Below are 144,179 nucleotides of genomic sequence, written 5' to 3' on the forward strand. Positions count from 1 at the left end.
TGTCTTCATCAGTAGGTACATTCCCAACTTTTCACGTTCTTTGCAAAGCCATTGATTAAGTATTAAGGATACATTAGCAGATTGATTGAGTATTAATGATATTGAGAGAGATGCCAATGATAATAATAGGCAGCATACAAATTGCAAGAGAACAACAACATTCTTTTTTATAGTTGCAAGTATGTAGATGGCACAAATAAAACTCATATATGCGTCCCACAAAGGCATCACTAACGTAGCTAAGAGGACATCATATTAATCATTTGCTTGAAGAAGATAATCAGGATTAGAATCACAACGTCATGATAAGGATACCACAGTGCTTTGCTCTGATCAGACGAGGAGATTAGAGGAGCACAGTGCTATACTCTGATAAGACGACGACATCAGAGGGCACCCAAGCTCGAATTAGTGACGGGCCTGTTCATGACAGCAAACCATTAGAGAGGATCGACTTGTGCGGTGATTTAGGCAAGAAATCAGGAATAGGAAAAGGCGCTGGAGAGGAGGAGAATTGTAGCAACAGCATTCATGATGGGCCTGCATGAACTACTACATTCACGATGGGTCTTCATGAATTGGCACAGGGAAATGGTGGGAGCCTGCACATGCCACCAATCTACGAAATTGAGAGGAATTGTAGAGAGAGAGAGAGAGAGAGAGAGAGAGAGAGAGAGAGAGAGAGGAAACCTCCCAAGAGAGAAGTGGGGGGAGAGAGAGAGAGAGACACACACACACACACACACAAGTACATGGTTCCCACTTTGAGGTGAGAGTTTGTGAACAATAACTCTCACCCCAAATGAGAGCCATGTGTCATTCTATGTAATTCTTTTAAATTGTTGTATATAAATTATTAAAATATTTCTTTAAATTTTTAAATGGTGTGATACCCATAAGGGTTTTAGATGGAATCCTTTAAAAGCAAAAATTCATTGCTCATTTTAAATTTCATGTGAGCGTTGAGCATGCTAGTATGCATAATCATCTTCCTTTGGTTCACGTGTGTGAAAGAGAAGAAGGCTTCTTTGAAATAAGATGCCCAAGGTCGAGGCAACAATGCCTTTTACTCACAAAGGTGCATAAAGCACCGCTATATAAGCTTATCAATTTCATATTGAGAGAGAGAGAGAGAGAGAGAGAGATTGTTTAACATCCTAGATACCCCAAGACACCTCATGTATTTGAAGGAGAGAATCGTTTTCTCTTTTGTATGTATGGCATATGTCAAAGTGAGGGACATAAACATGAATTAGAGACATGCACACCACTTACATACATAGAGCCCATTATGCTCCCAATGCTTTAGTTGAGATGTTTCATCTCATCTTTTAGCCTTTAGTCATGGCATGTGAAATAACATTTGTCATGGCTATGGAACATCTTTTAGCCTTTGCTCATGGCATGTGGAATAACATCTTTTAGCCCTTGGTCATGGCATGTGGAATAACATCTATCATGATTATGGAACATGCATTGGATGCCATTCAAAATTTGATATACCATGGTGATGTCTTGAGAGAGATGGATTTTGGAATGTTGTGGACAGTATTATCCATATGTAGCTCATGGAGGCTTGTAAAAAATTGCCACGAGATAGTTGTTATCTTTAGCACAGAAGTTCTTTTTCACTTTCTTTTCTCACTAATTGTCGTGTGTATTGTGTGTGTGTGTGTTGGGGGAGAGAGAGAGAGAGAGAGAGAGAGAGAGAGAGAGAGAGAGAGAGAGACCGACCTCACTCTGGCTCCCTTTCCCAAATTGTGTTCACATGTGTATTACATCAAGAGCCACTTGCAACAACAACAAGGAAAACTTTCATGCTTGACGATGGAGGAGAGAGATATGGAAAGAACAAGAGAGGGAGGAAGGGAGTGAGAAAACACATGAAGCTATTCATAGTTGGCTTTGCAATGATGCATTTCCACTCAAAGCTTAATAGACAATGAGGTGCTATGAAATCCTTTATTACTTTCTTGCATGATTCAATTAGATCAAAGGGAAGTGTACTTTAATATCAAGTACACTTCTTAGTAGAAAATCTCCATCAATAACTTGTTCTACATGTCTTTGCATATTGTATTATTAAGTAGTAATTTTTTGGAGTTGCATTTGAAAGTCTATTTTGAAAAAGAGCTCTCTCTCTCTCTCTCTCGCATAGGAGTGTGTGTGTGTGTGTGTGCATATATTTTTCTCTTTCTCATTTCAACTTTGCATATCTTTTGTTCTTAGCACTCGGTAATATCATTCACAGAGGACGGCACCAGCTTCATATCCTTTGTTAAGGGAACAAATTCTATAGTTGCATAGACTATGATTAAAATCGACAAGAGTTAGTCAAAGACACAATGTTGGGTTTCATACTTAGCCATGAACCTTCCATTTAGAACTTTCTTATTTTTATTTAATAAAATCTATATTTTTAGTATATGATTTCTTGAAAGAATCCAAATCACACAAGTAGTGATTGGTAAAGTAAGCTTGGAGTAGTTAAGACAAGGGGCACTATAATCCAAGTGCTTTGGTGTAGCTATCTTCTACAATGTATGTATGAGACAGCTCCTTGCATGCTTGATGAACACCCATATTCTTTCAATATTGGTGATTTTATTACAACTCCTTTCAAATACATGATTTGTATTCAAATATTCAAATCCTTTTATGTATTGCAAAACCCACTTAGAGGTTCTTTTAAGAAATCCAATTATTTGCCTTTTTAAGAGATGCGAAGATTCAAAACCCTAATGCTACAATAGAGATATCTAGTAGTGATGCTCTAGAGGTTGTGATGTCCACTCCACAAAGACATATCAATGTCAAGTGAGCCAAGAAAATTGCCAAGGGTAGAGCCATTAAGAGAGCAGCAACAAGTTCTGGGCTAGAGCAATCTTGCAACATATCTCTAATGTGTGGCACGACAAAACAACTCTTGGAGATCTAGGGTCGATGCTGGACTTCAAGGCTTCTATGGGACATCACTTCGAACATACAAAAAAGCCACCAATGAGATGTATGGTGAGATGTGGGGTATGATATGGGGTGGACTTGAAGCACTGGTGGTGTGCCCCTCAAGTTGTAGGTTGCTACTCCAATCTTGGAAGCTTACACTTGATAAGTTTGTGACTAAGGTTACCAACCTTAAGTCTTATCTTGGGTGTTTGAACGTGGTCATAATAAGAATTGAGAATGACATGGCGGCTAGGGTGGCCGCAAATGCCCATCATGTTATTGGTAGTAACATGGTTTGTTATAGGCCATTTAGATTTTAGCATGAGGTTTCTATTTGCAAGGATTACTTCAAGCATGATGTTGTTCGTGGGAACAACTTTATTATTTTTGTAATTAGGTCTTTCAAATATCATTTTTCGCCTTTGTTGAAGTATTAACTCTCTTTCTCTCTCTCATATGTTTATAATGTTCATTGAAGTGTTTAAGACCTCTCTCTCTCTCTCTCTCTCTCTCTCTCTCTCTCTCTCTCTCTCTCTCTCTCTCTCTCTCTCTCTCTCTCATCTTTTTCTCTTTCTCATTTCAGCTATGCATATATTTGGCTCACAATCCTCAACAATATTGTTCTTGGAGGATAGCACCAACTTTACATCCATTGTGAAGGGAGCCAATTCTACAATTGTCTAGATTATGGTTGAACTCAACAAGAGTTAGTTGAAGACACAATGCTAGGCTTTGTACTCAATTGCAAAGCTTCCAACTAGATCTTTCTTCTTTGTGGGAGACAAATCAAAATGCTAAACTTGATGGTTTTAATGCTACACATATTTCGTTGTGTAGCATGAATCAAGTTTCTTTAGCACCTTCCATTCCTTGAAATGTAAATCCTCATGAAGCCCATAATCTTTTGTCATTCATTGCACCTATGCATGCAAGTCTAATGGGGGAAGTGCAATATATTGGCTTCTACATTTCCCAAATATTAGCTGATACACAACATATGGCAAAAACAATTTTCGATCCTAATATTGAAGGAGCTTTTTTCCTTCTACATAAGATATCTCAGATGGTAGTGCATCATGCAATGCATGTGCTATGTTATCATGACCCTAGATTGCACAATCACAATCTTGTAGAAATGAACAAGATATGTTCTCAATGTCATTCAAAGATTTGGACATCTGAAATTAGAGTTGTTGGTGGTTTGACTGTGGGGAAGCACTATTGCAAGAATGGGAAGGTTTCATTGCCGCCCCTTTGAGAACCACCTAAGCCCTTGCATAAATTGTTGGTTGGAAATAACCATGAGAGTATAGAGTTTAAGAAATAGATATGTGCCTACAATGCTGCCCTTGCATTTGTATCATTGAGTGTTGAGATAGATGAGTCATTGCTTAGTGGTGGGAATGGATACGCCTTTCAACTTCCTGGCTCTATATATCACCGTATTGGTTTAATGGTATCTGATGTTCCTAATCATGCAAGACCAAGATTTGCACAATTATATTTTAGGATATTGACCATGAGCTTCAAAATAGGATGTCCATATTGCCTAGCCTTGATTTGGGCATAGTACTATGCATATCGTCTCTTCAGGTTCAAGATGACACCATTGCATGCATGTAAGATGTGGATGACTATTGTAGTAGTTTATGGTAGATGCATATTGCACCATTGAAGAGTGCATATTAACATGATGTCATCTTAATCAATCTACTTTGGGTGTTGAGGTATATTCAAGCATCATTGATATGATTGTTGCTATTGATGGACAAGATATTGTTCTAGGGAGATTTGTTGGTAAGTGCATTGTTATTCCAGTGTCCTTTATAGGAGCACCTCGGCACATACACCAACTACATCAAGATGCCATAACCATAGTTCATAGTAGAGGTAAAGTTGATCTCTTTATTAGCTTTACATGTAATCTGAGGTGGGTGGAGATTAGGGATGCTTTGTTGCCTAGACATATAGTGCACAATAGGCCAGACTTGACCACTAGGGACTTCTATAAAAAACATAAGGACATGATGAAAATTCTTGTGAAAAAAGTTTGTTTGGCAAAGTTGCAGCCTATGTGAGTGTAATGGAGTTCTAGAAGCGAGGCTTGCCACACTTGCATACACTTCTGATATTGCATGATGCTTTCAAGATGAAGGATATTTATCACTATGATAGGATGGTTTATGCAAAGTTTCTAGACCAAGAGAAATTTCCTAAGCTATTTGAAACCATTGTTGCTTGCAATATGCATGGCCCATGTGGCCATCTAGGTCCCAAAATTCTATGCACGGTGAATGACAAATGTTCAAGGCATCACCTACACACATACACAAATTCCACAGTAGAAGGTAATCATGGTTACTTGAGTTATATGAGAAGAAATGATGGGAGACATGTTGAGTGCACATTCATGTGGAGGTGTGTTCTACCATTTCCATTGTAAAATAAATCAGGAAAACACCTAGAAAAGCCATGACCGTGGAACTATAAGGTTGTGATGTATAGGGAGAAACCCATCAAATGGAGCAAATGGTTTTGTAGTAGTTGAAATTGCTGATGAAATACAAATGTACCTTGATGCTCTATATGTTTTTGCATTTGAGTCATGTTGGAGGATTTCTGAATATCAGTTGCATAGTGAGAAGCTAGATGTCATACATTTGCATGTGCACTTGCCAAGGGAAAATGTTGTCACCTTCCATGATAATGATGATATAATACAAGTTGTTTCTAATATAAGCAGGTAGTGGGCAACTTTGAGTGAGTGGTTTATTTGTAACCAAAATTATCTAGAGGCAAATGTGTTGTTGTACCAAGAGCTTCCCCAACGCTGGGTTTAAAATGGAATGATAAAAATTTGGGCAAAATGAAAAAAGGGGGATGTTTATGGTCACATCTACTTTGTTTCTCCTTATATGGGAAATCTCTATTATTTAAAAATGCTTCTCACTGAGTGTAGGGATTATAAGTCATTTAAGAACATGTGCATAGTTGATGCAATTCTATATTTGACTTTCAAAGTTGCTTGCATAGATAAGGGATTGCCAAAAAATGACCAGGAACGGTACATTTGCATAGAGGAGGCTATGATGGTTCAAATAGGCAGACAATGGCGCACATTATTTGCAGTATTGTTGGTTTTTTGTGGTCCTATGTATCTAGGCTAGTTGTGGGAACGACTTCAAGTTGACATGACATATGTATAGTACATGGCTTGATTTCTTCTCATGGATATCAACAAATGGCTTAGGACTTGGCTTTCAAATTTGATTTGTTGCATTTGGAAGATATCTTGCAGCAACATGGACAAAGTTTGGCCCAATCCAATGGCATGCCTAAATTTGATAGATCTTTGGTGTTAGATTCAGGTAATCCCACGAGGAGCTAGATATTGACATTTGAGTTAGCAAAATGCAACATGTTCAATGGAATCTAGTTTGAACAAATGCCCAAGAAGGGCATACTTGGTTATACTTAATGTTGTCACCTCATCATGTAATTTTATTTATTTATTGGATGGGCTCAATGATTGAGAAAAATATATTTGTACAATTGCCTGCTCGTGAAATTGAGAGGTGAGGAAAAGGTCATGCTAGCAACAACATTGTTTGGGATTGTTGCATTGTTGTTGCCAAAGGGACGTACTACACACTCAAGGTTTAAGATTCCCCTTGAGCTCAAGAGTACTTCATTGTGCAACATGCATGTGCAATGCTAGCTTGCGGAATTGTTGAGGGTGGCATGTCTTATTATTTGGGATGAGGCACCAATTATGCATCAACATGCTTTTGAGGCATTGGATAGAACATTGAGGGATATAATGGAATGTGATATGACTTTTGGAGGCAAAGTCATTCTCTTTGGTGCAGATTTTTGTTCGTTTGTGCATGTGGTGCCAAAGGGCAGTCATGATGAGACGGTTGATGCAACCCTTTGTCTTTCTCCTCTATAGAATCATATACATGTTTTAAATCTATCTCAAAATGTGAGAGTGTCTATGCAAGACGAGAATCATGATTTTGTCAAATGGATTCTCTATCTTGGTGATTGTCGCAATTATTTGGATGGTGGTAACCATGCTGTTATTCAAGCACATATGGTTTTGCAAGATGTGACCATGGATGGTCTCATCTCACATGTTCACATGGATTTCCATTGTAAGTAAGACTATGCATCTTTTTTCAAAGGATGTGCTATTCTAGCATCTAAAAACAAAGCTATTAATGCATTGAACATTGCTATCTTGCCTAAAATGCCAAAGGATTCTCATATGTATTATAGCATTGATTCTATAGTTGAGACCGATGCAAATTCATTCCTTTACTCAAGCAAGTATCTAAACTCCATTGATCTAGGGCATGGTTTGCCTCCACATTGTTTGGTGTTAAAATACAAAATGTCGCTAATGTTATTGAGAAACTTGAATCTTGTTATGGGCTTTTGCAATGGTACAATATTGATATGCAAAAAGGTTCATAAAAAAGTACTAGATGCCAAAATTATCACTAGAACTAATATTGGTGTTACTATCTTCATACTTAGGATTATCTTTATCCCGATGTTTGTAGGGTTGCCCTTCATCATGCATAGAAGACAATTTCCTGTTAGGCTAGCTTTGCTATGACTATTAAAAGTCTTAGGGACAAACATTGACCTTCTTATGTTTGTATCTCAAGACACTAGTCTTTTCTCATGGCTAGCTCTATGTTGCTTTTAGCCAAGTGAGTTTTACTAGTTCCATAAAGGTTTAGTTAGAAGACAGAAGTGCAAACTCTCATACCATTGTAACCATTGTGTATCTTTCATATAGGTATTGTAGAAAGCTACATGATTTTGTGTTTTGCCTTTGTGTTTTGATTCAAACAAATTTCATTTTGCATCGTGTGAAAAGGCTTATTACTATGAAAGTGTATTAAGAGATGTTTTAGAGGGTATCTTAAAATTATTAGTGTTTTTGTTTGCATGCCCATCTTATGTACTGTGAACTTGCATGTCTTATGTCAACTTCATCCCCTTTTTCTTAATTTGATATATATAATGGTTGAGTTTTGTTGTGTTGATTAGCCTTTTGCATGGCGATAGAGCATGGGCAATTCTCAATCCCTGTTATGCATGTTGCAATTTCTAAGCCAAAGTTGCAACATCTCCTGATTCAATGAATGTGTGTAATGTGAAAGATGTTGGGAAAACCATGTTTTGATGATGCTTACCTTCTTGGTGTCGTTCAATAGGGTATGTACTACTTCCATCTTTGCTTGCATTTCTTGAATGTTTTTGGCGTTCAAAGCTATGCTTGACTTCTTTATAAGGCTATGGTGTGTTGTTTTGAGATGTGTTTGAAAATGTTGCATCTACCTGTTTCTTAGGTTCTTTGTGCTAGTGGAAGAGGGGTCGATGCACCCATGACCAATAAATGAGGTAGGGCGAGATGCATGTCCTTGCATCCCCAAGCGTCAAAGGACTATGGAGATGATGAGTAATTCTTTTTCCTTTTGAAGTTTTTGAAAAAATGATACTAAAGTTGAGAAATTGACATGTTATTTTGGCCAACTCATGCAATCTTTTTCAAAGGAAATACAAGTGCAGTTTACATGCCTACATAATGTTTTGTAGGAGTTGTGGAGTGCACATCTTCACCTCTATAACATTGTTGGAGAGTTGTGTTGTGAGTTGAAAGGTGTAGTAGGGGGTGTATGAAATAAGGCTATTGGTGGATAGCATGCTAAAGAGAAAGAGGCATGCTTCAAGGGGATGAAAGAGTGAGAAACACATCGGCCAATAAGGAGAATGTTGAGCAAGTTATGATATTGAAAAAGGAAGTTGCATCTTAAAAATTGCCTATTGTTGGGTTTAATGGGCTTCTAACAATAAAGAGTTGCCATCTCCAATCGATTTGAGCCATGATATTGACTCCTCATAAATAGTTGTGATTGTTGCAATCATCACATTGTTATTGCAAATTTGGATTGGAGATCAATTACATATGCTTCTTAAGATATACCTTTGTAATCTTTTAAATATTATACTAATCACATCATCAAAACAATATTTTCACTCCAATCGACACTATTGAGTTGGCATCTCCAATTGAAATCAGCCATGAAATTGGCTTCTCATAAATAGTTACGTCTGTTACAATCATTGCATTGCTATTGCAAATGTGGATTGTCATTCGATTACATATGCTTCTTATGATATCATTTGTAATCTTTTAGTTATTCTACAAATCACATAATCAAAACAATATTTTCACTCTAGCAAAATAGTGGCATCTTTAAAAATTGATAAGTAAGATTATATCTATACATATGTTTTGTTATTCATTTCACCAAATAGAGTTATTATTTAATGTTAAATTGGATCGTGTGTTCTCCTAATTTTTTTTTTTTGCATTGCTGCATTGTGTATGGAAATTTTCATCTAGCTTTTCTTGCAACGAGTTCAATGTTTTCATATGTATTTGTACATACAGTCTGCTTTCTAAAATTTGACCTCTCTTGCTTATTTTTGCACTCCTTACTATGCTTCAGATCTCACATTTTTTCACTGGCTTCTTAATATGTCTATCCATGTCTACACATATTACCTTGTTTAAAAAACTCAACTACATCTCCAAGAATAATACACATTTGTGTTCTTAGATCCCATAGTTGGATTCTTCTAATCGAGCATTTGTAGAGATTCAATATGGGACTTATGTCTAGCATTTTTATGTTTTCACCCCATTGGAAGCATTCTTGATTCGAGAAAGATATTATCTGTGGATCCCTTGGTGTTGGGAGCATCATAAGCTCATGGATCTTTCATGCCTAGCTAGGTCACATCAATTGCACCTTGACGTTATTGTGTCTAATGAAGTTCATGAGATTCATGCACCTTCTTTTGATTTAGGTAATTGGAAGTACATTTTCTAGTTCATTTCAATTTTTATTTGATACAAGTCTGCAATGATAAGTGATTCATATTTCATTTCAAGTAAAAGGAAGTTTAGAGAGTGTGATTCGCGTAGGAAAAACATGGGAGTATCATCACTACACAATATCACAGATGCTTAAATGGTCACTGATAATGTCCCTGTGTGGAAAGGAAAACTTTTTTGAATGGTTTAATAATTCTTTGTGTACTTTTGCTTTCCTTCATAAACTATGCTATAGCTAACTATAGGCTACAAGGGCCAAATGCGCTTTCACTGTTGAATTATTCTATCCATCTATGACATTGGTCTGTAATGTGTTTTTGAGAGAACGTCTATAGTGTATTGAGCATGCAAAGTACTAATTGAAAGAAACCTTAGAGTTGAGTTGTGTGAAGGGTGCATGGCCTTACTTTTCTTTGGAAATATTGAAGCTTGAAAGCCACATCTTTATATGTGCAATGCATCTTGAAAACATAATTATGTCAGTAGTAGGCCTGGCCATGTGAGAGAGAGAGAGAGAGAGAGGAGCCCATATATGTTGGCATACCAAAGGAGAGAGATTGTCTAATGCTTATATTGAGAGAGAGAGAGAGAGAGAGAGAGAGAGAGAGAGAGAGAGAGAGAGAGAGAGAGAGAGAGAGAGAGAGAGAGAGAGAGAAGCCCATACATGTTGGCATACTAAAGGAGAGAGATTGTCTAATGCTTATATTGAGAGTGGGAGAAGGGAAGCAATTACTCATCCTAAAGATGTATGAGAGAGAGAGAGAGAGAGAGAGAGAGAGAGAGAGAGAGAGAGAGAGAGAGAGAGAGAGAGAGAGAGAGAGAAGCCCATACATGTTGGCATACTAAAGGAGAGAGATTGTCTAATGCTTATATTGAGAGTGGGAGAAGGGAAGCAATTACTCATCCTAAAGATGTATGAGAGAGAGAGAGAGAGAGAGAGAGAGAGAGAGAGAGAGAGAACTTGTATATGGAGGTATGGTTGAGGAGAGAGATTCTCCATGTCTTAGGGAGTGCAACTATTCTATCCTAAAGATAGACTACATACAAGTTGGCAAGGTATTAGAAGATCATGTGTAGATTTGTGAGAAAAACATTGAAATGTAGGATTGATTGGCATATCCTTTCTTTGGACTAGGGAGATTAGCTTTAGTTCCTTCATTTTTCAATATATACATAAGATAAAAGATGATAAAATACCACGTTCCCTGTAAAATATAACATAGAATATAGGAAATTTAGCCCGACTGAATGTGCTGGTAGTCTTGCTATATACGTAAATTCATAACCGCGGCGTCGAGTTTGGCACTTAAGTGCGACTGGCTTGTTGGCATGCGACAATCAAACGCAGAGCAAATGATGTGAAGCCTGCCGTTCCACCAAAAAAAGAAAAGAAAGAGAAGCGTAGCCAGTCTGCGCTGATGATCAGATCAGATTCAAGTGCGGAAGTCTGTTAAAAGGACAGAATCGCTGTCTTGCCGCACTGATCTGGCAGCCATTGCCCGAGCACTCGAAGCTCGTCAACATTCCTGCATCGATCCGCAGGCACAACAATCCATTTCTTGAACGCACTGCCAGCCGCCGTGAGGTCATTTTGATGACCGTGACCGTGCTTCGTCTCAGATCTTCCATTCAAGTTGCAGGAATCCATCGGATGATCTTCTTCTGAGCTCCAAGTCTCTCCTTTCCGTCCGTCGCTATGTCCATCAACATGAAAAGCCTCACTCAGGCCTTGGCGAAGACTGCTGCCGTGATCGAGCAGACTGTCCACAGCACCGTGCATGAGGTCACGGGGCCGAAGGCGCTCCAGGACTATGAGCTGCAGGAGCAGGTCGGATCAGGCGGACCTGGCTTGGCATGGAAGCTCTACGCTGGGAAGCACAGGAATAAATCCGTCGTACATAATCAAGATGTCTGCATTTGGATTTTGGATAAGAAATCTCTGGGTGAAGCGAGGCAGCGGATAGGGCTTTCCAAGGCAGCTGAGGATGCATTCTTGGATCTTATAAGAGCAGATGCAGCACAGCTAGTGAGATTGCGACACCCTGGCGTCATACATGTGTTACATGGGCTGGAGGAGAACAAAGGAGTGATGACTATGGTCACAGAGCCCCTGTTCGCATCCATAGCTAATGTGCTTGGACAGCTGGATAACATTTCTAGCATGCCAAAGGGACTTAAAGGCTTGGTATGCATTCAAATTCTGCTTAACATGCCTGCTTTCCTTCAGCAGTTGTCTTGTTTTACTTTTTGGTTAGAACATACTTGCCAATTCCATAAGATTACAACTGCACACTATCTTAGCAGTGTCAAAGGCTGCATTCATAGTGAGAGCCAACTGCTTTTTCAAGTGAGCAAGCAAACAGGGTACAAGGACTGATTGTTTGAATGACAGTAAAGTTACAAACCTTTGGTTGGGGGTAGTAGTGTAACAAGTAAGGAACATTGACAAACTCAGCCAGAAGTGAATGGCTAGCATGACATGATGCCACTGTTCCTCTTTTCATGGGATACTAGTTTGATCCATTCAACAACCACTAAAATTTTCCTGGCACTGTCCCATTTATTTATCTAATTTTTCATATAGAAGTTCTACAAATCTGTGTTAGAAATCTTTAAGAAGACGTGTTCACCCAATCTTCTTTATTTTTTGGCAAGAGGCATCCGTCCAAAAAGGCCTATTTAGATTTTCCTCTGAATTCAGCTTATGACTGGGAGCAAGTTCTAACCTGCCACTTTTCCTGGGTTTGGATCTTTACCTTCGCAGTGCCGTGCGAGAAGTACGTGGATTAAGGAGAAACAATTTGACAAACTTTAAAAGTGGTATTTCTGGTCCTGGATTATTTAATCCAATATCGTCAATCATTATAGTTGCAGACTGTTTCACTGTCTTGGTTGCATGCTTGGGGCAAGTGGACTTTCCTATCCAATACTATGGCAATAGTAGCATCTATTGCCTTTTTAAACTTTACTTCCTTTTAAAATGTCCCCTAGTTTACCTCCTTTAGCTTTCGGTCTGAGGTGGATTTAGACTGATTGGTGAGAGGATTGGGATTTAGAGCATTGGGGACTGGAGCCCTTTGTTTTGGAATTGGGTCACCTCCCATGGATGGTAGGGTCTGATTACACATTATTTGATGTGGCTTTGATACTTTCACTATGGACTTGGACCCTCGCTTCACATCCCAAAGTTCTAAGCAACTTACTAAGCTCTTTGATACATCTTGGGTTTGAGATGTTGCACATTCCATTGGATTTGGTAGGACCACCTACAGGAACTAATAAGGCTGCATTAGTAGACTTGCCCAACTAAATGGCAGCTATGAAGACCTCGAATTAAACGGATGGCTGGATGTGAATTTGCTTGTAAAGGTATGAACTCACCTTCTAGCTGAGCTAGCTATTGTGGACGCATTGTCTTAAATCTAAGATATCCATAAAATGAATGGTTCATAAGTGACTAAACTTGTAATGACATCTTTGATGCTAGTTGTGCTTGTATAAGTGATGGGAGTGAATCTCTAGACATGGCAAGAAGGCAATGAGCTTGCAATGATTGTCCGCATAGCTAAAGGACAGCCCCTGAGCTTTGTGCATGGACATGCTGATAATGTGGCTGTAGATGAGCAATGTGCTCTTGTAGGACAAGGGCAAAAAAAAAAGAACAAGGTGGCTAGGGCTGCTTATATATAGGCAATACATGTGAAGGACATGATCAAATAGGCTATATGAATTCTATAGCATAAGCATTCCTTCTATTTGGAACGTTTCAAGGCCTGGGGTAAATGTCTTCTCTTCTAAGAAAATACGGATTGCTAGCATCTTGGACTACTACGTTTTTGATGTTGGATAGATAGTGGTGGAACTGGCCTTTGGAAGTAATCTAAAGGGCAATAAACATAAACTAACTTCCACACATGAAATAAATATCTAGATAAACAAATGACTCATTGAATAAGAGAGCTACAATATTCTTACTTGGTATACGACACATGATAAGCCCCAAAGGTTGGTGCCCCTTACAATATTTCATTTCATTATTCAAAGCTTAACACTAATCGCTAGTGACTTGATGCTGCAGACCGACACTCTCAATGCTAGTGATTCCCATGTGCCTTGCTTTGAGTTGGCCTAGACTTGTCTCCAACACGGTGTTCTTAATTGCTCTTACCAATCATGACAAATGCGCTATACAAATTTGTCCATTCACTCTCCAACAATATAATACATGTGATATTCTTAGTCCAATTGACTTGCAAAGTGATATTGAAGGTGTAAATCTTGTTCCCCATTGTTGAAAATTGTAAAGTATATGAAATACATGCAAGTCTCAAATCCAAAACAATCATAACTATTGTGTAAGTCCTCAACACTGTTCATGCATCAATTTTAGTGCTTTACCCTAACCTTGCACACCCAATTCACTTCCAAACCAAGAAAATTCAAATCCGCATTGTTGCCATAGCAAAGCACTTTCAATTTATGTGTGAAACCATATGGCAATTGCTTTGATCTCTACTGTATGTATCTCATTAGATCTTACCTTGCATTTTCCTAAATTTTCTATGCATTTCTCGTAATAGAAGAGTTGCAATCTCATTTTTGTCTGCTCGAAATTAGTTGCAAATGGCTTTGTTTTCAGCAATTTTATATGAAATCGATCTTTCTCCTTGGACAAGTGGTAATAACTTGATTTAACAATAATTGCAGCAAGTAATTAATTCACATAAATTGAAAATGTAAACTTCACCACTTTAATCTTGGACAATGGATAGACTATTGGCTCCAAAATTGGTGCCCCTTGTGGTATTTCTTTAGCTTTTTATCTCAAATGGATGGAGTATAACTTAGATTCTCCAATCTCCTCTGCTAATCCAAGTGCCTCTTGCTATCAAAATTGACCAACAAGCCTTGAAACCAATTTGCCCCTTTGTTTGCTTGGGGATCGACTTTCACCTTGCTCCTTCAAAGACCAATTAAGTCCCAAATCTGATATGGACTGGCTTGTCTCTTGAATTCTCCTTGAAATTTTTTAATTTTAGCTACTGGAATTCAAGTCCTAGGCCCTTAATTTTGAGCACGCATCTTGAGGTGGTTGTCAAACCCTAATCTCTATTGTAAATTAGGGTTTACAACAGAGATTTTCCAATATCTCCACCTCTGATAACTCAAATGGCCGGATTTTGCTGAGATAACTTAAGAGATGGTTGTAGAATGAGAGAGAATGCTGTAGAGAGAGAAAGATTAGGGTTTTATTTCAAGAAAGATTGAAAAACTGTTGTTGCCCTGCTTAAATAGCCATGAAACCTGTCGCCTCTACAGATTAGGACCATTTGAAAGGCTGTTGCCTTCTCTTATATGCTGTCACCTACACCAAAAGGACATTGGGCTGTTGTCACTTGCACTTGGAGGGCTCCAAATTGCTGTCACTTTTTGTAGGATTGGTCTCTGGTGGTTGGAAATCACATTAGTAATATCTCCTTGCTCTTTAGCAGTCTTCTTCTCTCCCATAGTGGATGGAATAAACTTCTACTAGCCCTCAAAAACGTTTTTTTCACTTGCAGAGGCAAGTTTTGCCAAGTGACAACGTTTAAATTAATTTTAAAAATTAATTAAATAATTATTCTAGTGCTTAAAAAATTATTTTTCCCAGCCAATAATTAAATTGGCTAGGCTGATTTGTCTTCCAAGTATCCTTGAGTAGTTATTGATCCTTAGGTGGACATTAATTAATTAATTAATTAGAACCTAGTCTCTAATATCAATACCAATATTAGTCGCCATTAAATTGGTTTAGGTCAAAATGTGATATCGAGTACCACCTAGTACTTGTCAAACATAACTTATTACAACTTTTGTCTTTGGCATCAATTAATGTTTTGGGGTCGTGGGTCTCACATTGTGAAATAATTGACTTGCATCTCACATGTGCAAGTCACATTTGCACATTTGATTAACTTTTAATCAAATGCTAAGCAAAGCAATAAAAATATCATGTCCTTGTGACATCATGCAACACAATTGATTCCCAGTTACTCAATGATCCTTCTCACCTTTGGCATTGGTGTTCAACCTACTTTAAAGTGTTTAAAGATGCACATGAACACTTTAACTTGCCAATCCATAAAAATGATAGTCAACATTTTGAGCTCAATCTTAGGGACCGTTTTCTTGTATAATTGTCTTGTATAGTGCCCATATAATCTCACACTCTTACTCTCATAAAGAGAGGACTTCTCGCGATGAAATTGTGAGAAAGTCACCTTCTTTATGACCAAGTTGTCTAAAAGTGCACAAGGCTCAAGATTTTAGAGGATAAGAGATAATCTCAGCCCCTTGTGCTATGATAACTTGTCTTATGATATTTAGATAAAAAAATAGTAGCAATACTTGCCGATGATGGACTCATGGAGCTGTCTAAATGTTTCTTCAAGCAACGAGAAGAATAAAGGTTATTACTCCAACCTTCACACATGTTGTATGTGTACTCTCTTAGTAGTCATGATTATCATGCTTTGTCATCTCCTGCGTGCGTGTAACCAAATTTTTGTATATTAATTGCTATCAAGACATATTGGCTCGATGGTTTAAATTAATTTGATGCCAGTGTACTTTGAAAGGTGATTTGTATTATTTGAGTGTTTCAAAATATGATTAAATGTTCATCTTTTTATTTAAGGGTGGCCAATGGTCAGAACACCCTCTAATTATACTTGGGTCATCATTGATGAGATGCCCAAGAGAAATTAAAGGTTTAGTTAGGCCGTCAAATTGACTAGGAAGCCCAGATGACTAAGACATTTACATTCAGATAGTCACATTGACTAAAGGTCCATATAATGAGTGGTTTTAGAAAGTAAAACCATATGCTCATGATCAAAGAAATAAACCATGAACTGGTGAACTTATATAATGAAGCTCTCTAGAATCTAAATTTAGCGACTGCAAAAAATTAGGAGATTACTATTCTTGAAAGTTGCTCAAATGGAAATTCTGTTTGTGTCAAAGGCTTCGGAATTTGGCAAGGAACAATTTTGTCTTCTATAGCTATCTTCAATTCTTAACCATTTGAGATATTTTTAGAATAGAAGATTTAGAAGCTTCTTCCTTTAGAAAAATGACATGTAGCATCTAGAATAGGACATGTGTCATTTTGAAGAGATAAGTATTCCTACACTTGTCATTTTCAGTAAATACTTGTCATTTGTAGCCTCTACTTTCCACTTTTGATTACTCAAACCCCACATCTATATATTGGAGGTCTCTCTTTTCATTTGGTACAAACTCTCAGCAAGGAACAATTTTGTCTGTAGCAGCTATATTAAAATCTTATCTCTTTGCATAAATATTCTAATAGTAATTAGGCTGGATGTTCGGATTCTTTTATCTCTCATAGCGGCAACTACTTCTTCTCGGGTACTTCTCTTGTTTCTTGGTTTAGCAAGAAACAAACTACAGCCGCTACTTCTAGTTGTAAAGCTGAGAATAGAGTAGCGTTCACAGCCACAGTGGAGTGTGTTTGGCTCCGCAAGTTACTTGCAGATCTTCATGTGCACCAAACGGCTCCAACACTTATCTACGCTGACAGTCAGAGTGCTTTGGCCATTGCACGGAACCTAGTGTTCCACACCCGCACAAAGCACGTAGAACCTAGTGTTTGTGAGCGGATGTTAGGTGGAGAAATAGAGTTGTCTTATATATCCACTGAAGACAACTTGGCAGATCTTTTCATGAAGGCTCTTCCTCAACTAAAGTTCCAGGCTTTTTGGCAAGCCTTAAACTTGATTCCATTTGTTCCATGATTTGTCATACGCTATATTGTCATAGGTTGTTGTATTCACTTGGATGAACTTGTGTAACCATGCCCTTATATTTTCCTTTATTTTTTAGGATTTTGCTATTTTTTCATAGATCAGTCAGCCCATTTCATGGAGGGTGGTTTGTAGGTCATCTCGTGGGTTGTGTTGATGCCCTTTGATCCATGATCCAGGCTCCCTAGGCATTTAAACTGTCATTAAATGCAATTGCTGCCCCTAATGTCCAAGCACTAAGTGACACTAGGGTTAGGGTTTATTTTAGGGTTTCCTATGACAGTCAAGTTGTTAGGGTTTCATATTTTATTATTTAAAGACACATCGTGCCTCATTTTGCATGTGTGGCATTATTTAGTGTGATCGCCTAGAGCATTGTATTCTCTCTCTCTCTCTCTCTCATATTAATTCACGATTGAGTATTGTTGTGTATCGATTAATTTTTTCATGCTCATTCATTTTCCATTAAATTAAACAATCACTCCATGCCTAGGCCAACACTTCGCCTTGGGACAGGGTGTTGCATTCACAGGTTTCGCTTGTGTGTTAGCCTGGGCCTTCATCTTCTTTCTCTTTCTGGAGTTCACTTTGGTTTCTTTTTTCTTTTCTGCTACATTGGTTGTTCCTTTATTTTCCTAGCACAAGGAGATTGCTGGACATCCATCATTTGGATGGGGGTTGGCTGTTTCTTTATACTAGTGGCTTTGCGAGTTTTCTATTGTGCAACTTTGATTTGGTTTAGCACGGCAGGTGGCTGTTTCTTTATCCTCTTGGCTCAGGGAGTTCTTCATCCCTGCAATGTGCATAGTGATCTCATGAAAGATGGCCGTTTGTTTATCCTCTTGGCTCAAGGAGCTTGCTAGGTATCCATCATTGGTTGCTCGTTTCGTTATCCTCTTGGTGCAAGGTGTCTTCACAAGGGATATCCATGTCATAGGGTGGGACTACTTCTTTATACTCTCGGCACAAGGAGTTTGCATGGGTATCCACATCATGATAGATGGCCGTTTCTTTATTCTCCTAGCTTAAGGAGTTCGGTGGTGATTGTGTCGGGGTAGGCTGTTTCTTTATCCTCTTGGCTCAAGGAGTCTTGTTCCCCCTCCGCATCAAGAGTAAGAGTTGTAACATGGACCTCATAACCACGTGCCTGGCCTCCGCTTGAAGGTTGGGGCGAACTGGCAGTGTCATTAGAGAAGTGGCCACGAGAGTTCGAACCCGACTCCATGCCATAGGGGAGTCACCTCCATGCAAGCTCGAACTTGGCTCTGTGTGCAGCATATCGGCTTTAGCTTGGGCCTCAACCCAATGTTTCATCACCATGGCCCTTTGGCCTCAATAGAAATGGTAGGGGCACTAGGTCCGTCTTCATCATCACTTGACACCATAGAGTCGTCTTTAGAGTAGTTGGAGTAGCTAGAGTAGCCGTCACTAGAGCTCCAACTTGGCTTAGTGTGGTAGGGGGTAGCACGCCTTGTTAGTTCCATGGGGGAAGTCCGGTTCGACATGGTAACTTGCTCTTGAGTTGGACGAGGCTGATATGCCTTCTGAGTCTCGCGGCTCGGCATGGCACCGGCCACAATCTCCACACCATTGTCCTTGGCAAGTCCTCTCGTGAGGGTGCTTTCATGTTCCAGGGTGTCCCAGTCGCCCACTTCAATGAGTTGGTCACACCATTTCTCAATTTGAGCATTCATAGTTTTCAGGTCAGCCTAAGTTCACTTTGGACCCATTCCATGCTCTGGTCTAGTTTCGACATCACCATGACAAGGGGCTTTTCATTGCCTTTGATCAGATCCACCTTGTTTTGCCAATAGCCTCTTAGATGCATCTCCATGCACATGTGATCTACGAGGAGCTACCTTTTTTCAGCATATATCCCCTTGATCTCGGCTTTCAGCTTTGCAGCATGTGACTTTCTCACAGGGGCCGTTTTCTTAAGTCCAGGCTTGGTCTCCTGGGGGCTCACGCACACCCGGCGAGGAGTTTGCTCTAATACCAAGTGCGATGAACCCGCCATGGGTCTGTCTTTGGGCAGGGGTGACCTGCCTCGTGGAACATGCCTCATGAGGTGTCACCCAACACTCGGCAGTCCCAACGACATACGAAAGCATATCACGACATGGTAGAGAGCACAACAAGTGATTCAGGGCTAAAAAACAAGGGCCCTTCTTGGGGGCTGAATACTGTATTGAAAGAGAGAGTACAAAGCAGCCTCATGAGGTATCACCCAACACTCTGCAGTCCCAATGACATACGAAAGCATATTATGACACGGTAGAGAGCACAACAAGTGATTAAGGGCTAAAAAACAAGGGCCCTTCTTAGTGGCTGAATACTATATTGCAAGAGAGTGTATAAAGTAGACGGGGCGCAAGAGGGACTTGGTTGTGGGTGAGGGAGGAGGTATCAACACCCTTTTTTCATGACTCAACACCATGGGTGAGGGACTTGCTCATAGAGAGGCTCATATCCCTCATATTGGGTCACTACCACGTTGCAAGAGCTTGCCTCTTATACTACCAACCCATATTGTCCTAGTGTGCAGATGTGTCAGCCTACGGGCCAAGAGTCCAAGAGCGGTGATCACACAATGATATGCACAATAGCGCCTCCAGTGCTATAAATAGGACTCAACTACCCTAACCCCAAAGTGCCCCTCGCACTATGTCACTTTATGACCATTGTGACCAATGCTACTATTGTTCATCTGAATGTCCAATGATGTAACACAATGCTCCCCTAGCACTATGTCACTTTATGAACATTGTGACCAATGCTACTACCGCTCATCCGAATGTCCACAAGGATGTAACACAATGCTCCAGCAGATGTCCCAATCACCCACAATGGCTGCTTTACAAGACTTATATCCATAACACTAACTGCTTCAGAAGACTTATGCCCATAGCCATCCCAAGAGATCCACATTAGTGATGCATCTCAAGCATGGGAAAGGGTTCAAAGTAAGCAAAATGTGCCTCGTACTTTGCATACCAAACAAAATACAGTGACATGTTATAGATGACCTAAAGCAACATGTGATTGCTGCTGCCATAACCGAGTTCTTTTTTGTGTACCCGTAGTTGTGCAAAAAGTAGGATACTCAATGCTGGAGTTGGCATTTATACCCAACTGTACAAATACGCAGTGATAAATATATTTATCATAGTAGGTCATGGAGCGACCACTAGTTATTGGAGCAGATTTTTAAGGAGCAGGAGCACTAATCCCCTCTTTAGCAACAAGCAATGCTCTACTAAACTTGGTTGAGCCACAACTAAGGTTAGCTCTGATTGAAGAGCCTCAAGGTAAAGCTGCAACAAGCTTTTGGCAACATATGCTTATTGGTGTGCTGCTGTCCATTTTTTATAGACTTTGCACTATGTAATGTGTGCTTTTTACTCAGTGTGAAGCGATACTAGGGTGCTTGCACTAAGAAAACACATAATGTGTGAACATGACTAAAACATAAGAACTCAGACAAGAACACAAAAAATGCTAAACACAAGTAGAGAAGAAAGGGAACTCTGAAGTGAATGAATCAATTCTGTAAATGAAGGAGAGAATGTACAAGATGCTTAGAGGCAGAGCAATGGGAGTATTCGGAGAGTGATATTCCTTGGAGATGGATCTTGAGGTCTGTAACCACCAGTCAGAGCTGAATGTGGAAGGGCAGCCGGCTGGAAACCAAAATGCAGCAGTGTGGAAGCTGAATCTGGTAAATACAGCATTGTAACCACTTGAAGATGGAGGTAGCTGATCACCGGCAGTAGTTGGAGGCTGGGTGACAGCTGAGGAGGTGTGTGCTGATGCAGGCAGCCTTTTTTTCTTTTTTCGTGTAAAATGTGGCTGATTATATTACTCAAAAAAACCCTATTACAACGGAGTACTCATGCTCAACAGACCAAGCTGGAGCTGATGAAAGTCACAGATACATCATATATACAAGCTTCTCAAGCCGGTCTCGGGGGGATGGGGGACAAGAAGCCATGGAGGGGGGGTGTATCGCCATCTAGGGCTGCCTGCCTGCATCACGAAGAACAGGTCCTCGCCGCCCCAAGTGCGCATGAAATGACATCGGAGCTCTTGACGAGCCTTGGACTCGCCCTGCACCTGATCCCATCGGCCTCGAAGGGAGTGGATGATGGAGGTCCAGAGCTCTGCTAAGGTCGCTTGTACTGAAAGTCTCTCTCTGGCGAAAGCCACCTGACACTGCGCCTTCCAGATATGCCAACTAGTAAGACTCCCTATGATTTCCCATACCTCAGAGTGGTCTGTTGTGGGCTCCAGTATCTGGCAGATGGGTAGAGCATCTAAACCCACCATTGCGCATGACTTTGCCTCGATAATGAATATCGTATCCTGCATCCCGGCCTCATACAGAAGGTGACGGCCCTGGCTGACCGCCTGCCAAGAGAAAGCTCCCCAAGAGATACATCCAAGGCTGGGTGCTATGCGGCGAAGGATACGGCATACTCCTCTCCACACGAGCTGTGCCGCCTCACACAACCAAAGGCTGTGCTTTGGGGTTTCCATAGATTGTTGTGTGCAGCACTTACAAACTCCCTCCTTCTGCATCTGGGCAAGCGAGCTTCCCACCGCCAAGCCTCCATGTGCCACCAGTCATAAAAAATACGATACCCTCCTTGGCCTCCAGCTATCCCATAGGCAGCGCCGGAAGGTCTGTCGGAACGGCTCTGTGATGCTGTGCTCCGCCCAATGCCTGCTACGTGACGACGCCCAATCCATATCCTCCTGCATCAGTACGTGTTTGCCAATCCTGGCGTTGTACTCCAGGAGCCTTGGTGGCTTCTTAGCGACCACAGTGGATGGCCAAAGCCACTCTCCGGGATCCCACTCCAGCTCATCAAGTCGCCTTCTTTCCTAGATCCAGAGGCGCCACTCCCTGAGCTGCTGCCAAAAGACCAAAGGGTCCAGCCGCTATGTCTTCCCCTGAAGGCCAACCACCCAGATTCTCTTCCATGAAAGGACAGCTATTCCCTCGTCCTGTTACCCTATGTCAAGAGCCAGACGCCCCCCCTCCTGCACTGTGAAAAAGGTCCCAGGTGGAGCGCCACCCACTCTTCTTGCCACCTGTAGGGGGATGCCTACTGGTGAAAACCTAGCGGCCCATACCTCCCCGTGCTCTATCGGCTTTCATATTGGGGGAGCAAGCCACTCCTAAGATATTGTTGCGTCTATCTCCCTTCTCCTCAGCTCCACTCCTCGCTGGCAACCTGATACTTGCTTTAGCACCTCCTCATTCGCCATCCTGTACACCTCCCGCCATGTCCTGATGGTACGAGCCGGTCCAGCCTCCCAACTAGCCCAGTGGATGTGGGGGCACTCGCCAATTTGTGCCCTTCTCGGTCCCTGACCTTGGGGTTCCAAATCACCGGCTGACGGTCTATCTCCTCCTGGCAGCCTGGGGGGCTCTGGATTAGGGCCTTACAGAGGCCTTGTCACATGCGGAGCAAGCTGCGTAGGAAGGGTGATCTAGGGGGGTGATCTGGGCTGACGTGAAGATCCATCTCAAGGACGGCCTCCACTCACCACCAAGCCTCGGTCTACAGTCCTGAAGACCCTCCTACAATAGGACCTTCCAGGTCTGCCCTCCCGGTGTGAGGCCGCGGACAACTAGCGTGCCCTGGAGGGCCATACTTTGATACTCTGGGTCTATGATCCCAAGCCCTCCCTCTGACCGATGTCATATGATGGTCGCCCAGGCCACCTTGGCCTTGGAATCCTTGGAGCCGTCTGACTCGGACCAAAGGAAATTCCGCACTAGGCAGTGAAGCTACATTACGCAGGAGGAGGAGAAGTACCAACACGAGGCGATGTACCAGGCCGTCGCTAGGAGGACCTGGTTAACCACCAAGGCTCGGCCGGCTAGTGAGAGGCGAGCCGTGCTCTAGTAGATCAGCTTCCTTCGAATAGAATTGAGGATTGGAAGGAACTGTTGGGCGGGAGTGATGTCGAGTTCCACCTGGAACCCTAGGTACCGGACAGTCTGTCCTTTGCTCACCCATCTAAATCCCAGGTGGATGCCCCACTCCATACTAGAGTCCGAGTCTATGAGGAAACCAACCGACTTTCGCCAGTTGATTTTTGCTCCCGCTGCAGAACAGAACACCTCAAGAGCCAACCTCACTCTCCCCAGCATCAACTCGTCGTCCTCTATGTAGAGTGTTGTATCATCTGCATACTCTGAGTCTAACAACTTGGTCTCCTCTCTTACTGGAAGTCGGAGGCCACGTAATCCGCTCACACGTGACCTGAGGAAGTGAGACATCGCCTTTGCAAAGAGAAGGAATAAGTATGGGGCCAGGGGGCAGCCCTGTCGGATGGATCTCTCCAACTGAAACTCCTCCCCTCATCTCCCTCCTATGAGAACCCTGCTGGTGGCAGATTTGTAAAGTGCGGAGACCCCGGAAATCCAAGCGTGGGGGAAGTCCAACCTCACCATGATGCCCTCTAGGAAATCCCAGGCCACCCTGTTATAGGCTTTCTCAAAATCTAAGGGTAGTATGGCCAATCTCTGCCCACTGTGCTAGGCCCACTTTGTTGCCTCAAAGAAGGTAAATACATTGTCCAGGATGCTCCTATCCTGGACAAAGCCTGTCTGTGTGTCATGGATGATGTCTAGAAGCAAGGGGCGTAGTCGCCTACCAATCATCTTTGCCAATGCCTTATAGGCCACTGACAATAAGGTGATCGGTCTCCATTGGGAAAGCTCCAACCGGTCTCCCCCTTTGGGAGAAGACTGATAAGGCCTGCCGAAAGACTCCTTGGCATCTCTCCTGAAGTAAAAATCTCCTAAAAGGCCATCAGTAGGGGGTCCTTTACTACTTCCCAAAAGGTAGTGAAGAAAGCCTTAGAAAGGCCATCCTCTCCCGTGCATTTCTGCCCGTCGTGTGTATGGAAAGCCTCCTCTAGCTCCTTCTTTGTGAAGGGGGACTAGGAGGGAGTGTCCCATCTTCTTTGTGACGAGGGACGTAATGTTATCCTAGACCTGCTGTCTACATCGTTGTCCTCTAGCTGAGGCTGTCTCCTGCTGGAAGAGGCGACTGTAGTAGTCGGTGGCAATCTCCATCACCTCGTCTGGGCTAGAACGGGTCCTCCCATACTGATCTCGGAGGCTGCGTATCTGCTCTCCTGAGGTGCGAGGCTGGTGCACCTGGAAAAACTCCCTGCACATTGTGTCCCCCTTCCGCGCCCAGAAAGCTGTTGAGGTGTGGAAAGAGAACTCTGAGCACCTGTCCTCTAGGCCAGCAATGGTTGCTCGCGCACGCACCTCCTGTGCGTGGAGAGTGGGATCCCTTGGTGCCTCCTGTAATAATCTCTGCGTGGCTGCAAGGTCCCGCCGGAGTGCTCTCTCCTCCTCCCAGCTCTTCTGCCTGGCCTGTATGGCTGCCTCTTGGTAGATTCTGCTCGACTCAGCTAGGACCTCTGCAACCTTCTTTGCGATATGGTCCCTCCTGCCCCACTCTCTGGTTCAAATCTGCCTATCTATCTCATCACCTCCTCCCTCCTATAGATCGAGTCAGGGATCCGATAAGATCGTGTATCTAGGGCAGATGTTGGGGGATCAAGTGTTAGGAGAATCGGGCAATGATTGGACAACGTGGTGCTCGCCAACTGCCCAATCTGGCCTCCCCGAGAGCCTTTCCACTCTCCCACATAAAACTTGTCCAACCGCTCCAGCAGGACTCCACCTAGCCGGCTGTATCCCCAAGAGAAGTCCAGCGACCTCTCCTTCCTGTGGAAGGCAGGGTCTCTCCAAGCATCGCGTGCTCCTACTGCCAGTAGAAAGACCTTCCATGCCTCCTGCTCCTCCCCGGCCATGCCCTGGTCATTTCTCCCTCTGCCCTGATGGTCCTCCAAAGCCTCCAGGTTGTTGAAATCTCCTCCAACAATCCAGGAGTCCACCTCTGGGAGTCCTTCCGCGATCTCCACCCAAAACTTGTTGCGTGCCCTAACCTCCCTAGGGGCATAGATATTAAGGACTCCAAGGCACGAGTACCCAATATCCAATCTGATCCATAGCATCCTCCCTCCCACTATCGTCCCGTGGTCTCGTACACAAGCGGTAAGACTCAGACCAATAGAGGTGCATACGCCTCCACTCGTGCCGTGGGCACCTATGGCGTGCTCCCGATAAGTGTGCGAGCTGCCTGGGAGTACCTTCCCTACCCGCTGGGCCTGGGTGGGGGTGAGCTTGTGCTCCTGTAGAAGTAAGATGTCGATTCGTTCGGCAAGGGCAGGCTGTAACTCCTGCCGAACAATCAATTTCCTAGAACCACGTGCCCCACTATAGTGGAGACTATTCACATTCCAAGATGCAAGGTGTAAGCTCATGGGGAAACCTGTGACTGACCGAACAGGCATCTGTTCGGTGTGGAGGTTGTTGATAAAGATGAGGAGTTATGAGGCATGCAGGTACACTTTGCCGAGGTATGGACGGCGAACTTCAATCCCCTATGGTGGCCCTCGGTCGGACCATAGGGGTGATAGAAGTTCCAAGTGGTACTATCAATGCATCTATCAGCCATGCTGAGAGTCCAGACTTTGTGCATTGGTAGAAACAGGCCGCTTGTGCCAGGGGACACTCAATCACATCCCTCGGAGCTCTCCACTGTGGAGGGGCTCAAAAGATAATGCTCAGGTGAGGGACCTTGGCACCAGCCCACGAGTTAATATCCATCATGCAACCAGGCCACTACTATGTAAACAATGCTAGTCCTTCTCCCATCCACTGGGAGGTGTGGTCCGCCACCTGACTCTTCAACTCTTCCTCTATCTGTGTCGTCGTCCACTCCCCTGAGTGAGAGGATTGAAGAGAAAAGGCGTAGTTTGGTCCATTCGGTGGTGCTAGTAGATGGACCTTGCCTCTCCTTGACTTATGAACCACAAAGATCCCCACCTCTAGAGGTAGTGGGAACTCTCCGCGCTCCGCAACTCTCAAGTAGGACCATGGGCCACTGCGGAAGAACTCCTGTGGCCGCATGTGTGCTTGTCTCGGGAAAGTGTGACAGGCGGCAAGGGTGGATGAGCTGGTGACTGTATGGGAGGGGGAGGACTGTTGGTGCGAAGAGGATGTAGGTGTGTGTGGCTCATCACCTCCTGTGGGAGGAGGGGGGTGGGTTTGGGGGGGGGGTTGCTTGAACCAGGTGCGGATCAGGGGGGGTGCTCGGTACGGGGGGTGGTGGGGGGGAGGATGATCGAGGGATGGTGGGATGGATAGAGGTACATGGCGGGTGTGGGGGGAGGTTGGTGGCCCTGGAAATGGGGGGCTCTGGGCCAGGGTTAGTGGGGGAGGGGCATGGGATGTGGAGGGAGGTGGGTGTGGGGGCTGTGGGGACTCAGGAGAGGTAGTCTGTGGCGCGGGTGGTGGATGTGGGGGGGTTGTGGTCTTGCCGGGTGGGGCGGGCAGGGGAGGCTGTGGAGTGCTCTACCGAGGGGGCGTCGCACGCCCACCTGCTCCCTGCTGCCGAGGCTGGGTCTGAGACGCTGGCTGCGTCCCCCTGCTGTCTCCCTCTCTGTCGTCTCTGGACCCGTGTGAAGCCATCAGTGTCCACCTGCGGGCTTGTCAGCGGAGTCACCTTGGCTCCGAAACGCGTGCAACCTGTTACTTGATGCCCAAAGTCGTGGCAGCGTAGGCACTGCCCTGGCTGCCCCGTCACAATGACCTGCTGCCTAAAGGAGTGCTCGCCCGCCTCAATCTCTAGGAACTGTGGGATATTCTTGTGGGACTCTTGTAGTTGTCACTGCATCTGCGAAGGACGCGGGAAGGATAGTGCCGAAGAGCCGTCCAAAGTCTTCCACTAACTGGTGATACTCTATCGCCAGGCCGGGGAAAAGAAGGGTGACGGGGCGCCGAAGAAACCTGTTGTGGAGTGTAAATGCCTCCACAGTAAAGCCACTGTACCAAGGGACCATGTATATGACCCCCTTCGTGGACGCATATGGTGAACTGGCAAGCAACTCGCGAGCTGCGTTTGCCGAGCTGAGCCTGACCATGAAAATCCCTTGGCCCATTAGGACCGCCTCCACGATCTGTGTTGTGCCGATGCACAGCGTGGAGTGAAGCCAGTCCCGAAGCTGGGGTCTGGCTGGGGATTATCCTACTACCTGCCATAAATCGCTGTTTCCTTTAGCTCCAGCTCCTTAGCTCGGACGGCTAAGAGCTGCTCCTCAGAGAGGACAACACGCAAGGTGTTTGACTGGGGGGCACTTGTTGAGTGCGTTGGCGTCTGACCAGAGGTTTCCATTGCACGACCCTTCTGAGGAAACTACCAATCACGTCGCGATGCTACTTGAGGGGGAAAGTTGCTGCAGGGGAGGGAGCAACTTGGAGGGTGGAAGGAACAATGGTGAGGGGGGGAGGGCTGCTGTTTTTGGCAGTTTGTGGGGGGGGGGGTTTTGTTGGATACCGCGGATGGGATGGAGATCCCGGACCAAGGCAGGGTGCCGGGGGAGGGGGGGACTAGCAGGGCGGGTGAGGGGATAGCAGGGCGTGGGTGAGGGGCAGGTAAGGCGGGGGCAGCATGACGGGCGGGTGTATGGTAGGGGCAGCAGGACGGGTGGGGGGTAGGTATGGCGGGGGCAGCAGGGCGGGAGGGGGTCGGGCTAGCAAGGGGGGGGGGGGGGACGGAATGGCGGGGAGGGTGGAGTAGGCGAAGACGGCGGCTGAAGCCATTGGTTGGGGGGGGGGGGGGCGGGCGGCGGGGCGCAGGCTATCGTGAGCCGTCGAGACGGGGGGGCAGCTACGTTAGCGCGAAGAAACTTGCGGGCGCGATCAGACGTGGCAGGGGGGAGGGCGCTTGTGACGTGACGGGCGTGAGTAGCTTCAAATCTTTCTTAAACTAATGCAGTGACAGATAAGACACTTTGCATAGAAGGGATTGATGCAGGCAGCCTACAGTTGAAGATGCAGGCAATAGGAGAGAGAAAATGACTCAAGCTTATTACTGGGTATAAGCATCAGTTCGAGGCTGGGTGACAGTTGAGGAGGTGTGTGCTGATGCAGGGTGGCTTGGAGTTGCTGAAAACACAGGCAGTAGGAGAGAGAAAATGACATCAACAGCTGGCGATGGTAGCCAGGCTGCAAACACAAATGTCTGAGGACTCCAGCCAGCAGGGCATTAGCTAGGAATAGAGCGGCTATTGAGAAACGCTTCATCCGCAATTTGTGTTTTTTGCGTTTTTGCGTTTTGTGTTCAGGGTTTGCGTTTAGGGTTTGCAGCCCCAAAAAGGGGCGCCATCCTAGACTGACTGTGCCTATTTATAGGCCACTCTCTCATTCATTCCTCGCGGCTGATTCATTCAGTCCATCACGTCTTCTCTCTAGCCTCTCCACCACCCTCACACCCCTTCAAGAGGACATTGTGGTTCGTGGTTTGTGGCTGTCTTCATCTTCCTTGTGCTACATCACCCTTGTTCCCTTGTATCACATTCACTCCATGATTCAGAACTTCATCATTCCATTCATCAGAGTTTCTTCTCTCTTCTCTTCTCTTCTCCATGTTTGTCGAGTTCACTCTGTGTTCCTCCCTTCAAACCCTACTGTCTCGCTGGTATGTCATCTTTTGACATGGCATCAGAGTTGGATATGCTCAAACAGCAGCAAAGATCCTCCACTCCAGTGAAGGCAAAGACCGATGGCGGGCTCGGCATCCACTTCTCTTCTTCTTCTGCTGCATCAAAATCTCGTTTTTGCAGATTCCAGGTGTTTTCAGCTTGCTGCCCACACCCCTTTCGCGGAGGACATTGCAGTCTTAGCTGTCCCTTGCTGTCACCTACAGTCTAGCACCTGTTTCTAGCCTTACACTCGCAGTTTGCAGCTGTGTCAGCAAAGTGACTGTTGTTGATCACTCTCGAATTCAGAAAACAATCTCGTTTTTGCATATTTCAGGTATTTCAGCTTGCTGCCCACACCCCGGATGCAGAGGACATCACAGTCCAAGCTGGCCACTGCTGTCTACAACAGTCTGGCGCCTATTTCCAGCCTACCACACACTGTTCGGAGCTGTTTTCAGCATACTGATTGTTACTACTGTTTTTTTTTGCGTTTTTAGTCTTTCTCTCTCCTGCAGGTTGTCCTGCTTGCGTTTTTAGTCTTTCTCTTCCTACTGCCTACGTTTTTAGTCTTTCTCTATGTTGTAGACTGTTTTTCCTGCGTTTTTAGTCTTTCTCTCTCCTGCAAGCTGTCTTGCCTTCGTTTTTAGTATTTCTCTCTCCTCACCTGCGTTTTTCTACTGGTTGCAACCTGTTACTGCTGGTCGCATCCTCCTCCCATTGGCAACTCACTTCCAGCCCTTCCACTACCCTCCCACCCCTTGAGGTGGACATTGCGGTTCGTGCTTCACACTACCCTCACACCCCTTGAGGTAGACATTGTGGTTCGTGGTTCATGGTGGCTGACCTCTTCCTTCTTCAGCAAGGCACACTTGTATCCATGGCTTCTTTATCAACAGATGTCCAAACTATTGGGTGCTCCTATTGTGGCATCATCAGACACACCACCGATGCTTGCCGACTTCGACCTTTGCTCCCTACTCCCCGGAGTATATGTGTCTTTCACCAGGCACTCCTTGTGCCACCTCTCCTTTCTGGGCCATAGAGATCGTTCTACATCAGCTATTAGAGTACTATGCTCAAGGCAATAAGACGCATCCAATGCGCACTAAGTCCTTTTGAGCACATGGAGGATCGATTGGCTCTACGATCTCCTGGATGTTGAGATGATAAGCTCAACACGTGCAGACATTAATGACGGACCGCCTGGTTAGATGGGTCCACACGTCTACACTTAGCACGTCGGTGGTCATTATGACTCTCACATGGCCACTGACTCATTACTTATTATATTCAGGTTGTTACACCTATTTAGCTGGCATAGTTATAGCGCCAGTCGACTAGCGTAGTCGGTTATGCATTGTTTGACTTCGTAGGCCACTTTCTCAGCAAGAAAACGTTTTGGCCTCCATCTCTTTTCTTGCCTCTTGAGTGAGCTTCTCCTTGTGCATTCTGTGTGTGTTTGGCGCAGTATCTTGAGCAAGTCCCCCCATCACACGATTCTTGACATGGTATCAGAGCTGCGCCACTGAGAGAGGCTGATTTCGAAGGCTGAAGTGAAGGAGAAGAAGCAAGGTTCGAGTAAGCAAGCCACGTGTAAGAAGCTCTCCCATCCTTTCACTCTCTCTCTTGGATAGTGTCTATGGAGGCGCGCAAAGAGCGCTGTGTATTCTGCAGATGAACCCTTTAGGGCTTTCCCGTACTTATTTTGGGCATCTGAGGCCGTTTCAGGTCCCGTTTTAGAGCCGTAAGGTTGCGGACAGCAGTTCGAGATACCCTGCAATTTTAGTTGTGTCTGCTGTATACACGTGCATAGGTTACAAATTTCAGATCTGTATGTTCAAAGGTGTTTATCAGCGAATAAACACAAGGTTTATCTGCAAACTGGTTGCAGATTGCATGTATTGTTGAGCAGACAGTGTAAAAGGCTGTCTGGTGTATTGCTATGCACTACAGGTCGAGGGTTGCAGAAGATTTGCTTGCTGTTTGGTATTAGTTTTGTGATAATGGCAGAGAACAGTGGAAACCCCATCATTGAGAAGCTCGACAAGAATAACTACCCTTCATGGAAGTTCTGTGTTACGAACTTCCTTATTGGAAAAGGCCTCTACGAGTTTGTTTCAGGTGAAGAAAAGGAGTCGGAGGTGAGTGATTCTCCAACTGCAGAAGAGACAAAGGCACAAAAGGAATGAAATGCAAAAGACAAAAAGGTCATGCATTGGCTGTCTGCAGTAATTGACAATAATATGCTGGGACATATTAAAAATGTAGAGAATTCATATGCAGCTTGGATCATACTTAAAAGTATGTTTTCCGTAAATACAAAGGCACGAAAGATTCAACTCAAGCAAGGTTATGCAGCTCACCATTATGCTTATATGGTAAAACTAGTTGAGGATGTTGAGCCCACTTGTTTTGAGGATGCTGTTGGTCATACTCATTGGGATGCAGCAATGGATGAGGAGATGGTTGCATTAGAGGCCAATAAGACTTGGGATCTAGTATCATTGCCGAAGGGCAAGAAAGCTATTGGATGTAAGTGGGTTTATAAGATTAAGCACAATGCAGATGGTTCTATTAGTAGGTACAAAGCTAGGCTGGTTGCAAAAGGCTATGCCCAGACATATGACATAGATTATGAAGAAACCTTCAGTCCAGTTGCTAGGATGGCAACTGTCAGATGTGTGATTGCTTTGGCAGCAGCCAAAGGTTGGAGGTTGCAGCAAATGGATGTGAAGAATGCCTTCTTGCATGGTGATTTACAGGAAGAAGTGTATATGGATCAGTCAGCAGGTTATGAAGATTTAGAGCATCCCACGTATGTGTGCAAATTGAAGAAGGCGCTCTATGGACTCAAGCAAGCACCTAGAGTATGGTCTGACAAGATCAGAGAGTATCTTGTCAATATTGGCTTTTATGTTTCTGATGTTAATCACTCACTTTATGTGAGAAAGGGAGATGCAGGTTTGGTCATCATAGTCATCTATGTGGATGACTTGATTATTACAGGTGATAGTGATAGTGGGATTGTTGAAGTCAAGGACTTTTTGAAAAAGAAGTTTGAGATGAAGGATTTAGGTGAGCTAAGGTACTTCCTTGGCATTGAGGTGATCAGATGTGATGATGGTATATGGCTATTTCAAAGACAGTATGGCTTGGATATGTTGTCCAAGTATGGTATGACAGCATGCAAACCACTTTCAGTCCCGTTGGAGCAGAATGTAAAGTTGAGTGCTGATGTTGGGGATGAGATAGAAGACCCTACTATGTTTAGGAGGATAGTGGGGAGTTTGATCTACATGACCGTTACAAGGCCAGACTTGAGCTACGTTGTTGGTCTTGTGAGTCAGTTTATGCAAGTACCTAGAAAGCCACATTTGGATGCAGTCAGACGCATATTGAGATATGTGAAGTCCACATTACATAATGGAATTTTCTATGAAGCAGGTACAGATGTACAAGTGTTTGGATACACAGATGCAAATTGGGCTGGTAGTATGTCTGATAGAAGATCCACCAGCGGATATATGTTTTCTCTTGGTAGTGTAGCAGTTACTTGGAGCAGCAAAAAGCAATCTACAGTTGCTTTGTCGAGTACAGAGGAGGCTGAGTATAGAGGTGCTGCTGTTGCAGCATGTGAGATAGTATGGCTGCAAAAGTTATTGGCTGATTTAGATGTGCAGGTGGAAGGTCCAGTTGTTATTTATTGTGACAACATGAGCAGTATACAGTTGGCTAGGAACCCTGTGTTCCATGCCAGGACAAAACATATTGAGGTATACTATCACTTTGTGAGAGAGAAGGTATTAGCAGGTGAGATTGACTTGGTGTATGTCAGCACACAGGATCGGATAGCTAACATCTTCTCGAAGGCATTGGGTACAGAGAAGCTTCAAAAGTTTCGAAGCTTACTTGGAGTTACATAGATACAGTTGAGCTTGAGGGGGAGTGTTGAGATGACAAGCTCAACACGTGCGGACATTAATGATGGACCGCCTGGTTAGATGGGTCCATACGTCTACACTTAGCACGTCGGTGGTCATTATGACTCTCACATGGCCACTGACTCATTACTTATTATATTCAGGTTGTTACACCTATATAACTGGCATAGTTATAGCGCTAATCGACTAGTGTAGTCGGTTATGCATTCTTTGACTTAGTAGGCCACTTTCCTTTATGTTGCATCTTATCTATACTTTGTGTACATTGTAAAGGGTGTGGAAAAAGAAGAAGAAACCAGCAAGAAAACGTTTTGGCCTCCATCTCTCTTCTTGTCTCTTGAGTGAGCTTCTCCTTGTGCATTCTATGTGTGTTCGGCGCAGCATTTTGAGCAAGTCCCTCCACCACGCGATTCTTGACACTGGAGATCGTCACAACGCCAACGACAGTCTTCTCCCACTTATTTTCACGTACAGTGGCTTCCACGACCTACGGATTTGCAGTTCGCTCTATCGAGAGACAGTGATTGTTTGATACCATTTTCTCGTCAGTCTGCTCCTTCGAGAGACAGTGGTTGCTCGACTCCTTCTTCGGCTACCCAGTCTGCTTCATTGAGAGACAGCGACTATTGCCCACCTCTTACTCATTCTGAGCCCCACCCTTCCCCACCCTCGACTACTCAGGTTCGAGAGGCTACCTCTAGGAGCTCTTCGGCACCCCAGATACCTTCTTCGGCACGACTGGCGGCACTTCCTTCGTCATCAGACATTTCAAAGTCCGTGATTCATGAGTTTTTTGATTTCCCATCTTCTTCAGAGGGAGATTCAGAGGGGGATGTTATTTCTTTGCCCTCAGAGGGGGCATCTACTTCTTCTTCGACTTCAGCGAGGGCCCCTCCACCTCCCACCTCAGAGGGGGAATCTACTTCACATGAAGTTCTTCCACCATCCTCTACTTTCTTGGGGTGGCTGTCTTCAACCAGTCATCTCTTCTATTGATACCCAGGATCTTCAAGTACCACCTAGATCGGGACCTCAGAGGTTTAGCCACGACTTGGTGATGAGACCTTCGTATTTCTTCAAGCATGGATGCACGAAGCTAGTGGCTTCTCTCCCGAGGTTGTGTTTCGGGTTCTCTAGTTCACTTTGTCTACTGGTCTTTACTGCAGGTTCCCTTTCCAGTGGAAATCTTGGATCTTAGGGATCCTCTACATCTTCTTCCTCCTCTTCTCTTCTTGCCTTGGTCACTTGGTTAGCATGGAGCCACCTCCCGAGATCGAGTACGAGCATATCCTTATGGTTCTCGGCACCACACAAAGTCCGACATTCCTCCTATGCATTGCATGTTTTCATCATCTTTGTACTAGGGCACTTGGGCAAGTGAACAATTTTCCCACGACGGACCCTGTTCAAGTGGCACCTGTTGCATGCGCATTCTTTAGCATGTAGCATTGCATCTCCACCTCACTCTTCTCTTGTTCCCTTTTGGGTGTTGAGAAAACCTTCACCCACAGTTTGCATTTTTTGCGTTTCTGCGTTTTGCATTTAGGGTTTACGTTTAGGGTTTGCAGCCCCAAAAAGGGGCACCATCCTAGACTGACTGTGCCTATTTATAGGCCACTCTCTCATTCATTCCTCACGGCTGATTCATTCAGTCCGTCACCTCTTCTCTCTAGCCTCTCCACTACCCTCACACCCCTTCAGGAGGACATTGTGGTTCGTGGTTCGTGACTGTCTTCATCATTTTCCTTGTGCTACAACACCCTTGTTCCCTTGTATCACATTCACTCCATGATTCAGAACTTCATCATTCCATTCATTAGAGTTTCTTCTCTCTTCTCTTCTCTTCTCCATGTTTGCCGAGTTCACTCCGTGTTCCTCCTTGCAAACCCTACTGTCTCGCTGGTACGTCATCTTTTGACAGCGGCAATTGTTGAAAATGTAGGCAATAGGAGAGAGAAAATGACTCAAGCTTATTATCAGCTACTGGCATCAGTTGGAGGCTGGGCGACAGTTGAGGAGGTGTGTGCTGATGCAGGGTGGCTTGGAGTTGCTGAAAATGTGGGCAGTAGGAGAGAGAAAATGACATCAACAGCTGGCAATGGCAGCCAGGCTGCAAATGCAAATGTCTGAGGGCTCCGGGCAGCAGGGCGTTAGCTGGGAATAGAGTGCCAAGTGCTGAAGAGAGTGTTTTGTAGTCGGCAAGAGCTGTATAGCTGATGGAAGAGGGCTGAAGGCTGAAAATAGGGTTCCAACAGTTGGAGAGGGCATAGAAGATTTATGCAACTCGCAGTAAAGGGATGAATTGAGTGGCTAGGTAGCCTCCTATTTATAGATGTGGATCCTTCCAAAAATGGGGTTTTGTTTTTATAGTTAAGCAAATGCAGGTTCACCATCTTTACAATAAGTTTGGGACTGATGATATTCTCATTCTATTTAATATGTGTCTTCATGTTTTTGGGATTTGGTCTACATAAAATTTTTGCTGCAGTTTATATGGTTCAAATCAAGAACTGTGTATTGAAATTTATGCTATGTTTGTACAGGAGATGGGGCAATTGGAGATTAAGCATGGACTGTTGCAACTTGCAGAGTCTTTGAGTTTTTTGCACAATAATGCACGGCTTATTCATCGTGCTATAAGTCCCGAGGTAAATCTATCTAGACTTAGATGCTGTCTTGGCTGTCAAATATATAAAGTCTCCAATGTGTCACCTTGGTTGCTAAGTTGATGGAGTTGTTTTGATAAAATAAGGGTAGGCTAATTAGATGAGTTTGTATGCCTCTGTAGTTCTCCAATTGGGAAGATGGGTTCTTTGACCCTTCATGAATGTACCCTATTTCTGATCTGTGGGCTTTAGGCTGGCTATTAGTTGTGAAATTGAAGATGCATGTGTGAAGACTTGAGTCCATATATAGAGAATGCATAATATAGCATCGAAATGGTTGGGAAATCAATTGTTGAATAAGTTTAAAATGCCACTTTTTTTTTTGTCCTAGCATGAAACATTGGGTTCCCTGTTAACTTCATGCTGCTCCACCGCAAAATATGACAATTGATCCACCCATCTGCTCACCCAAATTACTCAACAGATTTTACAACCAAGCCACCTCACATGTGGCCATGGTGGCAACTTTGTACTTAATAAACTGATTGTGGTTTGAAATCATGTTGATGATTAGATTTACATCATATTGTAGTTGCGGGGATTCAGATTGTGCTTGATTGTCATGGTTGAGATCTCTTGTATGATCAATTTAGAGCTCAATTAAATACTGGATATCAAACTAACCTTTTGATTCCAACACAGATTGTAAGTGATTGTTCATATTGTGGATAATGTTGGAGTTGAAGGGGATAAGTAGGCACCTCAAAATCTAGACCTCTGCTCATTGTCTTATTTTTTATGTTCATTGTCTTAGTTTTGACAAAAGAGTCTTACTTAAATCTTATCTGGTTTTTACAGTGGTCCTCTGTTCATTATCTTATTTTTGACAAAAGAGTCTTTTGTTCATTGTCTTATGTTTGACGAAAGATTTTTACGTTCATTGTCATCATACTCGTTAAATTGTTTCATTTGAATTGTAATAACTAAAGTTTGCAAAATTGTATGCTTTTGTTTTCAGACGATTTTTATAACCTTGTCTGGTGCCTGGAAACTTGCTGGATTCAGTTTCTCTGCAAGTTTGGATCAAACTGCTACCGATGTGCCTGGTGGACCAGCATTTCATTATCCAGTAAGAGCTGCTGCTCTTTGCACCTGCTAAAAGCTTTATTTTTGCTTTTGATTAGCAACTTAGTATCAAGTTTTTCTTGCCGGGTATAATGTTGGTGATACTTTTTGTTTCATAAATTATGGGTCTCATGGTCTTTTTAATTATTACTGAATGGGTTATAATTTGTCAGGAATACGACACAGATGACGTACTTCTGCCACTGCAACCCCCTCTGAATTATACAGCTCCTGAGTTGACTAGGAGCGGAACATCTTTTGCTCAGACTTCCTCAGATATATACAGCCTTGGATGTGTTGCATATCATTTGCTTTCTGGCCATCCTATCATTGACGCTAAAAATAACTTGAGAACTGTAAGTGATGGGTGTGTGCAGTGTTGGGTTTTGTTTTTTGGCCGGGGGGGGGGGGGGGGTAAGGTTCTTGGGGGTGGAGGGGAGGATGCTTTGCTTTTGCACATGTACCTGTATAGTTACTGTAAGCTACTTTATTGGCATTTGTGGTTTTGCTGTGAATTATGGTAAAAGGAATTTGAGGCTTGGGTTTCGGTGATCTGTCATAAATATTGATAAACAGTTATGGAGTAATACTGGTGGATGGGATATCTACTGAGGCCAAGTAGGCTCGTTGAGACCAAATGAAGTGATTATCGTAAAGAAAGAAACAATAGTGAGAGTCTACAAGGCTATTTTCTAGTACCAAGTTTTCCACGTCGGCTGAGAGGTTGGTATGAAGGTCCTCTTATTGAACACATGTTGGGGTGGAGATTGAGATCGAAATGCAATCTTTCTTGGATCTGGGTATGGCGTGCCCAACCTTTGGATGCTGATGTTGTGACTCCACAGGAGTGCATGAGTGCATGAGTGCAGTCAAGAGTTACTTCTTGTGTTTCCAATGGTAACTTGATGAGGTTGTCTGCAATATCATGCCTTTGTGTGGGAGAACTTGATGATCATCCTTTGGTCCCATGCAAGCTGGCATGGGTGATTTGTGTTTGTAAAATGTCAGAAGATCTATGAGACCAAAAAATTAGCTATATCGATACAATATTTTACATATGGTGTTGAGAGAGAGAGAGAGAGAGAGAGAGAGAGCCCTCCCAGTCCTCGTTGACTGGGGCAGACAGTCTGCAGCAGGCAGGTGGTGCCACTCAGGCAGACCTTGTGCAGCCCTGGAGCGCTCAGGTGAATCAGGAGAGCAGACCTGTGCTATGCAGGCAGGGCTGCGGTCTATGCAGTGCTCTGCAGCAGGGTAGAGTCCTTGTGTGTGCATAGAAACAGGCTTGCACGCAGAGGTCTGAATCAGGGCAGCAACTCTGTGCAGACAGAGATCTGCAGGACACAGAGAGAGAGAGAGAGATGAAATGATATACTAACATCTGTGAAAAGGCCAAACTGACCTATGAAACCATGAGTTACAATCATCTGTATGATGATGGTACAACTGTCTGAAAAGAATAGTAAATGAAAATGTAATAAATACAAGAAGACTAAGAGTTATAAGTAAGGAGAAATCTAGCTGACAAATAAAGAGCTCTAGCTGTACTATCTCATGGTGATGTAGAGGGCTTGGCTCTAGCCCGGGCAATAATCTCCCATATTTGCCTATGGAAGTGTTGTCGATGCTCGTGTTGAGGTCCGGGACGTCTAGATTGGCTAAGCCAGATGGCTCGATTAATTCAATACCCCCTGTGTATGTTTAGATGATTGAGGTTGTGGTTGTGGTTGTGCCCTCTTATGAAGAAATTTGTAAGCTGTCTCTAAGTGGGGCCTTGATGTCCTAGTGCTGCTGTACTCCTGAGACGCGAGTCTTGAAGCCATTGTATCTTTAGGAGGAAGAGTCCAAGCCATCGCTGGTTAGCCAAATCCATGACTCTAGATAGTGGTCCAAACCTATCTCTGAATAAATAGTGGAAACAACCTCGGATCTCTTAGTATGGTAGTTATCGGAAGATATAGTGCTCCTTTGTCTCCGGCCCTAGGTGACATATTTGGCATATGTGCTCTTTTGGTGGTATGAATTTGTATCTGCTAGTCTCAGTCTCTAACTATTGTGAAGAGGTACGCAACTGACCAATAGCACATCTAATCCTATACGAGAGGTGGGTGTCCATGTATCTTGGGCAGACAATAAATCCATCATTTGTAGTATGGAGAAGATGCTCTCTGTAGAAAGCCATCTTTGTCCCCAACTCTCGCACTAGTGCCAGCCATGTTCTCTTGACGTATAGCTGGGTGAGATCCATCTTGATAATCGTGCCAATCTTTGAGTGGCTCAAGGTAAGTGATGGTGTATCAAGGGAGTATTGGAAGGGGGGGTAGCTTGTTCATGCTAAAGCGCTGACATTTTTGCATACCAACACGAACTGTCATTCTTCCTCGCAAGTTCTCAAGTGGCCTTAAGTGTGAGCCGTACATATTTATGTTTGGGTAGATCCCATAGACTATGTACATACGTGATTGAGTAGATAAGGGCCTTTAAGCTTTGATAATTTGATGTGGTATTGAGGTCTTACATTTGATCATCCTAGAAATCATGGATACAAGTGGCCTCTCTATTGACCTCCATCCATCATACGTGCAATCGGATTGGCTGTGGTGATCAAGACTGGGGCCCCATACCTGTACTCCATAAAGCAATATGAACGTGACTAGTGTATCAAAGAGCCATATCTTGGTGAAGGTTCCTTGAAACTGCACTTGCGAACACATTCTCTCCAAGCCACCTAGTGTTGCATATCCTCGGGTCATCTAGTATTTGTTGCATTCCTCACAAAGAAAGTGGGACTTGTAACACCCCCAAATATGTATATGAATCCACATGCTCCAACTTGTGTCCATATGTGAGTTGAGGTGCTGATATCTTGATCCACTATGGTGTAGTGTTAAAAAACCATCACCTTGGTTTTACCAAGGTTCACTAAGAGTCCACTATTCAATGCATAAGAGTGTAGTGCATCCAAATGTCTCTGGAGTTCGTGTGAGGAATCATCTATCAATACAATATCATTTGCATATAAGAGGAGAGGTATCCAAGTGGCAGCTAGTGGAGTTCCTCTAGGATATGTAGTTAGCAATCCCATCGATGTATAGGTTAAATAGTGTTGGAGAGAGGGGGCATCCTTACTTCACCCCAATGGTGGAGTGAATAGGAATTGAAAGTCCCTTCAGTGTTTGTACTCTGCCAACGACCCTCTTATATATTGCCAGAATTCCCCAAGTGAGCTCCTTAGGCACTCCCATAGCATATAGTATGTGTGTCAATTTGTCTCTCAACATTGTGTCGAAGGCTTTGCGGAGATCCATAAAGCAGCAAAAGATCTATTGGCCATGTGCCTTGCCCTCCTCAATAATCACTTTGAGCATGAGGATGTGATCAAATGTATAGAATCCTTTCCTAAAGCCAGCCTGTTCTTATGCTTTGAGCCCCCACCTCTCCATGCATCTACTCAAATCTGGCTCAAGAATGGAGGCATATAGCTTAGCCAATGTGTGTCCAACTGTAATAGTTCAATAGTTACTGGGTAGAGTGGGATCTTGAATTGAGGATAAGTACAATGGTATTTGTGTTCCAACTCTTTGGGAGGCCTTCACATATGGCTCTGTAAAACATGTAAGCTAGGAACTTTGCCACCAAATCTCTAGCATGAATCAAATGCTCGGCTACTAATCCATCATGATCCTGTGCCTTACCTTTGTTGAGTCAGTCAATAGCCCCATGGACCCTGCCCTCTGTAAAGAAGGTGGTGGCCACTGGGCAAGGCTCTGGTGGATGGAGAGAGGAGGCTGACCTACTACTATATAGAGATTAGTTGCATATTTTTCCCATGTACTGGGGGATGTGATGGGTGTGGTTGAACAATGCTCTCTAAAATGCCACTAGGTCTCTCTAGAATCCTAACTCAAGAATAGCTGGTGTAAGTCTCTCTCCGAATGGGCTAGGAATACTCTCTTCTTCTGTCATATGAGGTGCTTGATGGCTATTGTGCTCGCCTCTCTCTATAGGCGAGCTTTGCTCTCGGCGCCACTCATCATCATATCAGCTATTTCAAGGTAGTGGGTCCCAATGCTACCTCTAGGTAGTGGATCCCAATGCTACCTCTCTTTGTAGGTGAGCTCAGGTCTCGCGGCACTCATCATCATACTAGCTATGTCGAGGTATCACCTCGGAGGAGGTTCTTTGTGTAGGCTTGGAGTGTGGAAAGGCTGCCCCTCTACTAGGTGTAGAGCCTCACTAAACTGCTGGGTGAGCTCTCGTAGTGGAATGTCGGCATTTGCATCCTCTAATTGTTTGATAAGGTCCGCCTCATAGATATCCTCTCTCTCTCTCTAGAGAAGTATCCCGGGTGTTGGTGGGTAGTATGTTGGGTTGCACATTAGTAAGCAGGAGATCCACAGTGAAAGATAAGTATGATCTATTGCTACTCCAAGGAGACGTGGTGAGACTGAGAGATCCTGAATATAGGGTATAAGCGTTGGCGGAGCAAATACATAATCTACGGCACTAGTGCCATGCCGATCCGCATAACATGCGAAGGAGCCTAATAAGGGATAAAGTGAGAAATTATGCTCTCCAAAAGACTTGCTGTCTAGTGTATGCAATTATTGGCATGTAATCACATGGTACACAGCTTTGCAGTCCAGTGAGAGACCATCTGAGGTTGGCCTAGCCAAGGTTGTTGAATGTAGACGAGGAGCTGATTACTATGTAAGAGTTGAGTATGCCTTCATTGATTAGGTAGTGGAGGTGTTGGACATGGCTCTGAGGCTAACGAGGGAGATGAAATAGTCCCTGGTACTGAGAGGATGGCTCTGGGTCCTAAGGTTTAGCCACTAGTTAAACACAATGAACACCCTTTTGATGGATTTTGGACCTTGGCAGTTTGAGCATCAGGTGCGATCTTATGGGCATGTTACTTCTACTCCTGATGAATCTTAGGATCTAGATTGGTAGCACTTGTTGGAGTTCACCAACACATTATTGAGTGAGTATGTTCAATATAATAAAGAAACATTTTCTGATTAGGATAAAGATGATGTCTTGGATGCTACTATGGATACAAAGGCTATCTTGCATTCTTTTTCATTGTTCCATGAAAGAGGAGTTATCCTTCTTCATTACATTCCTTGTTGCAAGGGGATTATGTGGATGGAATTTTTGTGGGACCAATGGGTCTTTATGAGTTGCTGCTAAAATCATCAAGGCCTTGTAATGATCTCTTGGCACGGTTGCCATTGTTTTCTTGATCGTTGTTTGGTTATGTTGTGCTATGGAGACTTATAGCAAACTTCCAACATTTGCTTTAGCAGGAATGCCCAGTATGGGTGGAAGTGGATGGCTGTCCCGCTGTGTATTGGCCTTTGTTGAAAGATGGTATGGCGGTTATTGGCACTATCTTGGTTGCCCCCAGTTTGAGGGCCACAAATTGCAATCATGTATGCATGTTGTGGGATACTTCTCGTAAAAGGCCTAATTGGTTGCATTTGAATCATTTTGGAATGTATCCTTTGTATTTTTACTTGGAATGGGGCCATTACTTCTCATGGCGCTGATGTTTGTTCTAAAAGGGGAAAAAAGACGGAAGTTGACATGGCAACTACTACACCTACCACTTCGCAGGATCCTTACACACCTTTATATGGTGGAAGGAAAGGTTGTCTTCTACATGTGTTGCTAACGAAATGGTTTCTTTTGCTCCTTAGGGGCTACACTAGGAAGGTATCGGCTGATCACTCAAGGGATTTACCTGCTAGACTTGCTTTCGATACAAGAGGCAAGGTAATTATCCCTTGGGATCATCGTTATCCACGATCTGCCCCAAAGATGGGGTATACTTTCTCCACCTCTAAATCTAACTGCTAGGGTTTGAATTCATTTGCAATGTTGGCTGATATTCTTGATGAGGAAGTCCTTGACATTTTAGTAGAAAAAGTAAAATCAAGGAAAAATCAGTCTCAAATCTCATTTTCTCTCTCGGTGCATATGAAGATTGTGTTAAGCTAAAAATGCATTAGCCTGACTTAAACAGCCCCAAAACATGCTTAATTAATGAAGAAAACCTTTTATAAAAAAATGCAATCCTAGAGAGTTATTACCTTTGCTGCGATTTGGGATCCGTTCAGAGTACGACACACTCTACAGCTCATAACCTCTGCCTTGTTCTTAGAGATATAAGAGTTTGAGGTTCAGTATTCACTGCATAGTGTGTTTGCTGCATGAGCATTGCATATTCATTATTCATTCACTTTATTGTTCATGGTGTTCACTGTCTCTGAGTTACCCTAACCCTAATCCTAATTGATTTGAGTTTATCAGTCTGTGCTTTGTGGTATGATTGGTTTCATGCTTTTCGCGTTTAGAGTATTTTTTCACAAATTGCCACTTGGAATGTGCGTGGAATTTGCACTCGTAGCAAACAACATGAGATGTGGTGTATTTTGGATGAGAATCGATGGGATGTACCATGTGCTCTTGAGCATAAGAGTCATGGTGACACAGTAAAAATTGTGGATTGTAGTAGGTTTTACTTGTTTTATACTTGGGGTTCTGCAATGCTTGGGGGGTTCATGAGAAATTCTAGCCAATGCGCGTTAAGAATGACGTGCATGGTCGCTTTTTGATGATTGAAATTTTATTTGAAGGGGAGGTTTTATGGCCGATTGGGCTCGATGCACCATATGATGCTTTGTCTTGATGGGTTTGTGGGATAGACTAAAAGCATGCTTGTTGCTTGGTAGACCAGACTTGTTGATGGGGGATTTCAATATGTGTGTTGGTCCCTTGCAGTCTACTTTTGAGCACTCAGTGATGGATACACCTAAGAGTTGTGTATGGAATGACTTTGCTTTGGCAGTTCTTAAGCAAGATCTTGGCCTTGGCTTTGTCCATTAGCCTTAGGGCTTACTTTTCATTCGGCATAGCATACGAATGATCTCAATTGAATCGTATATATGTCATGCAGGATGATGATTTCTTGCCAAAAATCCTAGAGATAAGAGCGTTGCAATAATATGCCTTGTTAGATCACTTTCCCATGCAGTTTGAGATACTTATACAACCCATTGCTCCTTTTGCTCATATTCTAGGTAGTTAGGCTTCAATTTAACCTACTTGAAACATAAGGTTTTTGATGGTTATATGGAACAATTGCTTTATAGATTCTTGCTTGACTTTGTGTCTAAGGGTAGTCAATCTTTTGAGTAATGAATTTGTAATGTGCAGAGGATTATCGATAGTAGGGTATTCATTGTGCTTCTCTTTGGAGGTAGTGTCGGCAAGTTGTAGAGGAATTACTAGCTTGGGTTTATTCCTTGTTGCTTGATTCTCTAGGCGATACTTTTTTGCTTTCATTGGTAGTGAGGTTGCTTGATCTTATTAATCGATTTCAGCTGAAATCTTATTGCAAACCTTGACTGAGAATTTGCAAGATAATTCTTGTCAGCCTCATAAATTCTTTAGAAGCCTAATGCATCTCTTGCCCGAGAAAACATGGTGAGACTTCAACAAGCAAAGGTCAAATGGTTACAAATTCACATACCATTGTGTATATGTGAAAAAGCTATTTTTTGGAACTTCTTGGTTTTAGATATACACCTTTTGAGAAAATTTTCCATGCTTGTTTGATTCTTTATGTCTTGGTTAGGGATCGAATTTTGCTAGACATTTTAGGCTGCCTTGGATGTTGTTATCCACGAGACGGAGGTCAGGGATGTCTTGTTTGGTCATACCTTGGGGTATAAATCTTTCTTAAGGTTTAGTGTAACAAATCTTTTATATATCAATTGTTACTAGGACATATTGGCTCAATGATTCCAAATTAATTTGATGCTTATGTACTTTGAAAGGTAATTTATATTATTTAGGTGTTTCAAAATATGACTAAATGTTCATATTTCTATGTAAGAGTGGCAAGTGGCTAGAACGCCCTATAATTATACTTGGATCATCATTGACAAGATACTCAAGAGAAATTAAGAGTTTAGTCGGGTTGTGAGATTGACTAGAAAGTTCAAATGACTAGGACTTTTATACTCAAATAGTCACATTGACTAGAAGCCCATATAATGAGTGACTTTAAAAAGTGAAACAAGATGGTCATGATCAAATAAACAAACCATGAATTGATGAACCTATATAATGAAGCTCTTTAAAAGCTAAATTAAGCGACTTCTAAAATTTAGAAGATTACTATTTTTGGTAGTTGCTCAAATGAAAATTCTATTCATGCCAAAGGCTCCGAAATTTCACAAGGAAGAATTTTGTCTTCAACAGCTATCTCAAATTCTTAACCATTCGAGAGATTTTTAGAATAGAAGTTTTGGAAGCTTCTTTCTGTAGAGAAGTAACATGTGGCATCTGAAAGATGACATGTCATTTTGAAGAGTCAAGTATATGGTTATTATTTTCAGCAAATGTTTGTCATTTGTAGCCTCTACTTTTCACTTTTGAGTACCCAAGCCCACACCTATATATTGGAGATCTCTCTCTCCATTTGGAATAAGCTCTCATACTAAAATTTCAGCAACGTGCTTTGTATTCTCCTATCTATCTCTCATCCAAGAAGCATTTTCTACTTAGTTTGATCTAACCAAGCACCAAAGAAGAAAATCACTTGTTGCCCGAGTTTGTAGAAATTAGGGTTTCAAAATCCTAATTTTCAGAATTGTAGTAAATCAGTCTTTTGTATATGGTTCAGGCAGTTGGTGCCTTTGGTTTTGTTTCTTGGTTTTTGTTTCAATAAATTCTTGTAAAGGGGGAGGGGTTGGTTTCTCTCTCAACGTGGTGTCGACTCCCCTCTCTCTCTCTCTATATATATATATATATGTATATCTTCTAATTTTCCTGGTGATAATTGATGGAGTTGGTTAAGTATAAAGTATTGTCATTCTCGTGTTCTTCCCCTGCGCTTACATTGGTATCATAGCCATAACTTCTTCTTTGCAAGAACTTTTTTAGGTGATAAGATCTTTGGGTTCAACTTTTTCACCATGTCAAGAGGCGAAGAGAAGAATTTTGATGAACAATCAGAAGGCTCCTGACACTCTGTATCTGTGTGCTTCTCTGATTATGAGAAGATACAAAGATACAAGGAGTTGGGAGCCGATCCAAAAATTCAAGCTTTGATGGAGAGAAGAGCTAAAGCATGGGCTGAAGCGAAGATCTTCGAAGATTTTCTTACCGAGAAGGCTCTCAAGATAGATTGTATTATAGCTCTGAGCCTACCTCAGCATGAAAGGTATCAATGCTATTGATGCAACTAAGTCTATGAAAGGTAACATATCATCTATGATTCGAGGATCCACCCAAGTAGTAACTTCAAAGTCTCATAATACATAAGCTACCTCCTTGTCTCAAGAATCTCTTCATGGAGAAGGGTAAGGAGAAAGTCAAAGAACCGGTTATTTCTGGTAGCTGAATCTCCAAAGATGCTTTTAGCAAAGGAAAACAATGCTAAAAGAGATTTCAAGTATGGAGAGAAGAGCGTCAAGTTTGGTAAGAGAGATTCTCAGAAAGTTGTCTTTTACTAGACAATTTGATATTGCTTTACATTAGTGGCTCAAAGTTGTTTTAGAGGGAAAGAAACCCAAGTCTTGGAAAGAGTTTAAGGAGATGTTCAACAATAAGTTTTTGCTTTCATCCTTTAAAGCGGATGTGCAACAAGAATGGATGAGCTAAAGGAAAGCCATGGAGACAATATTGAAATATATATCAACAGGTTTGTAGCTGTTTCTCTTAAATTTACATCTCTTAATGAAGTTCCTTCCAATATGGAAATGAGAAACTTTATCCATGGATTACATCTGATGGTATGTCGAGCTATTAAGATGACAAAGCCTGATACTTTGGAAGTAGCCGAAGATGTGGCCTTAGAAGTTAAAGGATTGTATATGCCATGCATGCTTCGTAAAGCCTTAAAAAAAGAACCACAAAGGAAGAAGACCAAGACGTTTGACCAAAAGAAGTCAGATAATGAAAAACCAAAGCATAAGGATGGAGGTACACCACCCTTGCCATCCAAAAAGAAGCTAATATATTAGTAATTAGCGGAATGTACAAGAGAAGGACGATGCTTCTCTTGTGGAGAAAAAAGACACATGGTTGATGAATGTCCTAATAAGGCAAAGAAGGAAAACCAGTCTCAAAAGACATCTTAAGCAAATGTTGCACTAAGGAATCCTTGCAACGGGATAAAACTCCGTCAGAGAAAATGAAGCTTTTTATGGCTTGGATTAAGATTGCTAATGAACTTATTCTTTTTCATTTTGATACAGGGACTACATATCATTATATCCATCCTCAGATTGTTGAAGCTCTATATCTACTAAAGGAGAGGTTTGGAACACTAGAAATGTCAGGTGTTACTTTTCAAGGAATAGAGTTTGAAGTTACTCCCATTCCTGGGAATCACGAATCGAGATAGGAGATAATATAGATCATGAGAGTTTTGTCATAGGATAGATCTTGATCATTGTGATGCTATATTAGGAATATCTTAGCATAGAAAAATAGATTCAACCATTGATTGAAATCAAAATAAGTTTAGGTTCCCTTTTAAGGGTAAAAATGTATCTTTTGATATGGGAGTGGAAGGAACTCTATTCTTATCTTATTCCATGTACAAATTTGTAAAGCAATGAAAAAGGCTATTTTCTCGTATTTGATTTTTGCCAAAGATTCTAAGAAAGAGTCTAGTTAAAGAGTCCATCTCAAATATGAATGAGGATTGAATGAGTTTCTTAAAGGAGTATGAAGATTGTTTTGCATACACTTTACTTGACGAGTTACCACTAGAGAGGCTAAAAGATCATCAGATTGATCTCATTCCTAGAAGCTTACTTTCAAATAGACCACCCTATCATGTGAGTCCAACACAATAAGAGGAGATTATGAAGTAAGTGAATGAGCTCTTGGAGAAGGGTCTAATAAGACTCAATTCCTCACCTTTTTGCTCTCCAGCACTCTCTTAGTGCAAAAGAAAGATGAATCTTGGCGCATGTGTGTGGATTATAGGGTCCTCAACAAAATTACAATTCGGAATAGGTTTCCCATTCCAAGAATTGATGATATCTTGGATAGATTGGATGGATCCAAAGTATTTAGCCGGATTGACTTGAAGAGTGGCTATCATCAAATAAGGATTGCTTCTCAAGAAATTCATAAAACAACATTTATGTCAACTTTTGGTTTGTATGAGTTTCTTGTGTTACCATTTGGTTTCACTAATGCTCTTGTAACCTTTAATAGAATAATAGAAAGAATCTTTAGAGCACATCAGAAGTTTACATCTACTTTCTTTGATGATATTTTGGTTCATTCAAAAGATGAAGAAGAGCATAAGCAGCACTTGAAAATAGTGTTTCAAGAATTCCGCAAACACAAAGTTTATGTAAATGGCAAAAAGAGTGAATTTTTCCTAGAAGAGGTTCACTACTTGGGTCATATTGTATTCAAAGATGGGATTCGGATGGATTCAAGAAAAGTCAAGGCTATTGTAGAATGACCAGAATTGACTAGTGTTTATGAAGTTTGAAGTTTCTTAAGATTATGCTCTTATCACAAGAGATTCATTAAATGGTTTGTAGTGGTTGCTGGACCATTGCATGATTTAACCAAGAAAGTAGTGGCATTGCGATGGACCAAACTAGAGAAGGAAGCTTTTGAGGATCTAACTCTAAAGTTTTATATGAACAAAGGACGTGTTTTAATTATACCTAATTTGTTAAAACCTTTCTTTGTGGAATGTGATGCTTCAAGCGACTGCATTGATGCAATCTTAAATCAAGAAGGGTATGCAATTTCTTATGCAAGCAGAATCTTGCAAAATGCAGAAAAAAATACTACTACCTATGAAAAGGAGTTGATGGCCATGATTCAAGCTTTGAAAGATTGGAGATACTATCTTTTAGGTGGAGAATTTCTCATCAATATGAACCATGAGTGTTTGCGACATTTTCTCAATCAACCAAAGATTTCTAAAAAGCATATTCGATGGGTCAATTATTTAGCTCAATTTAACTTTCAAATATTATATACTCCTGTGAAGCAAAATAAGGTAGCTGATGCCAAGAAGACCTCATATTTATACAGTGTCCATGATTCATCATACAAATTTCACTAGTATGAGGGACATGCATACTTGTGATGATAATTTTAAAATCATCTACGAGAGTTTAGAACTTGGTAAAATGGTGAACTCTCATGTTATCAAAGATGGATTTCTTTTGATAGTGAGTAAGTTATGTGTTACTAAAGATTTAAGGCCTAAAGTAATGGATGAATGTCATATGGCTCTTTATATAGCTCATCGTGGTATTTTGACTATAACTAAGGTACTTGAAATGTATTTCTTTTGGCCAAGTCTTTGACGAGATATTGAATAATTTATCAAAGAATGACAATCGCCAAAAGCCTGCAGAGCTTTTGCAACCATCACCAATTCTGAGCCAACCTTGGCAAAGCATTGTGATGGATTTTATTTTTAGCTTGCCAAAATCAATAAATGGCAATAATGACATATTGACTATTATTGACATGTTTAGCAAACAGGCTCATTTCATTCCAGTCAAGAAGACTATCAATTCCCAACATATGGATAGAGAATTTATTCACTAAGTTTTGAAGTATCATGGGTTACCACAATCCATCGTGGGTGATAGAGATCCACGAACCACTAGTCTCTTTTGGTGAGCTCTTTTCGAAATTTGGATACAAAACTTATCTTCTCTTCTTATTATCATCCTCAACCAGATGGTCAAAGTGAGATAGCCAATCTCATAATATTGGATATGCTGAAGTGCTATTACTATGAAGCCAGCCAACAATGAGAAAAGTATTTGCCTTTGGTAAAATATACCTATTACAATACAGTTCATACTTCTACAGGTAAAGCACCATTTGAGATCATATATGAAAAACCACTATTATTACCTATTTTCAAAACCAAGGAGGAGATATTTCATGCCAATGAGTTCGTACATGATATAGATATAACTTTCGGCCAAGTTAGATGAGCTATCCAAAGATCTCAAGAAAAACAAAAGAAAGCAGTAGGTTACAAGTTTCAAAGTATTGGAGAATTTACAATGCTTTTCATATCCATCTTTTGAAGCCTTGTGAAGGATCTTCACCATTGGATTGTGTAATAGAGGTTCCACTTGAAGTAGGTGAATAAGAGGAGATTCTTCAACTAGAGGAAATAGTCTTTTATATGATTAGGAAATGAGAAAGGAACATTTTTAGAAAATTTATTTTGAAATTTAAAAAGTACTTTTATTTAGATTCTAAATGAATATCAAAAGAGTATTTTAAAGACTATCCGGAAATACTTGCAGCTTAAACTGTAGGATTGGATATACTTCAAGCAATGTTTTGAGGACATAATAGGTTTCAAGAGAAAGGGATGTAACAAGCCTTTTGTATATCAATTATTACCAAGATATATTAGCTTAATGATTTCAAATTAATTTAATGCTCATATACTTTGAAAAGTGATTTGTATTATTTAAGTGTTTTAAAGTATGATTAAATGTTCATATTTCTATTTAGGGTTGGCCAATGTCTAGAACGCCCTACAAATTTACTTGAGTCGTCATTGACGAGATGCCAAAGAGAAGTTAAGATTTTAGTCGGGCGGTCAGATTGACCAGAAAGCTTAGACGACTAAGACTTCTACACTTAGATAGTCACATTGACTAAGCCTATATAATGAGTGGTTTTAAAAAGTGAAACGAGATGCTCATGATTGAAGAAACAAACCATGAAGCGGTGAATCTATATAATGAAGCTCTTTAGAAGCTAAATTAGACAACACCTAAAATTTAGGAGATTACTATTTTTGAAACTTGCTCAAATGAAAATTGTGTTTATATCAAAGGCTTTAGAATTTTGCAAAGAACAAATTTGTCTTCAATAGCTATCTCAAATTCTTAACCATTTGAGAGACTTTTAGAGTAGAAGTTTTGAAAGCTTCTTTCAGTAGAGAAGTGACATGTGGTATCTAAAAGAGGACATGTGTCATTTCGAAGAGACGAGTGTCCAAGTGCCCCTACACTTGTCATTCTCAACAAACACTCGTCATTTGTAGCCTCTACTTTCCACTTTTGAGCACCCAAATCCCACATCTATATATTGGAGGTCTCTCTCTTTATTTGGTATAAACTCTCATGCTGAAACTTCAGCCACATGCTTTGTATTCTCCTATCTATCTCTTGTCCAAGAATCATTTTCTACTTAGTTTGATCTAACCAAGCGTTAACGAAGAAAATCAGCTTGCTGTCTGAGTTTGTAAAAGTTAGGGTTTCAAAACCCTAATTTTCATAATTGCAACAAATCAGCCTTTTGTATATGGTTCAGGATTTTGGTGCCCGTGGTTGTGTTTCGATAAATTCCTGTACAGGGGGAGGGGCGTGTTCCCCTCTCAACGTGGTGTCGACTCCTGTCTCTCTCTCTCTCTCTCTCTCAATTTTCATGGCGATAATTAATTGAGTTGGTTCGTTAAAAAAAATGTGGGGTTGGGTTTAACAGATGACATTTAGAGGTAGGGATTCTAGGGCCTTGGAGGGTCTAGATCCTAGGACTTAAATGGAGACAATTGTGGAGGGAATGCCTTATGAGTGGAGGGTAGATACAGACTTTGATCGGTCTCTTCTCTAGAGGAGACATCTAGCTTCCCAAGGTGGAAAGGACTTCATGAAATTTTTTGGCTCCATAGTCTATTATTTGTGGCTCTCCATGTCATAGCAGCAAAGAAATACATTTCTTTGGGTTCGAATATTCTGAAATGTTTCTAAAGGTAAGAAACGTTTCTATGAGTTAAAAACATAAGGTTTCTATGATAAATAGACAGTGAAATCTGAATTTAGTAGAATGTTGTGCATTGCTATGGGACCTTAATTGGGGTCTTTTTGGCCCCCCCTTCTTCCATTCTCCTCCTATGATTCTTGTTTCTTTGTCATGTGTGGACAACAACTATTGCCTGATTGTGGCATTCAAGGAGCTGTGCTACGAACAACATTGAGTGTGCCATGGTCATTACAGTTGGGTTCCTATGCTCCACAACTCCATTCTGAGTGGGGGAGTTGAGCTGCCACACTATGCCATGTTGTTGTAATAACTCGATAAGCTCGTAGGAGATGAACTCGCTACCATTATCATAGCAGTAAATAAAGGCATTTCTTTGGGTTTGAATATTCTGAAATGTTTCTAAAAGTAAGAAACATTTCTGTGAGTAAAAAATGTGAGGTTTCTATGACAAACAAATAGTGAAGCCCGACTTTAGTAAATAGGGCGTGTTGATATGGGACCTTAATCAGGGTCCTTTTTTTTCCCCCTTCTTCCATGCTCCTCCCATTACTCTTGTTTCTTTGTCATGCATGGGCAGCAGCAGCTTCTCAGTCCATCAAAGTTGATTTTGGATGATAGGCTTACTTCGGCTTCTCAGCCCTGCCAAAGCCAATTTTGGATGAGAGACTTACTTTTTGGGAAATTTGTTTAGTTATTGGACTCTATCAGTGTAGTATCAATTCATATCTCAATAGTTGATTATTGGATTCTACTCTCATTTATGAGTTATATATGATCTATCATGATTCAATTTGAAATTTGACATTTTGTAATTTTGTTTTGGAACGAGAATCATGACATTGTAGCTTGACTTATTCCACATTGCACATGGACTATATAGCATGTTTTATCCAATTTTCTATGTGTGATATGCATGAATCATGATGTTTAAGGTTTGAATGATGATATAGCTTGTCTAAAGACTAAACTTTGGCATAAGTCAATAATGGACAGGTAACATATTATTCTCAATTGACTCTAATGTACAATCATTTATGCTCAATTGGCCCTTCTTTGTTTAAGAGAGAGTTCTAGGGAGTTTTAAAACCTCTTCTCTATGGTCATAGCTTGTTGAATATAAAGAAGATTAAGCTGTTTCAAGGGTGCTAAGAGTTTATAATTATTAATAATATTATTACAGACATTTTGTTAATGTATGATTGCAAGAGGTCTCCTTTGCTTTTTGCATTTTATTGTTGTGTTATTGATTCCGACAAAACACAAGTAGGTTATAAGGTTGCTAAGAGTTCGTAATATTATAGACATTTTGTTAAAGTATGATTGCAAGAGGTCTCCTTTGCTTTTGTGTTTTTTTTTCGATGTGTTATTGATTCTGACATATCTCACACAAGTAGGTTACCTGGTAAACTCTTTAGGTTTATGAACTAATATACTTGCGCGTCATGTTAGGATCAATACTTCTAATGTTGCTTTTATCTTGTTTTGGTGGCAGTATACCAGTAAGGTTGTATATTTAAGGAGTGAAGATTTTTCTGGTGTTCCACCAGAGTTGATAAATGATTTGCAACGTATGTTGAGCTCGGATGAATTGGCTCGCCCAAGTGCACTTGATTTTACAGGTAAATACCACTTTCGATATTTCTATGAGTACTGTTGATGACTTGTTGTTCTAGCGTACTATTTACATGCCAGGCAGGACATCTACTTCATGTGTTGTGTGCAGTGAGTTGGAGTGCCATTTGGGTGATGGACTTGTGACTAGCCCATTTGTAATTGCCTGCTTGTAATGAGCGTGCAAAAGCCATAGTTATGTACAAAATTGAAGCAGACATGTATACAAGCTCTGAAACTTGTAATGTCGAACACTCTCTTAAGAACATTTCAGTAAATAACCTTCCATGGGTGTAATTGCCAAGTGTGAGCTTTTTGCTAGGTGTCACATTAGGAAATCTTGTCACTATGCTATTATACCGATTCTATAGCGAGTAGGTGTCACACTAGGAATTCTGTCCACTATGCTATTTTCTTGGGCTCCCAGTCTATTTGTTGCCCCACATTCTGTTTAAGATCTATTCCATAGTTCTTGGGCTACATTAAGCACCTGTTTTTGAGGTGCCACACTTTCCTCAACGTTCAAAAATTCCTTTGATAGTATCACTTTAGCTTTATCACAACTTTTTTTGGCAAAAAATAGTCACTAAAATTGGAAGGACAAATGAAACTGTTTGCAATGAAATGAGAGTAGAGAGTAGGAGAATCTAGTAGCCTATGTGTTGATATCATATAGCAAATTGATAGGGCTACTATAGTTGAATATCATAGACTGTGAAATTGTCCTTTAGGTACTTCAAGAGCATTAGAATGTTAAAGAGAGAGGAGTGTGGCGAATATCATAGACTGTGAACTCAGCCTTTAGGTACTTGAGGAGTATTAGAATGTTGAACTATGGCCAAATGGAAAACTTTTAATGAAACAATGAACACAAGATAAATGGAGATAGAGTGCTCCTCCATAATTGCACAATTTTCAACCTAGACACCAAGATAGATTGGCCCAAAAACCTTAATGCCACTCAGGGTTGCATTTCGTGCGTGTATGGTATGTTTTGTGGATACCGTACCGTATGTTTGTTTCGTACGGTACCATGCGGTTCGTGTGCGTTCGAACTGTACCAAAAAAATTGACTATTTAAAATGTCCATTGGTGCATTGTTTTTTGAAAATTTGCCCCTTTTTTTGGCTTGTTACACATTCAAACTTCTCTTTTTTCACACTCCTTTCTCTTTCATACTCCTTCCTCTTCTCTTCTCCCTCACCTTAGCCCTTCACCCCATCTCACCACACAAATCAGCCTCCATCTTCATCAATCTCCCTCTATTGAGCTCAACTTTCAAGCCACTGTCCTCTTCAATCGCCCTACTCTCCCTCTCCCTCTCCCTTACCCTCACCTTGTCTTCCTCCTATCCCTGTCCCTCTCCCTCTCCCTCTCCCTCTCCCTCTCCCTCTCCCTCTCCCTATCCCTTTCTCACTTTCGCTTCCTCTCCTCTCCCTTTCTCACTTTCAAGTTTCTTTCATACATATTACACCCTCTCCTTTTCCCAAATCCCTCTTTCTCTCTCTCTCCTCCTTTCTCCTCATTCTTCTCCACAATGCCTAGGCCCCTTTATGATCTATCTTTAAGTTGCACATTTTATATGTGTAGGCTGATTTTATATTCTCCACAATGCCTAAGCCCCTTTATGATCTATCTTTAAGTTGCACATTTTATATGTGTAGGGTGATTTTAAGCTGCACATTTTATATGTGTAGACTGATTTTATATGAAGTTCTATATGTAGTTTTTAAATGAACGTACAAAACAATGTATTTTATTCTTAAAATTTTTGTGTACATTCCATACCGTACATATTGCCGTACTGAGCGTATTGTACTAAACATAAGAAACCACCTTGATACCACTTGTGATATTTCTTTAACTGCAGCTTTAGATATGTAATACAAAAAATGGTGTTGAGCAAAAAAGGCATTACAAACTAAGTAGCTAACTGCAGCTTTGGATATGTAATACAAAAAATGATGTTGAGCAAAAAAGGCATTACAAACTAAGTAGCTTTTTAAAACAGCCCCAAAACATGTAAATTATTAGAAGCTTTATTAAACAGTGTGCAAATTTAGAGAGTTTTTGTGTCCTATAAGCAAAACCCTAATTTGGAAAGATCTATTTACATCTATAAACAGGCAGGCAGCCCACCATTCGATCTATCCTTGTCTTGCAGGTTTCGGCCATTAGCTCTCTTCCACTAGCTATCCAGCCCCCAACGACTATTGCTATGTGGTCTATAGCTGTCACCTAGCCTCCCACTACTGTTGGTGATCAACTGTCATCATCTTTAGGCAGTTATGTGGTTGTGCCTACTGGCTTTAGCCCTAGAGATTGTTGTGTTTTGTTTTTCAGCCTACTGCCTGTTACATTAATAAATGTAACTTATGCGAGACAAGCACGAGGGATGACCGTCCGGGGGCCTTGGGCACCCGAACGGGGTCAAGGGGAGCCTAGAGAGTAAGTGAGTCTAAGAATAGTATGACTCACCTGAAGCTGACGGTTGGCAGTCGGATTAGGTTGAGAAGGCTAGCAACCTTCTAGGCGAGGCTAGGTGGTGAATCAAAGGATCTCTCTCGTGCTGTTCGAAATGAAAAACTGAGAGGGGGCACCTAATTGTATCGGAGACATTATGACAGGCGATCAACACAGGCATGATCTTACACTAGTATAGAAAGAATATTAAATGTTCGTAACATATGAGCAAGGAATACTATTTATCAAGAATATCTGGTCAAATGGAAAGATTGTTCAGAAGAAAGCTTAACATGGGAGCGAGTAAGTACTTTAAGGAAAAGGTTTCCCAATTAGGACGAAACCGATTCTTAAGGGGAAGGAAATGTTACATTAATAAATGTAATTTATGGGAGACAAGCGCGAGGGATGACCGTCTGGGGGCCTTGGGCACCCGAACGGGGTCAAGGGGAGGCTAGAGAGTAAGTGAGTCCAAGAATAGTATGACTCACCTGAAGCTGACGGCTGGCAGTCAGATCAGGTTGAGGAGGCCAACAACCTTCTAGGCGAGGTTGGGTGGTGAATCAAAGGATCTCTCTCGTGCTGTTCGAATTGAAAAACTGAGAGGGGACACCTAATTGAATCGGAGATATTATGGCAGGCAATCAACAGAGGCATGATCTTACATTGCCCTTTTATTTCTAGCATTGGCTTGATTTGCATTTGCATCTACAGCAGGTCATTGTGGTGTTTTAAGCACTTTACTTCATCAGTCTCTGCTCAAGCTTGTGGTTACTACACTCGAGATGTGTCTTCGGTGGATGATACACATTGACCCCTCTCTGAGCCCACTCCCATGAGAGCCACAGACTGTTGGATAGCTCTGCCCTTGAGCATTCTATATATTCTCTCATTCATTTACAGGATTGACTCAGTCACTTTAGAGTTCTCTTTCTTCTATGTTTGTATTTGTGTTTTTTCGTTTTGTGTCTTGCATTTTACGTTTGCGTTTATTGTGTTACTGTTTGAGTTATTGTGTTTCAGCCATGTACATCCGGTGTTTTCTTTGCGAAAACCCTAGCATATCTTCACATTGTATTAGAGCCAGTGCCCTTCTAAAGAGTGTCTTGTGGCTATCATGGAGAACTTGGTTTTGTGTGAGATACACAAACGACATGCAACTAGTTCAGGATGGCTCAAACAACTCCATCTTCAAATCCTCCGATGTTTTCTCAAGATACTTTTTCAATGGAGGCCTTAAGTAGGCATTATGTTCTTGATTTGGAGAACGACACTCCCACTAACCTTTCTTGTAGGGATCACTCACTGACGCCCAACTGTTCTTCATCTTATACTCCTTCACAAGGTGGATCTTAGTTGGAGCACTCTACTAGTGAGACTGATCACCTCTCAGTTGAGGAAATACAATCCACTCGGTTTGAATTCAGAAGTTCAAACTCTTCACAATTAAGCCAAGTGGTAGGTTCGTGTAATCCATTTTTGTTCAAGTCTAATTTTGTCTATACTACTCCTATTATGTAGGAACCAACTACAAGTCACCATGGAGACCAAGATTGGTATTGGTATGGTTTTGAAGAAAACTCATGTTCAGAGATGTTCCATAAGGCAATCCTTCATTGTTTGTTTCACTTGAGTATGAGTTTTGGTGCTTCCTCTTCACATTTCCGCCCTTCCCTACCACATTCACTTCACATTTAGATTCCTCTTTTTTTAATCTAGATCCTCACTTTAGACCTACAATCAATTATCTAGTCTTAGTGCACATTGTCTTTGATGCAATCAAGGTTCTAGGCCATCACTAGACACTCAGAGGTATACCGCTCTACACCTTGATACATCATTATTGGGAGTACCACCCTTTAACACTGTGCCTTACATACACCTGCAAGTGCGTTACTTTGTTCTCTAGTCTTGTTATGTGGGGAGTCCCAGTCCCCCTTCTGCACATTGTATTGCCCTCCTCGGTTGCTCAAATGCATGAATACCCATCTTGTGCTGATGAGTCATCTCCTTCTTTGAAGGAAATAAGGAGTGGAAAGGAATCACCTCCATATTTAGACCTAGTTCCACCTTCCTCGATTGACCCTAAAGATGGACAATGTTTCGATACTGATGGTTAGTCTCCTTCTTTGAAGGACAAAGGGAGAGGTACACTCACATACTCAGAAAGATTTTCTTGGTACTTGTTAGATATTATTCATCCCTTGCACTAGCATTTCTCATGTTTCCATTGGTGCGGTTAGTTCTCTTGGAGGTACTCTCGATGGGCATTATTCATTATTCTTGTCAGTCAGTGGGCATTTTCAGCAGCCATAGTGTGCGGGGAGTTTGTCAAGCAGGTGATGGTGCCACGTGGCAGTAGGACTGATTGCTGATTATTTTATTCATTTATGTTGTAGTTGGCAATTTTCTGATCAAGTCGGCTAGTTTGGCCGATTGCATTATTTTATTGCTTTCCTTTCTCTTATTTAGCCTACTTGGCAGCTTGCCACACACTTGGTTTTTTAGGTGCTGGTGGGAGAGATTTGGCTCGAGGAAATACGTCTACAGCCCTTGTATATCTGCCCTTTGCATTTCAGCATTCATTGACTGCAGATTTCTGCGTTTTTCTGTCTATTTCTCTCTCCCTTTCTCTTGTATTCATTTTCCTTCAGTCTTGTCCATACGCTTCCTCATTCGCTGCACTCTGATATGGTATTAGAGCAAGGTAGGAGGGCTGATTGATCGTGGGCAGACTTGATCGGGAGAATTATTCGTGACAAAAGTTTGAGTTTTCAGCCTTTGGAGGCTATGGTGAACATGTTGTGTGTGGAGAAGGGGCGAAGTTGCTGTTTATTGCAGGCCTTTGCTATTCGTGAAGGAGGAAAGGCTGCATTTTCAGCCAGATTTTGAGTTTTCATTGCCTCCGACAGGTGAAACTCTTTGAGGATGAGCGGAGGATGCCCTAGCGAGCACTGGCACTCTGCGTGGAGTCAGAGGGGGCAACCCTTGTTTTTGTACAAGTCATTCTATTTACAATGTCGACTGAAATTGACGTGAAGTTTCAGGCTATTATGGACCGTAAGGTCCCCATGTTGCTGGCTCTTCCTACAGATTAAAAGGTTGATGGAGAGTATTACCGCATTTGGCGTGTAATGATGCTTGCCATCTTGGAGTCTTACGATTTGGCGAAGCTTGTGACTGAGACTATAGACCGTCCTATAGCTCGTGATTCCTCCAAGCTTTCTCTCGATGAGAAAGCTGAGTTGATGAATGTACAAGTGCATTGGGAGAAATTGAATTCTTGCATCCATTCTTTCCTCTTTCTCTCTTGCTCTCTAGCCATCATTGCTCACATCGAGCACTTGACTGTGGCTCAGGATATATGATTGGAACTTGATCGGATGACCATAATGAAGCGGGTATCCTTGGATGTTTAGATGAGGACTTTAAGTCCTAACAAGTCCTTTTTTTATGTGTGAGCATGTTAATAATCTTCGGCAATTGCAGATATAGGTATGAAATGCGGGGAAGGTGATTACCTCGGAGGACATGGCGATAACTCTTCTTTCTCAGTTACCGCTCCGATTCAGTGCATTTTACTCTACCTTGATTGCTTCAGGGCAGACACAGACTCTTCGTTGGGAAGAGTCGGTTGTTTCAGACTAGGAGGAGCAATTGAAAGGACAGAATGCTTTCAAATCAAAGGCATTGGTAGGGAGTCCTCTCAGAAGAAGGGGAATGACCAAAAGGAGGAGGAGGAAGACAAATAGAAGAAGGACAAAGAGAAGGATTCCACTCGGTCACATTTGTGGCAAGACTGGTCATTGGAAGAAGAATTGCCTCGACAAGGAGAAGAAGGACAAGGAAAAGAAGGAGAAGTTTTCAAAGGATTCAGGAGCGGTGGTTGCTCCCTCATGAGTTGCCTTCCTCCACCTGGAGGTGATTGAGGCATCAATCCCTAGGGCTTTTGATGTTGTGTTGACAGCCCTACATTCTCATGGGTGTAAAGAAAATACCCTAACATGGAAGCATAAACAGAAACCGTACGACAAAGCACAGATTGATAAAAGAACACAGTTAGGGTTAGGGTTAGGGTAACTCAGAGACAATGAACACAGTTAATAAATGAAATGAATGAATATTGAATCTCGAACTCCTGTATCTCAAGGATCAGGGCAGGGGTAATGAGCAGGAGAGTGTTTTGTACTCCGAACGGATCCCGAATCACAGCAAGTGAGAGAAAGACTAAAAACGCAGGCAGGATAGCCTGCAGGAGAGAGAAAGACTAAAAACGCAGGTAGCAGATAAGAGAAAGACTAAAAACGTAGGCAAGACAGCCTGCAGGAGAGAGAAAGACTAAAAACGCAAGCAGGACAGCCTGCAAGAGAGAAAAATTGCAGAGACTGCAGCATGAGCGAGAAAACTGTTAGGGCGGCAGTTGGGGCCTGCAAACACAACAATTTGCTGACGTGGTAGGCTATACGACAACAGTGCAGATGATCAACAGTTAGTCGCTAGGCAGAAACAACAATAATTAGCATGTGGAGGGCTGGAAACAAGCGTTAGACTGTAGGGAACAGTGATGGATAGCAAGGGCTGAGATGTCCTTTGCGGACGGGGTGTGGGCAGCAATCTAATAACACCTGAAACCTGCAAAAACGAGATTGGGGGAAGAGTGGAGGGCTGGCTGCCAATTTATAGAAAATTAGGGTTTTACATCCTCTCCCACTTAACTCTCTCGATCCGCTCCCCATTTTAGGGTTTTGGCTAAAATAAGCCTAAAATAAGCATGTTTTGGGGCTGTTTAAGTGGCTAAGAGCAATTCTTAGTACAACACCCTCTCTCAGGCCCAAAATAGGGCGAGAAAAGAAGGTCGGCCTAAATTTTGATTTATCCCAAGGCGTCCCACTCCAAAGTAGCCAGGGCATCGGACAAAGGGTGCACGACGGCTGCCCAGTGGCCTACCAAGACTACAGAGGTGATGGTTATCTTACGAAGGGAGCCTAAGTGATCACCCAGAGAGGCCAGGGCATCAGACCAAGGGTGCTCGGCGGCTGCCCAAGGGCCTACCAAGTCCTACAAAGGCGGATGGAACCAATGGAAAAATTTTTTTTTTTGGTGAAATTTTTTGAAAATACTTAAGTAATATAGGGACAACGGTCGATTAAGTGACAAATAGGAAAAGATAAAGAGAGTTTTAAATCCAAGTCAAGTACAAAACTAGCAGACCAATCCCTCACACTGACTAGGATAAGCGCCTAAGGATGAGAAGAAGTGTGTATGTGCCAATCATGCGGTGAATATGTGGAAAGGCAAAAAAGAGGATGGTGGGCTTAGCAAGACAAGCAAAACAAGCAAGCAAGGAAGGGTAGGGAAATTGCCGTTAGGAGAACTGCCATGTGCTATGCTACGAATATGATGGATCCTAGAGTCGACCACTCCAAAAGACCGAAAAGGGATAAATGCGCATAGATGTATGTTTACATGAACAGAATGCCAATGCATGGGGTAATGCAAAGGGAGATGTAAGATGTTATGCTCATGCAATATGCTATGCAACGGTGCCACTGGGACAGTGCCATCGTAGGGAAATTGTTCACTTGTCCAAGTGCCCTTTTACAATCAGGTCATCCTGACGGTGCGGATGAAGTTACAAATGCCCATAATACAATATAAAAGAATAAGTGAATGTAATGTCTAAAAACTATAAGCATCATCACTGTCACGATCAAGAGTAGAAACCGCTCCCTCTCAAACTGGAAGGGAAAGCAAGAGGGAATCACCCTCTCCTCGTCAAGCTGAAGAAGTAGGGGAGGGTGTACCCAAGCCGATCCTGGGTAGCAGGTACTGAAGAACCGGCCGGTTGACCTCTTTGGTCAAGATATCTGCTGCAAAATTATCTGATGAAGGTACAAACTCTAGGCGCATAGTGCGTAGCTCAACGTGCTCTCTAGAAAAGTGGAACTGGACTTCCACATGCCGTGTCCGTGGTGTGATGATCGGATTGTCCGCAAGGGCAATGGCACTCTGGTTGTCGTAGTAGACAACTGTGGGAGTCACATGGAAAATGAAGCGCCGCCAGTAAACTTCTTAGATAGATGGCCTCGGTGGTGCCATCGAAGAGAGCCCGGTACTCAGCCTCAGCCGTGGAAGCCGCCACCGTCTCTTGCTTACGGCTGGACCAAGAAATGGGAGCCGTGCCCAAGGTAAAAAGGTAGCCACCATGGGAACGCCGGGTGTCAGGATCTCCTACCCAATCAGAATCAGTGTACCTTTGCAAACATAAACCAGAACCATATGTCAAGCCATAAGAAAAAGTACTACGCAAATAACGCAACACATGAAGACATGCAATCCAATGTGACATTCTAGGTGCTGTGAAATACTGACTGAGTATGCTAACTGAGTAAGCTAAATTTGGTCTAGTGTGAATTAACCAAAGAAGTTTTCCTACAACAGAACGATAGGTGTGTGCATCGAAGGGCTGTCCTAGGGTATCCTTTGACAAGTGGACAGTAGGATCAAGAGGTGCGACCACTAGCTATGTCTGACCCGAAGTGGTAAGCTTACCTATCTTGTCATCAGGCGTGTGTGTGTACGCACGACACCCGAAGACCTTTGAAATGGAAAATAACAGGCCGAGAGCCAAAAAATGCCTCATACGGGGTCTTCTGAGAAAGAGTCGCAGTCAGGTACCGGTTGAGGATGTACATCGAAGTGTTAAGAGCCTCGATCCAAAGGCGCTCAGGAAGCTCTGCTGCGAACAACATAGAGCGTGCCATTTCCATGACTATGCGGTTACTACGCTCTACGACTCCATTCTGAGAGGGGGAGTTGGTAGAGGTGAGTTGGCGAGAAATGCCATGCTTTTGTAGAAACTCGGAAAACTCGTGAGAGATAAACTCACCACCGCTATCACTCCTCATGCACCCGACACGACGACCAATCTGGTTATGAGCCAGCAGCACCCAAGCAGAAAAATATGTGAAAGCATCTAACTTACGCTTGAGGAAGTATATCCACATGTATCGAGAATGATCGCCGACTATCAAAAAGAAGTACAGCGTGCCGTTCAAAGCGGCAGTGGATGTCGGCCCGCAAAGATCAATGTGAATCAATCTAAGAGGCTCCTCAACTCTATGTGTAGATTGCTGAGGAAATGCGATACAATGCTGCTTCCCGGGCTGACAGACTTTACAGACATCTCGAGCTTACTTCAGGCGTGGAAGGCCCTCAACCAGCTCATGGCGTGACAACTCATAAGGTGAGTCATAACCAAGATGCCCTAAGCGAAAATGCCAAAGACGCTCATTGTGCGTAGACTCTCGAGATGTGGCGAAGGCGTGGAATCTATGGAACACGGAGCTTTCTGCACTCGGCTCGGTGAGAAATGAGTCATGTGGTATAGGCCATTAGGCTGTGCCTCACCACGAGCAATCACTAAACCAGTCTGAGTCAAGGACCTCGATTGTGGTCGCTGTAAAGAAAACTGCTCGCCTCCACCAGCAAAGTTGTTGAATAGATAACAAGTTCACCCCAAGCTGAGGGACACGATATACATTGTCCAGCTATAGTTGTCAGGTACGAAAAGTACGGTATGGTAGGGTACGATAAAATACGATACTAAATGGTACCTTAAGATTTTATAAGGTACGGTACGATATTAGTACGAAAAAAAAAATTAACTTCATTATTTTGAACTATAGATGATAGAACAGATGTTTAAAGTCTAAATAACAATGCTATTGGAGTATATAAGATGAATACTTGAGGGTAACACGCCAAAACCTATATGGCATATGCCGCATGCGCAACATGCGCTACAACTTAAGAGTACATACATAGGATTGGATACATCATACATGAATGATCATACAAATAAGAGGTATGCATGCTTGAGAGAGAGAAGGTTGAGAGAGAGAGAGAGAGAGAGAGAGAGAGAGAGAGAGAGAGGGAGAGATGAAATGACATGAGATGCTTTATTAACGTCTATAAGAGGCCAAAATGACCTGTGAGAAGAGGCCAAAATGACCTGTGAGACCAACAGTTACCAAACAAACCACCAAAGGTTTTGGTAAAAGATTTATGAATTTTGTTATGGTTTTGTTTGGCATTGCTAAGGCTAAAGTAGCTACCGATGGTACATTCACTAATTTGTGTACTCTCAGAAGGTACATTAGGCCAAGCTATCCTCTGGCCTAGTTTTATTAGCAATGTGTACTAATGCTTTGGGTTGGGTGATGCAAAATGAGCTGTGAACAAAGGTAAAATCAATAGGATTAAGCTACTTGATGATTCTCAAATGGTGCTGAATTTATTTATTGATGACACTAACATATTGTGAAAAATGATGGGACATCAATTAGAAACGTATGGAACCGCTTGAATACCTTATGTATGGCCTTTGGCTCTAGGATAAATCATAACAAAACATGTATGAAGAGTCTAATCAAGCTTCCACCCCCTTTGTTGGTTGATCGATCAAGGCTACAAAATCACGACCACCACCACAACAACAACAACAAGAACAACAGTCAACAACCCAAACCACCACCAACAACAACAACCATGCAAAAAAGGAAAAAAAAGTGCTTGTTTTTTGGTACGAATTCGTACGTATGGTACGGTACGAACCGTATAGTACGAACCAGTTCGTACTACGTATGAGGGCAACTATGTGTCTAGCGAAGGCAGATTCGGGCCCTTGTCAATGGCAAAAGTGACGCAACCTTGAGCATGAATCTTGACCGAGGAGTTGTTTCCTACACGGACCCGCTCGGCTGCAGGGGCTCGGGTACGGAAAATGTCCTCTATAGGAGTCATGTGATGTGTAGCTTCACTGTACACAATCCAAATTGGAGCTGAGGTTCTTGGCTGTGATGAGTGGGCCTTTGCAGTAACCTCGTTGGGAGGTAACTCACAGATGTGGATGAGACTCCCATTGGATGTCTCTACGGAGACGATGTGGGTCTCTACAGACCAGTCAGACAAGCCCTCTGGAGTTGAGAACGTTGTCAACTGAGATGGCTGTGCGGTGGCAGTGTGAGTTTGACCTTTAAACTGCCCCTTGCCATCACCCTGCCTCCCTTATTGGGGGTTGCCTGACTGTGGGGCAGGGGTCTGGGACTTAGGTTTTGGTGCTGTGCCTCGTGCCTTTGATCAACACTCGTCGTCAAAATGGCCAGCCTTTTGACAATGTTGACAATACCTATTCTTTTTAGGTACATTCTGCCACCCTGATTTAAGTTGTGACTGGGAGTTTCCTTGAGAATCCCCAGAATGATTTAGCTTTTGAGTTTGATTTTGATTTTGAGTGGAGGTTTGGTTTGGTTTGCCCGTCCCTTGTTGCCCTTTCTGAGAATGAGCAAGAAGAGCACCCTCTGAAGAGAAATTCATATGAAACTAATCGAACAACCGTGCGTAATGCAACAACTGACACTCAAATTCATAGAATGTAGGCATGGTAGGCTTTGAAACTATTCCTTCCACAAAATTGAAGTATTTCTTGGGGAGTTTATTTAGGAACAATGTGACCTGATAGTAAGAGGACTTGGGAGTCACCATAGTGGAGAATTCAGCAAGGAGATACCGATACTTAGCCAACTTGACTTTCAAGTCATCCCACTTAGTGATTTTGAAAAGTTGAAGCTCTTGGTCAAGATTAATACGATAGGTCCTATCCCGAGCTGCATAGCGGTCAGTCAAGTGTGCCCATCGTTCTGATGCTAAGTCAAAATGCTGAAGCTGAGAATGAAACTCAGGCAATAAGCCATGCATCAGCTCGACAACAACGGAGGCATTCCTAGCCTTCCATGAGCGGACGACCTCTATGGAACAAAAGCGGGATCGGGTTGGGGTTCCGACCCCCTGCACAAGATCCCATAGGTTCTGTGAGTCAAGGACATGTCTCATCAAATTCGACCAAGTAGTAAAGTTTGACCCATTAAAACGAGTCTTGTCATTAAATGTATTCTTGGCAGAAGATGAGCTAGAACCATAAGATGTCGGGTAGGTGGTATAAGATGATGGCGGGAAAGATGATGGAGGTGGGTATGTTTGATAAGAGAAAGAGGGAGGGGGAAGAGGTAGGTAGACAGGAGACTGTGAGTGTCCAATGAATGCCAATTGATACAGAGGCACTGGAACATGAATGTTTCCATAAGGTGCTGGTGTAGGTGGAGACACTGGGACATGGCAGCCTTGTTCAAAGTGAGGCTGGGACACAACAGGATGACGAGAAGATCCACTAGGCAATGCCATGGAGGCAAACTATGGAGGCAACTGATCCACACTCAGGGGAGATTGAGTGGGATACCCAGGCTGCAATGATCCTGAAAGTGTGTATGAGGTAGGTGGAATACCACCCGGCTGAGGGAAGGATGAGGTTCTAAAGGATGTGCCTGTGTTTCCATAATCCCCCGGTGGTGCGACATGAGGTGTCTGAAATGGAAATGTAAATGGTGTAAATGGAAGCGGTGAAGCAGCGGAAGAATGTGGTGGGATGGGTGGGTTTTGAAAGTGAGGTGTATGAGGTGCAGATTCTTTTTTGTTCATTTTTATCATTTAAAGACTGAAAATGAAACTGTGAAGATGATGATGCACCATGTAATGAAGTGAAAGGAACACCAAATTCATTCTGATTATGTGAAGTAGACGGAAAAGAAGGAAGGGCAGAAGAAGATGTACCTGAATTTTTCTTATAATCCCTGCGACGTGTATTAACATATAAGAATTGGTCCTCAAGAAGACCTTTTCCGTAGTCAACAGACTAGACTCTTTCTTCCACATGATCTCTACCAATATATTGCAAAACAGAAGAGGTAAAAGAAGAAGGCACAAGAGACGAATCCAAAGTACCTTGCACCGGAGAGGACGGAAGAGTTTGAAAAAATGGAAAATACTCCGGATCTTGCTCTCCAAGAGGGGGCCCCATCCCTCATGGAGGTCTCGACAGCCTTGCAACATCATCAGACTTACGTGCAACATCTGAAGAGTGAAAATCATGCATACCTTCATTCAGAAGAGTGAAAATCATGGAGATCTCGACGGCTTTACAACATCATTAGACTTACGTGCAACATCTGAAGAGTGAAAATCATGCATACCTTCGTTCAAAAGCTTTTCTTGAAGGGCAATCCTTCGGTCAAGCTCCTCAATCTTCTTTCGTCTATAGGCTATGATCAATATATATTCTTCAGAGGCTAGCTTGCCTATCTTTTCTTCCATGTACTTAGATGTGTCTTCCACCATGTCAGAACTTTGTGGAGAAAGCTGATCGGCTCACTCTCGCTCGGTTCTCGGCATAGGATGTTATGGAGACAGAATCGGTGTTGATGTGTTCGAAGTCATTTGAACCTACTGTTGTTTTTGCTTCTTGCGAAGAGCTCTCAAATCAAAGTCCTAGGTTTCTCAGAGAGTACCAGGCTTTGATACCATGTAAAGAAAATACCCTAATACAGAAGTATAAACAGAAACCGTACGACAAAGCATAGACTGATAAAAGAACACAGTTAGGGGTAGGGGTAGGGTAACTTAGAGACAGTGAACATAGTTAATAAATGAAATGATATGACTACTAATAATACGATGCTCATGCAGCAAACACACTATGCAGTGAATGAATACTGAGCCTCGAACTCCTGTATCTCAAGGATTAGGGCAGGGGTAATGAGCAGGAGAGTGTGTCGTACTCTAAACGGATCCCGAATCGCAGCAAGTGAGACTAAAAACGCAGGCAGGACAGCCTGCAAGAGAGAGAAAGACTAAAAACGCAGGCAGTAGGTGAGAGAAAGACTAAAAACGCAGGGAGGACAGCCTGCAGGAGAGAAAAACTGCAGCAATTGCAACAAGAGAGAAAACTGTTAGGGCGGCAGCTGGGGCCTGCAAACACAGCAGTTTGCTGATGTGGCAGACTGTACGACAGCAGTGCAGATGATCAGCAGTTAGTTGCCAGGCAGAAACAATAGCAATCAACGTGTGGAGGGCTGGAAACAGGTGCCAGACTATAGGGAACGGTGATGGACAGCAAGGGCTGAGATGTCCTCCGCGAACGGTGTGTGGGCTGTTTCTTAGGATTTATAGGAGAGAAATTTGCAATTTCTTAGCCTCCAAGGGTCCAAATACTGAGATCTTTGGAGCAAGGCTGTGAAATGGCTGGGAGATGAGAGAGGAAGCTGTAAAGAGAGAAAATTCAGAGTTTTGTCGCGAAGAATGACTAAAAATCAATCAAATGCAGCAGCTGCCATGCCACAAGAGCATAAATGCTGTCACCTACAGTTGAGATATCCAAATGAGCTGTCATCTTGTACCTGGATGCAATCACTCAGCTGTGGATGGTCCGAAGCTGCAATCGCCTCCTCAAAACTCACTTGTGGTTGGCTGCAATGATTGAAAATAGATTGGCCATGGCTGCTCACAGCTCTCCTACCTTTGCTACAGCAAGAATGATCTCGTTTTTCCTCTTCTTCACCCTTTTACCAGCATGTATGGGCAAGATTGCCAAGTAGCAGTCTTTCCAAATGGTTTTTCCAACATTATTCATAATTAAATATTAATTTTCAGCCTTTAATTACTGAAAATTAGTCTAATAATTATTTTGGTGTCTAGAAAAATAATATGGCTGGCCAATAATTAAATTGACTAGGCATCTTCGACTCTTGAGTCTCTCTGTGCCATCTTTGACCATTAGATCGGCATTAGGTACCATTAAACACTACATCTCTAGTGCCACCAACTAACACTTATGGCGAAATGAATGACTTAGGCCAACAATTGACACCAGATACCACCAAGTATATGTGCAACATAACTTATAGCAACTTTTATCTTTAATATCCTATGATTTTCTCCGGCCTCAGGCTCGTAAATTTATTCTAACCCTAGTTGCATCTCAGATGTGCAACATTTACTTAATCATGTGATTAAAAATTAATCCACATGTTAAGTGAGGTTTCAAAAATACATGTCCACATGACATGTACCTTGGGCCTCTTGGTTGAGTTTGACGAGGATTTCTTTTGCATTCTTGATTGTGGATTGAGGCAGGTGCTTATTTCCAGTTATGAGGAGTACGGAGTCTATAAGTTAAGGTCTCCTTTTGCCCTGATCTCTCTTCATACATGTCAGACACAATTCGAGATTTGGCATGCTTGGTTTGGTCACCTAAATTATGATTACCTTTGGAAGGCTTCTAGGGGACAGCTCGTTCGAGGTGTGCCAAACATTATGGTGAGCTAGCCACTGTGTGTATCTTACATTGGTGGGAAACAACATCCTGATGCCATTTCCAGCAAGGCTTTGAGGTGGTCTTTAGCATCCTTGGAGCTTGTATCTACAAATTTGTGTGGACCTATAAGGACGGAGTCCCTTAAGGAAAGCTTATATTTCATGCTGATTGTGGACGATTTTAGTACGATAACATGGGTTTATTTTTTGCAGTTAAAGTCAGAGGCATTCTTCCACTTCAAGGATTGGTTGCTTTTTGAGGAGAGCTGATCAAGCTGGAAATCGAAGACATTATGATTAGATAAGGGTGGTGAATTTGTTTGTCATGAGCTTGCTAGGTTTTGTGCAAATCGTGGTATCCACTAGGAGTTTGCAAACACAAGCACATCTCAAGAGAATTGCATATTAGAGGGAAAGAACCGAAGTGTGATTGAGATAGCTCGCAATGATGGAGCATCGATAGACACCTCAGTGTCTTTGGACCGAGGTTGTGGCTACTGCAACCCATATTCTAAATCAATCCCCCATTGCGGCCGTTATTTGTATGACACCCTCTAAGGTATATTTTGGGTCAGCCTATGTTTCTTATTTTAGGGTTTTTGGGTGTGATGCTTATGTCCACATTCTGAAGACACAACATGATAAATTTGAAGCAGCTTCTCGAAGATAGGTTTTTGTGGGCTATAGCTCGTAGTCCTAGGATTACCATTTGTATGATCCCATTAAGCAGGATGTCTATATGAGTCAAGATGTTTGGTTCGTGGAAGTTTCGGCCTTAGAGGGGGGTGAGGAGCACCTCGTGCTTGGAGATTGAGGAGATAGTTGGGCGCTTGCGATAGTACCTTTGGAGCCCCCGCCTTGTGGAGATGCTTCATCTTTGGATAAGGACACTACTTTCCCATTGGCTTCCTCGCCTGTCCCACCTCTAGTGGCTTCTTACCTAATATGAATAGATTTTATACATTTTGCTAGAACCTGGTCCATGTAGATAACAATTGTCACTCAAAGGCCAATAGTCTTAGACTCATACCCAAGATCACCTCATCCTTAGGTAAGGGTCTTCTACTTATATTGAATCTAATCCCCATCTCTCAACCAACCTTAGTTGCCTCCGACAGTGGTAGTGCCACTCCAAGGAGGTTGAAAGGGGGTCTTTTTGAGAGAAATAGCGTAGTTTCTCCATCCCCTAGTATTCGTAGTTATTAGTGGTTGGCCATTGGTGTAGTGGATCCTGGATCTCCTTAATTAGTGCCTTGTAGTATCTTTGACTAGTTTGGTCATTACCTTCCCCTAGGCTAGTCTTTTAGGAGTGCTAGATCGTTCTTAGGAACCTTAGACTAGTTTTCTTTAGGCTTAGCCGTACTTTTTCAAGTCTTTTGTTTCACTCTCTCTTCTTTTATTCACTTATGTTGCATCTCACTCTTACAATATTTAATGCATCTCAATATGAAACATTTGGTATATATGTTTTTAAATTGATTCTTTCAGGTTGGGTTTTGCATTTCCGTTTATAACTAGCATTGTAGGTTCTATATGGGGTGAAGGTGGTCTTGGGTATCCTTCTTCTCTTGGTATCCATTTTTCTTTTCTTTCAATTGAGTTGTTTTCATAATTCAACCATCATTATCTACGCTTTTAGTTTACTTTTTCATGATGGGTGGACTACTACCTTGGTGGTTGTGCCTTTGTATTCTTGACCAGCGTAGGAGCCACTTGTCGAGGTTGAGTTTCAACATGCCTACAACACTTGGTCAGCATTGGAGCCATCTCTCACTTTTCTTTCAATTGAGTTGTTTTCATAATTCAACCATCATTATCTACACTTTTAGTTTACTTTTTCATGATGGGTGGACAATTACCTTGGTGGTTGTGCCTTTGTATTCTTGACCAGCATAGGAGCCACTTGTCGAGGTTGAGTTTCAACATGCCTACAACACTTGGTCAGCATTGGAGCCATCTCTCGCGATCCTGTATGGGCACATCCCAACTGCTTGTGTTGGAAATGTAATCCACACTTGCAAGAGGAAACTAGCTTACTATTGGTATAGTGATGATATGTTGAGACTAGGTTTGAATCCTAGGCCAAATGGAGGAAGATTTCCATGATTGGATAGACTAGAGGTTATTCGTCACCTTAAGGTTTTGGAGGCTAGATGGGTAGTTTAATTATGGGAATATTCTAGTTAAGCACGTATTGGCATGAATAATAGTGGGATGGGTGACCTCTCAGGAAGGGGAGGTACAAGGGCCCCCACCCAGTTTCTAACTTGGTATTAGAGCTTAGATTGCTGAGCTTGCGTGGCAATAGGACCTCAACCAAGGTGTGGCTTGAGGGGGGGTGGTGGAAATGCAATTCATACTTGTAACTTATTAGAGAAAGCTAGCATCACTATTGATGCAACAACGACGTATTCAGACTGGGTTTGAATCCTAGGCCAAATGAAGGAAGATTTCCATAATTGGATAGATTGGAGATCATCCATCACTTTAAGGTTTTGGAGGCTAGATGGCTAGTAGAATTACGGGAATATTTTAGTTAAGCGTGCATTGTTGTGAACAATACTAGGATGGGTGACCTCTTGGTAAGGGGAGGTACAAGGGGCCTACCCAATTTCTAACTCTTTGGTGATGGATCTTCCTTCGCTCTTCAAACTGGGGACTGTTAGGTCTTCCTTCTTTAGCTATTAGTTCCATTTGCATTGTAGATTGCTATCTTGGTGCTTCTTGACTAGCATGGAGACCTTTTGTAAGGTTGAGATTCAGGCTTGTCTATGCCACTTTGGTCTCATAGCAGCCCTCTCTTGGTGTTTGTGTATACAACAGGTCGTTTTTGTGTTTTAGCACTTTTCTTCATTAGCCTTTGCTCTGATTGGTGGTTATTGCACTCGGGATTTGTCTTTGGTGGATGATACACATTGATACCTCCCTCAGCCCCCGCTCCCAAGAGAGCCATTGGCTATTGGAGTGCTCTGCCTTTATTTGTGTTTTTGCATTTAGGTCTTGTATTTTGTATTTAACATTTGCATTGATTGTATTACTACCTGAGTTATTGCGTTTTAGCCACGTTTGTACATTCTAGGTTTTCTTGGTGCAAATCCTAGCATATCTTCATAAATAGAACTTGAAAGTCTTCAGATCAACAAATCTAATGTCACTTGTAGTATCATTGTAACTTTATTTCTTGAATATGGATATAAAAGATAGAACCTGGAATCCTTCAAGTTGTTCGGTTCAGCAGCAGCAAGAGGTGAGAGAGAGAGGGCTAAGGAGGATGTAGCTCCATGAGAGAGAGAGAGAGAGAGAGAGAGAGAGAGAGAGAGAGGACTCTAGCAAGCAGACAACAAGCTGAATAGATTGATGTAATAGTTATTGATGAAAGTACAAGTGATAGGGCTGGAATATATAGGCTAAGTATGTAGCCAACTCTTTGACTCTTATTAAATGCTAAGTGGTGTAAAAGGTGTTTACACCTAGACATGCACTTTTACACATAGTAATCTGAATTATAACAATATCCCCTTCGGGCCATGGATGATTAAACCTGTGATACGAAACATATGAAAAAATGTCAAAAAGGAAAGATCTTAGAGATAGTGTCTAATCCAGTACAATGATCCCAAAAAAGGAGATACATAAATGAGAGAGGTGCAGTAGTCAGGATGACATGGTCTAGCGAGGCTCAAGGATCCGAACTAAGACATGGTTTAGAGATGCATGTAACAAACCTTCTATATATCAATTGTTACCAATACATTTTGGCTCAATGATTCCAAATTAATTTGATGCTCATGTACTTTGAAAGGTGATTTGTATTATTTAAGTGTTTTAAAATATGGTTAAATGTTCATATTTCAATTGAAGGGTGGCCAATGGCCAGAACGCCCTATAATTATACTTAGGTCGTCATTGACGAGATGCTTGAGAAATTCATAGCAGCTAGAAATGTCAGAAACATTTCGAAACGAAACGTCAGAAACGTGTTTCATAAGTCTCTTTCAAGAGGGGGTAAAATAAGAAAAGCGGGTTTTTTTGTATAGTTTTTTTTAATAGTTTTGACTAGCGAAAGAAGTTCTAAATCTCTATGGAACTCTTTCTTAAACAAAGAATGGCTAATTGAGCTTAAGTGCTAATAGAGTCAATTGAGAATAATACATTATACGTTATATATCCATGATCCATTATTGACTTGTCACTTATGTCAAAGTTAGTAGTCTTTGGACAAGCTATACTATGGTTTAGAACTCAAACATTATGATTTATACATATCATACAAAGAAAATTGAAATTAACATGTAAATAGTCTATCTATAATATGGATTAAGTCAAGTTGCAACATCATAGTTCTCATTTCAAAACAAACTGATAAAATGCCAAAATCGAGAATGAATCATAATATATCATAAATAACTCATAAATAAGACTAAAGTCGTATAATATTTAAATCTCAAGACAAAAATAGATACTAGATTGAAAAAGTCCAATAACTAAACAAAATCACAAAAAAATTAGTCTCTTGTCCAAAATCTTGAGCCCTCACGAGTCATTACACATCATCATCATCATGTTTAACATTGCCCAATAGTTTTTGTTAAAAAAACCATGTTTTGGGTTCCAACTTTCCAAAAATATATTTAAAAAAAAATGCCTACGTTTTTTACTTTTATAAATGTTTCATAAGTTTCAAATTCAAAGAAACGCGTTTCTTAGCTGCTATGGAGAAATTAAAAGTTTAATCGGGCGGTTAGATTGACTGGAAAGCTCAAATGACTAAGACTTTTACACTCAGATAGTCACATTGACTAGAAGCTTATATAATGAGTGGTTTTAGAAAGTGAAACCAGATGCTCATGATCAAAGAAATAAACCATGAACTGGTGAACCTATATAATAAAGCTCTCCATAAGCTAAATTTGAGAAGTTTTAAAATTTAGGAGGTTACCATTTTTGAAAGTTGCTTAAATGAAAATTTTGTTCGTGTCAAAGGCTCTAGAATTTCGCAAGGAACACTTTTGTCAATCAACAATTATTTCAAATTCTTAATCATTTGAGAGATTTTTAGAGTAGAAGGTTTGGAAGCTTCTTTTTGTAGAAAAGTGACATGTGGCATCTAGAAGAGGACATGTGTCATTTTGAAGAGAGAAGTGTTTCTACACTTATTATTTTCAACAAACATTTGTCATTTTGTAGCCTCTACTTTCCACTTTTGAGTACCCAAGCCCCATATCTATTTATTGGAGATCTCTCTCTTCATTTGAAACAAGCTCTCGTGTTGAAATTTTAGCCGCATGCTTTGTACTCTTGTATCTATTTCTCATCCAAGAAACACTTTTTACTTAGATTGATCTAATCGAAGCACTAAAGAAGAAAATCAACTTGTTGCCCAATGTTTGCAGTAATTAGGGTTTCAAAACTCTAATTTTCAGAATTGCAGTAAATCGTTCCTTTTGTATATGGTTTAGGCACTTCGTGTTTGTCCTAAAAAGGGGGAGGGGCGGTATTGACTCTTTTTTCCTCCCCTCTCTTTTTTTCTTCTAATTTTCATGGTGATAATTGATAAAGTTGATTAAGTTCAAAGTATTGTCATTCTCACGTTATTCCTCGCACTTACAATGCGTGTGCACGGCTTAGAGATTGATCAAAAGGCAGTGTGGCTGAGAGGCATTGGAGACATGACTAAAGGTTAAATACATGGGTATAGCTTTTGGGATAAACTCATAGGTCACATGGGTAGTGGCTACAATCACCCTTGAAATGTAGGTCCTAACAAAATCATAAAAAGAAAGTAGAAGTCTTTTTCGGATAAAACTTTGAGCAAAGTATCCCACATAGTAAATGGATGTGTTTGGAAAGACTTTAACACATGCATTGTCATGGTCAGTGTCTAATTGCAAAACACATTATTTATTTATTTTTTTAATGGTCTTACTCAAAACTCGTACTAATAGGGTTCATCATTGCCAAGGGACAATGATTGAGTAAATACATTAAGGGCCTTATCTGAAGTAGCAGGTGGCTCATTAGGGTCACTATCTGATAAGGTATTAGTAGCAACATATTGGGTGTATTACTTGTCTTGTTGCTTGTCTTTCTTCTTGTAGCATTGGTCAATCGTTTGGCCAATATGCTTGCAACATCGACACTTGGGTGGTTGTTTCTGGGTGTAGGAGGTTGTTGGTGCTATGCCAGTATTTGTACTGTGCCTTTCATCATCCAAAAGGATGGTGATTATCTCCTTGTATTTCATTTCACGAGCCACCTTAAGAGAAATCACGGTTTCATTGAATTGTGCTTCTTTCATCAAGCTATTGAGAAGTACAACCTTTTTATCGTTGTTATTCAAACGACTATTGAGAGTGGTCAATTGTTAGTAGAGGAGACTTAAATAAGTGAGGTGCTGCTTAAAAGTCTCCGAAGGATTGTAGGAGATACTAAACAATTGCATCTTCAAAAATAATTTCGAATTATTAACATCTTTCCTAAATGTGACTTGAAGGCCATCCCATGCACCTCTTTTGCCGTTTGCGTGAGATCTAGGTGATGAAGAAGGTTGTCAAAAAGGTCAGCAATGATGGCGAGCGCACTCTCATTCTTCTCAAGCTATTCTTGATGAAGTTTTGGGTTGTCCCGAATGTGCTCCGGCTCATTGGTGGATACGACCCTCCAAGCGCCTTCTTGCATAAAGATGAGTTGATTCTTTGTCTTTTAGATGGAGAACATGAGGCCTGGTAATTTTTCAGTTGTGATGCGATATCTTGACATCTTGATGGTAGATGCCATAGAGAGAGCTCAAATTGAAAAAGGACCAAATTTTAATGAAGAAATTTGAAAAAAGCAGTCTCAGATTTGCAAAACGCCAAAATTTATCAAGAAAATTTTAAGAATTTTGGATCATAGTTGAGAACCCCCAAATTTTTGGTTAAGAAATTTGAGAAATTTCAATAGATACCAAAATGCCCTAATCTGTGTATGAATTTTTCCCTTTAAGAAAGAACTAAACCTTTATGAGTAAATGTTTAGGAGAAAGGAAAAATTTTTAATGTAGCTTGTCGTAGGACCTGTATGGTTGTTGATTAGATGGGTTGGAGTGTGATGCGACAATTGGTGCAAGTTGATGTTGACGTGGTGTCAAGGTGGAGTCAGGCGATACAAGTCGATGTTGACAAGGCAGTCCAGGTGTCACAGCAGTTTAGAGAGGCGACATAGGCATTAAACAGTTGACACAACGCAGGTCACGTGGCAATGGGTGTGACTATTGCAAGATGCCTTTCTGCTGTCGTGGCTAGAGCAGGTGATTGACAGAAGCTGCTTGTTTTTGTCTTCTTCTTTTTCTTCTTCTTCAGGGAGAGATGACACCACCACAGTGAAGACTGTAGATGGGAGTCAGGAAGGAGGTGCTTGTAGCAGTTCGCATCGCTGGACAGGGAGGTTAGGAAAGTGAGCAATTAGACAGGATATTGACGGGGCTGCTGGTGCATACATGGCTATGTGCATAGTGATGCTTAGCTAGTGGAATTTCTGCTCTGATACCACTGTTGGGTTCAACAACATGAGGTGAGAGAGAGAGGGCTAAGGTGGATGCAGCTCCATGAGAGAGAGAGAGAGAGAGAGAGAGAGAGAGAGAGAGAGAGAGAGAGAGAGAGAGAGAACTCTTGCAAGCACATAACAAGATGAATAAATTGATGTGATAGTTGTTGATGAAAGTACAAGTTATAGGGCTTGAATATATAGGCTAAACTATGTAGCTTATCCTTTGACCCTTATTTTATGCTAAGTGGTGTAAAAGGTGTTTACAACTAAACACACTTTTACACACAATAATGTGTGTTCTAACACAAGTCTAGTAGCATATGGTTACCACCTGCATGGGGAAACCTTGATCTTTGCACCACTATCCTAGAACATGATCACATAAGTGCTGATCAACACTTTGTATTGGTGTAGCTAGTAGTGTATAGCCTAGATTTGATGGTCACATGACTTATAACACCTCACATGTAGTCGATTTGCTCTCAAAATGCAAAATACAGCCTTCACCTTGGCCAATGTAGTGTTGTGTCAGAGTGCAATGAAGTGCGAGATAGGAATGAGCAGGAACATAACTGAGAGTGAGAGTGAGGGAATCGAAGATGAGTGTACAAGTGTGTAATGGTACATAAAGAATAAAAATGTATTTATATGTTAGGGTACAAATAAGGGTGTGTTCACACCTGTAAGTTTATACACATGGGGATTAATTGGAGTTTACACCTGAAGGGACTTAACACCCAACAACCTCCCACTTAAAGGCCTAGAGTGGTACCTTTAAGCTAGCCAACTCCCACTAATCGAATGCAATGCTCATGCTGAGCCCTTGCAAGACTTTTGGTGAGAATATGCAGGGTTATCTTGGGTTTTGACCTTATTTAGTGTGACAAGACCATCATCCAAGACCTGTTGAATCAAGTGATACCGAACATCTATGTGTTTGGTATGTGCATGGAACGTGGCATTCTTAGCCAGGCATACTGCACTTTGGCTATTACAACCAAGCATTGGAGTATGCGAAGAAAGGCCAAAATCCTTCACCAAATGGCTAAGCCAAATAGCTTCCTTAGAAGGTTCTATGGCCGAAATATATTCAGCCCCTGTAGTACTTAGTGCTACAATTTTCTGCAACCTTGAACACCAAGAAATAGCCGCACTAGCCAAAGTAAAGACATATCCACTGGTAGATTTTCGAGTGTCAAGATCTCTTGCCATGTTCAAATCTCAGAATCCTTGCGCAACTCCAGTGTACCCTTTCCATAGCACATACACTTGTCTTGTGTACCTTTTAAGTATCTAAAGATACATTTCACTTCTTTCCAATGTGGTTTGCTAGGGTTAGACATGAATCCACTAACAACTCCCACTGCATGAGCAATGTCTAAACGAGTTGCAACCATGGTGTACATCAAAGAACCACAAGCTGATGCATAAGGTATGCTCTTCATAGCAGTAGCAGTTGCATCATCTTTTGGGCAATCTGCTTTGCTAAGCTTTGTATATGGTGGTAAAGGCACACCAAGAGGCTTAGTATCAGCCATATTAAATCTGTCAAGTACTTTGTTGATGTACTTGTCTTGGGAGAGAAACAACAAGCGCTGCCCTCTATCTCTTTTAATGGGCATACCCAAAATGTGTTTAGTTGCTTCCAAATCTTTCATTGAGAAGTTGAAATCAGTTGCCTTTAAGAGTATGTAGAGTAGTCTTATGCTTTCCTGCAATCAGCATGTTATCCACATATAAGGTTAGCACAATAAGGCTTCCATCATCAGCCTTTTTAGTGTATATGCAGTGATTTGCATGACTGCGTTTGAATCTATGGCTAAACATAAAAGTATCAAACTTTTTATACCATTGTCTAGGGGCTTGTTTGGCATTTCAACTTACAAACTAAATGTTCTTTCCCTGGAATAGCAAAACCTTCGGATTGTTTCATGTACAGCTCTTCATCCAAGTCACCATGAAGAAACGCAGTCTTCACATCCATATGATTCAACTCCAAATCCAAGGATGCAGTGAGAGCAAACAAAACATGGAGCGTAGTCATCTTCACCACGGGTTAGAAAACCTCCTGGAAGTCTATGCCTTTCTTGTGTGCATAGCCCTTAGCAATCAAACATGCCTTGTATTTGGGCTTCCTATCAATACATTTCAGCTTATAAACCCCTTTATTAGGAATAGCTTTCCTATCCTTGGGCAAAGGTACAAGCTCCCCTGTGTTATTCACATACAGAAACTTCATCTCTAGCAAGCTCGCACTTTCTTTTGTTTTCACATGACTGTGCCTCTCTAAATGTCAAAGGATTACCTTCATCAGTCAATAAAATGCAATCCAAAGATGGCTGAAATCTTTGTGGCTGCCTTTTTTGACACATATAGACCTTCTTACTCAATGATTTGTATTGATAGGCAATGGGCCTACATCCTCAAGTATGTGCACACCATCACCTACTGGCTGATTTTCAGCATTGTCTTGTTGCTGTAACCTGTTTTCAGCATGTTCTTCTTGCTGTCCTATTCCATCATGTGCATCTATTTGCTGTCCATTATCTTTGGCTGTAGCACAGTAGGTTGCTGCTCATTTTGAGCATCAAAAGGGACAATTTTCAGCTAATGGTTGTTGAATGGTTGGCTGTTCATGCTGAGATTTGACCTTCTTTTTATTAAGGTTACCATGTATAGCATTTTTCAGTAACTTTGCCTCATTAAATACTACATCTCAACTGTGTACTATCTTCCTATCCTGAGGAAGTCAAACTCTATATCCCATCTCTTCCTCATGTCCATATCCTATGAAGTTGTCCTTGATGGATTTCATGTCCAGTTTAGTCCTCTAATTTATAGGAATATGCACAAAGGCATCACAACCAAAGACACGCAAATGGTCATATGAAGCAGGTTTGCCATGTCATTTTCCAATGTAGATTGGGAGAGTGATTGCACACATGAACTGTAGTTTTAAGAGCCTCTCCCTAGAACTGCTACGGGAGATTAGATGTGGAAGACATGCATCTCACTCTCTCACTAAGTGTGCGATTATATCTTTGAGCCACGCCATTTGATGCATGATTGTAAGGGGTTGTCAACTCCCTCTTAATGCCATGCATCTCACAAAAATTTTTGAATTCATTTGAAACAAACTCGCCCCCATTATCCGTTCTTATAGCTTTTAACCTAAACCCTTTTTGTGTGGTAACAAAAGTATGAAACCTTTTAAAAGCATTTAAGACTTTCTTTTTGCTCTTTGATACATACACCCATTACTTTCTATTGAAATCATCAATAAAAGTGACAAAGTACCGTGCACCCCCATGTGAATTAATAGGCATAGTGCACACATCAGAGTGTACTAAGTCAAGAGCATTGGACTTCTTAGCGACACCAGAGTAGTAAGGAGACTTCTCATGTTTTCCATATATGCAATTTTTACAAAAGTTGAGACCAGAGCCTTTTACATCAAATCTCCCTAAAGAAGAGAGAACTTGAAGGTCTTTTTGGCTCATATGGCCAAGTCTTTTGTGACAAAGTTTCATTTGTGAATGAACTTTAGCCACAGCCAAAAACTTGCCAGGTAATGGTTTACAATGCAGATAATACCTTTTGCTGCCTTTAAGAATCGGCATAGAGCCGTTGTGGACCTTCCAAGTTCCACCACTAAAGGTAGTAAACTACCCTCTTGGATCAAGTTGCCCAATCAATAGTAGACTTTTCTCTATGCCGGGTACATATCTGATATCTTGCAAATTCAGCTCTTGGCTATTTTCAAGGGCCAAGTGAATGGCACCTACACCCTCTATTTCACATGCATAATTGTTGCCCAAGTAAACCTTACCTAGGCAACCTGCAGTATATTCAGAAAATGACTCCAAAGAGGGAGTAACATGAAAAACGGCATTGCTATCTACTATCCATGATTGAGACAACCCATCATGAGTTAAAACTAAGGCATCAATTACCTTTTTTTTAGTGATGTACATATCATTTGCTATTGCCACAACATCTACATCATTATATGAGGCTGCAATAACATCTCTCCAGTGTCAGAGAGCTCTTCAATGACCACACTAGATGCAACATTTGCCTTTGCAACTTCTTTTGAGGGAGAGTTGTTATCATCTTTCTTGTCATTCTTCTTTTTCTTTCCTTGCTGTTTCTTTCTTTTTTACTATTTCTTGTGGTAGCGACAATCGGGTTTTATATGCCCTTTACGTCCACATTGATAATAGCAAGTAACATCTTGTCATAGTTGTCAAGTACGAAAAGTATGGTACGGTATGGTACGATAAATTACGGTACTAAATGGTACCTTAAGATTTTTTAAGGTATGGTACGATATTAGTACGAAAAAATAAAATAACTTCATTATTTTGAACTATAGATGATAGAACAGATGTTTAAAGTCTAAATATCAATGCTATTGGAGTATATAAGATGAATACTTGAGGGTAACACGCCAAAACCTCTATGGCATATGCCGCATGTGCAACATGCACTACAACTTACAAGTACATACATAGGAGTGGATACATCATATATGAATGATCATACAAATAAGAGGCATGTATGCTTAAGAGAGAGAAGGTTGAGAGAGAGAGAGAGAGAGAGAGAGAGAGAGAGAGAGAGAGAGAGATGAAATGACATGAGATGCTTTATTAACGTCTTCAAGAGGCCAAAATGACCTGTGAGACCAACAGTTACCAAACAAACCACCAAAGGTTTTGGTAAAAGATTTATAAATTTTGTTATGATTTTGTTTGGCATTGCTAAGGCTAAAGTAGCTACCGATGGTACATTCACTAATTTGTGTACTCTCAAGAGGCACATTAGGCCAAGCTATCCTCTGGCCTAGTTTTATTAGCAATGTGTACTAATGCTTTGGGTTGGGTGGTGCAAATTGAGCTGTGAACAAAGGTAAAATCAATAGGATTAAGCTACTTGATGATTCTCAAATGGTGCTGAATTTATTTATTGATGACACTAATATATTGTGAAAAATTATGGGACATCAATTAGAAACGTATGGAACCGCTTGAATACCTTATGTATGGCCTTTGGCTCTAGGATAAATCATAACAAAACATGTATGAGGAGTCTAATCAAGCTTTCACTCTCTTTCTTGGTTGATCGATCAAGGCTACAAAATCACCACCACCACCATAACAACAACAGTCAACAACCCAAACCACCACCACCAACAACAACCACCCAAAAAGAAGAAGAAAAAAAAGGGTAAAAAGTGCTTGTTTTTTGGTATGAATTTGTACGGTACAAACCGTATAGTACGAACCAATTCGTACTATGTACGAGTGCAATTATGCATCCTGTTGTTTGCCTTTGCTTTTACTCCTGCTTTTGCCTTTATTTCCTGCATTACCCCTCTTTTTTTGACATGCCTCTAAGATGATAGGTTGAACCGCTGGTTTCCCCACTGGACTTTCTTCTAATCTCCTCGTTGAGAAAAGAGCCCCTATTTCTATCAAAGGTTAAAGTAGGGTTGTTACTTAGTGAAACAACCAGAGACTCCGAGCTATTAGGCAAAGTCATCAACAAGAAAATAGCCTTCAATTTATTATTGAAGGGTTGCAAACGAGAGTCTTGCAACTGACTCAAAATTCTTGTGAAAGCACTCAAATGCTCCAATATTGGCTTAGACTCATTCAACTCCATGTTTACAAGCTTGCGCATGAGATACACTTGATTTATTGGAGTTGTATTTTCATAAGTGTCCATCAACTTTTTCCGTATGGCATAAGTTGTATCAAGAGGCTTAATGTCTGCCAGTACATCATTAGATAGAGCCATTTTAATGTATGCAATAGCCGCCTTGTTGAGTCCAGCCGAATCCTCATGTGTCATAGCTGCAGGCTTGACTTTCAAAAGAGCATCATCACAATCCTTGAGAAACAAAATGACTTGCATCTTGTCCTTCCACAAGTCAAAGCCAGTGCCATCAAACCTCTTGATTTCAAGAAGGGATTTAGTGTCACTGCTGCTAGAAGCATTTGCAGCCATTTTTCAGCAATGCACCCAAAAATCAATGCTGCAATTTATGACAGCAAACAATGGGCTGAATATTCAGTTAATATCAGCCCAAACTTTTAGACAGCAAGATTCAGTCCAAGTACATGTATAGCAGCAGAACAGATGACTTTCAGCAGTATAACTGAAATTTCAGTATATAATCCATGCTTACATCACTGCTAGGTGACTCCCACTTCAGCGATATCACCAAAAATACATATGCAACAATCCCAGATCTGCAAGTGATTACGAAGACTCTTGCAACATGACAATTCAGCAATGCATCAACTCAATGCAAGCTGCCCAACATGTGTACAACATACATATGTGACCAAGACAACTTTTGATCCACAAAAACACCAAAATTCCCTGCAATTTCTTCAAAATCTGACAAATGGGAGATAAATCTCACTGCTTACAACATCGAGATTGCTTTAGCAATGTTCCCAATGTATATTTCAGACATCAAATTTACCAAAATTCTCAAATTTCAGCAGAAGCTACAAAATTTCACTAACCAATCTGCCCCGATTGCATTCATACATGATCTCGAGGGCATAAAATGGGAAAAATTAGCAAAATTTGCCAAAATCTTGCAAAAGCCTCAAATTTCTCAAGACCAAATGTGCACCAATGGCAGTAAATTTGACTCAGTTGACCAAAAAAAGCGGCAAAATTTTCAAAGCCAATGTGCACAATTTTTGCAATTTTTGGGTCAGATTTTCCTATTCTGGGTCATGATTCCCGAATCCGGTAAGAGCCCCAAAATTTTCGGCCAAAATGGCACATTGTGTGTGTGCATGCGCACACCCGATAAAGAAAGGAGAGAAAAATTGCAGATTATATAAAAAATAGGCATGTCAAATCGTTGACCAGCCCCATCACTCATTAGTCGCTTGTTGGACACGCCCTCAAGACATGATGCTTGTTGTGACCTGGCGTTGTCGTCCTAGCCTATGCCGCCGCTGGCCTGAAATGTGACGGTTTGTCCATTGCGGACTATGCTGGTTGCCTTCTCCCCCATGTCGTCAACCGTTTGCTGTCTGCTAGGACTGCCTCGTCACCTGTCGCACTTGTTGACTGCTGCTTGTCTAACACTCTTGGGAAGCGCGAACACTGTAACCAAAGCTCTGATACCAGTTTGTTGTGTCAGAGTGCAATGAAGTCCGAGAGAGGAATGAGCAGGAACAAAGCTGAGAGTGAGAGTGAGGGAATTGAAGATGAGTGTACGACTATGTTATGGAACACAAAGAATAAAAATGTATTTATATGTTAGGGTACAAATAAGGGTGTGTTCACACCTGTAAGTTTATACACACGAGGATTAGTGGAAGTTTACACCCGAAGGGACTTTACACCCACACGTAGCTGTGCCTCAGCAAACAGCCATGAAGTGTTTGACAATCATAGCCGCCAAAAATATCAGAAACATTTGGAGACGAAATGTCAGTAACGTGTTTCATAAGTTTCTTTGAAGAGGGGCTAAACTAAGAAACATGAGTTTAAAAAAAATAAAAATAAAGAGGTTTTAATAGTTCTAAACTAGACAAAGAGGTTTTAAAACTCTATGGAACTCAATGGAACAAAAATTATAATACAATAGAGGTCAATTCGGAATAACACGTCACACGTCCATTATTGACTTATGTCAAAGTTTAGTCTTAACTCTTTAGACAAGCTATATCTGTTCAAACACGTGCTTTTTACTCATAGAAACATTTCTTACTTTTAGAAATGTTTCGGAAGATTTGAATTCAAAGAAACATTTTTCTTTGTTGCTATGTTGACAATTAGGAAAAGTAGCAGCAATCATTGTTAAAACATCACTTGTTGTTTGCTTTGCCTCGGCTGTTGCTAGGATAGTCTCATATTCTCATAACACAGTCACACCCATAGCTTGAATAGCCATGATCTGTGCTGGACAATTGGACAACGATGAGTCCACGATTGGTTGGATGACAACTACCATTGATTGCTTGGACAACCATGACTGCCTTACCTTTATAGATGTAGGGCTGTTGATAATAGAATATAGCTTCTGTTGCACAAAAAGCTAAAATTATAGCAATAAAAGCTAAACAAAGCTTACATTAACTCATAAATGTGTCAATTAATTAATAACAAAAAACTGAAATTAATAATCAGCCTAAGAAGCTAAATTTTAAATCAAATAGATTGAGCCATGTGTTTCCACGTCAGCAGTTCCAAAACATGGCCGTAGTAACAATTAGGTGAATGGTCTTGGAATCCTATTTCTAGTTATATAGTTTTTGTGTATAAGTCACTTCAGTATTGAAATTCTCATTGTTGATCCAACCCTTACTCTCAATACTTTACTTTTATATTACATCATACAACCATGTAGATCTTCCATCTCATTTTGTCTAGTGTTACAAACTAGGGTGATATGTTGATATAGTAGGTTTAGGGTTTACCTATTGAGACAATGCATATTTTGAATGATTTACAAAATTACTGAAGGCTGTAACATACCCTCTTCTTGAAAAATTGCAAACATCCTTGATTACATGCTAGTGAAATAGATTAGTACCAAAAAGAGAAATAAATAGTTATAGTAAAACAAACAATCAAAAAAGGACTCATTCATAGAAATAGTGCACATTTTAAATAACTTGCAAATTTACTCAAGGCTGTAACATACCTCTTTCTTGAAAAATTGCAAATGTCCTTGATTACATGCCAGGGAAATTGATTAATAATAAGAAGAGAAATAAATAATTACAGTAAAACAAACGATCAATTCCAAAAAAGAACTCATTCATAGAGCCATATTGATATAGACTAGTGTACATAGGTCAAGTCCAAAAGAAACTAATCCCCAAGCTTGAATGATGGCAGCTGTAGAACTTTAAAAATTATTTTGATTTGCTGAAAATTCAAACAACCAGTAGGCTGCTATGGCCTTGCAAATACACATATGATGGTCTCTAATCTCCAAAGCAGTAGCTTCTTCCAAGGCAAGGAGAGCTCAAAGCACAAGGCATAGCACAAGGGTCAAGGACTCAAGTCCAGGCTGCCCGAAGCTAAGCAAGATGACAAAAGGTAGAGCAACACACGAATTTGAAACCTTAAATTGTGGGTAGAATAGATTTAAGGCTTTGACCTTCATTCAACAATTTGATGCAGCCTATTATGGGTGCAATGTTTTTGAGCATTCGGAAAAACACATGTGATCGGAGAAGGCAGCCCTGAGTTGGAGACAGAGTAGATAGTAGATAGAGTGAGAGTGAAGACATAGCATGATTCCCAATGCTATTTCCAAGTGTGTGATGAAGGTACAAAGTGCAACCCTTAGGCCTTAGGGTTGTTAACGTGTGTTCACACCTGAAAGGTGTAAAACATAGTAAGTGACCGAACTGTGTAACGTAAACATATAAAATAGAAAATAATGTAACTGGGGAAAACACTTCTTGTAAGGAGTGTAAAAAGTGCCCCAATGTCCTATTGCGAATCACAGACACTCCTCTGTGAGCGTAGGCGCAAACCCAACAAACCCCCCTAGAGTGAAAAGTGATCAGCATACAAGGATCATCCACCAAAGGAGATCAAATTTAAAACATTGCAAAATGCTTCAAATTTGTCGCAAGGAAGAGCTTCGATGAAGATCTCTGCCACATTGTTGGTGGTAGGACAGTAGACAAGATTGATATCTCGTGCATATGGCCTCTCTTTGACAAAGTGATAATGAATCTCTATCTGTTTCATGCGTGCATGAAACATTGGGTTCCGTGCCATTGCAATAGCACTTTGTCTATCAGTAAACAAAGGAGTAGGCCCCATGACATGTACATCAAAATTAGCCAACAAGTGTCTCAGCCATACACATTCAATTGTAGTAGTGAAAGTTGCATTGTATTCAACTTCACAAGATGATGTGGCAATAGTGGATTGTTTCTTGCTAAGCTAAGAAATGCAAGATGAGCCAAGAAAGAAACAGTTTGCACTTGTAGAGTGACGTGAATCAAAATAACCAACTCAATTTGAATCACTCTAAGCATGTAATTGTAGTGGTCCCTTCTTGGCATAAAGCAGTCCAAGAGTACCCTGTAAGTAATGAAAAATACGCCTCATAGCTTGCCAATGTGACATGCGTGGGCTGTGCATTTATCTGCTTAATGTTGAAACTGCAAGCTGAATATTTGGCCTTGTTGCATAACTAAATGAGACATCCAACTACTAGAGCATATGTATGGATGTCAAATAGTTTACTGTCATAATGCAAAGACAACTTGAGTCCAATCTCCATCGGTGTGCTAGAACTAGCTTGCAATCCTAGAAACCAAATCTCGCAAGGAGTTTACCAATATATCTGGACTAAGACAATCCAATGCCTCTAGCATCATGAATAAATTGAATGCCTAAATAGTAATGCAAAGGCCCCAAAGTTGACATTTCAAAAGTTTGCTGCAAATTTTCTTGAATGCTGAAACCTGATCAGTACGTGTCTTTGTGAGCAGAAGATCATCTACATAAAGAAAAATTACCAGGAAGGATCCCCCCTCTTTGTATATGTAAAGAGTAGACTTTGATGGGTTGTTAATGAATTCTTGGCTGAGTAAAAAGGCATCAATTTTTGCATACCAAGCTCGTGGAGCTTGCTTCAAACCATACAAAGCATTTTTTAGTTTGCATACCAAGTGTTCGGATCCTTTAATTACAACCTATGGGCAGTTGTACATACACTTCTTCTTGAAGTTCCCCATGTAAAAATGTAGTTTTAGTATCAAGCTGGTGCACAATCCAACTATAATGGGCGGCCAAAGCAACCATACGCCGAATGGTAGTCATACGGGATGTAGGAGCAAACGTCTCCTCATAATCAATGCCCTTCTTTTGCGCGTAGCCTTTTGCCACAAGCTTGGCTTTGTACTTATCAATGGATCCATCTGCTTTTCTTTTCAGCTTATAAACCCATTTAGTACCAATGGCTTTCTTTCAAATAGGCACAGTCACTAAATCCCACGTTTGATTCTTTATGATAGAACCAAATTCAGCTTGCATTGCTGCCATCCAATGCACACTCTGTTGTGCATCCTCAAAACAATCAGGCTCCTCATCATCAAGTGTGTGTGCTGCCATAACAAACTTCATTGTGTTAGTGTGATCATGTAGATGTGCTGGTCTTCTAGTACAACCAGCAATAGGAGCATAGAGACAGGGAACGTCCGTTCCGGCGCATAGGAACGGATTAACGCGTTTTGGGAGGTACGAGCCCAAGAAACATTGGCGAAACGTTTCCTCCCGCCGTTCCCGCCCGTTCCCTGGCCGTTTCCTGTTTGGAACGGCCATTCCAGCCAAGGTAAATTTTAAATTAAAAAATAAAAGTCACCCACAGCCTGCCTGTCGCCTGCTACTCTCCCGCCGCCTGTCGCCCGTCCACCTCCTGCATCTTGCGCGTGTCGCCCGCTTGCATCTTGCGCGTCGCCTGCCTGCTTCTCCACACTCCCGCTTGTCGTCCGCCTTCTTCCGCCTTCTCCTGCCTGTTCCGCCTACTCCTGCTCCGCTTGCTCTGCTCCGCCTGCTCCTGCTCTTGCTCCGACTCCGCCTCCGGCTCCCGTTCCGCTCCCACTTTTGCTCCGCTTGCTCCTGCTCCGCCTGCTCCGCCTGCTCTTGCTGCTCTGCCTGCTCCCGCTTCACTCACCTGCTCTGCCTGCCACACCTACCTTGCCAAGGCCGTGCCTACTGCCCAGCTACCTCTCCCACCTGCCTCTCCCGTCTACGTCACGTGCGGCACACGGTACATCTCTATTGATTGCTTGGCCTGACTCCCGCTCATGATTAGGTGAGGTCCGAGGAATCTAGATTCTCGATACACATGTTGAAATTTTGGCCGAAATTTCTGCAATTTCATTGGACTTTCAACTTTGGTTGAAATTTTTGCAATTTCATTGAACTTTGACGCATGGATGTTGAAATGTTGGCTGCAAATTTCTGTAATTTCATTGAAGTTTACTGATTATTTGTCACTTCTATATAGATGGCAGCATTGATATCTATGGGATCTTCATCATCCTCAGCAGGTACTTCGTCAACAACTGGACGAAGTCGAAGCACTACTTGGTAATGGTGGGATGAGATAGATACAGGGGTGCCATTGAGAGGTGGAGGGGCTCGCCCTTGGAAATGCAAACTTTGCCCTTATGCTCGCACTAGTGGGGTTGATAAAGGGAATTCACATGCCAAGAGGACGCCAAATATAGCAGTGGATCCAACAACATGGACTCCAAGGCCAGCAGGGCATGGTGCTTCATGCAGAAGACCACCAGGATTAGTGGCTACGCATCCTTCTCGTGGGCCATCAATGGCAACAGGTCGTGGTGTTAAACAGAGTTCATTGCACACTTCGTGGGAACCAAAGAAAAAAGAGGAAACAGATCAGCAATGGCACGCTTTTTTTACCATGACTATATTGCATTCAAATCAGCCAGGTCACCTTATTTTTTAAATATGGTGACAAAGATTGCAGAGTATGGACCCACATATAAGCCCCCTTCATCAGAAACTATCAGGACTACATTGCTTCAAAAGGAGAAAGTAGCCATAGAGATTGCAACAACAAATATTTGCAATCAATGGGCAAGAAATGGAGTGGCATTGATATCAGATGGATGGATTGACACACGCCATAGGTCCATACATGGTGTTGTTGCATATTCTTGTGGAGATGTATACTTCATTGGTAGTCATGATGCTTCAGAGACTGGAAAGAGTACAGATGTATTGGCATCCGAGTGGTGCGAGGCAGTGCAGGCTGTTGGGGCAGAAAATGTAGTGCAGTTTGTGGCAGATGGTGAACCTACAAACAGGGCAGCAGGAAACATTTTAATGGCAATGTATCCACATATCACCTTTAGTCCATGCATGGCGCATTGCTTGAATAACTTGTTGAAGGATATTGGGGACTTGCCATGGATTGCATCTCTTGTTGTGAAAGGTAATAAGATTATCACATTTATATGTAATCATCAGTACTTGCATGCTGAGTTTCGCAAGAGAAATGACAAAGAACTTCTTAAATACTCGGATACACGATTTGCATATAACTTTCTTATGCTTGGTCGATTGCACTATTGCAAAGGTGCAATTAGGGAGCTATTTGCTAGTGATGAGTATGAAAATTGGACTGGGGCTGCCACTGCTACTACTGTGTTATGTAATGCATATGTTTCTAATAGAGATTTTTAGGATGAGGTTAATCGCACCAACCAAATGGTTGATCCTATTATGCACATGTTGAGGCTTGCAGATGGCATGGATCCATGCATTGGGAAGATCTATGAAGGTATGGATCGCATGATTGAGAGGTTGGAGAGTTTGGAACCAAATGCAGATAGGTATGAGCAGATCAAGGAGTTATGCATCAGCAGATGAAATGAGTATGACTCTCCTATGCATGCTGCAGCATATGTGCTTGATCCTAAGTTTCAAGGAAAGATGCAAGAAAGAGACCTTGAGGTGGCCAAGGCTTGGAACACATTGCTTGCAAGGCTTTATCCCAACCGTGAAATGCAATGCAAAATTAAAAATCAGCTCTCTGTATATCGGCAAACATTAGGGATGTTTGGTACAGAGGATGCACTAGAGGACAGGACAAATATTGGGGCTGCTTTATGGTGGGAGGACTACGGGGCAGAAGCTCCAGAGTTGCAGAGTTTGGCTATTCGTATTCTTAGCCAAACAATTAGCTCTTCTTGTTTAGAGCAATTGGCTTGGTAGTGCTGGTCATATACATTGATGATTTGATAATAACTGGTGATGATGACTTGGGCATACAGCATGTAATGAATATGCTGAAATCTGAATTTGAAATGAAAGACCTAGGAGAACTAAAGTATTTCTTGGGCATTGAGGTAGTTCCAGCTGAAAATGGTTTATGGCTGATACAGAACAATGAAGACGAATGACCTAGTTTATGTGAGCTCCAATCTTCGCTTGCTAGCTCGTACATCAGTTGCAAAGGTTGATTCTTTTGTATGTTGGAAAAAAGATGACGATGATGATGATGGGCAGGATGTTGTTCAGCAGAATGAGCATTCAGGCACAGTGGAGCCATCTTCCATGAATCAGAGCACTTAGTAGCTAGCCTTTTGGAACTTTAGAGTATTGACTTGGAAATTGGAGCTCTTGTAACTTGGATCTTTACTATTTAGGCTTTAAAGTTTAGTGTATATTTTGTGTTTTTGCAATGCACACTTGTTGCCAGTTGGACTTAAGCAACATTGTTGATTACAATGTTGAATTATGAATGCGACAATCCATTGCTGGTTACAATGTTTTGAATCTTTATTATTGTTGAAACTTGATCATTATGTCTCTAGAGTCTAATTTCATGAATTATGGTTGATATGATCTCTCTCTCTAGATTCTAAAACAAGTGTTGACTCTCTCTCTCTCTCTCTATATATATATATATATGTATGTATTTATATATATATACATATATATGTATATATATATATATACATATATATGTATATACATATATATATATATATACACACACACACACACCGTTCCCTCCATTCCCGTTCCCTGACTTTGGGCGTTCCCCCTGTTCTAGGGGGTCCCGTTCCCGTTCCCCGTTCCTGGTAACTATGAATAGGAGCATCCAAATGACTATCTTTCATAGTATGCAAGTACCATCTAGGCATTTTCCTAGCTTCCTAATTATATACATGCTCTTGATGAACCTCAAATTCAACATCTTTCTGAATATTCAGATCAGCCCTAGGTTGAATTTCTGCATTGCTTAATGGAGTAGCTGGTTAAACATTTTGTTCATTTACTAAAACTTCAGGTGTATCACCAAAAGAAATGGGCAGCAGCCCTTCAAACACATCATTTGCAGCTTGATATGTGTCAAAACCAACAAGGGAGAATTTTGTTTTTTAATCAAAAATCACATCCCTATTAACAAAGATTTTTTGGAAATAGAGTCATACAGTCTGTATCCTTTGCTCTCACTACTGTACCCTACAATAATGCATTTGGCAGATTTATTGTCGAACTTTTTTCTTAGTACTTTGGAAATATGAGCATATGCAAGACACCCAAAAAATACGGAAGCAGCCAACTAAAGGTTTTCAGCTGTTCCAAGTCTCAAAAGGTGTGGCATTTTTCAATGCCTTTGTAGGGTACTTGTTCAAAACATGACAAGCACACATAACTGCTTCCATCCAAAAGCCATTTGGCAGATTCTTAGCTTTTACCATGCATCTAACCATCACCATAAGTGACCGATTTTTCCTTTTTGCAACCCCATTCTATTGTGGAGTATACGTAGTAGTATATTGATGGGCAATGCCTTTTTGCTTCAAAAAATTATTGAGCAAAGAAGACATGTATTCCCCTCCTCGGTTTGAACGGAGGATGTTAATCCTGTAGCCAAATTGGTTTTCAGCAAGTGCAACAAAAGCCAAAAATGCATCATACACCTTTGACTTTTTCACCAATGAGTAGACCTAATAGAAACGAGTAAAGTCATCAATTAAGGTGATGAAATAATAACATCTACCCAATGACTTTATCTGCATAGGTCCACATACATCCGAATGCACAATCTGTAATTTGGATGTTGCCTTAAAAACAATATCACGAGGAAAAGAGAATCGATGCATTTTTCCCAAAATGCATCCCTCACAAATATACTCAAGAGGTCCCTCCAAGAGAGCTAAACCATCTAGCATCTGAGTACGTTGCATAAGCATCAAGCTGCCATAGTTAACATGCCCCATATGAGCATGACATAACTCTGCTTGTGATATAGCAGGAGTAAGAGTAGATGGATGATACATCTCATTAGCGGGAGTCTTTTCAAGATTTAGCCATTCCGCAAGTTCCCAATCTTGCCAAGGAGGATCAATATTAAGGATAGGAAAGGGTTGCCTATCCTGCAACACCATCAGAATTTGGCCCCATAAGTGACAATATCCCCGAGGGATCTGAAAGAGCCTTTGGCTGTGGAAAGACAGTAACACACTATGGCTTGCTAGGGTGGCATTAGCAATAGAAGTTAAACCCAAACATGCCATGTGACTAAATTTGGACCGGTCCTCATGTTTCCCATTCCAAAAGAGCAGCCTTGACACAACCAATAATCCCATCTAGAAAGAGTAAACATTCTAATGAGAGCAGCCTTGACACAACTAATAATTCCATTTGAAAAGAGTTAACATCCAAACAATCGTGTGATGGGTGCCGTTGCACTTCTAGAGAACTAGCTTCCATAAGCATACCAAATGATTCACTAAGAAAGAAGAAGATGTGGAGAATTGATTAGCTGTGTTAGGGATGTGCCCCACATGCCCCAAATGGTGGTATTACCATACAAAAGTCCTCGGTCTTCTAGAAAGAAACATATAACAAAGACCCAAGGGTGATGATCAATGCACATAGCTCGAAAAAATGACCAATGAAGAGCCACCATATGAGTCTCATCATCCAGAATAACTCCTTCTCCCATGCTTTCCTAGGTGCAAACATGGCTCCAAGAAATTTGAGAAATACCCCATGCAACGAGTCCTTTTTCCATAGCATAAAGCAGATGTGCCTAGTAAGATCATTCACAGTAGTGGTAGTCCAAGGCAATAGTGGCAAAAAATAAGTAAGCATAGGTAACATGATAGTCTATAGGACTTTGAGATGAATATGAAATGGCTAGGCTTGAGATTTCCAATAAACAAACTTAGCCTTCAATTTGTGTGAAATCTATTCTAGCAAGTGCTTTGGCTGAATATCAACACCCAAAGGATGCCCTAGATGCTTGGTAATAGCGCCAGAGGATATTACCACACCCTACCATCCCAATGGTTTGGCTGAAGCATGCACAAAAAGGTTTCAAACATTCAATGCCTTGGAGATTGTCCCTTTCTACTTTCAGGATCATGAAGGTATCTTCCCACCTCCTCTTTCTTTACCTCTCTCTTACAAGCTCCTCTACTTTTCTCTCTCCTCCATCCACTTCTCTCTAGACTCTACCTCTACATCCTCCTCTTCCTCTTGTGTCTCATCCCCTAAGCTCTATTTCTATTTCCTCTTCCTTTACCTCCTCTTCTTGCCCTTTCCTTGCCTCTACCTGTATCTCTATATTCTTTGCTCCTCTTACAATGCCTAAGCCTCTTTATGAAGCCTCCCATTATACATAGCTGACCTTAAGTTTCTTTTTGTATCTACTATCTAGTACTTTTTGTAGTTGCCACTTGGCACTTGTGACTTGCTATATTGTGATCCATGAACCATGATCCGTCATTGCAGCTAGGTTTATTTTTTGATCCATTGTACATGTCTTTAATCTTATAAATAAAATTGGATCTTGGAAATTACTTGTGACTAGAGTCTTGGATTTATGTTTTGTCTCAACTGCTTGTCTCATGCAAGAGACTTGCTGCTCTCTCTCTTCTAGCTCCATGTAGAGGTTTCCAAATATTTGAGTTTGCTAAAACGATCCTTTTACTTTTTCACCTTAACAACTTCTGCGAGTCCATTGGCAGCATATCTTTTCACCTAAAGGTAGCAAAACTTAAAAGACTTGTCTAGAAAATTGAAAATGGAATGTGAACACAGAAGAATCAGTATAAACTTCTATGACTATGTAGGCAATAACTGAATTTCTTTCACAATCTCAAAATGTGATTTGCACTTGACTTCAGACATTCATGTACAGATCTGATAACTTTTTATTTTTAAAGCCGTATCTGTTATATCCCACAAGTTTTATGGTCATACAGCTGATATTGTAAATTTTCTTCTATTTAGGTCACTTTTTTTAACATTAAAGGGTCAGGTACTTGTCTTGGTAGTTTGAACTACATGAAATGTTTACATTGTACAGTTTGAATGCGTACTAGGGATACAGTTTTCAACTTGCATGTACATTTGGGCTGCAGTTTTAACTTTCAAATACCTCTATTAAGAACTCTTTGACTTTCTAGTTTCACTTACATGGGTCTTTTACGTTTATGAATGTTGTGCAGGTTCTCCGTTTTTTCGGGATGATACAAGGTTACGAGCTATACGTTTCTTGGATCACATGCTAGTACGTACTCTCTCACTTAGTGGTTATGATGACTGCCTTTTGTTGGGTTTTTTTTCCTTCCTGCTATTTGTTTTTTCTTAATCTCTTATGAGATTGCTCTAAATAGGTAGGTGTATAGCATGATTATAGCTTGTATATACTGTATTTGTGTGATTTGAACATGGGTTCACTTGTAGTGATGAGCACAACCGACTTCATAAGTGAACCTTTTAAGTATACTCCATAATTGCATAAAATACTCAACTACCAGGTCATCCCAGTTGCCCAAAGATCCAATTAGCTAACCCGATGGCTGAAAATTGGCTCTCAAATGTTTTTGCTTCAGGTTAAATAAAGTTTTTCTTTATGGAACCAAGCATAGCTTCAGACATGCATGTGCTTTTCTAATTGACGTCTTCTGGATTAAAGATTTTAATGTCTGCTCTGAATAGAAAGCGAGTATTGTTGGCAGCCTGATATTAGTCCAACAAGAAGACTCATGAAGACTTACGGCTTGGGGGGAGGAAGCTAGTGGGAGTGGGATTGGCATGTTCTTGCACTAAGTGCACTTGGCATTTCTGTCTCTCTGTACTCTGCCAAGGTGAGATGGAGGATCAATGGCCCAAAAACTTGGAGACTCGTATTGGCATGATTCATTCTTTCATCCAATGCATATGCCATTCTCTCCTAATATTCAACTACTGGGGGGTCATGCAGATCATTAAGAGTCAATGACACTCTTGTTGCTGCAGAGCACTAGAGGAGACAAGGAAATGGAGAAAAGTTATTGTCCAAACATTGGTCCACGAGCTGATCCTATGGCTAGCAATGAGACACCTCCTTCAAAGTGTTCCAGGTGTGGCACAGAATGACTCGTAAGAGAACATATATGGGTTTTTCTCATGTAGAGAAGATAGTCATGATGCAGAGTAGTTGCTAACTGCATTATCGGAGGACTTTCTAGGTACCCTGGATGTAGGAGACCATAACACTTCTCAGTCTGCTGATAGGTAGCATCAATAGATGGGAGATCATTAGCAGCATAGAGGTAACCGTATAGAATCACATGTAACACAGATTAGCATCCGAGACAGGGTGTGCACAGAGTGAGTGAGGCTCAGCTAGTGCCTAATATATTGATTCATTCCAGCAATATAGTATATGATGGAGATATACAATGGATCATCACAGGCTGCCTTCGTGGCTCAAGAGACAGATTGGAACATGGAAGGACCATGCACAGTGAAGTTTACAAATCTCTACAAGTCAGCCAAATCAGATTTCTATTTTTTAACCATGAAATAACTGATTCTGCTAAGTGGATCACTATACAGGTATGGAGTTGATACCTTTCCAAGGTTCTGAACTTATTTGGCTATCTAGTTGCCTTGCAATCACTGCTTTCTGCCCATCTTCATGTACATTTGTTAGTGAAGCAGGTGGGCTTACAGTCTCCATTGGAATTGTGGCTGCCCTCAGCTGCAAAATTCTTGGGAAGTGCTTGCAAGTCTTCTCAATGCCTGGATCCCTACAACATCCAATGAGGGATGATCATAGTGACGTGGAATGGGAGCTCAGAATGGGTTAATGCTGTTCTGAAATGTTTTAGCTCCCATTCCCTATGGCCATTCATAATTAGGAATGATCCTAGTCCCTTTGTCTTATAGGGAATGGTCAAGGTGAATGGATAGGGGTTGTCCCTAAAGAATTTCAACTCTTTTTGGATTAAGTATATGGTTTTTGCTACATTACTGCTGCATACTGCTTCCGCCTGTTGTTTTGTGGTGATTTAATCACAGGTCGTGTGTAAAACACATTGGTTGTATGATCTTGGCTGAAGGTCTTGAAATGTTAACTGTTGTGTGGATGATTTGATGCCTCTTTCTTTTCAAAGGGCACAATCTTCCTGCACCTGTGTTGAGGTGTCCATCAAAACCACAAAAATTGGACCATATCTGATTAGTCAACCCAGATGAATTATGAATCAACAGTTCAAAGTCATCTTACATCATCCCACCCACTAGCCAGGGTCAGGATTTAGCAAACAACCCTGTGACAAACTTTGCCATTACAGCATCTTTGAGATTAGGGCTGGGTTTAGCAGGATACCGTAGATGGTGACAATGATGAGGTCTGTTACATTGGAAGCTTGGAATGTGTGGAAATCGAAATGCAGGCAGATGTTTTAGCTAGTAGCAACATAAGACATCCCTAATAGTGTTGATTCAACCATATGTTTAGACATGATCCATTTTTTATATGGTATTGGGGAAAGCTAGGAGATGTAGATAGCACTTATAGGTCTTATATTCTTTCTTCTTGTTAGAGAAGGTGAGGTACATTTGCACCATAGCACCCCCCCACACAATAAATGTAGTGATATTGTGTTGGGCCTTTCTTGTCATATGTGAATTTTTTGGAACGTAGTGATGTGATGTTGCTGTTAAGGCTGATGGATTCACTTGACTAAGATGCACAAACATTAATGATTAGGAGTTGACATTTGGGGCTACTTGGGATAGAGTTATGGAAAGCTAGGAAAAGGAAATGGAAATGGGAGTGGAAATGCATCAGTTTCGAATTATGTTTGGAGTAGGTTAGCTTGAAAGTACACCATGCATTATACTCAGAATCATATGGCATATCCTTTAATCTGGCGATAGAGCCTTTGTGAAGAGAGGTTATTGAAGCAAATTTTTTGTTTTCCAGGAAAGAGATAATATGCAGAAGTCAGACTTTTTGAAAGCATTGGCAGGAATGTGGACAAGCTTTGATGCTCGCGTGCTTCGATATAAGGTAATTATTTTTATTGCTTATTCTACATGTCTGTTGATCAGATGTCTTCCCAAACAAGATTTTCATAAGTAGCATAGTCTGACTCTTTGTCCCCTACTGATTGTGCTTTTGCTATATTTAAGTAGGTTCTGCCACCTCTTTGCGCAGAGCTCCGAAATGTAGTAATGCAACCAATGGTGTTACCAATGGTTCTGACAATAGCTGAGGCACAGGTATACCATATATAAGACGTCTGTCTAAAGTAGACTACTTAGTCTAGGTTCTGAATGTATCATTGAACTGGCTTACTGCATTTCACAGGAAAAATCTGATTTTGAATCATCAACATTTCCTGCTTTGATACCTGTCTTGAGCTCAGCAACTGGTGACAGCCTTCTACTGCTGGTCAAGCATGTGGCATTGCTAATGAATAAGGTATTGCAAATGATTATAGTGTACAAGTAGCTTATCACTTCAGAATGTATCATTTATGAGTACATTGACTTTTTTCCCCCCATGTTCTTGATTCCCTTTGCGTTGGCTGGTTGCTTCTTTCCATATATCTGCTCCTGCATAAGGATAGAATTATCAGACTGGCTCCAGTTTCGAAGGACTCAAGTGCAACTGTTTTTGCAGGTCAGTGCAGATCAGCTAACAAGCAGTGTAGTTCCAATGCTTGTTCGTGCATATGATGACTCTGATGCCCGGATGCAAGAGGAAGTTTTGCGGCGGACTTTGCCTGTGGCTAAGTTGTTGGACTTTCAGGTAGCCTGTTTTCCTGAATGCAACTTCCATTTTCCCTTTGTTTAAAAGAATCTGCTTTTGTAGCAGTGGAGTTGGCTTCAAAGTTTGCTTGTAGCTGAAATGTTTTACCACACAAAGCGCAATCTCTCCTTCTTAAACCGTTTCTTGGATCATGTGCAGGTTGTCAGGCAAACCATATTACCTCGTCTGCACAACCTTTCCCTGAAAACTACTGTTGCTGCGGTAAGTCTCTATGCATTGAGATTAAGACACTAATATGATTCAGTGATATCAAATCCTCAAACACTTCAGCACACAAACATCTGTAAGCTTTTGTCCAAACAGACACTTGTCTGTGAAGATTTGTGCAAGTAGTGTCCTTCATACATCATTGAAGATGGAGATATTTTCCAAGAAGTGTCCTTAATGCATTGTCATTTTTTAGGACACCTTTAATATGGCAATCCTATTACTTGAAATGCATATTCATGCTGTCCTGAAGCTTTGGATGATGATTTCTTCTTTTTTCCATTGCTGTCCATCTTTGGAGCATGCAAAAATCCCACAAATTGAGGATCCTTTGCAAGTTGTGCAAAGATATCAGCTGCCATCCTCAGTTGTGTTTTGAACTGAGCATCATGATCTTCTTCTTCGTGTTGGTCATCAGCATTTAGAAGCCTCGAAGGACTTGCCTCATGATCAAATCCCACATTCTTAGTATTCTGCCCATGCTGTGTTCATTCCAAGGTTGGGCATTGTATTTCTACCAATGTCTGTGATCTTTCATTCTGTGATGCATCATCATTACTTGAACCCAGTTTACTATGGTATGATGATGACATGCTTGCTGTTTTGCACTTGGCTGATCATCAATTCAGCAAATTGCAAATGCACTGGCTTGCAATCAAGTACCTCTGGCCCACCTACTTGAAGGGGTTGATGCATCCTTGTGATGGAACCATGTAACCGGCCTTCCTTCTTGGATAGGGTGGTAGATGACCTGATTTAACTCAATTTACAACAAGCAAAAACTCACAATTCTGAAATAAATACATTACCACATTAGTCTTGGACAGCCGACACATGATTGGTGCCTCAATTGGTGTCCCTCTTGGTATTTCTTTAACTTATATTGCTTTGAATCTATAGTACAGAGAGATGTAGACTAATCTCTCTACAAATTCCAATAATTTGGGGTGTCACCAATGACCAATAGTATCAAGATCCAAATTGCCCCTTGATTTTGACACAATGTGGGCACAAATTGAATTGAGAACACTTGTATGCATGTGAATACAAATGTGGATGTGCAAAAGCCTTGAGATTAGCTGTAATTTCTGCAATTGCAGAGTGCTACTTTGATCACTAGATCTCTACTTAATGGGCACACACATCGAGTGGTTGAAAAATCCTAAATTTTGGTGTAAATTAGGGTTTTGATAGCAAATGCACTGCTGCCCATCCTTAACCTATTGGGAATGGTTGAGGATGTGGAGATATACTAGGGTCTGTAAAAGAAAACATAGAGTGTACGACCACAACTAAACACAAAGAACTCAAACATAAATGAAAAAATGCAAAATGAAAATCTCAAAAACATAAACAAAGCAAAAAGATAACTCTAAAGTAAATGAATGGGTGTTGTAAAGGAAAGAGTGTACAAGATGCTTAGAAGTAGAATTGTCCAACAGTTGATGGCTCTCATGAGAGCTGGCTGAGGGAGGTGTCGATGTGTGTTGTCCATTGGAGATGGATATTGAGAGTTGTAACCACCAATGGGAGAAACCTTTTTTATTTTTTGGGTGGAGAAGAGATGGTTTGCGGCTAATCAAGTACCAATGCCTCGTGGGGAGAAGGAAAAGGGATGATTAGATCCAACGCATCACCAAACAAACAAGCTAATCCAACCACTCGAGGATGCCGATGACGAACAAACAAGCTAACCTAACCACTTGAGGGTATCAATGATGAGGGAAAGGGGTGAATAAGTGTCAATAAAGGACCGCTAGTGGAGATAGTTGAGGATCTACCTAGGTGGGCTCTGCGTATTGAGATGCATAGAGTAATGCTACATGATGAGATTGCATATGTAGCAGGTGCCACTTGGATAGTGTTCCTTGTGGGAAAATTGTTGACTTGCCCAAGCATCCTTGTACAAAGATGATGATGATCATGCAATGCAAAGGGGAGGTACAATATGGATGGGAGGCTGATGTTGATGACAAGTGTCGAATCCTATAGAATATCAAGAAAGGATAGGAACCCCTTTTCAACCTTGGATGTCGAGGCCGAAAGAGGAAGAGGAGCTTGATGTCAGTCTCTGTATGGTGCCGAGAACCATGATGATAGATGAATATGAGGATGAAGCACCTTGATTGGATGGACACATGTTTAAAGTGAAAATAGCCATTTCTTTACAAAGTAAGATAAATATATTAGGGTAGCCAAGGTCGCATGGGTGTGCACAACATGCAATATAACTGTAGTTTAGTACATACATGGTCCATCGATGATGCTTGATAGTGGCATCATGTATGTGGATACAATGATAGTAGATCCAAAAGAGAGAGAGGTATATGAATCTATGATGAGGCATCATCATCATCATCATCATCATCATCATTAGAACCATTTGAGTGCTCATTAAGAGAGTCTGAACATGACTTGGCATTGGATGATGAGATACTCTCATACTAATCCTCATTGATGAGGTTACCATCATCATCAAATGATGGCTCTCTGGGTATCGGCTGTGTAGGTAGGGGGGGGATGTCATCATGAGGCACGAGATGTGAGTTACTAGAGTCCCACCTTACATATGTTTGCAAGCCACTCGAACCACCCCTCCTTGATGTTGGAGGGCGCTGAATGACCATGCCCATGCTACCACCTACTCGAACTCGTTCACGAGCATACTTACTGCTAGTGTCATGGGTATTTGCTGCTATAAGCTCTCTATAGAGCTCTGCAAAAATCATCTCCTCCTCCTCGTCCACCTCCTGATATACACTTGGAAGAGTGTTGCTTGTCAACTTGAATGTATCAACATTTACCTACACAATGCACATAAGATTGTAAATGCTAAAGTTTAAATTGCAAAGTATAAACTTCAAAGTTTAAAACAATAAATTTTAAATTTTATGGCTAAGTGTTTACTTGCTTCGGACTACCCATGCTCATCATAGCCCTCATCGTGCGTAAGTTAGTGTGGCAATAGACTAGTTGCTCTAACTATCGCATGCTAAGCCAATTGCGAATCTTTGTGTAAATGAGAGAATAGGCACTCTAGTTTCTCTCACATGCACTTGAAGCGCAATCTTGGGCAAGGACCCTCATGGCTAAGGGTTGAAGGGTCTCCAATGTATATCCAAAGTTTTACTACCAAAATAAAGGCTTTACAAGTGACTTTCTCCTCCAAGAAGTGGGAGAAGCAAAAGTCACATGCCCTCTTTGATCACCATAGCATCCTAGTTGCTCTAGCACTGCATTGTGGTCATCCATAGGGACCACACGAGTCAAATAAGCAAGCTGGTCCGAACGGAGCCCTCTATTATCCATGACCGCTGGTGACTTGTAGGCCAGATGTACCAATGCGGCAAAACTATGGATGGGCTTATGCATCCATACCCATTTCCTCTTTGCTATCTCTAGAACATGTGTGCACCATGTCTCTGAGATCACCGTGCAAGTACGTGTCTCCACCAATGCTGCTCTAAAGAAGTGAATGAGAAGGCCTATGGTGGACCCCTTGCAATCTCTCATACGTAATACCCTATAAAAGGAAGTTACGACAATGACAACGGCATGGATTTTCTGCCAAAACTGCTTATTAGGGCATAAGCGCAGCATGGCTTTAGTCTCCTCTATCTCATACTCATCCCACTCATTTGATAGAGTGGACACCACTGTAAGGCGGACCACACCTCATAAAGGCACTCAAGCAACAACATGTAAGCAAACCGAGTTGAAGAAGGCTTCTTCAACTCGAGTGTGCTATGCTCACAATACATCGCAAGCACCTTTATCTTTACCATAAGAAGGTGACACCCGATGTAGCTTTGTGGACCACCCTCTTCACCCACTTGAGCTTCTTAATGTCCTCCATGAGCAAGTCCAAACAATGAGTCACACATGGAATCCACACAATCGTGGGAAACTTGGTCTCTAGCAAAGGCCCAAGCGCTAACAATTCGATGCATTGTTGCACTGCATGCGACGGGCCCACCTACAACCACAAATTATAAGTAACAATACTTGGAGGTTAGAGAGAGAAAGAGAGAGTTGAGCCTTTCAAGTTTCAACTTTCAAGATTCAAGAATGAAGAGAGATGGGGATTGGGGGAAAAGTGAGAATTGAGATAGATAGATATTAGAGAGAATAGGGAGATAGATAGTTATGCATAAATTATAATGAAAGAAAGTGAAACAAATTTAAAAGACAATGTATACCTTAATGATAGTTTGCCGAATGTGGCGGTAGATGAATGTGCCCCGTCATTTTCCTCCCCCTCTTACCAATATCTACGGCCCGCAAAAAGTAAGTGCCGAGTAGATATGAGACAAGTATGTTGATGATGTCCCGTTTCTTACGATCACTCCATCTGTCGGTGAGAATGGAGCAACCATATTTTATCCATGCGACTTGAATATGATCAAGGGCTCTATCAATTCTCTCATTCTCTTCATCAATCTTTTTCATTCTCATGTCATTGTATGTGGCACCAGTCTATCCTTCACATGGACCCGCATTGGCAATGGCTTTTACTATCTTCTTCTATTGCTCTTGCTTTAGGACATTGAATGTAAAATTGCACTCAATCACCGTGCATGAAATTTCAATGTCTGCTAGTTATTATCTTTCTCTAAGAAAGGCAACCGGTCCATGTACATGACCAGGAGCTTGAGAGAGAGAGAGGATTGCCACTCTGGTGCTGCATGAGCCTCCACTCTTTATCTTTTGCCGGGGCCGGATGGGGATGTGCAGACCCACCACCAATGGTAGAGGCCTCTCCTGCATCAGTTGAAGATACCCCCACATTCGATGCTTCCTCATTTGTAGGCATAGAAGTTGGTGTTGATACACCACCTCCTCCTCTTGTGAATCCCCTCTCATTTTGGTGAGAATCTTATCCGCGATGTTTTGAGGGATTTCCTTGCATGGAGAAACTTTGCCCCCCTGTCTTGGAAAGATGTTGGAGAAGCCAGGTTGCACCACTTGTATAGTGCTTCCCACAATACTTGCACATCCAATGGTGGGAGTTGGACTTCTGTGTGTCCCTCTCCATGTGAATCGCGTGCAAATTGAAGGCCTTGTGCTTCTCATGAGTCATGGTGCCAATGACGGATGGAGAGGCCCAGGGGAGAGTGAGAGAGAGGGAGAGTGAGGTGCTTGAAACTTGAAAGTTGAAACTTGAAAGAGAGGGAGAGGGTTGGGGTAAACTTTAAAGTTGAAAGAGCAAGAGTGAGAGAGGGGGGATGGGAGAGGCTTGAGCATTGAGCCTTGATAGGGTGCATGAAAGAGGAGAGAGTGAGAGGCTGGAGCTTCATGAATCACAAATTAATTCAAGATCGAAGAGAGGTAGATGAGAATGGCAAATGCTTGTTGAATTGGTATGGAAGCATGGAGGAGAGGAGCACCTTTTGTAGATGAGAGAAGGGTCAAATAGTCAAAGAGGGGTCAAGAGTCAAAAATGATTGCTAGCTGGATGGAATTGAAGGGAGGTTGGGGGAGGAGTGCATAGTTGGAAAAGGGGGTGGACTGAGGTATCCAAGACTTCCCACCCCCCAAAAAGTGCCACGTAGGGAGAGAGATGCAAGCGGGACGCAAGGAGACACATCAGACATGGTGGCAAAACACGGCTAGTTTTTTCACACAGTACCATATTGATGCGTACGGTACTATACAATATGAATCATACGGTACGATCAGTACCATACGACGTACGAGTGCAACCATGATGTAGTGAAACCCCTAAAAAATAGCCAAAAAAGTGCACAAAAAGAAATGCACTAATCCATCTAAAGTGTGCAAAGTACATAAAATGATATAGAAATACAATGTTAGTGCTCCCAATGTCATCATTTGACTCAAATTGAGGCTCACAGGTAGGAGATGACCACACAAGACACACATGACTGCTAACAGGAGGCTGGGCGACAATTGAAGAAGGTGAATCTGATGCAGAGTGGGCTTGCAGTGCAGTAAATACAAGCTATATGATGCTCAGGAAGAGGTTGGATAGTAGGGTGTCCTGCTTCAACTGTAAATGCAGCTGTCAGGAGGCTGTGGAATAGTTTGCCAGCAGCTGGAGACATTAGGCAAAAATAGTGGACAGGGTGCTAGGGGCTGGTGATGTTGGGGTAGCAGTTGTGGTGGGCTGCCATTGAAAGGAGAGCTAATGGCTGGAATTTGTAAAATAGGGAATGAACTGTGGCTAGGTAGCCTTCTATTTATAGATGTGGATCCGCCCAAAGTTTAGGTGTTTGCCTATGGGATAGAAATTTGGTAAAATTTGACTTTTGGGGCTGTTTTAATGAGCTTATAAGTTTTAATGTGTAGTGCATCTTTTTTAGCTTAACAATCAGAGAAAGGGAGAAATGGCTGTAGAGAGAAAATTCTGGAATTCGGCCTCGTCAAACAATGACTAGTAGCAAAATCCCCAAAATTTCCCTTTGATTTGAAGCACATGCAGACAAAAATTGGGTCTTCTACATATGCATGTGAGTGTCTCAGATTTCCAGCAAATCACCTCGTTGCATGGCGTGAGATTGGATGGCATGCTTCTTGAGACAACAAGGAAACTCTAATTTCTACATAAATTGAGAGCTGCACCAGCTAATTAGAGTTGAGAAATATTTAATCTGCTGAGGGAGAAGAGATGAGCAACAAATTAGAGAAAACTCGAGTTTCCCACGATAGTAATGCTTGCACAACAATTGCCTTGCTGTTCCAGCCCTAAAAAGTGCTATAGATCAGGTTCCTTTGCTGTCCTTGATGGCTCGACTGTTCTCTCTCCGCTCATATCTCCATTCTCCACCCTTAGATCTGCCCCAAACAGCTGAGAATGGGAGAAAATGAGCCCAACATAGAAGATAACACTTGCATGCAACCCAAAGCCGATCCAAACTTGACATTTGGCAAATTTCCATTTTTGTTGGAGCCTCCACATGCAAAAACGAGCTGCATAGCCCTTTGGGCTTGGCCTCATTTTTAGTAACATTTTTTGTTGTCCAACCTCAATTTTAAATTCCTAACCTTTTTGAAGTTGAAAGTCTTGTAACTTTTCACAAAACATTAAATAAGTTAAATATCTGACCCCCATGACAACAAATGTCATTTCCAAGGGGAAGTTTAATGACCCTAATTGACTTAGGCACTCCACTGGCACCTGTCCACCACAACTTTTGTCAACGTCCGCTACTGCCCAAGCTAGGATTATCTGTCATTGTGACATGCATCTGACTTAATCTCACATGTGCACATATTAAGTGTCACAATGTAAATGTCCAAAGAGCATTAAGTTGAAAATTCACATCCTCATGACAAATTGCCATGCCTAATAATTTTTTATTGGGCTGTAGTGCCTTTGTTCTTAGAATTATGATGTTTGTTGGGACATTGAGGTGGATTTGTTCTCTCTTTCTAATATGCATGTCATTTTCAACTCTTGAGAGGGTGGCCATCCTAGTGGGAGAGAATCATGGTCTCGAGATCTCCTTCTCCAATGTGCAAGTGTCTAATTGAAGTGATCTCTGGAGGCGGAGGTGTTCGTTTCTTATAGCTGGTGGTGTCCAGTGGTCGTCTCTAGTTTCTATTGCTGCAGTTGTGTAGACATTGGTTTTTCAGAGGCTCATTTGGGCATCTTTTCTTGTGCATGTGCGAGTTCCTGCCCATGTCAGTTGCTTCCAGGAATGTTTTTGCAGGATGCGTTCTTTGGAACAGCTGTATGGCTTGGAAAATATGCTTTCCTTGGTGGATTTGTTGGTGCCGATTTCAGCCTTTACAAAACTCTGGAAATGAGAAATTCGCCATCCCAAGTTATCTGGAGGCTTCTATTGTTTGAGAAATGAAGTATATGGAGCCTTACTCTGGAATGTGACATATTCATTTTGGGGTTTACTTAAGGTTATGGACGAGATCATGAAAAGTATCATGATTGATGCATGCCATTTATTCAAACTGGACAACAAAGGATTTGTCGTCCCTTGTTGTATTGCAATTCACTTGCTATATCTGATTGGATTTTCTGATCCTGTTAGGATCTATTTCTGAGTAATGGACACAACAATTCAAAGAATAACTACAAGTGTAACAAAATTTACATCAATTGGTTAAATGTTAGCAAGTCATTTCTCTTTATTTATGACAAAACTCTTGCTGGTTGTTAGACCTTCTACATGTGCAAAAAAACTTCCACGTACAATCCTTTTTCAATTTGCAATTGAGTAATTCTTGAGATTTATCTTTGTGAGTCGTCTTCCAAAATGTGTGCTGAGATTTTATGTTTATTTATGGCATGTAAAGGTACGTGTGAACGCACTTCTTTGTCTGGGGGAGCTTGTCCAGCGACTGGATAAGACATCAATTTTGGAAATTGTACAAACATTACGGAGATGTACTGCTGTTGATCATTCTGCTCCAACTCTTATGTGCACTCTGACTGTTGCCAGTGCTATCTACAAACAGGTAGCCTTTACTAGTCTGTGATTTTAGCTGAATTAGTCTTTGGCCTCCCTGAAGTCCTGTAAAGAAAGTACCTCTTTTTAAGATGCATTCTCTACACAATGTCTGTCTTTGAAACCATGGCAAGTGTCTGGTTTTGAAAATAGAAAGATTATAAATAAATCAAGCATTTTTTCAAGATGGAAAGTAAAGCAGACTGGATTTAATTGTGTATCTGTCAGGTTCTAAACTTATTTTTTGATGGGCACATTTGTTCACTACAGCATGGACTGGAGTTTGCTGCGGAGCATCTTCTTCCTCTTCTGACTCCCCTTCTTGTGGCTCAGCAACTGAATGCTCAACAGTTTGCAAAATACATGCTTTTTGTCAAGGACATCTTAAGGTTGTAAGCCTTTCATTCTTATTTTATCCAGTTATGTTGTAACTTCCTCCATGTCATGAGTTGCATTTGTAACTTACCTAAACATATTTTCCCCCCTTCAACTGATGGTATCAACAGAGTTATGATTTTTCTCCTTTAATTGTTGGTAACAACAGAAGTAACACGTTATAGAAGTCCATGAGTTTGAGTGCCTGGAGCAAAGAAGAGGGCAGAGGCAAAAACGTGATTGGATGGGAAGTTTTGGTTAATGACCAGCTCAACTAATGGCAACCTTCATGTTCACCCCTCATTCCCTAGAAAGTACTTTTTTTTTTCTTTGGCTACCTTGCTGTCAAGCTGAGGTTGATAACTAGAGGTTGCTGTTATAAGGCAACTCCGTTGGTTATTGATCCATGTGATGGTGCGGGAAGGTTTCCTTTATGTGTGTGAATGAATCAGGAACTACAGCAGAATTTTATTTCATGAGACAAGGCCTCTATGCTCACAGTGCAAAATGGGCAGTCTGGTGTGTGCACAGCTAGGGCAATCGAGGGACTTTTGGACATGTGGCAGAGTAACTTGTTCAATGAGGGGCCTTGTAAATTGTTACTGTATAGAGAGCGCATTGCAACTACTCCACATGGCCTGTACAATAAATGGCTTTCCAGTTAAAGGGGATTTTGGTGCATGTCGTGAACTTTGCTGTCAAATTGGTATAAATGTAGGTTTTTCTGTGCCATCTGAGGGTAAGGGTGAATCTTGAAGCCGCTGATTTGTTGTAAACTGGGACTGGTACTATGTGTGGCTTTGCTTTTTGCACAATAGATAGTTTTCAAATAGTATGTGGCCTTGGTTATTGGTTTTTCTTTTTGAGTCAGTGGTATCCCTTGTAAATTTAGCTGCTGTTCTAACGTTGATTTTGTCACAGGAAAATTGAAGAAAAGCGTGGTGTCTCACTCAATGAAGGTGACAAACCACTAGCAGCTGGAGCAAGTGTGCCAATTACAGATAGCTACAAGGTTGGAGAGAGTGTACGAGCTGCTACGACAAAGACTAGCAACTCGTGGGAAGTGGAGGACTGGGCTTCCGTGGCAAAAACTAGCAGTGTCTCCATGATACCAACAAAAACGGCATCTGTGGATAATCTGGCAGGGCTTGGAAAAGGTGCTAGTGTGGCCCAAAACTCAACAGTACAACCTACTGCCGCCTCTTCAGCAGCGTTGTTTCCCAGCTTCGAGTGGCCACCTCCTATTTCCAGCTCTTCACAAACTCCACCTTTGAAGCTTCAGTCCACAGGCAGCATCGCCAACTCCAATCCATCTGCTGCTAATGCTCTTGAAACAAATGGGTACTCCACAAACTTAGGATCAGTGTCAGGAGCAGTGCTAGGGTTGGATGAGTTTGATCCCTTTGCAGATTGGCCTCCACGTAGCAGTGGTGCTAGTGTGGGATCTGGTCAAAATTCCATCAAGAATTCAGTACAGTCAACCAACCAACGTTTATCATCTATAAATGGTGGCAACAATGAACCTATGTCTATATTCAGCAAAGATCAAAAGAATGAAATCGACATTGGATCTTTGTTAGCACCCTCCAAGGCTCACTCTGAAGCACCACCCCGAAAGCTGGCCCCTCCACCGACAGGTCTTGGAAAGGGCCGGGGACGCAATCCAATACGACCTATTCGATCTCCTCAAACAACAAATGGTGCTCCCCCTAGCCAGCCTCCTTTATTAGACTTACTGTGACCAAAATGCACTATATGAATGGTGACATTGATCCTGTTGATGATATTCAATACTTGGGAGTACAAGATATGGACCTTGCGCGAGCTTAAGTCTACAGAAAGTGGTGTTCTTATATTCATGAAAGCTTTGCGATCAAATGAGAGTTTCTAGAGCATTGAGGGTGTACCTCAGCGGGAAAAGGAGAATAAAGTGTCGCTAAGGTTGAGCATGGAGACACACCAACACCAACTGGTAAAACCTGGCTATTCAAATGCCTACAAGTATGTAATCGTAGCAACAAAGCGACTTGTTTATTATTCCATTCTTTTCAACCAGCTTGTGTAGGTCACCACCCTAGGTGTTGCTTGTATGTACCATAGCTGCCACTGTAAGGTGGTACCTTTTTTCAATGTATATTATCAGTGAATTCCTTTGATAGCATTTCAGAGATGAGTCCCGTAATTCTTATTGTTAATTTTCATGGAGGTACCCGTCGTTTGATAAGAACCTGATTTGGTGAGTTTTATTCATTATTGATTCGAAAGAGAAAAAAACTGGCTTTATGCATGAGACTCCAAGAACATGTCTGGGAGACTGAGCTAAGAATGTGGATACATGGAGAAACCATTTCTACCATGGTGTACATTTTTCAGAAGCATCAAGGCCCATCCCAGAGTACCTTAACCCGTTGCATGATTTGCTTTTCTCAATGTTGGTGTAGACTTGAAAAGCTTCTTTAATTTCCTTATAGCTTTGATATGCTGCTTGTCCAAAGGGAAAACTTTCTATCCCTTTCTTATTAATTGGTACAAGCCATCTCTACAATGTGAGCAAAATGGGAGATCTAGATTGAGTAAAAGACATGCTCTCTAAGAATCCTTCAGACTTCAAATACTAATGAGCGTATCTCTCTTATATTCTCTTATATTCTCTTATATTCTCTATTGCATCCACTTTTGTAGAAGGCCTTCTTCCAATGCCCACATGCATGACTCACTATCAATACTTTATTGACCCCAAACACTAATTTCTAACCTAAGAGGGTCAGATTCACTTTCTCTAACCTAGTAAGGATTTTCTCACAATCTGATATATGATCTCTAAGAAACTTTTTACAACCCTTTTCATTGTTTTTTCATCTAGCTCTTCATCTTTCACTTTCTCTACATACTCCTTAATGGGCACATCATCCATGAATTGCATAGATAGACTTTGAATATAATCCCTAAGTTTCTTGTTCATGGCATTCATAATATGAGCCATAGAGTTTGTAGCTCCCTATGGCAATGTACACATATGAACCAAGCCAAGTGGAGTCTTCATTGTGGTCAAGCTTGTGCTCTCCAATGAAAGCTAGAACTAGTCATATCTTGAGTATAGATCTCCCAAATAGTAAATAGATATGTTTGCAAATACTTTTGTAAACTCATCAATCATTAGTCTTACACCCATATTTTAGATGGCCACTTTATTCACTATCTAAATATCTTGTATAAATCTGAGTGTACAATTTTTCTTAGGCACTATGAACCACCTTATTAGAATATGGTTGGAGATGGAAGGCTATAGAATATCCATTCTTATTATTTTATTTAATAGATCTATCAATTTGGGTAAGTGAGCCCTAGGCACTGGTATTGGTTAGAAATTCTAGGGCATGTGTGGTATGTTTAAAATCCCCATGGGTGCTAAGATTAAACCTTCACATTTCTTGTCTTTTCATGAAATCATAGGAGTTACATTTTTGTGAATGTAGAGATGGTCTTGAAACCTTCCGAGGGAAAAAAAAAGACATCAAATTTCAAACTTATTATTCACACAGGATGCAAAAGAATTCTTACTTTATTCTCCAACTCTATTCAAGACGAGATCCGTCTCAGCCATTGAATCATACTTTGCATGATGAAGTACAAACATGTGCTATGGCTTAATGGTGGTGATTTATTTTTGAGTTCTTGAAATCCAGCTTGAAGCTATATCAATCATGGCATGGGGGGCTTTATAAACTCATCCTTAAATAAGCGTTAATATAAGAAAAACCTTTCTATGGTAGTTTTTGTATTGATCCTAGACGGCATGCAACCTTGTATTGTGTGTGACCATACTGTTATTGTGTGGTGGCGTGTTTCAATTTATTTCACATATCACCACATATTCAAGTTGTATTTCGATCCTCTACCATTGTTCTTCGTGATGATAATGTTTCAATTTCCTTCATAGTCAGCCATATGTTCACTTTGTATTTCTACCTTGAATTGTGCTATCGCTCTCAAGAAGTGCCCAATTGTTTGATTATAATGAAATAGGTGACGTATATGTTGGCGGAAGATATTTACTCTTAAAAGTTTTGGGTGTTTTGGTTGATGTACCAAGTTTGGTCATTTTTCTACTAAATGTTTGAATATGGTGAAACTTCAACTTCTAGCTTTTTGGTGCTTAAGCTCATTTTGCTTTTGCCATTATCACAATTTTACTTTTGTATGATCTTTGGATTACGACAAACTATTGTGGAGATCGAAGAAGGATTATATTGATGACCTCTTAGATTGTGATGTTGTCAAAGTGTGTAGGGTTGAAAGTCTACATTGAAGGGATAAGATAGAAGGGTGTAGGGAGATTGAAAGAGAGAACAATATGAAAGAAAGAGAATTTAGAGTTTGGAAGATTTAATGGAGATAGATAGAGGTGAAATCCGAGTGACTTCATTTCATACGGTTTAACAGAGCAATCAATTTATAATATATATGATAGATATGCCAAAGACAAATGTCCATGCACACACATGGAATGACATCCCAATACAAATTGAGACTATAGCTCAGTATGTACACTAGTGTATGAATAATTTTTATTAAACATAATCCAAAAGTTGTAGGTAACACCTCAAAATCTCATGTATGCATCAATCTGTTGATGGAAGATGATAGGTGGTATCATTTTAGAGAAGACATAGATATGAATGTATAAATCCATGTAAATATCCTCTACGGGCCTTTAGAAGCACTTCAGCCCTATAATTACAATTTTATTACAATAGCAAAACATGATATAGATGTAGTCTCAAATCTAAGAAAAACTCTATCTTTGTTGTCTATATTATATTTACCAAAGGTAGAGATCAAGAATCAAGTGATATAACTTAAGGGAAGCCTGGTTTAAGCATAAAATCTTCCTTTTCACCTTGCTATCTTGTTCTTGACTAGTATTCATAGCTCAAAATAGTCTACATGAAGAGCATAAACCTATCAAAAACTTCTCTTTATTGTTCAAGGAAGGTTCCCTTGATGTTTAGGACCAAGAGTTAAGTGAGATATTGCCTTAAAGACCTTGTAAGAGATGAAGATATTCCAAGATAGCTTATTGCTCTCTCCTCCCATGTTTTCTTGTTCAACACAGTCCCAATCCTCTCCTCTCTATTCTCCAATGCATGAGCATCTAGTTTACTTACTTTCTTTGGCTCTTTCCTCTATCTTTCCCTTTTGCTCTCTTCTAGTTAGTATGCCATTGCTTTCACCTTTATGGCCACGTTGGACAATAACTAACTAATTAGTCTTGTTTGGTGCTCCTAAATCCGTATTGAATGGTCTTTTTGATCCCACGCTTCATTTTTCACCGCATAGCCCATAAAACAAGTCACTTGACTACTAATTACTACTCAAAGTTGCATGGTCATTATAATACTTCCAAGACTCCACTTGAATAACTTCGTGAAGGACACACCTCTGGTGTAGTAGTTATCGTGCCCACGGTAAGTGCGTTTTTATGCAAGTATCATTAGAAATCTAATGATTGGAGGAACCACTTAAGATTCTGGCTATAGATTTACGAGAAACTATCCACAAAATACGTTGAAAGAATTATTTTGAAAATTAGCAAGGTAGAGTCCACAGATCAAGAAGTCTCACTTACCATTCTGTAGACAAAGCGTGAACTCTTTCATAAGACAGAGCATATCTCGTTTACACTATGTTAAAAATCCCATGGCATCCAGCCTCTCCAAACCTTCACATCCTCCAAAGGTGCCACACAGGTAACCCACCAGGATAAAAAAACCCAAACACTTGTCATCTTCATGTTGTGAGTCCAAGTACTTCCACCCGAATCGTAAGGCATCAAGAGCGTATACATCCCATCTTGCAAGTATCTCTCAGCATCCATCCTTGGTAATAATAGCTCCTATAACATTTCAATACCTGTAAATCCATTTGGCATCCCAAGTTCATATGTCAACTCATCTTTAGCTACATCTTCAATGTCTATCACTTCCTTTTTCTTATCTCTATCAATCTGTTCAAAGGCTCACAAGTGGAGAGACCTCTTTTTGCATTTCTCTTTTTGCATGCCCCAAACCATTCTCTTTTTTGGATACCCACATGTTAGCCTTATGCAGCTTTGGTGAAGCATACATCACATACAATAGATTGTATCCATCAGACTCAGTCTGTTTCTATCCAAAAAACTATCCTATAGGACCACCCTAGAGAAAACAACTTGTATCTTTCATATTGTAACTCGAATCGCCAAGTGTTAAAAAACAAAATTGTAGCCCCATTTGCAATCTACAACTTTGTTGAAGAAACCATGACCAAAATCTCAGGGTACCAACCTCTAAAATTTTTTGCATAGCCTGCAACTGTTCTTTACAACATGTAGTTCAACCCACAAATCATATGGGAGCAGTTGTGGCCACTCTTTTATCTTTCTTCCACATGACTCAATGAAGGCCTTAATGAGTGATAGGCATATTTCTAACAAGAGTTCTTCATCTACATCTAATTCACCCCTATCTACTGTAATTTTACCAACACACCTATACCGATAGAAAATCTCTTCCAAGAGAAATGTACATAATGCTTGAGTAGTCTTTGTCCCAAATGCTTTCCCTTCTACTTGATTTGTCAAGTTCACACGCAAGTATGAGGTACCGCATTTTCCATAAACCTGTAGGCATAGTAACCAAATCCACTACCCATATAAAATGAAGAGACAACGGATACATTGGCTACAACCCATCTCGAAGCCTCCCTGATGAATATATCTGACAAGTAGCACAAGATTTTAGAAAGTGAGTAATGTTCGTATACATCCCTTGCCACCAATTTCTTTCTTTACTTTTCTCAAAGGTGCCGTATACACCTCTATGACCAGGCCACAAACTTTCATGGAACTCGTAGTAGTGAAGCTCTCTTATTCTTCTTAGCATGCTACCATAAATATCCATCCTTTAAGAAGAAACTGTATGCCTTTCTCTTGATCCTCTTGAACTTTACTCTTGACCATTCTTCCCTCTTGGAAAGAGTGTTGAGATATTGGCATATTCTCAGCCATTCCCTTTCATATTCCTCTTTCAGAAACACCTCCATAGCGGAAACATAACACCTATGATGCTTTTTTCTGATTGTACCTACTTTTCCCATGGCTAAAAACTCCTTCTTTACTGTTGAATTCCCTTAAAAAACAACATTCTTAGATAGTGTATACTGAATTTATTATCGTTCCATCATTTATGACAGCTATACCAACATTTAAGACACACGTACCTACATATACAGTAGCTGTACAATTAGCCCCTACTATAATTTCATAATTTTCAGCAAGAAACTCTTCTTCATCCTCATTCATCATGTGACCTTCATCTTCATAGTGTGCTCATGATAACATATCAGCCATTGGGTTGTTTCTCCTTGCAATATTCTATAAATTAGGGTTGTTTGACTTTATATAAGCTGTCCAATACAACATGGCAATATTGGGAGTAGCACAACTAGTTATCATACCCAACAATAATAGACAATCTATCTCCACCACTACATGAGCACTCATAAAATACTCTCTATCACATTTAAGAGCTATAATCACTCCCCAAAGCTCCCTCTTTACTTGTGGATACCTCCTGTCTTGTCTCTCATTTAGCATGTTTGCTTCGAATATAATAGCATATCTATTCCCTTGAGCATCATCATGTCCCATTGCCCATCCAATACTAATAGGTCTCGTATCGACAGTGAGGATGATAGGCCTTCCATATAAATATTTTGCCTTCTTCAAGGTTGGTGCAGAATTCAGCAACTTCTTTAGCTTTTGAATAGCCATTGTATGATGCCTTAACTTTTGTCCCTCCCTAAATAACTGATAAAGGCTTTTAGCTACATATGCAATATGAGGGATCCATATCAAATAGAAGATGCATGCACATGAAAACATCATGACTTCTGATATATTAGAGCATGCCTCCTGCATCTTGCTAATCCCATCAATCTTAATTGGTGAAATCTTTCAACCATACATGCCACACATATGCCCTACAATTAGCACCTCATCAATACCAAAGACAATATTTTCACCCGACAGAGTGAGTTGCACTTCCTCTAGTCAAGTCAAAATCTTCCTGCAATAAGCAATGTGGAAAACATCCTGCAACCCATGTCATCCAAGTCCTTATTCTTTTCCTATACTTCATAGCCCTTAATAAGGGCATCGTGAGCTACGGGATATAGTCTCTCAAGACCTTATGCATCACATTCATCATGTGGGAAACTGAGTTAGTTGCCCCTTGTGGAAGATATACATGTATACCAAGCCAAGTGGTGTTTTCATAGTAGTGATATCTCGGGTCTCTAATGCAAGTTGAAATTGATCATAGCCAGAGTATAAATCCACCATGGAATAAATAGCCTTGCTAGCAAAAGGCTTTTGCAAACTTATCTACAATAGGCCTTGCATCTACATTCTTTATCGTGACCTTGTCAATTGGCTATAAATCTTGTATAAATCGTAATGCCCCATTCTTATTTGGGACTATAAACCAAAGATTAGAGTGTGGAGTTGAAGATGGCTTTAAAAACTTCATCTTGATTTTCTCATTTAAGAGCTCCATCAGCTTTGGCAAGTATGCTTGAGGCACATGAAATGATTTAAGATTCCATGGAACATGCGGCACTGTAAAGCTCATCATTGAAGCCATAACAGTTCGATCCACGCAGCCAATTTTAGCACGGTAAAATGCAAAAGCCTTTTCATGCTTTGCTAACATCTACATAAAAAATTCCCTTTTTGGTGAACCCATTACGAAGACTTGGCTGTTCAGACATTGTTTCAGTCAACCCATCACAGTTAGGTGGTAAAGGAAAAGCCACGAGCTTAACTTTTTTGTGAACCATTTTATATTTTTTTCACCAATTATTTAGCTCTCTTTTGTAGCCTTTCACATTCCTATTCAAAAAATTCACTTATGGTATACAAAATCTCCAAAGTGTAGTAAGTTCAATCAATGCATTACTAAAATTTAGCCTTATAAATAGTCCTAAAATATAGTCATCTCCCAGAGCCAAGATACCATAATTTTCAACTCTTTTTGAGCTTGATCTACATAACCCATTTTAGCTCTGCAGATGGATGCAATACTCTTAAATCTACATGTACTGCTTATTGTCCATTATTGAAAACCAGCCACAAAGACAGTTTCTCCTTTTCTTGGAGGCAAAAACATCATCTAGGTAGCACTGGCATAGCCTCTATTTACAACAGTGCTGTCTAAAAACCCCTGAATTCTCTAGCATTAGATGAAATTGGAGAATCTCTAAGCGTATCCTGATTATGGGGATGATTGACACATACAGTCAAAAAGTGAAGTGCCCTTCTGCCATCTTTACATTGCACACAAGCATAAGAAGAACCATCATCTATCACCTTAGTTTCCATCCTTGATTCCACAATGTATGGCCCCCCCAAGATAACTAGATAATTGTATGAATCTTGTACAAAGAAGTGATATTCATTTTGAAAATATCCAATAGTCACTAGAACACCCGAGCATGCACCATAGAGCTCTCGTGATGAGTTATTTGTAGCCCACGTATGTTAGCCATGATCCATATCCATTCACCATCCACCATTCTCATACAAACTACGTGCTATTACATTAATTTCGAACCCATGGTCTAAGAGAGAAATACATGGCATCTCTGCTCACCTATCTTTACAACAATTTCAGCTGTGGCTCTTGCCTAGTGTGTACGAGAGTAATGACTGTTAGGAATGAAGCGAGCATCCTCTTCCTTATGAACCTATTGTTGTGCAACTCCCTTATGTGTAGTATTTCCCACCATAACATTTTCAGCCATAATATCATTCTTTCCACCTATGTTTTCTTCAACCTGCAACATCGCTTGAGTCATTTCTCCTACAAACTGCCTTTTTTGCTTAATGATATCTATTATCTCATCATGGAATTTATGCTTAGCCATGCCAAGAACCTCACCAAGCATTAATTCAACCCTACTTTCAAGAATGCGTTTCTCAAGCACTTTCTTTATGTGGGTTACTATCTCTATGTCAGATTGCAACTTGTAACCAAGCTGATGACCTCTCTTTTTCCTCTTGCTTCTTTTCATGAGAGACATCTTCCATTGCATGTTTTAGACTAGCTTTTTTAACAATCTTCTGTTGCTCCATCTTGTTTCGTGTCATGCGCTTTGAAGGATCTACAGTGGAAGGACTTGCGTACTTATCCCTTCTTCTCATTTACTCGACAATAGCATCTATATTATGCACCTTAGCCAAATATGCATATCCAATAAATGAATCAATGAGAGTATCCCATCTAGTTTTATCATGTATACTTTGACTAGCACCTGCTAATTTTGCCCTAGCTGTCTTCTCCTTCTTTGCACAAGCCAAAGCACATGATTGTATTGCAAATATTGCATTAGCTTTACATGCATGCAAAAAATCATATGATTCCTTAAGTTCCAATCAATATGTGGCAGTATGTACACTTGTAAACACATTTTTTTGCTGTTAATTCTTCCAACCGCTTCTGCATACCCCCCAAGTTTGACTCAAGAGGTAGCCTTGTTTCAGTTACACTCTCGCTTTTCATGCTACAAGCAATCAAACCATATGCATCATCTCTCAAACCCTTCTCTAACAGGCCTTGGGGCTATTGCCCATCCCTTCTCTTCCACTTTCTCATCCAATTTTACAACCTTTGAGTGATTTTACCAATTTATTCAACATCACCTTTTTGGGTTGGACTAGTAGGCACAACAGGTTGTTTAGCCATAGATATAGATGGTTTCGTTGCAATTTGTAGGACTTTTCATAGAAACTATAGATCTAGAACCTTTTCCTAAGCTTAGTCTCATCCTTCTTGCTTCACAATCATATTTACAACATTGGTGATACTTGCCCACTCAGATTTTAGCCCCGTTTTTGTGAGGTTTCATCTTCTAGCCAATCATTTAATTTTTCCTACAACAAAGTGTTAGTAGCTTTCAAGAATAACTTAACTTTTTGACTTTCCAATGACTATTGGTCATCCACATTCAATTAAGCATAGAGGCTTTCAAATTCATGCAACAAGGCTATAGTAGCAAGACCCTTGTTAGTTTTTCCCACCCAATTTGTAAACGTCTTCCGTGTGACTAATCTTGTGCCTTTGAGGAAAAACTCCTCTTTGAAAGCCTTCTTAAAGGCAACCCAATCAACATATCTTTGATACAATTCAAATAGTTGTTCTTCCAATGCATGCACAACATGATAGTAAAAATACAAACTCTATGCATACTGAGGAATCCCATGAAAAATCATATTGTTTGCATATACCCGTAGATAGGCTGATACATTTTTCCCATTAAGCTACTTCATCTCATGTCCTACATCCAACAAATCATGCACCATTGCATCATCAAGTTTTTCAGAATCCTACCTTCTTTGTTGTTGTTGGGCTTGCTGCTCCTATGGTTGCAATAATAACATAACCACTTATTGCATAATATCTCTTGAACCAACACTTGATGAATTCCCCATGATTGTGTTAGTAGTCATGTTTGTCATGCCTTGTCATCTCTTGCCTGTGAGCCTCAGTCTGAGTCAGACGAGGACATTAGGAGCTCTGACATGTCTGTCATGTGTTATGATGGGGGAGGCTAGTCACTCTCGACTAGCTGTCTTAGGATGTGCATTTCTTTTTGGCCTCTTTTAGTGGGCAGCCACTGCCCGGCCACTTTTTTGGTCACTGATGTGGGGCATCCATTTTAGGGCATTTTTAGGGTTTGTCCTTTTGCCTATTTATAGGCAGCCCCCCTCCCCACTTGATCACTTGTCTTCTTGCAGATTCCGACACTCCTTCTCCCCCATGGTGGTGTGCCATCATCATCAACCTGATCTGGTGCCCTCACTGACACTGTGGCTGCGTGCGGGGACTGATCAGTCTCCTTCCGCCTTCCCGTTTGTATTCAGCATTCATTTCAGTTAGTGCAGATTTCTCTTCCTTATTTTCTGCTTTCTCTCTCTCTCCCCCTCCGTGTTCGTATTCCTTCTTCCACAGCGCACTCTCACAGATTGCAGTGCTTCCGTTGACCTTCACATTGAGTTCACCAATGTTGGAGTGCGTAGGACTGAAGATTTAGCATAGGGGTAAGAGACAAAAGGATGTTGGGAGATTAAGAGATGGAACAAGATAAAAGAAATAGAATTTAAAAATCGAAAAATTTGATGGAGACAAATATAGGTGAAACCAAGTATCTTCATTTCATATGGTTCAATAGAGCAATGAGTCTGCAATACATTTAATAGATCTGATAGATATGACCAAGACAAAGGCACATGCATACACATGGGGATGATAGCCCAACACAAACTAAGACTATGGCTCAGTAGACACACTAATACATGAATGATCTCTATTGAACATAATCCAAAAGTTGTAGGTAACACCTCAAAATCTTATGCATATATCAATATGCTAACGGAAGATGATAGGTGGCACCACTATGTAGACAATACATATGAATAATAATGCATAAATCCCTGTAAATACCCTCTGTGGGCCTTTAGAAGCACTTCAATCCTATAATTACAATTTTGTTATAGAAAAAAAACATGGTATAGATGCAACCCCAAATCCAAGAAATACTCTATCTTTGTTATCTATACTACATCTACGAAAGGTAAAGATTAATAATCAAGCAACTGAACTCAAGAGAAGCATTGTTTGAGTACCAAATCTCCATTTTCAGCTTGCTATTTTGTTCTTGACTATTATTCATAGCTCAAAACAATCCACATGGAGAGCATAAGCCCATCAAAACTCCTCTTTGATGTTTAAGGAATGTTCCCTTGATATTTGGGACCAAGAATCAAGTGAGAGATCACCTCAAAGACCCTGTAAGAAACGAAGATCTTTTAGGACAACTTGTTTCCCTCTCCTCCCCTAATTTTCTCTTATTCAAAATGGTCTCAATCCTCTTGTCTCTCTTCTCCAATGGATGAGACTCTACTTAGTGACTTTCATAGTCTCACTACCCATTAAAGTGTAAAAGATCTTGACTTCCTCCATCAAGCAAATTCACTTAAGGTTCATCTCAAGGTATGCTAGGTGGCTTGCATCAATGAAAGAATAGATCCTTGTGCACATCCATCGATGCTTGACATAGAAGGATGAAGGGTTGTAGATCCTATTGAGGATCATTGTAAGCTAATTCGTTTGATTGAAATTCATTGACAACATCACTAATGTGTACATGAAGTCAAACACCAAGAAAGGAGATTGAGGGTTTATTTGGTCATATCACAAAATATAGAGAAACGAACTATATGTCTATTGACATCTAAGGTCTCAAAAGTTTTTTAAATGCACCTAAACAACTTAAACTCAAAACCCAAACACACATTTGAGAAAAAAGTGTATGGAAATTTCAAATCCTTTTACTTCATTATTGAAAGTGTTGCATATGTCACTTGGATTTGAAGTAATACAGGGGCTAACAATAAGGATCCTTAGGCTTTACAGTTAGAACGTTGGGAGGCAATTTCCTTACTTCAAGGATGTTTAGGGATAATTCATTCAAGTGATACATTTAGTACAAAGGGACATAAGCTTTATATGGACGAAATATAGTTCATTCGGGCTTAGCAACCTTTAGGTGCTATGAATAAGTATATTGGTTTTTGTTAACAAGTTCACTATCTGTCATGATACTAGCATTGGAATCTATGGTCTACATGAACATGTGATGTTATTGTTCTAGTATATTCGCTCTCATAAAATCTCACATGAAGTGGTCCAATCTTTTAGGATTAGCCAGTAAATCCTATTGAAGTTGGTATCACCACCTATTCTTTGCCATATTCATTGTAAGGTGTTGGATTCATAAAGGTAAGTACAGAGACAAAGAATTTGAGTCGATAACTGCTCAACCTACTAGTCGAATGTACATAGCTTGAATCATTTTTCAAGAATGGAAATCTATCTTATTACTCAATGAAACAAAATTAGATAAGGCCTCGGCTCCTAACTCCAATTTCAATTTGGGCTCTGATACAAGGTTAGATATATCTGCTTGGAAAATTAGATAGTAACATTCAATAGTCACCTAATTGCATCAACACCACCTAGACCTAATGAAATATGCCAGTTTAGTCAATTATAGTGCTTTTGAGTCTAAACACAATACTAGGGAATTTGGGAATTTCCATGCACTTTGCAAACCCCCAATACCTTTATTATTTTACCACATGGTCAAATATTGTTGTCTTACTTAAAGGTTGAGTCTACCCTAAATGCTACATAAGCTAGCTTCCCGAATCCCACTATCAAATATGGATCAAGATTTAGCCATGTGGTAAAAATTTTATCACTTATTTGAATTTGGGACTTGGGAAATTCCCAAATTCTCTACTATGGTGTTTCTACCTCATAGGGGAAGTGCTTGGCCTTAAACCACAAGGATTTATTTAGTTAACTTATGACTATTCCTATCAAGGAAAACCATCCACTTGTTTTCCACACACACACACCTAAGGTACTTTCAAAAAGAGTTTCTTAATTCTTGCCATTGGCTAATATTCATATGCTATTCCACAAATCGAGTACAAACTACCCCAAAACTTGACTAAAACTATGGAAAAGAACTTGGCATCCATAAATCTATCCCATAACTAGTATGAGGGATCTTCTGACGGACTCGTTTTGGCCTTCCAAGTTACTGATCCCCAATGATAGTCTACCTAGAGCCTTGGTAGTCATCATGGTTCTTGAGAAAATAGTTGCACTTTATGGAGAGACCTTTGACCTACATTGTGGGCCCTATCAACCAAGATAAAACTAGTTCTTGGTTTTGAAACTCCAGCAATGTGCTTATAGATAGCCCAACTCGCTCTTTGTACCATGTCTATGGACTAGATCATTAGTAATTGTAGAAATCACTATCATGGTAACCACTATTTTCTTCAAAGTTTTAAGGATTTTAATATGATCAAGTAGTCCTTTCCCAAACAAATCTTTCACTACTTACATTTGAAGTAATAGAAAATAAGCAAGAACTTCAATAATTCTAGATTACACAAGATGACAATTTTCTATAGCTTTTCATGGTTTGAATTTGACCCTTCCCATTGCTTGAGATTTCTAAAATCCATTTGCAAGTTTAAGACATTTCAATTTAAACAATTCCAAGTGAATTGTTGCGACAAGGCTAGATAATCTATTTGAGACTTTACTCACTAATAATGATGTATTTTGGTTTGCATATTTGACTTGAGAGGTCTGAAGATATTTTAATTTGAAGAATTTTCTAATCTATTGTATACATTATTGAGAGGAGAGCATTATGGAATGGGACAATAATTTTAATGGTTGAACATGTTCATGCAATGTATATATACTCTAAAACCACTTTTTATTTTATCTCCTTTCTTTTTCTTCCTAGTGTATCTCATCTTTCTTCACCTCATAATCTCTCTCCATTTTTCCACTCAATCATAGATATTTACGTGTGTATGATCATGTCTATATATATGTGTGCAATTATGTACATATGCATACATGTGTGTATGTGCTTCCACATGTGCGTTCATGCATACATATGTGTTAGAGAGAGAGAGAGAACATATATTTATTAGACCACACAAATGGACACACATATTGAACACAAAAATACATACATACATACATACATTTAATTATTTTTGTAATTATTTACTAGTAACATTTCTCATTTGACTTCTTGTTATAAAGATTTGCCAATGACTTTGCCTATACAAGAGTGTCTTGAAGGTCACTCAATCGCATTGCTAATAACTGAGTGTTTAATGGAGGTCTCAAGCCTTGACAAAATCTTGCCACCTAATATTATTTTATCTTGAGGGATTTCTATGTAGGAGGTGAGTATCTTCTAATTTTGTGTGAAGTGAATGTGACTTTAGAGGTACTATTTTCTTTGACCCTTGTTTCCACCAAAGGTGAGCCTTTTTAATTAGCTTAAGCTTGGCAACCCTTGCTTGATTAGCAATACTTGTCCTTGTCCTTGAACTCCATGGCCTCTACCTATACCTCAGCATGTGACTACACATTCTTTCCCTTACCCTTCAGCTCAGGAGGTTTAACGTGCTTCAAAAGAACTTCTTCTTCTGTAGTTCAATGTTGTGGGTGGTCACTTGTGGAGCATCTTGGTAAGATTTAATTCAAGTTGGAATTTAATCACCTTAAGTGACTAATTTTGGTATGTTAGAAAAAAAGGGATTCAATTTCATTAACAAGAGGCAACTTTTTTGCTAAATAATGTCAAAAATCATTTATATTTTTGAATTAGAGTACAAACATGGACTAGAAAATGTTGATTTTATTCATACCAAATTGGGATACAGTGAGTTCAGTTGTAGAATTCACTAGCATTTATCATAGTAAAAGTAGCTAGTTCTTAAAGTGCATCAAGGATTCGATTTTAAGTTGGAAAGACTATAAGTGTCTTCTTAACATGATCAGTTCGTCAAGACCTTCCTGCTATTGGAACTTGATTGATAGACAACACCTGAGTCACCCACTCATAAATGTAGTGACTTTCATAGACTCACTACCCATTAAAGTGCAAAAAATCTTGACTAGCTTAAACTCCTCCATCAAGAAAATTCACTTAAGGTTCACCTCAAGGTACACTAGGTGGCTTGCATCAATGAAATAATAGGTCCTTGTGTACATCCATCAATGCTTGACATAGAAGGATGAAGGGTTGTAGATCCTATTGAGGATCATTGTAAGCTAATTCCTCCAATTGAAACTCATTGTGACAGCATCACCAATGTGTACATGAAGTCAAACACCAAGAAAGGAGATTGAGGGTCTATATGGTCCTATCACAAAATATAGAGAAATGAACTATATGTTTATTGATATCTAAGGTCTCAAAAGTTTTTTAGATGCACTTAAACAACTTAAACTCAAAACCCAAACAAATCTTTGAAAAAAAGTGTATGGAAAATTCAAATCCTTTTACTTTATTATTGAAAGTGCCGCATCTGTCAATAGGGTTTGAAGTAATATAGGGATTGACAATAAGGATCCCTAGGCTTTACAGTTGGAATGTTGGGAGGCAATTTCCTTACTTCAAAGATGTTTAGGGGATAATTCATTCAAGTGATACATTTAGTACAAAGGGATGTAAGCTTTGTATGGAAGAAATATAATTCAGTCTCGGGCATAGCAAACTTTTGGAGCTATGAATAAGTATATTGGTTTTTGTTAACCAGTTCACTATCTATCATGATGCTAGCATTGGAATCTATGGTCCACATGAACATGAGATGTTATTGTTCTAGTATCTTCACTCTCATCAAATCTCACATGAAGTGGTCCAATATTTTAGAATCAGCTAGCAAATCCTATTGAAGTTGTTATCACCATCTATTCTTTGTCATATTCATTGTAAACTTTTGGATTCATAATTTCCTTAAAGGTAAGTACAAAGACAAAGATTTTGAGCCAGTAACAACCTACTAGTTGAATGTACATAGCGTGATATATCTTGTAACCCATGAGATAAGTGAAGAGCACCTAGAAAGAATCAAGTTCTTGAATCATTTTTCAAGAATTGTAATCTATCTTATTACTTAATGAAACAAATTAGATAAGGCCTAGGTTTCTAACTCCTATTTCAATTCGGGCTCTAATACCATGTTAGATATGTCTGCATGGAAAATTAGATAATAACATTCAGTAGTCTTAGTTGCATCAACACCACCCATATCCCATGAAATATGCAAGCTTAGTTAGTTATAGTGCTTTTGAGTCTATCTAATAGGGGAAGCGCTTGGCTTAAGCCACAAGGATTTACTTGGGTAACTCATAACTATTCTTATCAAGGAAAACCATCCACTTGTTTCCCATGCACACACTTAAGGTATTTTCAAAAAGAGTTTCTTTATTCTTTCCATTGGCTAATATTCATAGCTATTCCACAAATCGAGTACAAAATGACCCCAAAACTTGACCAAAACCATGGAAAAGAACTTGGCATCCTTATATCTACCCCATATTTAGTATGGGGGATCTTACAGGGGCCTCTTTTTGGGCTTCCAAGTCATTGATCCCCAATGAAAATAGTTGCACTTTATGGAGATACCTCTCATCTACACTATGGGCCCTAGCAACCAAGATAAAACTAGTTCTTGGTTGTGCAACTCCAACAATGTGCTTATAGATAGCCCAACTCACTCTTTGTACCATGTCTATGGACTAGATCATTAGTAATTGTAGAAATCACTATCATGGAAACCACTATTTTCTTCAAAGTTTTAAGGATTTTAATATAAGCAAGTAGTCATTTCCTAAACAAATCTTTCACTACTTACATTTGGAAGTAATAGAAAACAAGCAAGAACTTCAATAATTCTAGATTACACAAGATGACAAATTTTTGTATCTTTTCATGGTTTGAATTTGACCCTTCTCATTGCTTGAGATTTCTAAAATCCATTTGCAAGTTTAAGACCTTGCAATTTAAACAATTCCAAGTGAATTGTTGCAACAAGTCTAGATTACTAGTCACATTAGCTAGTAGTCATGCTATTCCACAAATCAGGTACAAAACTACCCAAAAATTGGGCCAAACCCATCAAAAAGAACTTGGCATCCACAAATCTATCCCATAACTAGTATGAGGGATCTTTCAGACCTCTTTTTGGGCTTCCAAGGCACTGATTCCCAATGATAGTCTACCTAAAGCCTTGCTAGTCATCATAGTTCTTGAGAAAATAGTCTCAGTTTACAAAGAGACCTCTCGCATGTAGTGCATGCCCTAGCGACCAAGACAGAACTAGTTCTTGGTTGTGGAATCCTAGCAATGTGCTTGTAAATAGCCAAACTCACTCTTTGTTCCATCTCTATGGATTAGCTAATTAGTAAATGTAAAAATCACTATCATGGTAACCACTATTTTCTTTAAAGTTTGAAGGATTTAAATATAAGCAAGTAGTCCAACTCAATTATTGAAATTTGTCATCTTGTGTAATCTAGAATTATTGAAGTTATTGCTTGTTTTCTATTACTTCAAATGTAAGTGGTTATAACTTATTTTCTATGAGTTTTCTATTACTTAAAATGTAAGTAGTGAAAGATTTGTCTAGGAAATGACTGTTTTCTTATATTAAAATCCTTCAAACTTTAAAGAAAATAGTGGTTACCATCATAGTGATTTCTACATTTACTAATGATCTAGTCCATAGAGATGGTACAAAGAGCGAGTTGGGCTATCTATAGCACACTGGTGATTTCTACATTTACTAATGATCTAGTCCATAGAGATGGTACAAAGAGTGAGTTGGGCGATCTATAGCACACTGGTGGGATTCCACAACTAGGAACTAGTAATAGCCAATAAAGGAGTTAGATAATGCAAGATTGAGCTATATTAAAATCACTATCTTGACTCTCTTTCAATAGCTAATAGAGGAGTTAGATAATGCAAGATCGAGCTAGCATGCATAAATATCTTGTTTCTATTCTTTTTTATCTTTCATATACAAGTTTTTAGGGTTAGGGTGTCCACCTTCCCCTTGGGCGTCCAACCCACTTCTAAGTCTCTTGATCGATCTTCTTCAAGTTGCATGCACCTCTCTTAGCCTAACACTTACTCCTAATGTGTAGATTCATTTGTGCACATTGTCACCTTATGATGCTATTTAAATTTTCCTTACAATTTGGATAACAAGGAGTCTAACTCTCAATTGGTCACATAAAATATCAAAAGTAGATAGTAAAATAGCTTCAAACTTTCTTTACAAAAAATTGTGGTTGATAAATCACACATTGTAGTTAACAAGCATTTATGGTAAACACATTTAGGCTTAAGGTGTCTCCCCATCCACCATAATGTAATCTAATATTAGCTTATAAAATCGTTATTCATCTATCTTCTTGCACTATATGCCACCACCTAGGCCTTAGTGATAATTAGGACAAATGATTTATTTAGATTCAAATTGGAATTTCAAAAGGAAATTAGATAATCCTTATTGGTGTATCTTCTCAGTTTTATTAAGCATAATGTTTTACAATACCTATGTTGTTAATTAAGTCTATAAAAATGGCATGGTAGATGGTGTTTGCCTTTTCCATCATGTCGATCTTACAATAGACAAAATCACAAGGAGGAAATTTAGTCATTATATAGAAATAATTCCTAACAATGGTAGTCAAGTAGAGTGGAGCTAACCATTACTTTTTAAAAAAATGATTTCCTTCGATAGAGTTATGGATTTGTCTTCTACATCAGCTCACAAATGCCTTTGAGGCTCAATCTATTGAAATACCTAGCACCCATATATAAGTAGAAGATGAGGAAATTGAGGAAGAGATTTATACTAATCCAAAATAGCAAAAAAGGAATTATTCTGGCAATGTTCATAATCTCTTTAGACATAGAGGAATGGATGTAAGTCTAGTAGCGGATGGTCAAAGCATGAATGATAAAGAGCAAGGGCCTATTGCTTCCTACCTTCGCAATGTCAAATCAACATAGTGAAGTTCTTTTATAGACATAATGAATGAATTTACCGTGCATGAGGATTGTTTCTAGACTATATTGGCAAACTTTACCAAAGTTGATAAATATTTGGTAGATCTAGAAGTGAATAGATACCTTCTAGCCAATTATGCAAACTATGAAAGTGAATTTGTGTTTGTCAAATATGTGTTTGAGAATATTTTCATCAAAGTTAAAAGGTACAATTCACAACTGCTTCTTCTAAAAAAGGAGGAGGTGACACAAATCTTGATCACACTTGTGTTGCAGTAAATTGGCAAAATTTCAATGGGTTCCTCACAATCTCAAGAGAGTAATAACTTAAAGTCCCTTAGTGGAAAGTTTGATGCTTGGGCAAACAACTCAAAGTCTCTTTGTGGAAAGTTTGATGCTTGAGCATGATGAAAACCAATAAGCACTTGAAAACTTAAATGCATTTTTAACTTTTACTACAATACTTGATGTGTATTTCATATGTTTAGACCCATTAACATGTTTAAACTAGGATTTGTATATAGTGCCAACTTCTTAAGAGAGGATGGGTCATGAGACCATATTATCTCCCCTGAACATATGTACACACACGTACTCTTTTTCTCTCTTTTAATTGAATATAGGATATGATCATGGAAAGGGGAAATGTGAGTCTTTGAGACAGAGACAGATGAATTTCTTTTGTAATTAGACATATGAAATTATATGATATTTAATGGGTGAACATGTGTATGCAATGTGTACGTACTCTAAAAACATTCACAAGTACACATACACTATAAAAAAAGAGTTGAATTTCTTTTTTTATTGAATATTATGGGATGGGATAATAATTTTAATGGTTAAGCATGTTCATGCAATGTCTACATACTCTAAAATCACTTTTTATTTTCTCATTTCTTTTTCTTCTTACTATATCTCATATTTCTTTATCTCATAACCTCTCTCTAGTTTTTCTCTCACTCATATATATTTATCTGTGTATGAGCATGTTTATATATATGTATGCATTTGTGTATATATGCATACATGTGTGTATGTGTTTCCAAAAAGCATTTGCCACTAATTCAAGTCTGCAAAGAGATGTGATAGCTAAATTCTTCAAAGAAGCCATGCATGTTGGTAACCTACTGAAGGAGAGGAACACCAAGGTCATTCAACAAATGGGGCATCATTACCATACACAATGAGAGATCTCACCCAAGAAATAGGTGATCCTCGACCATACACTTGCACAAATTGTGAATGGTTTTGACATGAAGCCATGTATTGTCGAATACCTAGGAGGTTGCCATACTCTCCACCCTACCCACAACAATTCTATCCATAGCTTGATTATGGAAGTAGAACTCCATTAGAAATGCTAGCATCCAATGGGAAACAACTTACAACACCTAGGGTAGATATAAATTTGATAGGAATAACCAAACCACCTAGATCCATTATCATCCACCCACCTAGTGATGCACATGTTTACTTTATGGAGGAATCATTCAAAGAGGAGACTTACATCAAGCCTTACAGTAGTTATGATGAGGAAGGGTATCAATCCTTATGGATGTTAGACCAATGCCGGTGATGGATTTGGAAAGAGGAAGGGGTTAAGGTATAGGGAAGTTTAGGAACCTCTCACCTATCAATCTAGGACACATTTTATCAAGTTGCCTAGAGAAGGAGCAAGTTAATAAATACAATACTGATTTATGTTGCCTTGAAAGTAGAGACAAAATGATGCCACCCCAATACCACTAAATGTGATAGCTCAATGCCAAGTGAAGCAAGCTACCATCTCAATGCTAGGCTTAGCAATTTAGATGCATCATCAATAGTAAAAAAAGAATCGAAAGAAGAGAGCCAAATCAAATGTCACCTTGAAAAAAAATCATGCTACAACATTGACTATAAGAAGACATGTCCTTGTTGCAAAAGCAACAAATATCAATACAAAAAACAAAAGAAAACGGGGATGCTAAAGTCAGAGAGTACCCTAACCCAAAGTAGTATTTAAAAATATAGAGAAAATTAGAAGTTCGATAAGAAAAACACAAGCATGTCTCTAAGATGCATAACCAATAATGGAGAACAAACTTCACAACTCAAGATCATGAGACCATCTCCGTCTCCCACTTACATTGGGTTAGAGGAAAGTAAAATATGTGATATGCCCAATCAAGAGTCTTAGAGTGAGACAGCCAATGTTTGCATGTTTTAGATCCTAAGACAGGTGGTGCGTTTGTCAAGAATCTTTAGGATTCCCACTAAGGGCCTAAGACTCGTGATTCACATTTATATCCCCTTATTTGAAGGTAGAAAGAGAGAAACAAGGAATCATTCCTAGTCGTTTCATGTGTGTATCAATGGCTTCTAAGATGAGTGGTTCCACAAGTTCTAGGGATGACTTATCGATCCTTTGTGGATCAATGAAGACTATTTTTAGCCAATGGTCCATGTTATTAAATTCCTACCCTACAAGTGATCTCATGATTGAATTTGAGGCATTATTGGTTAAATCCACTTGTACATAGCATGTGAAAATTCCTACTAAAGCACATAAGGAACATTTTCACACTAAGGATGGTCAAATTTATTGCACAACAATGTAGATTCAAGATAAGAGTCCTCCTATGCATGATGTCTCTAACTTGGTCCCACATCATGACACCATCCTAAGGATATGCCACATCTTGGATGATTTGTGAGTGTAAGGAAAATGTCTCTTAAGGAAGGAGAAGGTATCAAGTCTTAAGGCTAAACATTCCTTAAGTGGTAAAGATGTAGCCGCATGTGAACTAGACATTGTTCCCGTGATATCTAGTGATATTAGAAGAAAAGAAGTGGTTTATGGATATATAGTTACTACGAACGAACAAAATGATCCCCATATCAACATTGTGCAAGACATTGCAAATGAAGTTATTTATGAGGATTTGGAAAATTGTGTGCTAATCAAGAAAATTTATGATATCTAGTGATATTATAAGAAAAGAAGTGATTTATGGATATATAGTTACTACGAATGAACAAAATGATCCCCATATCAATATTATGCAGGCCATTGCAAATGAAGTTATTTATGAGGATTTGGAAAATTGTGTGCTAATCAAGAAGATTAGATCAAAATGTCCTCCTTCTCAATTTCGAGACCTTCCTATATTTCATGGTCTTCCTATGTTTGAACAGGTCCCTATGGTACACATGAAGAAATTTGACTTGATATGTTATGCTAGTGGATTTGATAATACCCACCTACTCTTGTGCTTCTCTAGTACCCTTAAATGATAAGTGAGATTGGATGCATATCCTTATAATTATCAACTTGCCCTTCTTGAACTATGAAGGTGACTACAAGTGAGCAAGCAATAGGGTGGGAAAGCGAGGAAAGGAAAATAAGTGAGAAACACCTCAAATAAAGCTCTATCTATAGTCCCAATCTACATGACCCAGACATAACACAAACTTCTCACTTGACCTACTAGGTACCAATCAACAAGCTTGAGCCTATGAAAATTCTAGAGTTTTTGAAAAGACGGCTCCAATACAAACTTGGAATCTCTGGAAGAGCTTTTGGATGCTCACAAATGGAAGTGAACCAAGGTGCATGACTTGAATCATCTTTATAATTTGTCCCTTTTAGAGAAGAGTGACACTCTAGGTGATAATACAGTGTTTGATGCGCCAGACCTTTCGATGAAGCAATCATAGAAAATTAATACACCGATTGTGACTTGTAATGAACTTGAACTATTGATTATGACACTAATGGGGATATGATATAGCAACTACAGTACTATTATCAATGGAATAGTCAAGATGTGGGCTTAGACCAAACTTGGCTTGAGTACCTTGAACTACTAGATTACGAATGAGTAGCACTCAACAAAGTAGAACTAATTACATTGTATGTAGTTGGGATTGAATCCCACTCGATGAGACACCTTTTTCCAAAGAAGAATGTGACTATAACTTTGAGTCAGCTCTGACAATGATCTAGAAATCATATTGATGCCTACAACTTGACACAACAAAGGGGACCTTCCAGTCCACCTACATTGCAAAAAGTTGATGGAGGAAAGGAAGAAGGCACCCAAGGATTTGAAATCTACAAGATAGAAAAAACCCCAAGGAAAGGAAGAAAGCACCCAATGATTTGAAATCTACAAGATAGAAAAAATCCCAAGATCTCTATTCAAGAAAGAAAATATAATCATGCTATTGCTAGGACGAAGCATCAAGGATAGGCTAGTGAATTGATAGAAAGACCAACCAAGCTAAAGAAAGTAAAATTAGGCAGTAATGGGGAAAAGCCTGGACCCCTATTCATAGTAGCTAACACCTTAATAAAAAACAAGGAGACAAATCCGATAAGATCCTATTCATAGATAAGCTTCTAAATGCAAGATTGATCTATGAAATTGAGAACATATCTTAGGTTTTGCTGATTGTCATTATATTGAAGAAAAACAAAATGATCAAATTGTGCATTAACTATAAAAAGGTCAATATGTTAAGAAAGAGAGATAGCTAACCATTGACATACACAAAGCACATGCTAAAAAGGGTTACAAAAAAGAATGTGTCTTGAGCTGTAGTCAAGTGCAAGTTTATCTAAACAACAAGCAAGAGAGCATCTGTGAGTGTTTGCATACATAGTCATGCATTTCGGCTCGACTAATCCCCCTGCCACATTTCAACAACTCATGTGCTCAATCTTCAGTGACATGCTCAGGAAGTGGTAGAAGTGTTTATGGATGACCTTAGTTTACATATCAGCTAGGAAGAGCATCTTAAAAAAGTTCAATCAATGGAATGCATAGACCAGTGGTTATTCCTTCTACTTGGATTTAAATTTTCAATAGTTGTGAGAAAAGGAAAAAGAAATACATGGCTGATCATCTATCCCATATAATTAAGAGATAAGTAGCATGAAATGGTATAATGGATTATCTTCTTGATGTGCATCTATTTAAGATCTCTTAAGAGGAGGATCTATATAAGGTAGATTTTACTCTATTTGGACTGACAATATTGTAGACATATTGGAAAATGGAATACATGACTACCTAGTGTTGAAGGCATGGCTTCATTGCTTAATTCTTGAAGCACAACTATATCATTTGATTGATGGGCAATTGTACCGGGTAGACCAAGAGAGCTTATTGAGAAGGTATGTGTGCAAACAAGAAATGCACAAAGTTTTAATAGAAGCACATTTGTAGGAATCACAAGAGGACATTTTGATAGAGAGTCCATCGCATGAAAAATCATATAGTCTTAATAATAGTGGCCTACCCTCTTCCATGATGTGGTGAAATTCATTAAACATTGTGATGAATGCCAGTACATGAAGATGCTTGTGAAAAAAGATAAAATAAAAACTTATGCCACTTATAGCCCACTAATCTTTTGAGAAGTGGGGGATTGGTTTTGTTAGACCTATAAGCCCTACAGCCCAATACTCGTAGGCTAAATATATTATTGTTGCAATTGATTACTTAACAAGTGGGTTGATGATGCCAGGAGGCATATTTCCATGCCACGATGGATTCCGTGAGGTTTTACGGTGGATTCCGTAAACTTTGTTGACCGGGACTCATACACAAAGTGGATTCTTTGTGCGAGAAGTCGATGGGGATGCCTATCCTTTTCAGGCGTTTCATTAATTTAGTGTGTACATGGGTGCTTCCATAGCGGGTGATTCCGCAAAATACATATTAAATTAATAAACATTTATGAGTTTAGAGTGCGCACTCGTAATAAATTAAGGTTAGGATTGTTTTCTAACCAGTTGATTTATTTATGTAGCTGAAGACTGCTAGGTATTCACTTTTGTCGGTTTAATTGTATTATTTTACTAACGATTGTGAATACTTCAGTTGATGTGTAGAGATAGCAGCAATGGCGGAGGAAAGCATTGGAGGATAGCGTGTATTCGAGTTATCACTTATATTTTGATGGGCGCATACCTTAGGCATGGCGCCTATATTTTGTCTCGCCTATTTATTGAGGTGTTGGATATTTATTTATTATTTTGTATGCGCATGGGCGCACGATTATGATATTTGTATTTGGACATTGTATTGGGTACGCCTGACTCTTTGGGCGCCCGCCCATTAGCTTTATTTCTATTTTGTGCTAAAGCAAACTCAAAAGCCAAAAGCGTGCTATTTTGTAATTTGGGCTATTATTTGAGCTTGAAGATGATTAATACATAAAATACATGCTTTGTGGAGCACTCACACAAGGCATGGGGGGAGATTGCACCCAATTGGTCTCTTGTTCATGATTTGGGTGAATGAACTGCAAGCTAAAGAAAAACATATGCACCCTAGGCATAAAGAATTCCTTGCACAATTTAAAGATTGTTTTGCAGAAGATCTACCACCTGGCTTACCTCCTTCACGTCTTAAAGACCACAAAATAGATTTAATTCCTGGTACACAACCACCTTGTAAAGCACCATATAGACATAACTAGATAGAGCAAAAAGAAATTCAAAATCAAGTTGAGGAATTACTAAATAGAGGGTTGATTAGACCTAGTAGTTCTCCATTTGGTGCACCTGTTTTGTTGGTAAAGAAAAAGAATAATACTTATCGTATGTGCATTGATTATCGTGCCCTAAATAAGATTACTGTAAAGAATATATATCCAATTCCTAGAGTCGATGATCTTATGGATAAACTACAAGGTTCTGCCATATTTAGTAAAATAGATCTTAAATCTGGTTATCATCAGGTGAGATTAGATAAGTCTGACATATTCAAGATTGCATTTAGAATACAATTTGGTCATTTTGAATTTTTAGTGATGCCTTTTGGATTGACTAATGCACCTGCTACATTTAGTAGAATGATGAATCGTATATTTTTGAAATATCAGCATTGTGTTATTGTATTCTTTGATGATATCTTGGTCTTTAGTAAAAATGAGAAAGAACATTATGAACATCTGTCTTTGGTTTTCAAGTTGTTGAAAGATAATCAATTGTATACTAATCCGAAAAAGACTGAGTTCTTTCAAACAGAAATTGAATATTTAGGTCATATTGTGTCATCAGATGGTATTAAGGTTGACCCTAAGAAGATAGAAGTAATATTGAACTGGCCTATACCTAAAATTGTGCATGAGTTACGTTCTTTTCTAGGTCTTGCTAGTTTTTACAGGAAATTTGTGCGAATTTTTTCATTACTTGCTTTGCCTTTGACTAAACTTTTAAAGAAATGTATTATTTATCATTGGTCTGACAATCAACAGAAATCCTTTGATTTATTGAAACATGCATTAACCCATGCTCCTGTATTACAACTACCTGATTTTAATAGACCATTCTTTTTAGTAGTTACTGATGCTAACGGATCTGGAATAGGAGCCGTACTTATGCAAGATAATCATCCCATAGCCTATTCTAGTTGTAAACTGAAACCCTCCGAACTTAAATATTCCACATATGATAAAGAATTATTAGATGTGGTACAAGCTTTAAGACAATGGAAACATTACTTAATGGGTTCTGAGTTTATGATTAAGACTGATCTACAAAGTATTAGACATTTACTTAGTCAACCTCAAATATCTGACCGACATATCAAATGGGCAGCTTTTATTCAGAGTTTTCATCCCATTATTCAATATCAACCAGGTAAAGAAAATGTAGTGGCCGATGCATTAAGTAGAAGACCGACCATTCATAATATCTCTGTTATATCATTTGATTCTCTAACTCCTATGAAAGATACTTATCATCAGGACATTACTTTTCATGCTGATTGGAATAAATTAGTTGGAAATAACTGGATTCCTATTGATTCACTGTCTTATAATGATGGATTCATGTTTTATGAAAAGAGATTATGTGTTACAGTTCCATTTAGATCTTTTGTTTTAAATGAGATTCATTGTCCTCCATATCAAGGTCATAGAGGTATCATATCTACTTTGCGTACATTGACTGAAGATTTTTATTGGCCACATATGGACACTGATGTATCTAACTTTGTTTCTGAATGTTTGATTTGTCAAAGAGTTAAGAGACATCATGGTAAACAGTATGGATTACTTATGCCTTTATCTATTCCATCAAGACCATGGGAACAGATTTCTATGGATTTTATTACTGGTTTACCTAATACTAAAGCTAACCATGATATGATTTGGACTGTAGTAGACAGGGTTAGTAAACAAGCATATTTCATTCCATGTAAGAAAACTTTAACAGCATCTCAGGCAGCACAATTGTTTTTGAAAACTGTTTTCACTAATCATGGATTACCAAAAGTTATTATTTCTGACCGTGATTCTAGATTTTGTAATAACTTTTGGATTACTTTGTTTGCTAATCTAGGAACAAAGATTGATTTCTCATCTGCATTTCATCCTGAAACTAATGGACAAACAGAAGCCACTAACAGTACTATTTTAGATCTTTTACGTGCTTACACTATTTCTAAACCATAGACATGGGACACACATTTGCATTTACTGCAATTTGCATATAACAATATACCACACACATCTACAAAGAAAGCACCGTTTGAAGTGATTTATGGTTACAGATTGTCTACACCTGTTGCATCTTTATCAAATAGAATTCAGAGTGCCGATGATATTGCTAATATGCACACTACTATTTTTGATGAGGTTAAAGACATGATTGCCAAAGCCCAGCAACAATCATATACCAAACAAGCCAATAAGAAAGACAAGCAATGAATTTCAAAGTTGATGACTATGTTTGGTTGAGAATAGAAAAACGTAGATTACAAAGTGTAGATAAACACCCAGTTGTGAAATTAGCACCTAGATTCTATGGACCATTTAAGATCATTCACAAAATCAATGACAATGCATTCAAGTTAGAATTACCACCTCACTGGAAAATTCACAACACATTTCACATTAGTTTATTACGACCCTTTAGAGGCCAATTACCTGTACACCCTGTTTATGAAAACCCACCTTTGTTAGATGAAGAGACTGAAATACTTGAACCCGAAGCTATCCTAGATACTGATTTCATGACTACTAGAACTGGACGTAGATATTCTAGATATTTAGTCAAGTTTAAAAACCATCCTGTAGAGGAAGCCCAATGGATGCACGCTAGAGACTTAAATGCTTTCCCCACTCTGTTAGCTCCACATTGAGCTAATAGCAATTGAGGACAATTGCTATCCCACCCCGGGGGTATGATGCCATGAGGCATATTTCCGTGCCACGGTGGATTCCGTGAGGTTTTACAGTGGATTCCGTAAACTTTGTTGACCGGGGCTCATACACAAAGTGGATTCTTTGTGCGAGAAGTCGATGGGGACGCCTATCCTTTTCGGGCGTTTTATTAATTTATTGTGTACATGGGTGATTTCATAGCGGGTGATTCCGCAAAATACATATTAAATTAATAAACGTTTATAAGTTTAGAGTGCACACTCGTAATAAATTAAGGTTAGGATTGATTTCTAACCAGTTGATTTATTTATGTAGCTAAAGACTGCTAGGTATTCACTTTTGTCGATTTAATTGTATTATTTTACTAACGATTGTGAATGCTTCAGTTGGTGTGTAGAGATAGCAGCAGTGGCAGAGGAAAGCATTGGAGGATAGCGTGTATTCGAGTTATCACTTATATTTTGATGGGCGCATACCTTAGGCATGGCGCTTATATTTTGTCTCGCCTATTTATTGAGGCGTTGGATATTTATTTATTATTTTGTATGCGCATGGGCGCACGATTATGATATTTGTATTTGGACATTGTATTGGGTACGCCTGACTCTTTGGGCGCCCGCCCATTAGCTTTATTTCTATTTTGTGCTACAGCAAACTCAAAAGCCAAAAGCGTGCTATTTTGTAATTTGGGCTATTATTTGAGCTTGAAGATGATTAATACATAAAATACATGCTTGTGGAGCGCTCACACAAGGCATGGGGGAGATTGCACCCAATTGGTCTCTTGTTCATGTCGTGCATGCTTTTTACCTTGAGTTTTGTGCAAAAGGTAGAGTTATTTTGTTCTTGGGGACCTTCCGGCATTCACTACGCGAGCATACAACATCCGATCTGCGCACCAGTTGAGGCTAGGGCCACTTAGAACAATGATGACAAGATAATACCAAATTTCTTGTGGAAGTAGGTAATCTCTAGATTCGTCTCCCCCTCGAGATCACAAGTGACTAAGGCATGCACTTTATCCCATCTTCTATCCACATTCATGGTCATTCACTTAAATTCATCTCATCATTACTATTCTCAAGCAAAGAATTAAGTAGAAGCCACAAATAGAAACTTGATCAACACACTGACCAAAACACTTTCAGCCTCTTATAGTGACTAGGACAAAAATATTTGGTAGCCTTGTAGACATATCAAATGGCCTTCAAGATAGGATTGCACAAATCCCATTTAAGTTGGCATATGGGGCCAATTCCATAATGCCAATTGAATTCCTCATTTAGAGTTTGAGAGTGGCTATGCAAGAACGATGGGATGGTAGAGATGACTGGACCGATCTCTTGGTGAAACTCTAATGATTATCAAAAACAAGATTTCTTGCAGCATGTGTCTTAATCTATGAAAATGATTTGGTGGAAAGCATTGTTTGACAAAGCATGTAAAACAGATGAACTCAAGGAGGGCAACCTAGTGTTTCTCTACTCCATTAAAGACTACAAATAAAAGATGAAATTTAAAGGTCTCAACCCTTTTTATCTATCCCAAATTAGTTGAATTAACAATGTGAAGCTTGAGACTCTTAATAAAGAAGGCAACGGCTTTTTCAATGGTACCTGCATCAAAAAGTACTATCTGCCAACTCACTCATTATATAAATTGCTAATGCCTATCTTGGGATTAAACTCACTACTAAACGAGAGCATGTAATTCATGCTCTAATAGATGAAGTTGATTACAATATTATGACATATAATGATTCTGTATCAAGAAACCTCAATTAATCCCTACCACTACCAAAGTAAAGCCATATGGAGACACACCTCACATCCTATTAGGAAGATGCCATGTAATATTGATAATTAATATGTTGGGGGTAAAGGTGCATGTGCCTAGCCGCCCATGTATTAGTTACACTAACAGTATTTGCATAGCCACACCTGTACACTGCAGGTGTGGTGGGTGCTCATCATTGTCACTTCATTATTTATTCTTTCAATGGCATTTGAATAAAGGGAAGGCTGGTCACATAGTTTGACTTTTGAAGTTCCCATATTGTGTGTGTCTCTCTCTCTTATGCTTGCTCCTTCCACTATAGCTCTTGTTTCCACTCCATGCTTCCACTTTAGGGCTCACCTCTCTTCAAGTGGTATTAAATCCATCTTCCCCAAGAGATTGAGCCCTGACCTGACATTGCTTCAGCTTGTGAAGAAAAGATTCAGCTCATAGTTTCAATGGCAGCCATGGATTCTTCTTCTTGAGGTATGGATCTTGCTCCCGCTTCTTTCTTGGTTGCTCCCTCCACTTTAGGCTTGTTTCAGAGCTTCAAGACCATTGCCCAAGCTTCAATAAGTGCTCAATAGCACTCAGCACTAGTAGTAGGATTAGCAATAAGGGAAGCAACATCAATGTGATTTGCACATGTTTCCTACCCCCTTCCTCCTGATCAGTTTGCCCCATCGTCCAGCTCCTGGAACTCCTCTCGGCTCTTGGCAATCATTGGCAATCATTCCCAACAGTCCTCGGCATTGATCACTTGAGTCTTGGAGTTTCCAACCTCCATTTCTTGTTGCTGCATAAACAATAGACTTGCTATTATACAGGTTTGAACAGAGTTTTCTTAGACATTGGAGCTTGTATATGCTTCCAGGGATGTTTGTATGCTTATGTATTGATACTCGATACTTGGGGGATGATATGGCAATGATGTGAGATGGAACTTGAGCAACTTGAGTACTCTTTTACTCACTTTTACAGAGGTTTTTCATTGCTATTAATAACAAGGCTGAATGTTATTTTATCAATAGTGAAAGCATATGCTTATTGCTCCTAGATGCTTATCGATTATTGCAGGTGATATATCAATGCTTATGGTTCATGTTACATGCTTGGTTATGCTTCAAGATTGCCTTTGAGCTGAGATTGGAGATTTTTTAAAAAATCTTGACATTGATTATCATTCATTGTTATATATGGTTATTTGATGCTCCAATAAGAGCTTTGCAATATACTTGGATCGGATGCTCTTGGATGTATGCTACTTGGAACTTGGATGTATGGATGCCTTCCACATGATGTTTTGAGCTTTGTGTGCTCGTCTGGCATGTGACTTTCATTCCAGTGGGAGCCACTTCTTAATGTTCAACGGGATTGTGGGACTTGGTGACATGTTCATGCTCATGTCATGCTTTATGTATGCAGTTGATGCTTAGTGGCCTAATCTGACATTACTTTTGGGCCAACACCTATCTCTACGGTCACGATTTTGTCAGTGATATATGCATCTTGATTGGTTATGTACTAAGCTTTTGTTACATTGCTTAATTCATTGTACATTTAGTTGGTCTCTTCTGTTACTTATGAGACCCATACTATGCATGATGGTTATGCCTATAGGAGGAATCTCAATCTGGCACACTGATTCTTTGGTAGTTCTCAGTGCCAATCACATATTCACTCACTGCTAGTTAGAGCTATTCCTTGGTAGTTGCATTTTGTCTTATATAAGTGATTGGCCCTCTTTTGCATTGATTTCTTACTAATGTACTTCATCTTTAGCATGTTGTAATTGTAGTTTACTACATTGTTTATGCAAGCAATCACCTTCCTTTGATAGTTCTTTGCATTGGGTTTATGGATAGTTCATTACTTGGTCAATACCCTTGTTCTTAGCTTGATTTGATAGTGGTTTTAGGGCTATTGGTAGTAATTATAGTAGCATGTTTTGATAATTTGTACACTTGTTTGCCTTCATTATGGCTAGTGGCTTGACTGATAGTACTATCTTTAATATTGACAAGTTGGATGGCACCAACTGTAGCTATTGGAAGGCCCAAATTTTGCAAGTTTTAGTGCAGAAAGTGCAAGTTAGGCCCTTGAAACATAAGGGTGTCAAGCCAAACTTATTGATACAGATGATTGGGCTGAATTAGATGAGCTATGTAAGTCCATTTACATATTATCCCTCTCTAAGAAGGTATTTTATAGTGTTATCTCTAATGGGATGTCTGCATGGGAATTATGGGAAAAGATTCACAATATCTATAACAAACAAAGCCTCGCTTCTCAAATGTATTGGCTAAAGCAAATTATGGATCTTCGCATGAAGGAGGGCACTTCTATGTTTGCTCGCTTAAATGAGTTTCATTCCATTATCAGCCATTTGTCTTTTAGGGGATTGAATTCAAGGGTACTCTTCTTCCCTTATTTCTCTTAATTACACTACCTAAATCATGGGATACATTTCGTATTGCTATGCATGCTAACATATCTACTGATGCTTTGATAGTTAGAGGCAATAATGGTAGGAGCAGTAACGACCGTTGTGGCAAAGACTCGCAATAGTCTCTCTCTCAATGACATGGACAATCTCACAGTAAGTCCTGTGGTTGTAAGTCCTCATTGACTAGTCATCATTATGGGAAAGAAGGACGTATTTGGTCATAGTGCCATTAAATGTGCAAAGACAAGTGTAAAGAAAAGGGCAAAGGTAAAGCAACAAAGGAAAAAAAATGATGATCGTAGCATTGTCCCTAGCAAGTCCCATGTTAAGATTGAAGAGATTAATGTTGTGCAGATAGATTCTGATGATGATTTCATACTTGCAGCTGCTTCTCTTGATACTTCATAGCTAATTGATGCTTTGTTAAGATATACTTAGTATTGGGTGATAGATTCAAGGGCTTCTTTTCATGTGACCTCTCATAGAGAGTGGTTTCACTCCTACCGCAGTTTGACTGGATCTATCCATTTGGATAATGACCTGTCATTGGAGATAGTTGGTATTGGTGATGTCCCAGCTATAGTTTTTTCAGGTTGCATGTTTACTCTTCATGATGTACTTCATGTACCAACTCTTATCCCACGAAGAGCCTTATGTGTTGGCACTTTGGATGATGTAGGTTATGTAGTTTCTTTTAGTGATTCCTCATGATGGAAGATTACCCATGGGAATCTTGTCATTGCACATGCTGATAAGTTCAACACTCTCCATCCCTTGCTTGTATGTGGTCAATTGACCATATTTTGATAGTGGATGCAGTTCCACACGTATCTCTTTGGCATTGTCGCCTTGGGCACATGCCCTTGAAAGGAATAAAAATGCTTGACTATAAGTGGTTTGTGTCTTGTGATCATTGTTTATATGACCAGTATACATGTAATACACATTAAAAGTTTAGCATGACATGTATGGGTGAGCCATTGACTCTTGTTCATTCGAATGTATGTAGTCCCATGCCCTACAAGTCATTAGGTGGCACGAAGTATTTCATTACTTTCATTGATGACTATACACATAAGGTCTGGGCATATCCTATTAAGCAAAAATAAGAAGACTTGGCTATATTTTAGTGTTGGCTTGCTTTGGTTGAGAACTACTCTAGGTATAGGCTGAAATGACTAAGGTCACATAATGGGGGTGAATATGTCTCTAAAGCCTTTGATCAGTTTTGTGATGAGAGGGATATCAAGCATCGCTTGACTACCTCATACATCCCACTCCATAATGGTATGGTGCATGAATATGGCAATCTAGGAGTGAGTTCATAGTATGTTTAGTCATGCATGCTTACCACAATATTTTTGAGCTAAGATAGTTATTACTGATGCCATAAACTTGATAAATCGGTCCCCATGTACTGCTCTTGACTATTAGGTTGCAGAGGAGGTATGGTCTAGAAAACCTCTCTCATATGCTCATTTGCATGTCTTTAATTGTGAAGCTTTCTGCAATGTTTCAAAGGACAGGCACAATAAGCTGGATCCTAAGTCTATAAAATGTATCTTTCTTGGTTATGGGGATGTAGGTGAGATGGGCTATCGCGTATGGGATCCACAAGCTTGGAAGTTTATACGCAACCATGATGTTGTTTTCCATGAGGAGAAAATGCATAAGAAGCCTAAGCCTGTTTTTGAGGTATGCAAGGGAATCTTTCAGGAGGAGCCTCTTCGTATTGTATAGCTAGCTAGATAACCTACGACAATAGTTGATGCCCCAGTGGCCCATGTCCCTAATGGTCCATAGGTTGTACAGGACCCACAACCAACTTTGAGGTAGTCTATTAGAGATAGACAATAGCTTGAGTGATTTGAGCCCTCTATGGATTATGTTATGGTGATAGATATATAGTGAGCCTCTTACCTATGATGAGGCCATGCAAAGAGGTGATAGTCACTCTCGAGAGAGGGCCATGTAGTTAGAGTATGACTCACTGCAGAAAAATCATACATGGAATTTGGTTTCATTTCCTAGTAGCAAGCATGCTTTGCCATGCAAATGGATGTACAAGTTGAAAAGTACCCCTAGATGCCCCAACCCAAGATACAAGGACTGATTGGTTGCTAAGGGATTCAAGCAAGAACATGGTGTAGACTTTGATGAAGTCTTTTCTCCTATTGTGAAGATGACTATTCTATGCTTGGTATTGGCTTTGGTTGCTCAGCTTGACTTGGATCTTTATCAAATGGATGTCAAGATGGATTTTCTTCATGGGGACTTGCATGATGAGATTTAGACGGAGTAGCCTAAGGGCTTTGCAGAACATGACAGGGAACACCTAGTGTATGCAGATTGAGGAAGAGCCTTTATGGCCTTAAGCAAGAACCTAGGCAATGGTTCCACAAGTTTGATGCTTTTATGCATTCACAGGGATATTCCCACAATGATATGGATCCATGTTTATACATGATTCAGAAGGCTCATGATGGTAGCCTTATGATTTTGATCCTCTATATGAATGATATGTTGATCATTGGGAGTACTCATGATGAGCTGGATGCCTTGAAAGGTCAGCTCAAGAAGAGCTTTGAGATGAAGGACATAGGATAGACCTCACATATTCTTGGGATTCACATTACGTACAATCGCTCTAAGGGACTCCTCTACTTATCACAAAAGGAGTACATCCAAAAGGTCTTTGAGTGATTTCATCTACAGAATGTTAAGCCTATTGGTTGTCCTTTACCTTCTCACGTGAAGGTTAGTTAGGCTGATTATCCATAGTCTAATGAGTAGAAGGCCAAGATGTCCAAGATCCCTTATGCATCTATAGTGGGCCGTTTGATGTATGCCATGATAGCCACTCGTCTTGACATAGCATTTACAATGAAAGTTGTGGCATGCTATATGGATACAGCTAGTAGATGACATTGGGATGTTGTCAAGGATATCATGAGGTACCTAAAGGGCACAATAGCTATGTGCATCTATTATGGTGGCCAAGATATAGGAGTCATGGGATATACTGACTTTGATTATGCAAGACATGTAGATGGTAGGAAGTCCATCTCCAGCTATGTCTTCACCTTTGTTGGAGATGTTGTTTCTTGGATGTCCAAGGTGTAG

General features: G+C 40.4%; 1 protein-coding gene across 1 annotated transcript; it reads left to right on the top strand.

The window, feature by feature from the left end:
- The first annotated feature begins 11,153 nt into the window (after positions 1-11,153).
- Positions 11,154-109,352, top strand: LOC148041943 (SCY1-like protein 2 A). The gene is made up of 14 exons (XM_087684310.1): positions 11,154-12,050; positions 35,738-35,842; positions 36,819-36,929; positions 37,099-37,281; positions 53,220-53,346; positions 94,546-94,607; positions 97,296-97,382; positions 97,508-97,594; positions 97,683-97,796; positions 97,998-98,126; positions 98,286-98,348; positions 106,629-106,790; positions 107,051-107,169; positions 108,077-109,352. The coding sequence occupies exons 1-14, from the start codon at positions 11,562-11,564 to the stop codon at positions 108,894-108,896; spliced, it is 2,658 nt and encodes an 885-aa protein (XP_087540436.1). The 5' UTR covers positions 11,154-11,561; the 3' UTR covers positions 108,897-109,352.
- The last annotated feature ends 34,827 nt before the right edge of the window (positions 109,353-144,179 follow it).

This window comes from Lygodium microphyllum, chromosome 1 (assembly GCF_053477565.2).
Source record: "Lygodium microphyllum isolate KBCC chromosome 1, Lygodium_microphyllum_v1.1.10, whole genome shotgun sequence".
NCBI classification, from domain to species: Eukaryota; Viridiplantae; Streptophyta; class Polypodiopsida; order Schizaeales; family Lygodiaceae; genus Lygodium; species Lygodium microphyllum.

Coding starts and splice junctions, on each gene's coding strand:
- LOC148041943 (XM_087684310.1), top strand. CDS start 11,562: ATGTCCATCAACATGAAAAGCCTCACTCAGGCCTTGGCGAAGACTGCT. Junction 35,843..36,818: donor ATCGTGCTATAAGTCCCGAG/GTAAATCTATCT, acceptor TTTTGTTTTCAG/ACGATTTTTATAACCTTGTC. Junction 97,383..97,507: donor CTCGCGTGCTTCGATATAAG/GTAATTATTTTT, acceptor ATATTTAAGTAG/GTTCTGCCACCTCTTTGCGC.